Source organism: Carassius gibelio, chromosome A3, assembly GCF_023724105.1.
Source record: "Carassius gibelio isolate Cgi1373 ecotype wild population from Czech Republic chromosome A3, carGib1.2-hapl.c, whole genome shotgun sequence".
Classification (NCBI taxonomy): domain Eukaryota; kingdom Metazoa; phylum Chordata; class Actinopteri; order Cypriniformes; family Cyprinidae; genus Carassius; species Carassius gibelio.
In genome coordinates this window covers 20,856,286-21,000,464 of record NC_068373.1, presented here as the reverse complement: position 1 = coordinate 21,000,464, position 144,179 = coordinate 20,856,286, and the positions used below count along the sequence as shown (strand labels likewise).

General features: G+C 37.6%; 8 protein-coding genes, 1 long non-coding RNA gene and 1 pseudogene across 18 annotated transcripts; 4 read left to right on the top strand and 6 right to left on the bottom strand.

The window, feature by feature from the left end:
* Window positions 1-3,884: 3,884 nt before the first annotated feature.
* Window positions 3,885-11,766, top strand: LOC127951863 (uncharacterized). 2 transcript variants are annotated; one of them, XR_008152754.1, is made up of 3 exons: window positions 3,885-4,129; window positions 4,410-11,057; window positions 11,338-11,766. XR_008152754.1 is itself a non-coding variant. In XM_052549948.1 (2 exons), exon 2 carries the CDS (start codon window positions 4,966-4,968, stop codon window positions 10,765-10,767), a length of 5,802 nt encoding a protein of 1,933 aa, XP_052405908.1. In that variant the 5' UTR covers window positions 3,885-4,129; window positions 4,410-4,965; the 3' UTR covers window positions 10,768-11,331. The 2 variants fall into 2 exon arrangements, 1 of the variants encoding a protein (XP_052405908.1); XM_052549948.1 differs by lacking the exon at window positions 11,338-11,766 and having other exon boundaries at window positions 4,410-11,331.
* A 39,727-nt stretch (window positions 11,767-51,493) lies between these two features.
* Window positions 51,494-54,113, top strand: LOC127951842 (B9 domain-containing protein 1). The gene is made up of 7 exons (XM_052549905.1): window positions 51,494-51,707; window positions 51,817-51,885; window positions 52,106-52,214; window positions 53,082-53,178; window positions 53,278-53,340; window positions 53,637-53,704; window positions 53,857-54,113. Exons 1-7 carry the CDS (start codon window positions 51,645-51,647, stop codon window positions 53,991-53,993), a joined length of 606 nt encoding a protein of 201 aa, XP_052405865.1. The 5' UTR covers window positions 51,494-51,644; the 3' UTR covers window positions 53,994-54,113.
* Window positions 54,114-55,250: 1,137 nt separating this feature from the next.
* On the bottom strand, window positions 55,251-80,292 carry LOC127951833 (epsin-2). Of its 2 annotated transcripts, none has more exons than XM_052549881.1 (9): window positions 79,701-80,292; window positions 72,292-73,068; window positions 65,394-65,506; window positions 62,347-62,448; window positions 60,788-60,929; window positions 58,854-59,021; window positions 58,679-58,768; window positions 58,390-58,587; window positions 55,251-58,036 (listed from the first exon to the last, which is right to left on the bottom strand). In XM_052549881.1, exons 2-9 carry the CDS (start codon window positions 72,878-72,880, stop codon window positions 57,684-57,686), a joined length of 1,755 nt encoding a protein of 584 aa, XP_052405841.1. In that variant the 5' UTR covers window positions 72,881-73,068; window positions 79,701-80,292; the 3' UTR covers window positions 55,251-57,683. The 2 variants fall into 2 exon arrangements, with proteins under 2 accessions (XP_052405841.1, XP_052405849.1); XM_052549889.1 differs by having other exon boundaries at window positions 60,788-60,920; window positions 79,701-79,997.
* Window positions 80,293-83,747: 3,455 nt separating this feature from the next.
* On the top strand, window positions 83,748-90,820 carry LOC127951812 (GRB2-related adapter protein). 2 transcript variants are annotated; one of them, XR_008152746.1, is made up of 6 exons: window positions 83,748-84,041; window positions 84,118-84,215; window positions 85,376-85,495; window positions 89,447-89,615; window positions 89,905-90,178; window positions 90,230-90,820. XR_008152746.1 is itself a non-coding variant. In XM_052549860.1 (5 exons), the coding sequence occupies exons 1-5, from the start codon at window positions 83,964-83,966 to the stop codon at window positions 90,082-90,084; spliced, it is 645 nt and encodes a 214-aa protein (XP_052405820.1). In that variant the 5' UTR covers window positions 83,748-83,963; the 3' UTR covers window positions 90,085-90,820. The 2 variants fall into 2 exon arrangements, 1 of the variants encoding a protein (XP_052405820.1); XM_052549860.1 differs by having other exon boundaries at window positions 89,905-90,820.
* LOC127951827 (uncharacterized) lies at window positions 89,450-91,212 on the bottom strand. Of its 2 annotated transcripts, none has more exons than XR_008152750.1 (4): window positions 91,060-91,212; window positions 90,811-90,948; window positions 89,879-90,086; window positions 89,450-89,588 (listed from the first exon to the last, which is right to left on the bottom strand). It is a non-coding gene; the product is annotated as an uncharacterized LOC127951827 (long non-coding RNA). The 2 variants fall into 2 exon arrangements; XR_008152749.1 differs by having other exon boundaries at window positions 90,811-90,928.
* A 753-nt stretch (window positions 91,213-91,965) lies between these two features.
* On the top strand, window positions 91,966-99,425 carry LOC127951804 (uncharacterized). Its single transcript, XM_052549850.1, has 5 exons — window positions 91,966-92,962; window positions 94,006-94,173; window positions 95,059-95,183; window positions 95,315-98,321; window positions 98,430-99,425. The coding sequence occupies exons 1-5, from the start codon at window positions 92,504-92,506 to the stop codon at window positions 98,868-98,870; spliced, it is 4,200 nt and encodes a 1,399-aa protein (XP_052405810.1). The 5' UTR covers window positions 91,966-92,503; the 3' UTR covers window positions 98,871-99,425.
* Window positions 99,426-101,574: 2,149 nt separating this feature from the next.
* On the bottom strand, window positions 101,575-109,993 carry LOC127951756 (phosphoribosyl pyrophosphate synthase-associated protein 2-like). Of its 6 annotated transcripts, none has more exons than XM_052549791.1 (11): window positions 109,825-109,993; window positions 107,472-107,629; window positions 106,957-107,009; window positions 106,515-106,581; window positions 105,361-105,533; window positions 105,120-105,235; window positions 104,669-104,724; window positions 103,264-103,412; window positions 103,105-103,175; window positions 102,635-102,781; window positions 101,575-102,549 (listed from the first exon to the last, which is right to left on the bottom strand). In XM_052549791.1, exons 2-11 carry the CDS (start codon window positions 107,552-107,554, stop codon window positions 102,391-102,393), a joined length of 1,074 nt encoding a protein of 357 aa, XP_052405751.1. In that variant the 5' UTR covers window positions 107,555-107,629; window positions 109,825-109,993; the 3' UTR covers window positions 101,575-102,390. The 6 variants fall into 6 exon arrangements, with proteins under 6 accessions (XP_052405751.1, XP_052405743.1, XP_052405734.1 ...); XM_052549783.1 differs by lacking the exon at window positions 109,825-109,993 and adding an exon at window positions 108,137-108,292; XM_052549774.1 differs by lacking the exon at window positions 109,825-109,993 and adding an exon at window positions 108,137-108,253 and having other exon boundaries at window positions 107,472-107,675.
* Window positions 109,994-110,921: 928 nt separating this feature from the next.
* LOC127957164 (battenin-like) lies at window positions 110,922-114,481 on the bottom strand (annotated as a pseudogene).
* Window positions 114,482-116,683: 2,202 nt separating this feature from the next.
* On the bottom strand, window positions 116,684-120,080 carry LOC127951778 (fructose-bisphosphate aldolase A). Its single transcript, XM_052549815.1, has 7 exons — window positions 119,914-120,080; window positions 119,282-119,400; window positions 118,928-119,194; window positions 118,591-118,751; window positions 117,818-118,076; window positions 117,477-117,676; window positions 116,684-117,372 (listed from the first exon to the last, which is right to left on the bottom strand). Exons 2-7 carry the CDS (start codon window positions 119,391-119,393, stop codon window positions 117,277-117,279), a joined length of 1,095 nt encoding a protein of 364 aa, XP_052405775.1. The 5' UTR covers window positions 119,394-119,400; window positions 119,914-120,080; the 3' UTR covers window positions 116,684-117,276.
* A 9,773-nt stretch (window positions 120,081-129,853) lies between these two features.
* LOC127951787 (prostasin-like) lies at window positions 129,854-134,507 on the bottom strand. The gene is made up of 10 exons (XM_052549826.1): window positions 134,385-134,507; window positions 133,912-133,932; window positions 133,647-133,809; window positions 133,294-133,562; window positions 132,169-132,311; window positions 131,838-132,060; window positions 131,575-131,704; window positions 131,239-131,483; window positions 131,040-131,140; window positions 129,854-130,881 (listed from the first exon to the last, which is right to left on the bottom strand). The coding sequence occupies exons 1-10, from the start codon at window positions 134,434-134,436 to the stop codon at window positions 130,609-130,611; spliced, it is 1,620 nt and encodes a 539-aa protein (XP_052405786.1). The 5' UTR covers window positions 134,437-134,507; the 3' UTR covers window positions 129,854-130,608.
* Between the last annotated feature and the right edge of the window lie 9,672 nt (window positions 134,508-144,179).

Below are 144,179 nucleotides of genomic sequence, written 5' to 3'. Positions count from 1 at the left end.
GATTAGTTAAAAGGCTCACTCAGCAATGTTTTATTTATGTTGTGCTGGTCGATACGGTAGTCATATTACACATAGAGTGGATGCATCATCACATGAGCATGAAGGTTTTTAGTTATCGATTGCATTGTATTCCATGTAAAATAAAGTTCTGCATCTTGTATTTGGCTACTGGTGGGACTAAATATTTACCGATATGATTTAACCTATATGCCATTATGATTTTAAACATAATTTTCAAGGGTACATTTAGGGAAAAAAACAAAACACTAAGTGCAATCTTTTATAATTAAGTAAAATTATTCTATAAAGATAAAAAAGGGCTATGAAATTGATTAATTACACTTAATTGCGTCCAAAATAAAAGTTTGTGTTTACATAATATGTCTTTGTACTATTTAGATTTATATGTAAATATAAATAGACTCAGATACATGTATATATTTAAGAAATATTTGTGTATATGTATGTATATATTAATCTTTATATATGATTTATGCCATATATAAACATAAATATATATTACATATATTCCTTAAATATATTATATATTATGTAAACAACATTTTATTTTGGATGTGAATAATCACAATCAATAGATTTGACAGCCCTAAAATAAATTAATGAATTAATACATTTAAAAAAGTATATACGAATAAATACTTTAACGAATAATGAATAAATACTTTACAATGATCAATTTTAACAAAAGAGACTCTTCAGTATTATTTCCATAGAATATTTATATTCAGTTTATTCAGATTAAATTGTTTTAGGCCAGTTTTACATTGTGATAAAACACATTATTAAACACATAACAGTATGTACTTAATCTAAGCCATATTGCTGCTACACATTTGCTGGACAACCTTAATTGACCCTGATTACATTTTACAAACTGAATTTGCCCGGCTGATAATTGATAATATTGTTCGTCATCCTTTATTTGACAGCAATGGGCAAGATTATGATTTGATTTCCCCCTTAAGGCACAGAAGAAATAAAGCATTAGCTCTAACTATGTGCTGTGTTCAATGGTCTGTGTTTTGTCACATTCTTTCTTATGACAGAGGCCAAGACACATGGGTGTCATATCCTGCAGCTCAAAGCAAATACAGACATTGCCATACATTTAAATGGACAGGGTTTCCCTGCCTCTATTTTTCTGATTACTCTACTGACAGGACTCCAAGAGTGCGTCACTGCAGATTGTCTAGCCCCACTTGATGGACTAACCTGGGTATGTATGCAACTAAAAGCACTTTTCCAGCACCACACAGGATCTTAAAACTCATTATAGCCATCACAAGGCAAGCTTGCAAAACGCCCTACAAGAGGTGCTCAATGATTACCATTAACATATTCCTGCGGTCTGAATCACACAAGAGTTTTCATTTGCATTTTAGCAGGAGTCCTCCAGTGTGTAAAACCTTTAAGGCAGACAGATAAACTCACACAGAGCAGATAAAAATTCATCTAGTACAATTGGTTTCTGTACAACATTTTATAATACACAAAATCCTGCAAGCTTCCTCTAAGGCTTATGCAAATGTATGACAGTGTGAAACCAATATAGGTGATAAAGTGATACGGCTCACCCCTTGACACACTGTAATCTTGAATTCTGTAACGACTGTGGCAGACATTATGCAATGCTAGCACTATGATTTCAGTAGCCAATTAGGAACTTCCTGTAAGATGGTGTAACAAAACCTTTGTTTTTCCCCCTAGACATTGCATCCAATAAAACCCACACAAAATAGTATGGGTTGTCAAGTTTGGTCATGCAGTTTGCATGGCTAATTATGGGTGTGTGGCAGAGCAGTGGTGCTAATGCCACCTCCACACTCAGCGGCACCATGTTCAGGACCTGAGATTCAGAGAGGAACACCTTTAGAGATCTGGCGCATGGTTAGATAACACCGCTCTGACACAGAGAAGCTCAGTCTGGGCAAAGAAAGGTGTGTGAATGTGCTGTGTATATCTGTGCTAACACTGTTAATCTCGTTTGGTCTTTGACTTTCTTATTCAAAAGCTGGTAATGCCTTTTCAGGATTGTCTGTCTCAAACTCAATGCATTTTTATTAAGGTGACCAGATTTTTATATTTAACATTTTTACAAAATGAAACCTGAAATCTTTTTGTATATATCTTTACTAAAACAATGCTGATAATTCTGGGCTGGCAGAGTGGATTGAAAAAGGTGGACTGACAGATTCTGCACTGAAATGTTTTGGAAAGCAGTAAAACTTGAGTTTAGGGACCAATTCACACTATTAACTAGTGGCTTATTAGCATGCATATTACTAGCATATTGGCTGTATTATATTTATATATTACTATCATTTAGGGTCAGCAAGATTCTTATTTTTTATGTTTCTGATGCTCACAAAGACTAAATGTATTTGATTTATATACAGTAAACCAGTAATAATGTGTAATATTATTACAATTTAAAATCATTTTCTATTTCAACATGATTTTCAAATGTCTTTTATCACACAATCTTTCAGAAATAATTCTAACATGCTGATTTGGTTCTTAAGAAACATTTCATATTATCAATGTTGAAAACAGTTTTGCTGCTTTTTGTGAAAAAAAAAAACAGTGATATACTTTAGTCAGGAATAGAGGGTTTAAAAGGACAGCATTTATTTGATTTTTTTTTTTTTTACATTATGAATGTATTTACTTTCATTTTAAAGACAACACCTCTGTTGCATAAAAGTATACATTTCATTAAAAAAATAACAATTAATAATACATTTTTAAATAGGAATTTAATATTCTTGATATGGTATTAATGCTATATTTTCATTTGTATTTATTTATTTTAATTATGCATGTGTGATATACAGTATCTGTTTCAGTGAGGTACTGTAGCAAGCTGCATTGTTCACTGTGCTGGAATAATAATGGTCATTGCATAATGTGTAGCATCACTGAGCACTAATGTTCCAAGAACAGGTTCAGTGTGTCATGAGATACTGCGATGATGTCTAAGTGTTCTAGATGGCATGTGCTACACCAGGCCAGGTCTCACAGGTACTCTCAGTTAATCACAGGTATGCAAGCATGTGCAGTGTGTGAAGAATGCCTAGACAGCCCGCTCCTCTCCCATTTCAGCTGTCACACATGGACCACATAAGTCTTGTCAACATTTACATTTTCTCTTTTCAAACCCACCTATCTCTCACCCCCCAGCAAATGGACTGCATGTGGTGCAAAATATCAGTGTAGTACGCTGAAAGGTCAATCCTGTCAGATCACCCCAAACAGCTTGTGATTAATCAGAGCGGACACGTCTCAGTGCACCTCACCCTGCAACCCCCCCCCCCCCCAAAAGCAAATAATTCAATAAAAAACATCAGTCCTTTAAAATGTGAAAGCTTGTCTGCAGGCCAAGCATTGTATAATAATTTACCTGTCAAATTAACCTGCTAATTTAGTGATTAATCATAAAAAAGAATAATAAAAAAAACTGATAAAAAAAAAAAAATGTATGCGCCCTGACCTGTATGTAATTTCCGCAATAATGAATTTTCCTACCACAGGAGCAATTCAAGCTTGAAGTACCTGATTAAAGGGGTAATTTACTGCTGGCAAGTTATAATTTTTATACAACTTGGCTGTCTATGCAGTAGAAAGGCAAAAAAAAGTTTCAGTTCTACATAAATAGAGAAAACAGAGCTGTGGTGTTCCATACCGTCAAAAACTCCCATAATTCACTTTTCCTTTTGGCGTCGCCCTGCTGTTGACCTGACTATTTATGGGCGGGAATACAAAAATGCAGATGTTTGATCTGTAGTTTTAACAAAATCCCTGGAGCTGTCAAAAGTCACATTTTATGTCATCTAGTGAACTTTTTCGGGGTATCTGGGTGTGCAAAAGGCGATAAAGAGAGCTACAGAGTGCTGCTGCATTGAATCTGTTGAGGACTTTGATTTTGAAATATGTACATCACGTATCGGTGCGTGTGTGCGCATACGTGCCGACGTCAGTATGAACCAATCGACAGTCTGTGTCTGTGACATTTAGCGATCGGTCTCTCCGCATAACGAGTGCCAGAGATGTTCATTGTCATTTATCAGCCTCAGTTTGACTGTATTTGTGCTGTGTGCGTCCTGTAGAAGTGAGTAACGATCGTTTTACACTGTTGTTTGCTTTATAGTTGTTTGTTAGTTGTGACGCAGTTATTGCACGAGATGTGCTGCATCTGAGGTATTTATGATTGCAGTTAAAGTTACAATGTTAATACCCATATTATTGATCACATAGATATCAGTGAATGTGATGTTATATTCAGTGTTTCTACTATTGTATTACAGCCTGAGGGGAGCAGCCTAGAATGTATGTCAATATGTTTATTATGTTAATTACTGATGTTAGATTCCTGTTCTCTGTGTTTGTAGGAATAAACCACACACACTTCCACAAACTTGTATGCATATGTCCTGCACATATCTACAATACATCAAGCTCTCATCCTTTGATAATCATCCAGCCTGTCGTGAGTCAAACCAACTGCAGTAAAGATCACACAGTGGATAGCCTGTACATTTGATTCCATTCTGGATGGATATAACTTGCACTTGATTCAGCTTCATCATCTCGATGTTCTCTGATGCTGCAATTACAGAGATTGAACAGAGCTAAGAATATTCATCTAATCTGAGTTTATAAAGCAGCCCATCGACTGAACAAAATACCCAAACCTCTCATCGTGAACAAGCTCATATTACAGTATCCTGACATTTAACCACTGCAGTTTATGTAAAGGCTGTCTTCCCTCACCAATGTTAATCATCATACTTTATGATTATTAAACGTATTGAAACTAATACTCTGCTCTGTGTGTTCTGACCGACACACCCGGTTCACTACGATACCTTGCTAGCCTTAGTAATTCAGATAGCTCTTTGCTACATTAAGTGGTCCTTCGAGCCGGATCGTAGCTGTGCTGGGAGTATGCAGCAGAGTGTTGGAGTATCAGAGGCCATGTCCACCCGGCCTAAGCGTTTAATCAGACAGCCCTCTTATTTGAAAGACTATGAGGTCAGTGCTATGCATTACCAGAGACCGAGTTCAGTGGCACCGCCCGCACCAAGAGAAAGCCAAAGCTCACAGTCTCATGTGACGTGGAATGAGCTTTACCCGCCTCCAGATGATAACTCTCTAAGCTTCGAGGAGAGCTTCCTAGACACTTCCAGACAGTCTTATCCCCCTATGCCTTACAGAACGGAGGGAGTACCACAGAGCAGGTTACTGAGTGAGAGTATGCGGTATGATTCAGTTTCACATCATGATACTAGAGAGGGTGAATTGACAGCCTCAGCCAGAGCGCCATTAGCAGTACAGCGAGATCAGTCCCGAGAGAGATGGCCCATGCCACCCCTTGCTACATCGGATGACTTTCAGGCTTCAGAGATAGAGGAGCCTAATGAAGAGTTACCTCCCCCACCGTGGCCTACACCAGAGTACCCTTCGATATTTGCAGTTGGTGAAGAAATGCGTATGATTAATGTCTTGGATCGGATGATGAGCGAGTTGCAGCTCATGAAAGAGAGTGTTGCCTCTAATGTCCTGACGCCCACTCATTCACACTCCACCCCGAGAGTGGTAGGCCCTTCCCAGACTAGAGGAGGTTTTGATCAGTACAATGCCAAGGTTTGTACTCCGAGGCCAGCAACTTATTCTACTGTTTCACATCCACCCCCTGTTTATCATTCAGATGTGGGCTCTGCACGGAGGAGTGGAGTCCGACCTGGCATGAATCAGTCATACCCTACTCAAAGTACACATTTCTCCCCTGGGTCAGTGACATTGGGAGGGGAGTACCGGGGGCCTACGCCGAAGATTCCCCTTTTCATTCGTAATGACCCGATGGAGTTCTCTCGTCTGAAGTTAGCCCTAACTAATCTGTTGCCGGCCGATGCTTCAGAGCTTTTTAAGTACCAGATTCTGGTGGATCATGTAAAGCTAGAAGAGGCGTGTCTCATTGCAGACTCCTTTATTAATTCACCTATGCCATATACCGACACAATGATCGCCTTAACAGAGAAGTTTGGACAGCCGCATCAAGTCGCCTTGAAGAGGATCGCTGCGGTGATGGATTCATCTGAGGTGAGAAGAGGGGATATAGCTGCCTTTGAGAGGTTTTCTCTGCAGGTGCAGTCGCTTGTGGGTATGCTGCAGACGTTAGGTCCAGATGGGGAGGTTGAATTACGATGTGGCTCACACGTTGCTCGATTGCTCACCAAGCTTCCACCAGAGATGCGAGCAAACTTCCGTCGTCAGATGTTCCAGCATTCTGGTCACACGCATACATTGCTGGATCTTGCAAAATGGCTACGTTATGAGTCATGGTGCCAAGGCTATGACTCCACTTCAGGTATCAGTGGTCAGGGAACATCAGGCTATCGGGTTGAGAGGAAACGCAGCAGACCAGCAGCTACAGTGTTGCATGGATCGGAGAGTGGACAGGGCAGAGCGATTAAAACGGAAGGCCCTTCAGTGCAGCAAAGGAAGAGCAGAGTAAAGCCATATTGCCCATTTTGTGAGTGTACAGAACACTTCCTTAATAAATGTCCAGCGATACAGAAGCTCACGAAAGAGGAGGTTATTGAATGGATAAGGATCAATAAGAGATGTTGGAGATGTGGAAGAGCACATATGGCCGCCCAGTGTGATCTAAAGAGGTTATGTGATGTGTGTAATGGGAAGCACTTGAGAGTCTTGCATGATGCCAACTCACGCTCTTCAGCCGAGCCGCCGAAATCTGAGAATTGCCTGGTGAGTACCAGCACGGACGTTCTTTACGTAGATCGGCCCTCGGCTACTTCTCGTGTATTGTTGAAAGTTGTAAGAGTGTTACTGCGCAATGGAGGCAGAACGTTAGACACCTATGCGATTCTGGATGATGGGTCCGAACGCACAATGCTCCTCCCAGAAGCAGTTGACATCTTAAACTTGCAGAAGAAGCCAGAAGAGCTCGCCCTCCGTACCATCCGTCAGGAAGTTCAGACACTTCGAGGATCTGCTGTCTCATTCACTATATCACCCCTTGCAAATCCCAAGAGGAACTTTCGGATTAGGGAAGCGTTCACATCACAGCGTTTGGGTTTAGCAGACCATTCCTATCCGGTGGCCAGTTTGAAGAGAAGGTATAAGCACTTGGCGGATCTTCCCCTGGAGTCATTTGAACGGGTTAAGCCACTCATTCTGATTGGAGCAGACTATCCGAACTTACTTACCCCTGTTGAGCCGGTGAGATTGGGCCCTCCAGGAGGACCTGTAGCCATTCGCACAAGGCTGGGATGGACGCTCCAAGGGCCAGCACATTTCACACAATGGATGTCACCTACTCAACAATGTCTTCTGACTGGTGTTTCAGGCCAAACTGCCGAGCTTTTGCAGGATGTGGAGAGGCTTTGGCAGATGGATATCTTGCCATATCAAAGCAGTAGACTGGCTATGCGGTCGAAGCAGGATAGAGAAGCCGTGGAGCTGTTGGAAGCCAAGACTCAACGAGTGCAAGTTGGAAACATTCTTAGATATGCAACGCCGTTGTTACGGAGGCCGAATGTTCCCCCCCTTAGAGCGCCTATCAAAGCCGTCCTACCTAATCTCCGGAGTCTTGAGAGACGTTTGGGTCAAGACCCATTACGTGCCCAGGAGCACAGTGCAGCAATCCACAAGTTAGTGGAAGGTGGAGCAGTCAAGGAAGTTGACCCCAAAGAGACCTCTACTACAGATGAGTCGTGGTACATTCCACACCATGTTGTGAGCCACAACGGGAAGAATCGGTTGGTCTTCAACTGTTCCTTCAAGTTCCAAGGTATAAGTCTGAATGACACCCTCCTTCCCGGTCCTACGCTGGGCCCCTCACTCCTGGGAGTCCTGTTGCGCTTTAGGGAACACGCGGTAGCAGTCAGTGGCGACATTCGAGCAATGTTCCATCAGGTTCGACTCCTACCGGAGGATAGGTCACTTCTTAGATTCATATGGCGTGATATGAGACGGGATGAAAGCCCTGACGTCTACGAGTGGCAAGTTCTACCCTTCGGTACTGCCTGCTCACCGTGCTGTGCCACTTTTGCTCTTCAGATGCATGCAAGAAATCATCCTGGGCCAGGAGGGGTAGTGACACATTCAGTGGAACACTGCTTCTATGTGGACAATTGTCTCCAGAGTGTTCCCAACACAGACGAAGCCAAGGTGTTGGTTGACAGTCTCAGGTCAGTGTTATCCTCTGGAGGGTTTGAGATCAGGCAATGGGCTTGCAATAAGCCAGAAGTTCTTCAGCACCTACCAACAGAAGCAAGGTCAGATAACATGGAGGGATGGCTTTCAAAGAATGAGTCTGGATTGTCAGAACCGATCCTTGGGCTCAATTGGCAGTGGGAGACAGACACCTTAGGCTACAAGAGCCGGACTCTACAGTACACATCCCTAACCATGAGAAATGTCTATAAAGTGGTCGCCAGACAATACGACCCCCTGGGATTTATCGCACCCTACACAACTCGCGCCAAGCTGATTGTCCAAAGCATGTGGGACAAACCGCGTGATTGGGACGACCCCCTCTTACCCGCAGACTTGCAACGGGCATGGATGGAGTGGGAATCAGAGTTGCCCTTGTTGTCGAGTATTTCGCTGCCCAGACCTTATACTCCCACTCATGCCCAGCAGGAGATCACCTCTCGGCAGATTCACGTGTTTAGTGATGCCTCCGAAAAGGCTTATGGGTCAGTGTCTTACATGAGGACAGAAGACACTCAGGGTAGAGTCTATTTGGCTTTCATAGCAGCCAGATCCAGAGTAGCACCCCGCAAACAGCACTCTGTTCCCCGTCTTGAACTTTGTGGTGCCTTGACAGCAGCTCAACTTGCCAAGACCATCGAGAGAGAGCTGACCGTGAAGTTGGATCAGATTGTTCTTTGGAGTGACTCGACAACAGTGCTGACATGGTTGCGGTCTGAGTCATGCCGCTTCAAGGTGTTCGTGGGTACTCGTGTGGCAGAGATCCAGGAGCTCACAGCAGGATGTACCTGGCGCTATGTAGACTCTGCACGGAACCCAGCCGACGATGTCACCAGGGGAAAGACATTAGCAGAACTAGTCATGCCTAATCGTTGGAGTCAAGGCCCATCCTTCCTTCTTAAAGGACCTGCTGAATGGCCATCCTCACCGGGAGAGGTGTCAGGACTTGATACCTCAGAATACAGGAAGCCAACTTCCTGTGGAGTGGTATGCAGTGTGGATGGGAAAGAAACCACTCTAGGCCAGTCATTCTCATCTTGGAAAGCTCTGGTAGAGGCAGTAGCAGAGGAGGCTCACGGGGCGGCTGACCTGAAGAAGCCCTTGTCTGCAGAGGACTATCGGCAAGCAGAGTTGACGGTTTTCCGTAGAAGTCAATCAGCGTGCTTTGCAGAGGAGCTGAGTCGTCTCAAAGCTGGAAGGTTGGTAGGTCGGAGTAGCCGGCTTCTTACCCTCTCCCCAGAGCTAGACCCGGTCGAGGGAGTGATTCGAGTAGGAGGTAGACTCCGACGTGCAGAGCTGCTGGACCCAGCGTTCAAACATCCAATTATTTTGGACCCTTCATATTGGACGACTAAGTTGCTTATCCAGGATTATGATGCACGTTTGTGTCACCCAGGAACAGAGCGGGTCTTCGCAGAAATACGGCGTCAGTTCTGGATCCTCCGAGGTAGAGAAGCGATTAAGAGGGTTCAGTATCAATGTCAAGAGTGCAGGAGATGGAAATCCAAGCCATCAATCCCGAAGATGTCTGATTTACCAGTAGCCCGTTTACGGTTATACAAGCCAGCGTTCTACTCGACTGGAGTAGATTGTTTTGGACCGTTCCAAGTCAAATTGGGGAGGCGTTCAGAAAAAAGATGGGGTATCATTTATAAGTGCCTCACCACCCGAGCAGTGCACTTGGACCTCATACACGGGATGGATGCCGACTCCTTTCTGATGAGTCTCAGAAGATTCATTGCTCGCCGAGGGACTCCAGCGGAGCTCTACTCAGACCAGGGTACAAATTTTAGAGGAGGCGAGAAGGAGCTCAGTGAATGCTTCCGCAGTATGTCCTCAGATCTCAGACAACTTCTTGCCAAACAAAAGATTGACTTCCATTTCAATCCTCCTGCCGCACCTCATTTTGGGGGTACGTGGGAGCGGGAAATCAAGTCTGTCAAGGCAGCTTTGTACACGGTCATAGGAGTTCAGCCAATCTCTGAAGAGGTACTGTACACAGTTCTTCTCGAAGTTGAGGCTATCTTAAATTCGAAGCCGCTGGGTTACACCTCGTCTGATGTTGTTGACTTGGATGCTATAACCCCAAATGTTCTCCTCATGGGGCGGCCAGATGGGGCACTGCCCCAAGTAGTGTATCCTAAGAGTGAAGGACTGAGCAGACGAAGATGGCGACATTGCCAAGTTATAGCGGATCACTTCTGGGCCAGGTTCATTCGGAGTTATTTGCCAACCTTGCAGCACAGGCAGAAGTGGCATGGAGCCCCAGAGGATCTGACAGTGGGCTCAGTAGTTCTGTTGATAGACCCACAGTTCCCCAGAGCACTCTGGCCCATTGGTAGAGTGGTTGCAGTACATTGTAGTGCAGATGGTCACGTGAGGTCTGCGGATATCCAAGTCAAGGATAAGGTTTATACCAGACCCGTTGCCCGGCTGATTACTCTTCCAACGATACCTGACACTGAAGTGGATGAGCAATGCACTCCAGGTGCAACAGATTCAACTTAGCCTTTTGCGGAGACAAATTGCACACAATTTGGGGGCGGCTGTGCAAAAGGCGATAAAGAGAGCTACAGAGTGCTGCTGCATTGAATCTGTTGAGGACTTTGATTTTGAAATATGTACATCACGTATCGGTGCGTGTGTGCGCATACGTGCCGACGTCAGTATGAACCAATCGACAGTCTGTGTCTGTGACATTTAGCGATCGGTCTCTCCGCATAACGAGTGCCAGAGATGTTCATTGTCATTTATCAGCCTCAGTTTGACTGTATTTGTGCTGTGTGCGTCCTGTAGAAGTGAGTAACGATCGTTTTACACTGTTGTTTGCTTTATAGTTGTTTGTTAGTTGTGACGCAGTTATTGCACGAGATGTGCTGCATCTGAGGTATTTATGATTGCAGTTAAAGTTACAATGTTAATACCCATATTATTGATCACATAGATATCAGTGAATGTGATGTTATATTCAGTGTTTCTACTATTGTATTACAGCCTGAGGGGAGCAGCCTAGAATGTATGTCAATATGTTTATTATGTTAATTACTGATGTTAGATTCCTGTTCTCTGTGTTTGTAGGAATAAACCACACACACTTCCACAAACTTGTATGCATATGTCCTGCACATATCTACAATACATCAAGCTCTCATCCTTTGATAATCATCCAGCCTGTCGTGAGTCAAACCAACTGCAGTAAAGATCACACAGTGGATAGCCTGTACATTTGATTCCATTCTGGATGGATATAACTTGCACTTGATTCAGCTTCATCATCTCGATGTTCTCTGATGCTGCAATTACAGAGATTGAACAGAGCTAAGAATATTCATCTAATCTGAGTTTATAAAGCAGCCCATCGACTGAACAAAATACCCAAACCTCTCATCGTGAACAAGCTCATATTACAGTATCCTGACATTTAACCACTGCAGTTTATGTAAAGGCTGTCTTCCCTCACCAATGTTAATCATCATACTTTATGATTATTAAACGTATTGAAACTAATACTCTGCTCTGTGTGTTCTGACCGACACACCCGGTTCACTACGATACCTTGCTAGCCTTAGTAATTCAGATAGCTCTTTGCTACACTGGGTCTAGATAACATGGAAAAAGAGCACACATTGTTCATTTATTTTAATAAAGTGGTTCTCTTCACATTTACAGGGGAGAAACTTTGAGGTGGAAATATTTCCTCCTCTCATCCCATCGCTCCTGGGGTTCCTCAAGGTTCATGTCTTGGCCCTGTTTTGCTTTCCTTATATATGTTCCCTCAGGTATTAATCTGTCAAAATCATGATGACCAGTTTTATTTTCCTTTAAAAATCTGATGACAAAACTGCCATTGAGATGAAAGGAAATGCTATCACTAGATATTTTACACCTTGTTCAGCACCAATAAATATGTATCAACTTTTTATTATTGTTTTTCAGGCAACAGTGTACATCATAATACTCGCAATGCAAGCTGTGTATTGCTGCATTCATTGCTCATCAGCTTTTAGCTAGCCTAATCATTTCCACTTGACTGCATTTGTTTGTTGTTCCCTTTAGTGCCTTACTGAAAATATAAAAGCATAAAAATATAATTCAATATAGGCAAAAAAAAAAAACAGGATGCTGCCAGCTTGATTTTATGGCTCTTTTGTCAAATAACAAGGGAAAAGCTTGCAACGTGAACCACTATTCAAATTATATGACGGCCTGTATTTATTTTTTTTCACATTACATGCTATGAAGTACAGTAAAAAAAAAAAAAAAAATACTGTCTCAAAGATTGAAACGGGCCACCATTGATTGCTGCGTGCTCATGGTCATGATCTGTCACACAACCACGGGGTCACTTACACCTTTTCAAGTGCAAAACGCATCTTGAAGGACCTGCAGAAAGCTTCAATCTCAGATTCATCCCTTCTCTGAGCCGAGGACTGCCGTAGGCTTGCATGGTGTTAATAGTTTGCTGCTGGATCCATTCACAGAGGCGCCGCAAATATATCTCCTTCTGTCAACCAGATTTAACTTGCCGGTGAAGCATTTCAGAGCAGCCCCCGTACTTCTCAGAAAGAGATATTTTCTCACTTCCTGTGCTCACGTTGTCCTCCAAGTAAGGACACAGACAGATTGAGGAGGATACGGTGAGGAGCACACAAGGCCTCCTCATCCGAAGCCCGTCCCTAAAACAGCACTTGAGAAGTTGTTTATGCATATTTCATCTGAGCATGAGCGCTTCCAGAACAAATAAGAGTCAGGCAGGCCTCTTGGCTGAGATCTGACGCTTCCCCCCCTTTATTAGAGGTAAAAGAAAATGTGGCTGATCTTGAGTCTATGATCCACTGTGAGTTGACTCATTACAGGCTTTTTTATCTGGCATCCTTCCACAGCAGACGTGGCGACACACGCTAATGTATTGCGAGAAGCTCTCGACGGTCTGAGTAATCGTGCACAAGCCCAGGTGAACTGCAGAAAAGGCCTGCAGCTAAAGCAGAACTAGTTACTATCATGGCTGAATGATATGTGAGAGCTCCACTGCTAACTTTTATCCCAACGTTGCCTTGGTTACGAGCCCGGCAGACTGCAGCAGTGTTGCCGGATTCAGTGCATTCGAATAAGAGCAGATCTGGCTACTCTTGCCTAGGGTCCAATTAGGGCAGCTTTCTTTGAGGTTCCAGGGGATCGGAGAATTCCCCCGTCACCATTAGAACCGCTGGTGTCCGTAGCCTGACAAGCCTGTCAAAAAGTAGCACAGAGCAGCAGCTGGAAGAGATAAAGCCCTCCCGTATTACACAGATAAGGGACTAGAGTGTTGCAGCTAGGATTCAACACATACACACATGCTTATGTTCATTACTACACACTATTGCAGCATTATTCAAAGCTGACATACTGTACCACGGACAACAGGATTTTCCCTGCTCTTTAGAAATAAAAGATGCATGCCATACACTAAAATGAACTTAAATGAGCTTTTATTACAGTCATTAACTTTAAAACCATGAGAGTATTTACATAACAGCTATTTAGTGTGCATAAACCAGTGAAAAAAAATAAGTTCTCTAAAAATAAGTTTTAATATTTTATTCAGTGTTGTTCTGTGGAAATTTAAAGTACAATTTTATCTTGTTTTATGGATACTTGTTTTTTTACTACTAGAATGCAGAACAAAAGTAAGATGAAGAACAGGATTTTTGTAGTGTAATAAATTCCCTTTACACAATTTTGTGGTTTAATTCTAGTGCCTAAATATGGACTTGAGCAGAATGTTCTCAGGATGTGACTGTTCAACTTTAATGCCCTTAGAGAGTAAAGACACTCAAATTATGAGCTGCCTGTGATTTCACTCCGCTCCACGCCTCAACAGACAACAAAAATGAGAGTAAAACGATAAATGAGAATCCATATAGAGTACTCCTCTCAAGCCCTTTAAAGCACAGCAGGAAGTAGTGAGCAGAAGGGCCCTCTGACATTGTGTTGAGTGGCACACATAACTTAATGACTTTCATGCTATATTTCATAAAAGAATTTCATGAAGGCATTCTAAGTGTTCTCACAAAGTCTTCTAAGCCATTGTAACATGTAATGATGAATACATTACCAAAGTCAATTTACCCTCTGAGAAGGAAGTTTCAACAAACTTGTGTACTTCATTTAACTTATTGTGTCCTCTGGATAATTACAACAACATAAACATAAACAACACCTCCTAAAGAGCGCCAAGAGTGGAAATGATGTGATGTGTTCATTACCCAACTGGCCCTAACCACCAGAAAACAAATGCTTTTGACTACCAGAGCATAAAATAGAGCTGTGAGTGTGTGAGAAGTCATGGCAGCGGAGCCTGGCCTCTTAATTACATTTCCCTGACAAGAGAAATGGTGCTGCTCTGACGTTCCACTGCACTGCATATTATTATATTAAATGAGGGGGTTCCAGCCATTCCTTTGTTCATTTCGGTGCTCCATAAGTGCATTTATCTTGCTACCCCCAACAATTCTTCCATAACCATTACTGGTCGACAGTGTGTAAGTCAACATAAAGTCACAGAAATGCAGTCACGATAAAACATAGTCATCTGAGGATGACACAAGTGACCGCCGCACAGAGTTGACACAGTTACAGCTTTGTTTTTGACAGGTGTATAAATCCTATCATAACTGAGGCTGCAAATAAAGACGCAGCGTTCGAGATATGTGAGCTGACACGGAGCAGAGTCCTGCACATGCTTGGGAAGAACACGGTCTCCATAGGGAATTTCCATTATCAACGATCCCAAGGTTGTACTTTGAGCATTTTGGAGAGCCGTCTCTGAGTACCATTACTTAGTGAACCTTTTATGGCAGAACTGGGATCTCAATAATGGCAGCATTTTTGAATACCTGGAAGAACAGGAAGGGCTTTCTGCTGCCGTCTGTGGAGAAACAGCTCATTGCTCTGCGTCTAAAGGCACAGGCCATCCCAGAATAGACTGAATAGAATAGATTCCTCTTCAGTGCACTATTTGGTTGTTTTAAGATAAACGTGGCAGCCACGCCAAAACAAAGCATCTCTGTTGGAACACATTGAGCCATGGTGCTCAGTGCTCAAAAGTGACAGTAAAGATATTTATAATGATATAAAAATTATATTTTTAAATTCTACTGCTGCCGAGAATCCTTTAATGACAGGAGTATCGGGAAGAATTCATAAAGGGAGCGTTCAGAGCAACCCAGGACTATCAGAGGCCCATCTGGGCTACATTCCAGCCGTTACTGCAACTATGAACAATCATTCAAGCTTCTCATTACTTTTAAAGGATTCAATTACAAGGTAATCAAACCGTGGAGAACGGCTCCTCAAAAGTATGTCAAGATAAATCTCAGTCCTAACTGTTACTTTTCACAAACCCTCCCAGCACACAATCCAATCCATCAATGCCTTTTTCACATTCGTCCATGTAAAACAATGCAAATACATAAACATTTGGCCCTAACAGAGAGAGATTCTTCACAGCGAGGATTAACAAGCTGTACTTCACAGGATATAAACAGTGGGAATGCTCTTCTGTCTTCTCTCATGGAGTTTCATTACGTTTCGAGCGCTGGCCCTCAGCTGACTCCTCTCAATTATGTAAGTCTAAACTGAGCATGACACTCTCTAAACTTGAAGAAGTGAGTGAATAAAGGTGGGCTTAAATTGAGAATCACAAACAGCACACGAGGCCACATCATTTTTCAGTAGCTGTGCGAAAGTCGCATGTATGCAGAGCTTCACGGAAACCCGTCATCCTTCCTCCCTGGCACAGGCCTGGCGGCAGGCGGTTGTATTTGGACAATCTGCCAGAGCGTTTGGGGGAGGAATGCTTACAAACAGTAACACTCTCAGCACAGACAAAGGAATGTGGCATTTAGTTTAATTTATTTTCTGATACCTTGGCATTTTACATTTATTACACACTAATACACTCTGATCATTTACCTAATTAGGAACTGAATCCTGCCCGTCATGCAAACATTCAGCTTCTCCGAATAAAAAAAACAAGTAACACACGTGTGTAAATACAGCCTTGATCCCGAGTAATTGCAAAACAAGCAGCCTGAGCCGTTTGTCTGTGTTTCCTGAAGCCCCCCGGGTGGTCTCTTTGTAAACCCGGTGAGTTACACTAGTAAGGGTGCCAACTAAGGACCGTCCACCTGTGTGGCCTCTCAGAGACTTGATTTTAAAGTCAACCTCCATAAATCAGTGTGTCGCAGTCCCTCTGAAGTATCTCTCATTCGTCATTAAGCTGTGATTATGAATAAGCCAAATGTGAGTTTATTTGTATGTAATGTTAAGGTCATACACTCTGATTTGGCTGTGGCCCGCTGAGGTGCAGAAGGCTCAAATAGAGATAGTTCTGCTGATAACAAGGTAAAGCACAGGGAGTTAAATATGAGCAAATATGACAGCTGTATTAAAATAGCTCTCACTGCCATAGGACAGTTCTGTTACTTGCACCACTAAGATGAATTATGACATGGCTTCACAGGGTATTTCTTTTCTGCCCTCATAATCGTGTTAACAAAACGTCCACTGCTGTGGTCCCACGTGTGACTGATATAATCTAGCGCCTCTACCTTGTAAAACATGAGTCTCAGATCACATATATAAAGTAAAAATATATATTTGTTGTAGTTTTTTGTTTTAATAAAAGTTTTAAAACAAAACACAGCTCAATCATCAAAGAGCTCCTCTAATAAAATTTTAATCCGAAACATGAGATGAAAAACTTAATACTGAACCATTTAAACTGAATTAAGGAAACAATCTGCTAAGAACTTTTAATGGCACAACTGGAATGACTTAATCTAAAAAGTAATTTTTTATAATTATGGAAGATTTTAAGTCATCACAACTTTTGAAATTTTTAAGACATCTACTTAAAATTATTAGTTAAATGAACTCAAAAAAGTATGGAAGCCCATTTGTGCACCACATAATATAAAACATATTAATAAATAATATTTTAATTTACAAATATATAACAAATAGTTGTGACGTGTTTGTGTGTGTGTGGCAGAAATGGGTTTCCATAAAAAAGCCATGCAAATTGTTGCATTTAATTTTTAAGTTCCATGAACACCTTCTCTTTGTAATACTGTAATTTAAAATACAATGTGACAATATCCTTGTAGTGCTGTAATGATATCCTTAGAGCGTAACAAGAAGAGACACATGGCCAGGAGGGGCAGACAGAAATAGTGAAGTTTGCCTTGTTGCATATAATGACGGGTCAACTTTGGCCGTCTTGCTGTGCTAAACAACGAGATGGGCGGCACATTGTCAAGACAGGAAGTGTTAGCACTGGTCTGACTTTAGGGCCATGAAATGGAACAAACAAGATCAGGGCATAAGCGTAGGCGTCCTGTCAGATAAGCTAATATATTCTCTGTGGCTTGTAGCTGTACCTCATGGCTACCGGAAACATTAGCAGAGCACAGAGCGCTTCCACAGATAAGATGACTTCATCTTCCTCCTCAAACATATCACTATCAGCTTAGTGATACAACTTAGAAGCCACTTCAGCTAATATAAGCATTTATTGTACAATCACTGGTTGTCTTTGGTCCATTTCAAAAGGATATTTATCATATACAAGTGGATCATGGTAGACCAAGCTGGCAAATGTGAGCTTTTATACAGTAATAATAAAGCTCCATCTGGCCTTTAGTGGGAAGGCTAATGAATATCAATATTTTTTTCATTACATCATTGACTTTAACTAATGTGTTTTTAAATGGCAATTTTAAAGACTTCTGAGTTACCATAAAATGTCAGCTCTGAGCCATTAAAATGATGTCAGACTGGTGAAGATCTGACTGTAAAACGAAACAGTCAAGTTCGACATAAAACAATTTTAACAATCTTTTCCACTTTTTTTAGGATAGAAAGGTTCCAAACTTCCAATGATGGAACCATAGTTATAATAATAATAATTAATAATAATTAATAATAATAATATAATAATAATAAAAAGAGTGTAGAGAAAAACTTTTTTTTTTAAGAAAATTAAAACTTTCAAATATAAAACTTTCAAGACAGCCCTACCATGAGCTCAGAGATTAAGTAATGATATATGCATCTAAAAAAAAAAAATCACATTAATAGTAAACTTTACAGTTAAGAACTACACTACAGATAATCCTGAAGAGATCACGCAAAAACAGTTTAGCAGCGACCTTCAACTCCTTTTAAGCATTTTGAAAGCAGTCGAGTTTTAAACTTTATATTTGTATATATTATAATAGTTTTCAATAAATGTAAAATATACCATATTCTACAGTTGTTCCGAAGTCAATTCTATTTGCACTGCTTCATGGGGTACGTAGTTCATTCCTTCATAAAAGGTATTAAAAATACAGTCTTGCAGCTTTGTCTTTTTGATCCAATTCAACATGTAATGTGATCCATTTCAGAACTAGTTGATTTGATTCATGACTTAAACTCTTTATTATGAAATTAAATGGAATCCCAATGGAGAAAACTAATGGGAAAAATAGCTCCGGGATCAAGGCTGCTGATAAACTGGGAAATCTAATTTCTGATAACTAGCATTTGGAGTAAAACACCGGATAGCACATCATCACATTAAACTGAGGTTCAGAACACTCCTCTAGAGACCCTTTTTTGAGCCCTTAAGACTTTAAATCTGAAGATTCTACTGCAGTTTATTGTTTGCTTGGCCAGCACAAATGAACTCGGCAGGTTAAATATTGTTCCAAATGGAATTTTCATTCTCCATATTTTCCTCCACCACCCCAACTCCCCTTTGCCCCCTCTCCACACCATCTCATAAACTAGGTCATTAATAATGTATAATATTGACTCAGCAAAGCCCATGTTTTCGGGATGAAGGGGTGCTGTACGTTCTCTTGATGTGTGAGGCATGAGCTCGTCTGTTGCCTGGCAACCAGGTAGTTCCTAGTAAGTGCTTCTCCTGAGAGAAATCCCCTCTCACTATAATGCAGTGAAAGCCCAAAGTGCCGCCCACAGGCCCCTCCTCACTCACCTTTTATGAAACAACCGAATGCTTCATTTCCAGTACACACCAATCAAAATACTGCGCGTAAGCACTATCTAAAAGTTTAAGCTGTAATGGGATGCCCTGAATTTCACGTATCAATGTGTCATATCATAAAAGCTCTATTTTAAAATAGATCTTAATACAGAATGGCCATGGTTTTTCTGTCAGACAGCAAAATACTGTCAAAATTCCCATCATAAGTCCCATATAAACTATGGTCCACATTGCCATGACAACCTCAGTGTGGCGTACAAAGACTCTGCCGTTAGCACCAGTTTTTGCAATGCAGTTTTTATTAATTCATCAGTTTCTGCTTTCATCATGCACAGAGAATGCAGTACACAAACTCACATGATTGACAGCTAAGCAGGAACTGTAGCTTACATGATGAAAGACTGGATGAGGCAGGTGTGAAGATGTGGAGAACAGTGCTCAACGAAGAATATTATTCATAGTTTCTATCTGACTATGAAATCACTGGACCTTTTCTTATACAAGCAAGAAAATGCACTTCTTTTAAAAAACCTATGACTTATTTCAAAGCGATTTTTCACCCATATGTGAACATTCTGTCATCATTTGCTTCCCCTCATGTTGAACAACGAAGTTCAATGGGGTCCAAAACAACAATGGAATTTTTGACTATCACTAACTGAGACATTTGATTTGAAGAGATTTGAATGAGACAAATATGTTGCACACCCAAGCAAATCATTCTTTCCCATATAAGAAGTGTGGTAAATGTTAATCATTTAATTTCTGGAAAAGGCCAAATGAAATGATTTCAGATATGCCATCGCAACTGGACTACTTTCCATCCAGTCTGAACTCTGATATCTCTGGCGGTAGATATAATGCTGCACAAAGCGAATCCAAAACACACAGAACCGTCTTTAAAAATGTATATTATTTTTATAAGCTCTAAATCATAAGATTGTATATTTAGAATTCTTTAAAAGAGATCTCTTGCATAAATTATCCACACAGAAATCTCAAGACAAACAAAAGGAGAAGGATGAAAAACTCAAATAAAAATGTTCTCTCCAGTGCGTTTAACATCTGCTGAACCAGAAACATAAAACAATGCTTTATTGTCATCTCCAATAAACTGAGCCTTGCCCTCCTTGTGTCCAATTGTCACTCTCAATGTACATTTCAAACTCTCATCAACACCTGATCCGCAGCTTTTAACACACTGTCATTTGTGTGTGGTCTACATTCAAAGTGTGAGATGGCAGCTGAATCAACACAATAACGAAACATTTGTCAGAGAGGAGCCCGGCTTGACAGGATACTGGGATTTGGGAATGAATGCTTCAGAAGTGGCTCCTCCTGTCACAACTGGCTTTATAAGCGAGACTTATAGAAGCTCAAATACAGACATGCGCCATCAAATAAAAAGTAGAAGTGCTATTGAGACTCATTTGTCGTTTTCACAGATGGGAAATTTTTCCATGCCACTGTTGGCTCTTTCAAGAGGCTAGAATATATCTGTCCCCCTCAACTGGAGCGGGTCCCAGCTGGTCACCACTCTCCAGGGAGGACCATTGTGACCTAAACAGCCACCTCCCACCAGCCCCTTAAATATCATCCTTTCAGTTCTCACCTCGTATAAACACTTCACAGAGCCAGGTGGATTTCAGGTTCACCAGAGGGACCAGGCCATGGTAGCCTTCAAAATCGATTGCCACTTAGTTTTTCAATTATGCCCTTTGCTTTTCTGCTTTTTGTTTATAACCGTCTGTTGAGAATAAATCACACAAGCCTATTGCACCACACCTTACATGACCAAATCAATAACCACTGAGACCAACAACACCTTGGAGACTGTGACATAAAAGATATACACTGGCTGTCATTGAGTGAAAGAGCAGAAGGATTTTGTCTCGTTGTGGGACTTGTTGGACATAGTGAGTGCATTAAAGCTCACTCATAAATAGGTTAATAAAATATGCAACAGCATATTAAATACTCAAACATTTTTTCCTAGTCAGGATTTGCATATTCTTAATCAAGAGGATATATTCAAATCTATAAGCTTGGCTCATAAATATTAATTATGTGATGTGACATGCATCTTAATTTGCTAAAAAGAAGGTAAGTAGTTGCTAGTCATAGTAGGGATTTATCTACTTTAGAAAAATTACTTAGACAAATGGTTATATACAATAAAGAGAATACACAGGTGGACTTTTAAATACATAAATGTGTTTTAAATGTGTCATAAACATGTTTATATGAAGTATAGAAATCATTCTATAAAATATCTACAACATAAACATAATATTAAAACCTACATTAGCATATGAAAGGAAGCAAATTCACAGCTGAACTTTAGGCTAATAAATCAGCTTTCGTTGTCAACAGGATTTTCATATTTAATCATGGGAGGAGGAACAAAATGTTGAGGGGCATGTTATAAAACTATCAGATGTTATTGATGTGATGTAATAGCACAATGATTTGCTGAAAAGCAGGTAAGTGGGTGCTTAAACGCTAACATCTTTGTTGATGAACTCGGCTGGCAAAGGCTGTGACTCCATTTGGTTCATTATCTGTCCAAATTAAGTTGTAATATTGTGGTTATAACTGATTTATCTCTTACAAGATGTGTTTGAGTGTGCTAACCAGCTAGCAAAGCAGTTCAGTTTACCAAATCTTAAATAAAGCAGATTAATTCCCAGCATACTGTTTTCAATTAGTTCTTTATACATTTTTCATGCTTAACTACTAATGCATTGTTAATATCCTATGTTTCTCATCAATACAGTTTAATACAAATCTTGAATTACTATCATATACCTGTGTTTGTTGACAAAATTGACAAGCACTGATTAGCACTCATTACATCAGTTTTACATTTTACTTTGATTAAAATTCTGCACACATATCAATAGAGAGAACTGTTGCTAAGATACACTTTTTCTTACATACGCTGTCTCTGTTTTTAAATAAAGAATCTTTAAATCACTTGAGAGACTGCTGTTCCAGCAAGCAGCATTTTGACAGCAGTCTGAAGCTAAAGTATTGGCCATCCTAACCCCAACATGTGAAACCTGTCCAAATTGCTTCTGGGGAACAGACTGCCACCTACTGTATCATTTGTTATCTTAAAGGCAAGTCTAAACTACACATCCAGATCGTTGGCCCTCAGTGACTTTGGCACCAACAGGTGTTATTTTGTCATTGTAAAGCCTGAGACACATTATCATTATCAAGACGCATCATAAAAATGCCATCCAAGGCTTTTACCACCCTTGAGGATCAGTATGAAAGTTTAAACATGCATCAATATTTACAGTCATGACCTGACCCCTGAAGCTCGCATGTGCTGCAGATGCAAAACTTAGCTTTTTTTTGCGTCATGTGTACAGGCTGTACTTTAAAGGCACAGATGTCCATTCCTTTGTACATTTCTGTACATTTGAAGTCATAAAACAGCGAGAAGACGTTGACAGCAGATTTGTACAGGGCTTGTTAGTGTCACACCATTGCTCTAAACACTCTGCAAGCCGCTGGCCTAAGGATATACAGGAATCCAGCTTAACTGATATTAATCCTCAAACACTCCTCTAATCAGCATGCTTTGGCTGTAACTGACTCCTCTTCTCCATATGCCCTAGACCAATAAATCATTCAGCTTCCTTTCCTATAGTTGCATTCAAAGACTAGAGGTTACACAAGCACAGATTCAACCACAACAGCATTAGATCTCCGAACATCCACTTTATTTTCATCCTTTAAACACAATGCCGATTTAATATGACCATCCTGAATCAGAATGGACTGTAGGCTTCTGACCTGAAGCTATAAGTTCATTTTTTCCTGTCTGTTTTGTGCCCTGAGTGGGGTTTCAAAAACTAGAACACGCTGAGAGACTGCAGTCTCTCTCTGGTTTCTCTCTGTCTATCATCCTTTCTCTGCTAACACAGACTTACTTTGTTTCTTTGTGATGCACAACCTATGACCTAACCCACAGAACCGAGCTTCACCGTCAAACTGAATGATCCACAACCTGAACACATGCTTTCATTTAATGGTGAGAAGTTGCTCTAACCTGAAAAATATAAAACCTGCAGCAAGACAAGCTGGCTTTGTGCTAGTGTACAGGAAAACAAAGCCTGATAATTGAGGAAATGAAACCAATAGCCATCGCTGTCGTTTCTTGGCTAATTTGCACCTTGTACGATGCTGACCAAAATCAGGGATTATTTAAATGATAACTTTTGATGATATTTGTTTCCTCATGAACACGGAAGCTCATGAAATTAATCCAGTTTTAATCCAATTGCATCCAGCTAAGCCGTCTTTCTCAATTTGCACATCTTTTCTTAAAGAGACAGTTCACCGTCACACTCAACTCACCCTCATGTTGTTTTAAACCTATGACTTTCTTTTTTCAAAAACAAAAGGTAGATATTCTGAAAAAGATCTTAGTGTTTTTCTGTCTTTCCAATAAAAATAAAAGAGGTATTGTTTTGGACCCCACTGACGTCCACTGTATGAAAAAAAAAATTGTCAAAGCATTTTTCAAAAAATCTTTGTGTTCCTCAAAAGAAAGCAAGCCATACAGGTTTAGAACAACATGAGAGAATTTAGATTTTTGAGTGAACCATCCCTTTAAGACATTCCCCACTTGAAACAGCAGGCTTCCTTAATATATAGAAGGAGAAAAACTATGTGAAAAGTATATGAAAAGATGTCCGAATTCACAGTATTCATAAAACTGTAGGAGAAAAGTATCTGTATTTAACTTACTACTTCCTGTAAGATTCTGATGGACACTTTAATATCCCAGTGAAGTGACACAAATGGCGCTGGCAGATCACATGACTGATGTATTATGTCTGGACTGTGTTCATGCTACACACATTCATACTTTCAGAAATCCAAAAGAAGTACTTACAGTACTCAGAAAGTACCATTACGCAAAGAAAATATACTTCCTAATATATGAATCGTCAATATATTAAATGATATAACGGTGTATTAGAAAATATACATAATAACATGTTGTGTAAATATATTACAATATACTGAATTGCCACTTTCATACACTGAAAAATATGTGACCATATATTTACTGTACTTAAATATCACAATGTATGTAATTTTATATTTAGTAATGCACTTTATAATATATAAATGTACATGTGATAAGATATGGTATTGCATGAGTATATATATATATTGCACATACATTTATTCATATAGTATATACACATTTATTTAGAAATATGCATTTCTTATGTTTAAGTTGTTTACAATGTAAATGTTTGATATTTTAAAATATAGCTTGTTTACAGTAACATAAGCTCACCTTCTCATATTAAAGGACTATAACTGTCCTGGAATGTGCACAGCCATTACCTTTTAAATAAAGTAACATATAGTCTCTACTCTTCAGCACAATGGTAACCCCACAAACTTACACAGACAAGAAACCCTTTTAAATTTCTAAATAATACAACATTAAACATTAACAGATCTCCCCCATAATACTATTGAGCAAAAACACATTAAATAACACTTCATTTTAACATTTTTACTTTCCTTTAACAGTCTTAAGCAAAGCATGCTGGGAACTAGAAATCTGCTGTAACTCATTCTGTGAATGTCTGTGTATACGTGCGTACATACATCCACATTTACATGGGAAAATGTATGTGCAATATCTACTCAATAAAGGATAAAACTTTATAAATATTAGATGTACTTTTGTCTTCATTTCTAAATATTGTATGTATCAATATAAAGCCTTACATTGTCAATGCATAAACTGCTGTATATTGAAAAATAGAGGCAATAGTGTCCTATCTATGGAAGTGTATTATGTAATATATTACATTATAGTTTGCAGTGTATTTCTGTATATTTTTGTTATGTACGGGGTATGTGACTTTGGACGCAGTCGTGCACACGCACATGGCATCATGCCTGCTCTCAACAGACTGAACGTTGTCACTGTGGTCCAGGTGTATGTCTCAACAGGATACTCGCATGGCAACATGAACATTCCACGCATGATCTATATCTGAAGTCACAAAAACACATTTACACCTTCCTTTCAAACAGGACTGCATATTCAATTGTGTTTTGAGAGCAGCTCTTAAAACAGTTCAAGCTGACATTTAAAAAAAAAAAAAAACACCTAGCCAAAAATTATAATATATAAGTGGAGTCAAACCAATTTTTTGGAGGAGAGCTGACAGCTATTTAAAAAAACTACACACACACACACAGTCCCGGTTCTGCCATTGATATCTAAAATATGTCAGAATACGGATTAATCATCACCTCAATAAATAAGTGTTATGGCCTCACTACACGTGCCTGAGGGCGGGAAAGCTCATGTATGACTAATCAAAATAAAGTGATACATACTTTCATCTGACAAGCACGCTTGTTTGCAGCCTTCATTCTGCACTGCTACACTGACAAACAGAACTGACCCAAAACCAACACACAAAAACTCACTTTTTTGGTTAGAAGCAGAAGAGAGATCAAAAGGTGTAAGAATATAAATGACCCAAACATCTGAATAATACAACTAATAACCAGCCATTTTAAAAAATCTAATTTCTAATGGGGTTTGATAAATGGCTGATGCTCCATACATTTCAATTTCAGTTGTTTAGTACATGTCTAAATAATCTGTGGAATGATGCAGTGAGGGATATTGCCGTTTCTCTAATATTGCACACAGAACTGCATTCTTGGTGCGTAGATCCTAATGGTGATTATAATAATCCAAAAGACCATCCATTTATATGCATTATATGCAAAGTGTCCCACCATCAAAAATGTAAACAACTCACATAAAGAAGGAAAATGCATTTGCACATGACATTAAGTAGTCCGCAAAGCAATCATGGAAATAATAAAAATGTTCCACATCCTCCAAATGCTTTCTATAGCAGAACCACATGACAGAAAAAAATCCATTAATCAAGGGTGTAATTGCTTCACTTTACAGTTGTTAGTCAAAAAGCGATGAAAGATATAATGCACTCCAGACCACAATGTGACCATCAGAAATGTTATATGTAAACAATTACAACAGAAAAATAAATTTGCTTTATGGCTAAGCAACAAAAAGCAAACCACAAAATGGAGGGAAGTGCAGTGCATAAATGATGCCAGCAAGCCCAATTCATCTTTAAAAACAAGAAATCATAAGCTCTTTATTTAATCTAGATCATAAAGCAATATCTACAAAGTGCCAGGCTGCATTTTGTGCATAACTTCTGAAGAGACTCAGCAGAGAGCTTGAGTCGCCCCTACAGCTAATGAAGCTATTTATAAAATAGTGCTCTTAATTGCAACCCTGCCAAAAGGACGCATCTTTGGGAAGCCAACACCGGAGGGAGAACGAGATCAGCTCTTATTTGAAGTTCCCTGTCAAAATACACGCAGGAAACTGCCTCGGCAACCAGCCAGCCATTCAGCATACACCTACAGATCTTAATTGATACTGAAGTCCTGTCAGGTCCAAGAAAAACGAAATAGGAACCGATCGATTATTGTGTCTGATTAGCGTCACAGTCTACCGTGTACTCTTCAAAAAACCACATACTAATATTCTAAATAGTAGTTTTCAGATGGAAACATTAGTTAAAAGGATATGGGTTGCAAACCATCCTTAGACACCAGCTCCTTGGACGAGTCGTCTGTTTGATGCAGAAGAACACCACTGGCGCGAGCGCTGGGTAGGGGGGCTGCTCCTCTTCATCGGAGACCAAATCTGGAGTGGGGTCCTGGGCCCCGGACCCCTGTGCCTGAGAGCTCTCATGGACGGGGATCCATGTGCTGCCCTTTTCCTCATCATCACCAATCTCCTCACTAGGACTGGGTGCCCGGTACAGGGCTGAAATGGGAACTCTTACCTCTCCTCTCTCCAAGTAATGAAAGTGTTCTCTCCCCTCGCCATCAGTCATGATAAAGCATCTGACAATGGTATCCTACAGTTAACAGAATAAATATGTCCAATGAACTATGACTGTATGGCAAGCTGATTTAACAATACTTCCTTAATATTAATTGGCATATTTTTTTTATGTTACCAGTATTTACTTATTACTAGTAATAATCTAACAGAAACTATTATCTTCTTCATCTTTAGTAGTAACTATTCAATAGTTATGGGTACTTATTATAGCCGAGGCCATTAGCTACTCAGTTAAAAACTAGTACTTATTCATTTGCTAGTAGTAACTATCTCAACAATAATAAGTAAATGTTTCACTGTAAATGGTAACAAATAACAGATTTTCCATTAAATTCTACAGATACCTATAGTTATAAATAGCTATAAATAACTATTTATGACTAGTATGTACATCGGTACTTCTAACTATTAGGTACTAGTACATATTTGTAGTAATTATTAATAAAAGAGTTTGTTCCATAAATGTCACTAGTAAAATGTATTATCTTACTAGTTGCATTTCTTGTTTTATGTAATGACTGGTCAGATGGTTATATTACAGTTCAATTTAACAGTAGAAGGTTACAGTAGAACTATACATAGTAAACCATTAAACAGATAGTAGTCACTATTTAAAGAATGAATAAGTACAACATCAAATTATTAATTACTAGTGAAATAGTGACTGTTAAAAAAATCACAATAGCATTTGAAAAAAACAACCAATTCATTTAATTTGGTACTAATTTAGTTTATTAGTGTATCGAGTTGAATGTTACATCGGCTTGCCATAAGATGTATTACATGAAGGATAGCTGATTGTCACGGTTTGTACAGTGAAGAGATGAGCGCTTGTCAGATTCATTAGATAGATAAATATCAAGCGTCATCACCACAATTTCCTAGTTTTACATACATAAAGTAAAAGGAATCATGAATCGATATATAGTCATTAAGTTGCTTAAAAACGTTTTGAAAATTATTTATACCTCAACAAATCAGCGAACAGCTGCCATGGAAAAAATGCTCTTTTTATATCTGCCTACAGTATTTCCGTTTTTTTTCCTACACAAAAATATATTGTGACGGAAATTGACTTTAAGCACAACTTACAAAACAAAACAAATAAGTTACCTTATAGATAAGGAATTGAAGGTTCCCATAAGCATCTCCTTTACTTTCAGTGTTCCGCAGAAAAAGACGTTCTGATAAGAGACTGAGACTCGCTGCGATCCATTTGTCTCTTTCAAATGCAGTTCTCTTTCTAACATTCGTTCGGTATCTCACTAAATGCAGTTTCTGCCTCTTAACGATGAGTAAGTCCTTCGATTTTCTTTAAAATGAACAAATCTTGAGTGATTTATCCCAAAACATGCCAGAGTGTCTCAGATGTGAAGCAGGAAAAGCCATTATCCAAAGACAAAACTGCGAAAGGGTTTGGCGCATCTATGTTGGTCGGGATTCTCCCTTGATGTGACACGCCAAACTTCTAGTGAGCAGAGCGCGCGAGCACGTGACGCTTCATTTGGCTTTAAACGCATTACTTCACACCTGAAAGAGACTCTTTTAAATTTCTTTTTGACACTTGATTTCTTTAGACATGCTGAAATATGATTATAAATAAATTGCATTGATGATGTAGTCATCACCTGAATAGCAAGGTAAAATCTGACTACAGCTAATCTATTAATAATAATAAACAATAAAAGTCTATTCATTAAGAACTAATTCGGATAAATATGTTCAACATGTTAGTGATACTCACCTTTGTTTGGGTGCAAGCCTTTTATGTTGGCAACAAAATAACTATTTTCATATCACATATTGCATGCACTTTTTTTTTTTTTTTGAATTTAGAATCCATTTTAGAATTTATTTAAAAAGAAGCAAAATACTTACTGTGTTGGAGCTGACATTTCAGTTGTGACAGAAAATACTAGATTTTCTTAAATAATAATAATCACTAGAAGCTGGTTGACCTTTTTGAATTCAAAGTAAATGCAGCATGGAAAGAAGCCTTCAGTATAAAGTATTACTTTTTTATTATCTGATTTTATAAATTCTTTTATAAATATCTGCTGGTGTTAAAAAAGCATCTGTACCTTATTTAGGGCTAAAGGTGTCCCTTTGAGGGTACTGCCCCAGTGACAATATTAAATCCCTAAATGTTTGATTATTACACTTTTCCTCTGAGAGTATAAATTGGGCGCATGTTTTGCATTAAAAATATATTTTAAAAATCGAATAATAATTGTAAAAAAATATTATATACATATAATAAACTGTGTGTGTGTGTGTGTGTGTGTGTGTGTGTGTGTGTGTGTGTGTGTGTGTGTGTGTGTGTGCACATACATACATATAATACTTCAATGCTGTGGTTTTTAACATTTCATAGAAGTGGGCTATAGGCTGGTCAAACATGCCATTGAAAATGTATTCGAAAGTGCTCTTACATTTAATAAATATCTGACAGGTTCATATGTTTCTGCACAGTATCATTAACTGTCTCTGCATGCTTTCCTATGGTTCTGAATAATAAGCCATTGTTTCAGTATAAATCAATATTGCCACCAAAAGTGTTGGATGTTAAGAAAATCTTCAATAAAATCCCTGAGAAACACGTTTTAAAGTGTACCGTATCACTGTTTCCATATCCATACTCCCAGCAAATTAACTGTCATTTTGAAGAAAATCTCCTCCAATAGATCAATTATTTCACACAGATAATCAATTCGCTGCTCTGAGGAGAAGGACCTCTTAAGCTCAGGGTAAGCACATGCTCCCCAATGATAACAGCACTGGGGTTTTACTGGATTTAGATTGCATATGTGCTGTGCAACAGCAGTGAAATATATATGGACTGAATGCATTATTGAGAGGCAGTGGGCGAGTCTACATGCTTTCCTTCCATGCTCAAGTTATCTTGTAAATGAGTACAGCGAAACATAATTAAAATAAAATGCTTTTAATGATTGTCACATGAGCCCAGCTACTGCAGAAATATATTAACATCAGACAGAATAAATAAATCCAGGCCATTTCATGTGCCTTTCTAAAAACTTTATAGCTTTTTTAAGCTATTACAGTAATAATATTTATATACATATCTGATTATATTTTAAAAAAATTAAACTACATTTACACTACATTATACTTTATACATATTATACATTCTGGGACACTCTTGATATATTACAAAACAATGTTTGTGTATATTTTTCATACTGCATTCTCACTATTACTTATCTCATGTTTGTAATAAGGAACAGTTCATTGCTAGTCATTAATGACTTACTAAGCTGTGTCAAGTCTACACCATCACATCTTTAATTGAGGAAGATAAAGACCATAGATCTATTGACAAGTCTGGAAACAGCTGTCTGTCTTAAATTGGATTTGATGATTGCTGGGGCCAAGGGGTTTGCACAGTTTGGTGAGCGTCCAACAGTTGTGCTGTGTCAACTAAAGCTACTCCAATATCTTGGTGAGAGAATCTGATGCATGCTCACAGACGGGGGGATGCGAGCAGCACTATCCACCTGTCAATCATCCCTTGGGTGGTTTATCCTGTCCCAACCCCATTTGCTCCTCCATTCCATTGCATGCCATTTGAAAGGATTCTAGAATTTTCTGAATTCTATTCTTGCACAGTCCATATTTGCAAGCACTATCTGGTATCATAACAGAGATATTTGTATCAGATCACAGAGAGGAGATTCAGCTTGATTTCACAGGCCTTCTTCTTTTTACCTCACATCACACACTCATCCATGATGTACTTAAATATTGCTCTTATCCCAGTGTTATATCAGGTGTAGAAAGTAGGTGTACAAATGCAGTGAGGCCATGCAACTTAACTCATCCTCACAAGACGGTAGATATTTTATTAACTCCATTGATGAGACAGAAATAAATAATCCAATGGGCACCAATTCCATATATATGGTTTTCTAATCTGCTTTCTAATTCTCCAGTATAGAAAGAGATAACTGAAGACATATCAACAATAAAGATGCAACACCACCATCTGTGGATGGAGTTATTATGTTCAATCTTTTGTGAATGAGATGAGAGAAACATTTTAAGCATCCATAGGTAGAAAAATGTTGGTAATGAGAATGGCCTTCACTGATTCACTTACAAGCTGAGGCTGGAATAACATACTGGAATAATAAGTGAAGACCAAAATCAAGCTGATATTCATCCACCGAGCCACCAACGTCGGGTCAGCATCGTACAACATACGTCATCAGAGAGTGGTCTGAGGTTTTCACCAAAAGATTGAGTTATGACATTTATATTAAAGTCATATGACGTTATGACGTATATTATTTTGTGCATTTGGTGTAATGCAATGTTTTTATGCGGTTTAAGGTAAAAAAAATTCCACATACTGTACATTAATGTTGCTCCTTTATGCCACACCTTTCTGAAACATTGATTTTTACAAAGCTCATCGTTCTGAAAAGCGAGGTGTATGCTGATTGGCCAGCTATCCAGTGCGTTGTGATTGGCTGAATTCCTCAAGCGTGTGACAGAAATGTTTCACCCCTTGCCATACTGTGATGCCGTTCCCCAGCACAACAAGACAAAAACAATAAAACCAAAAAGAAACAAGGCATTTATTGCATCGAGTGGGGATATAATTACTGATTATAATGACTTATACTGTGTTTTTACGCATTGATATCGTGCTGCGTAAACATAAAACCCATGTCTTCATTTGTGATCTGAGAAATCACAAACAACAGCAAGCGTTACTCTACACTGCTCAAAACTTGCGTTTGAATAATCAGTGGAAAATTCTTTAAATATGTAAACATACTTCTAGGCTTTGAGTCAGAAGCACCAGACTGTCCTTGCAAAGTTGGAATTGCCCCACTTTATAGAAACAGACACCAGCATTGTAGTCTACTCTCACAGGAAACAGTCTCCGTCCTCCGTCAAATGCGCTGCACACATCTGAATATTTGCGTTGAACTGTTCTGGAAAAGTGTTGTAGATTCAACTTAACCACTGATTTCTAGTTGTGTCCGCTTTTGGAAGACCAAACAAAGTAGTTGCGCTTTCACAAGGAAACACACAGAGTCTCCACGACATGACAGGGGCAGCAACAGCAAGAATAAAAGTTACACCCTTTTTCTTTGCGTGAACATTTGTGCTGTGTTATGCAAATCTACCCACATCGTGACGTAGACATGAGGGGGGGCGTGTTTGAATGAGCCGTTTGAGCCAGGGGGGTGTGGGTGACTCAACTTTTATAAAGAATATCTCTTTGGATTTGAGACTTTAATCTTTGCAACTTTACAGATCTTCTTTATGCATCAAGAGCTTGTAACACTCCAAAGAGAAAGAAAAAACTTAAATCGCATCATATGACCCCTTTAAGAACTACAAGTTGAACAATGAACAAACTTTTTGTTGCAGATTAAGCTGGAGGCTCAGCTGGAACTAATTTGTACAGGATACTTTTCTTTCAGATAGAATCGTTAGATATGATGTAATCTGCACATTATATCCCATGCTCTTGATCTTTGACATCAGCACCTCATTTGCCCAAAGTACAGGAGGGGCAAAGGCTAAACGTTCCACAGCATAGGCATATTTATACACTTCATAAAGCCTATTTCAGATTTATTTTGGCACTGCGAGAGCTATCATGAATCTTTGCACAGGGCTCTGGGGAAGCTGTTGAAAAACTGATAAGGAACTGTGTATTACACAAGCAATCACCCACTCTTATGATGGAACTAAATCATGAACTGTCATGTAGTAGTTGTAGGACCTGGAAAGATATCTCATGGTTTGGGGTGGTCCACAGTACATCTGGCCTTGAGGAGAACTCCATTAAATATACTGCATCACTGTCCTCTCGTAATCTAATGTCCAAGCAGGAATGGTTCACCCACAAGTTTGCACTTTACACTGTCAGTAAGAAGGACAGGAAGAGTACAGTGTTTATCCATTAGCTTCTGGACCTTTAGTCCAGAATTTGATTACTGTGCTTTTGATTAGGGATGGAACTGACAATTATTATCTTGACAAAAGCGATAAAGTGATATGAGATTGCATTGGCCGTATGACCCATGAATTAAATATATATTTACTCTACTGTTTAAATTTTTGTGGTCAATTTTTTAACCATTGATAATAATACTAAATGTTTCTTAGGCAGCAAATCAGCATATTATGTTTTCTGAAGGATCATGTTACACTGAAGACTGGAATTGTGACATAATATGTACATTACATTTTAAAATATATTTCTATAACATAAAAAAATCTTTCTGACCTGTATGTTCTCAATGCCCACTTTCACACAAAATAAGAATATAACATTCCCAGTCTCATTTAATAAGAAAAATGTGGTACCCTCTAGGTCAATCTATGATATGATTTTTTAATGTTCCAGAAATATCTGCCATTTCATAAAAATATTAAAATATATATATATATATATATATATATATATATATATATATATATATATATATCAAAAAATTAAAAGAAGAAAAAGTGGAGGCTGCATACAAGGGTCATTAGAAAGAGCTCCTGAAAATGTTAATAAATCAAAACCAAAAATAAATAAATAAAACAAAATAAAATTCAAGTCACTGTCTGTATAATTTAAATTTTTTAAGTGTTATTTTAAATAACGTAATAAATCAGAGACCAAAAAAAAAAAAAAAAAAAAAAAAAAGATTGTCAATGGTTGCACAATTTCTTTGCAAGTACAGCTAAATCTATTTAAATACAATATTATGGACAAAATATCCCCAGCATTTCGCTGAATAATCTGTCAGAAGACACGAGTCACCTCTTCCCTCTGTCACAGCAGTTCACACTGCCAGGGTTGGACAACATTTGTAAATCAGTCACTGTGCTGAGCAGTTATCCAAGGCTTTGAGATCTCCAGCGGGGTTTTCTTTGTGAAAGCATGCTCATTAAACTTGTGTCAGATTGGCCTGACTGCGTTGTTTGCTAAACACAATGTAAAAGGCACCATGCTGTCTTCATGAATCAAACCCCAGAGAACATCCTCTCACATCAGGAAATTGCAACCAACTTCTTTTATTGTATGAAATACTTTTCATTGTAGGGGAAAAAAAGCTGGGAATTTTTTTAAATAAAAAAAAATATATAAAAAATATATATATAATTCTTGGTATCACCAAAAATGTTTTTTTTTCTCTCTCTCTCTCAATGTCAGAACTATTCTACAGTCTCAGTTTCACCAGCCAATATTTTATGACAACATTGAATAACGTGACACCTCCATGACGTGAAAAATGGCATGTTATATGTCCAGGATGACCAAGATCGGGAGCCACCCTTGTCCCAGGATTTAACTGTCCAAATTATGAAGAGGGATCCACAAAGCATCTATTCATCTCAACTGAATAATACGCACAAAAACCTGTCAGCAGACACTGTCTGCCAAGAGTGAGTGATGGCTGTTTCCTGGAATGGGCACGAGTCTAGTGTCGATGTAATGAGAAAGGACAACGCTATACATTCTTTAAACCCTATACAAGATAACTTTACACCTCGCTGGTATCGTGACAAGAAGACGCAGTGATTTATGACACAGACATCCAGCTCCATGTAACACATGCTCGACAGCAGTTTCCAGTGCATGTCTGTAATATGCACCACAGATCAAAAAGGTTTCAAAGACACCTGGCAGAATCCTGTGTCAGCTTGTTAAAATCCTCTCCTGATGCAGACGTGGAAAAGGCATTACCGCAAATGCAGTTTTTGTCCTCTAATGGAGCTTCTGTGAAGCTGCATGAATCACCAGAAAACCAGTGACATGCAGAGAAATTGACACATTGAACATGTGAACATGTATGCCAAAATGCCAGGCCCTAGGGTCCAGTGAAGGACTTAGTGATAATGACTCCTGCAGTGGGGATCTCAGGAAGAGTTACAATTTGAGAATTTGAGAGAGGCAAATTTATTAAAAATCCACAGTGTCATTTCACTTCACTTCTCATATTATTGTGTGATGGAAATGACATTTAACATATTTTTTCGAATAGAACAATAAACCGTTTTGAAAGAAATCATTTTATTCAGCAAGGATGCATTAACAATGATTGAACTAAAGCAATAATGTTACAAACATTCAGACTTAAATGTTTTTCTTTTGAACTTTGTATTGATCAAATAATTTAGAAAAATGTGTACAACAATTTTAAGTTGCACAACTGTTTTTAACACTGACAATAATAACAGATTCGTTTTTGTTGAGTGTCAAATCAGCATATACATGTTTGAGTAATAGTTGCTGGATTTTTTTTTTTAAAGGGTTAGTTCACCCAAAAATGAAAATTATGTCATTAATGACTCACCCTCAAGGGAACTGCATTCTAAAACAACGCAGACGATACATCCACATAAACGTCTCTATCAGCAGATGCAATGCAGGTCATTTGTAGAGGTGTTGAACCCTGTTTGACCTGCTTGAGCTGGTCCACTAGAGACATAAAACACTGCAGTCAGCAAAGTAACCCAGGGCCTGGACCTGCTTCCAGCAGCAGGGCTTTCTAATGGATTTCTCAGTGACGTGAAAAACCTCAGGAGATGTGTGAACCTTCTTATTCCTGTTTCTGCGCTCAGTGTGTGAAAACATCACACAAGGTTTAAGTTTCACACGAAAACTACTCGAGTGATGCAATACATTTGCAATGGTGACACACACATTTACTCTGAAACTATTAGATGGTGGATGAGTAGAAACTGTATGTATGAGGATACAGCACAGCATGATAGGAAGAACCATGCAGACACTGAAACATTTATTAGTATTTTTCAGTTTGTTTATGGTTGTGTGTTTCTCATACATTTTTTTTATTTTTCTTTAAATTTTGTATTCAATATATGTAAATGCATGATATATATTAATACTTCCTATATTTAGTGTTGTATATTTATGGTTGTGGATGCTTGTTACTCACACTATATAAAATATAGAGAGTTGATACGCTCGAGGGCACCCAGGTTTGCAATCCCAATCCCATTAAAGATATTGCGATTCCATTCCTAAATGTATAAATATTTTTATATATTTTTCAATTTTTCATTCAGTATGTTTAAATATATGTAATATTAATATTTCATATATTTAAAGTTGTATATCTGTGGCTATTTTTCTCATGGGTCAAAATATTGTAGCACTTTGTGATTTTGTTGAAATATATACATGTATTGCGTTATAAATAAAATCATTATTTGACGTGCTCGTGGGTACCCAGGTTCGAGTCTGGGCGGGTCATGTTGCAACCCCATTCCTCAAAAGTAAATTCATCAAATAAACCTATAAAAATGAAGCCAGAATTACAATAAATAGACTAAAATGTATTCATCCAGCTAAAGTTTTTCTTTTGAGGGCCGTTCTGTAGCACCATGTTCACTGCGAGGCAGCGACAGTGATCATATGTACTAAATGCATCTGTTATGTTGGCACAGTTAAGCAGGCATCTGGTCTTGTGGTTGGTGTATCAGCTGTTGACTCAGTGGACTGCCCCTGTTTGTGGGCCACTTGCCCAAGAGCGTCCAACAATCGTCATTACAGAGAGATCAAGCATGGCCTATTTGAGCCTCCTAGGAGGATGATCACCAAGGTTAGCCAGGCATACAGCAGCTGAGAGATCTCTCGTCTCTCTATCGCACAATAAAACCTGTGGTTTTCTGTTTGTGAATGTGCGCTGTGTCCACTCCGGGTGATCTGAGCGAACTCTGCTCTGCTTTGCCTTCCTGAGCTGTCAGGGCTTAGAGATTTCACAGACTGTGAGATGTCTGCACAAAAAGGTCGGTGAGAAAAACACACATTTCTTTATGTAAACACACCGTTTGGCTTGAGCCTGTGGAGGAGGGGAGGATTCAAGCTGTTCTTTGAGTGACAGCTTTTATCTTGCTGCATTATCTGCAAGAACAGTTTTGACAGTTTCAACAAATGGGTCGCTTATGATACGCTATTGAGATTTTGCTGTCAAAACAATATCATCAGCATGTCTGTTCTTGCACTATCCCTGATGCATTTTGATCAATCTTTCCATTGTAAACACCATAACCCATATCATATGAGCTATCATAATGCTTAGTGTCAGTGTCACAATTTCAATCATAGCCGTGAATGCAACATTTCCACATATCATATCAAGCTCAGATGAGGTATGCAAGTACCAGTGCTGGGTAGTACCGGATTATGTGCAATCTGGATTACATCATTAGATTCCAAAAATACTTGTAATTAGCTTATATACTCGTAATCAGACTACAGTTACTTTTTTATTGATTACATTATTACATACTATTCGCATTCTCACATTACATACAGGTAAACAGGTATAATATTTCATATTTTATTAAGGGTTTAAGGGTTTTGATTGTTGCAATAAAAAAAATAAAAAAAAAAAAAAATATATATATATATATATATATATATATATATATATATATATATATATATATATATATATATATATATATATATATATATATGTTTCAATTATTAGCCAATATAGGAAACTATGATGTGATACAATGTTTAATGAAATTCATGTTGTTAATAACAACGAGTGGAATATATTTTTATATTTTATATTATATCAATATGTTGCAAGATTATCGTATTTAAATCAATTTGATAAACGAGTTAGGTCAAAAGTAATCAAAAAGTAGTTTTATATATTACCTGAAAAGTGTAAAGTAATAGATTAAGTTTCTAACTACAATTTTTGTCAAGTCATTTGGAATCAGTAACGGACTACAATTTGGAAGTAATCTGCCCAGCTCTGGAAAGTACCACCTGAGCCATCGATCAACAGTGAACATTATCCAGCACTCAGACTTCTCATAACACACTATTATTGGAGAAGCAAGAGGTCAGCCCTCAATAACACACACAGAAAGGTAACCAGTCTCTTTAAAGGCCAGTTCGGAGAACTTCATGACCCTGAATGCAATTAGCAACCGTAGTTTATTGGGCTGTCTATAATGCGTTCATCAGTATGCTGTTGCCATGAGTAGCTACCTGTCACTGCACCACAACTGAAGTGAAATATTCTTCACTTTGCTTTAATTAGTATTCACTGATGTACACGTCTGCATCTCCACCGAGCATTATGGGAATACTGCATCACCACAGAGACTCATTTCAGCCAGTGCTTTGTGTTTAAAAGTGGCCAATCAAATCTAGCTATTTTATATAAACTATCCAGCTTTAAAGGATAGACTCGAGTTGGAAGTGTGTCCTCTACAGAGTGCCGTCTGATCTGCTGTGGACTCGAGTGAGCGTGGAGTGGTGTGGAGAATGCCGCTCTAATGTCGTTGAGAGTTTAACAGCGGTGAGCTACAGTTACGGGGAGAAAAGGTGCAATAATACTCAGCCTGTGACTGCACTGTGGTGAAGCAGGACAGGTGAAAGCAAAGTTGCTAAGCAACATTTGTCCTAGATATAGCTTTCCTTTTTGCCTGTATTATTATGTTTTAAATATATATGAAAGGATATATCCTTTCATAAATGGTGAGATGTGTGTTTACAGGGGCTCCATGCAATAGATGAGTGTGTCAGATGGGCATGTTAGATATAGCTGACAAAGGAAATCAATGTTTATCAGGATTGCTGTGTCCAGGATACAAACAAACTGTCAAAGTGCTACGACAACATGAGCTTGGATGTCCTTTTATTCCACATCATAGACCCCCTTCAACTTCAACTTCAATTGCATTGTATATGTAATACTGTATGTTAACATTGATTTCATTGATGTAGTAATTAAATATTAAATAATACTAATAGAGTTGAAATATAAATACCCCAAATAAATGTGAAATAATATAATGATTAAAATTCGAAATATATATTTAATGTCTAATTTAGGATATTTTATATAAATAATAATAGCAAAAAAAAAAAAAAATAGAATTAATTAGTTCAAGTTAAATAAAAATAAATATTAAAAAATTAGATAAATATTTGTATTTATTTTTAATAATTTAATATAATTTTCTTTTGCTGTTTATACTTAAATATGTTGAATAAAAGGAATATACAAATATTTCATGAATATATTTCAATATAAGATTTTTATGCAAAATAAATGTTATATATTTTTATGTGTTTATTCAATATATTTTAACATTACATATTAATATATTTATTTATCATTTTGAATATTGTTATATATTTAAAGTTAAAGTTGCAAATTGCATTTATGTTGTGCAACAAATAGTCTGCATGAGATGCATGAAGAAAAATCAATACAGAATATCAATTGAGCAGGTTACAATTGCAACTGTCATCTTTCCTTTAAGTTTGGATAAACACTGTGACATCGGGAAATCCAAAGAAATGGGACCTGATATCTGCTGCTAACCTTCCTTTAGTGTACAGCTATTGCACAAACAAGAATCCAAAATGGGAGATGCTAGGATGCCATGAAATGCTGAGTTCTTCTTGCACCAGCTGAAAAAAGTTTGAGATTAAATATTTCATCAGATTGTGATGACACAGTGCACGAGAGACAGCAATAAGCATGAGTTTGCGCATTTCCGCAGGAAATTATTCCTTTCCTCCGTGCACAATGCTGCCCCTGACTTTTGTTTTGTTTTACACCAGTCAGACCCAATATGGGTCAGGCAGCCCCCTCCTCGCTCATTCCCACCCCTGCAGTTCCAGCGGCACGTGAGTGCAGCTTTTGCTGGAATGCTTAAAGGCGCTCCCTTCCCTGCTGATTGCCATGTGATTCATCTTTTATTTAAACTCCAACTGAGAATGAATATGTGAATACATTTAGCCTACTCGCTCATCATTACTGCAACTATTTACATAAGCACTGGAAAAAAAACATATTCCTCTGCATGAACCGCATGCTTTAATAAGAATATCTGGAAATGTTCATGAGAACGGATTTATTCCGATTTATTATGATTTTATGGAGAATACAATGGCTCTGTTTATTTACAGTGTTTCCATGGTTTGTGCTTGCAGCAGGAGGCAGCGACGGAGACAGCGAGAGAAACCATTGCATGTCAGATATGAGAAGACAGTGTGTGGGTGTGCTGGGGTTAGAGGCTTGTGAAGCACAGGGCCCTGTTAACACCATCTCTCCCTCCCTTCGTTTGTGCCACACTGGAGGATCTCTGCTGTTACAAAAGCTCACCCAATGAAGCTCAAAGGAGCAGATGGCGCTCAAAAGACCTTAATGAGATATCAGATGATAAGAGTTGACAGACGCATTGTCATCCGGTCCCCTATGGAACATTACACTGGTAACATGTTGGCAATCTCTTCAGATAGCAAATATCAGTATTATTCCATCTCCAGTAACTACTTCCTATATAACTTAAAAACTGGATGCTGATATCAGCGGTATAGAAAATTTAAATTATCAACGAAAACTTGAGGAATTATCCTACTGTAGTGGTGTTTCACATATATGTTGGCTATATATATACACATACATATATATATATATATATATATATATATATATATATATATATATATATATATATATGTAAATTAACAGACACAATTCACATTCACAAACCAGACATTGGTACTCTTGTACAATCTTTGGTAGACATAAAGATTTTCAGTGAATTACGATGTAAATGTATCTGTTTCATTCACAGTTAGTTTGTGACAGCTCTCAGTTCTTTCCTTATGTGTTTCACAGGAAAAAAGCGTCTCAAATGCTTGGAACGACATGAGTAAATAATGAAAGCCTTTTCAATTTTGAAAAGTTGATAAATGGATATCCCTTCACCCACTCCCCCATATAATCAACACTACAGAAGATTTAGTTTACAGACACATCATCATCCATTTCCCTATGGAACGTTAGATCAGTACTGTAACATGATTTCAATCTCTTGAGAGACCAATCGTCAATATTTCTTCATTTCCATTAACTAGATAAATCAATGACCGGTATAGGTGCTGGCTGATATTAAGGGTCCAGAGAGGGCGGTCTGAGGATTTTCTGCTTTTTACAGTGTTAGTTAAAGGGTTAGTTCATTCGAGAATGAAAATTTGTCCATGTTCTACATGGACGTTGGATGAATTTTCATTTTCGGGGGTGAACTAAGCCCTTAAGGTCACGTATAAACCCTGGGTTAGAACCCCAACAACAAACTGTATTTATTTATGAGCCTATATATGCACTCAGGGTGAAACTGCCTCTCTGAGGATGTTTAAGTAGCTGTTGGTGCTGTATACATAAATCATACTAATAGATGGATGGCACTTGGAAGGAGTTGAAATTTTATTTACTTACAGACGTGTTAAAACGCCAACCGTACAATGATGGGCGCCAGTGTGACTGCGCTCTCTGCTCTATGCTGTGACCTTACATAATATGACACGCACAGTCAGTGGTGCTTGGGACTAGCCAAAGGCTGGAAGCCAGACGGTGAGGATCCTGGGCACAGCACTCTAAAACTAGAGGCGCTGTTTGAGTGGTAGTACACTGTTATCACACGTCTCACTTATTCTCAAATAAATCATGCAAATGAATGGAATCACATGCACAAAATATATTACACAACACCACTTCCATCTGGATTACAGCTCATTTAATTGACATGGAAGAAGGAAATCACAACACCTGCATATTTATACCCAAGAATTGCAGAAGAACTGATAGTGTGAGAGGATCAGATTCACTGGCACTGCTATGTTCTTGTCATGCTCAGTTAAAGCTGTGCTGTGGAGGATGTGTGTGCCCTGCGGAGGGGGAGGAAATGTCCATTTCGGCTCTGAGGTGTGACCTTGTGCTGAGTTCACCATAATCAAGTCTATTACCAATCAATCTTTGTCCAAAACTAGCACTCAAGCCATACACAATCCTAATGCTGTACTAATTACTAATTTATCATTCAGCTCAGGCTTTTATTGTGGCACTACAAAGACTGAGTGAACATTGATTCTCAGTATTTCACTACTGTAGGGCTGTACGGCAGCAGTGCACCACACACTTCCACTGCATTATTACACTCTTAAAAATAAAGGTGCTTCACGATTCCATAGAAGGACCTTTTTGTCTAAATGGTTCCAATAAGGTTCTTTAGATTATAAAAAGTTAAGAAAGTGATGGTTCTTTAAAGAAACTTTGACTGAATGGTTCTTTGTTGAACTAAAAAAAATATATTTTTTTTTTACTACTAGCTACTTGCCATCCCACCCTCACATTCAAAGATCTGTGTTTACATGAACTCATTTTTCAAATGATTGCAATACACTTTTAGATTCAGGAAGTTCTGTTCATTTTAAAAATAATTTTTGCTATTCAGTTCATAAATTCATTCACATGACATGTGCAATACATGTATTATGACCAAAGACATAAAACATATGCAAACATAGGCATCATAGATGTTTTGAATCTGTTTGAGAAAATTTTTGTTGTTTGTTTTTTTTGTTCCTGTAGCTCAATTGGTAGAGCATTGTGCTATCAAACGCAAGGTTGGGGGTTCGATTCCCTGGGAACACATGATATGTAAAAATTGATAGCCTGAATGCACTGTAAGTCGCTTTGGATAAAAGCGTCTGCTAAATGCATAAATGTAATTTTTACAGATGCTCATACAGATGCTCATACACAGTTATATTGTATGTTTCTTCTTCTAGCGCTCCTCTGTACATTTTTATATGTTTCTATCTATGACTTTACTGTCTGGAGGAAGCACAACATAAGAACTGTACTGTACAGTGAACCAGTGAACCTGAAAAACTATGAACTTGACAAATCATCCGGAGTTATAAGGACAGTCGCTCCTGAACAACCTGGATATCTTGCTCAATGGCACATTGAGAATGATAATATCAAGGATTGTCCCTTACAGGTTTTGAGCCCAGAGCTTTAACCACTAAACTACACAGTCCATGTAAACTACTCTTCGAAATTATATTTGGAGAGTAAAAGAAAACTGCATAATGGATCACACTGCTGCATTTCACTTGACTGAGATTTAAAGTGTCCTTAATTTAATTCCTGAAAATGCTGTATTGAGTAACAAAACCGGTTTTCCAAAAGGAGGTGAATGGTACAAATGCCTCGGCTGATTTAAAACAGCAATTAGAGTGGTGCAGAGTTGCAGTACACTACACAAACAAGAGAAGCATAACCCCTGTAGACCTGAAGCGCAACGTGAACCGTATTTACATACGTTGTGCTGGTGTACTGCAGATGCTTAGAAAATGAAGGTGGAGTGCAGAGGATATATTTCCAAATTAGGCCACGGAGGGGGAGGAAAGGAGTATGACAGCGCAACACTGATTATCTGAACATGCAGAATTCATAACGCTGATGTTCCACTGAGGATCTCAGCAAAGCTCAGTGAAAAAAAAAATATTGGAGAGGTTTTTTTTGTATCAGTTTAGCTTTGGGTCATGGTAAAAAGAGAAGTATTGTTTCTTATCGACTGCAATTACATTTTTATTTGAAATGGCTGATATCCTATTTTTCTGCGCTCTCTGTCTTTCCATTGCCGTCCCTCTGTCCTGCAGGGGCAGTCTGTGGAGACACTTATTGGCATTTCTTGTGGAATGCTTTGAAGTGGGCTCTGATGGATTCAGTGGGGAAAAAGCATTGCCGAATTAAACCAACAATTTTTTCTTTCCTGATTAAATTTGTGTAGCAAATGCCATTCAGTTCTTCTCTTTAAAGAAAAGCTCTTGGTAAAGATTTTTTTTCTCCAGGTTGTAGTAGAACTAGCATGGGAGAGGGAGGTTGGGGGTAGTCTGATAAGTTAGTTGCTATGCAACAAGACGGTTCTGTATGAAAGCATTAACATCCTCTCTGTAACGGAACCGGGTGCTATGAAAACACTCGCTCTAGATCAGCGATCACACAGGCGTTTTGAATCTTGTTACCCTTAAGATTAGAGATTATTTATTTGAATCTTGAACAGATCGAAATAAAGAGCGAATATCGGAAGCATTGCCTAAATCCCACCTGAAATACGCATCAGAGAAAGTGGAGAAGACTGCAGGGAAGTACGGTTTGTCACAGTTATTCACTCTTCCCGCAAGAGGACCTTATGAACTAACAAAGACATCCACATCAAACATGTTTCTCTTTTCACAGTCTCCCAAACCACAACACTGATGTGAATCAATGGTTTTGGTGAACTTTTGCTTCGCTCCCTATTATGATGCAAAAATACAACGAAAAGACTTCACTGAAGGGCAAATTCACTGAACTGTTGGGAAAAGTAGAAAATATCTAAAACGCAGTGTTATAAACTCCAGCAGCTTAGCTCATGCATATTAATTGGGTAGTAAGGTAATAAATGTTAATTATGTTTCTTCACAGAATAAAAATTTGGTTACAATGGTTTCTACATGGTACAAAATTCATCTTTTTTTTTTTTGCACAATTTATGAAATATATAAAATGCCCCATATTGTCCCAAAAAGTGTTAGAAGGGAATTCAGAAATGTCTCAAAGTGGAGTAATGGTTAGGCACCATATTCACTAACCACCACCCACAATTCGGTTCAACCCAATGCAAATGCATTGAAATAGTGCTGCTCCATCAATATTTAAATTAAATCATTGTCAATCTTTACTGCACAAGGACGCCTTCTTTATATGGAAATGTGGCTCATTACAGATTTGCTACCTCGTGCTCAGAACCAACCCACAAGGTCAGAAAAAGCATCATGTAAATTGTAGTAAGCCAAGTTTTTGAGAAATGCATTTCTGTCTTCGCCTGATCCACAAAATAATAATAATAATAATTTACTGACACTCATGTTGTTCCAAATCCATAACACTCTTGTTCATCTTATTCACAAAGGTATATATTTATAATGAAACCTGACAGATTTTTGTCCCTTTATTAAAAGTACACAGAAAGGTTATGTGTACTGGATGATGTACTTATTCAATGGGAAAAAAATCAAACATGTGGGTCAACATTCAATAGTTTTCACTATATAGTGGCAACACATTACAACAAGACTCGCTTCAAACGGAATAACTAGAAAAAAGTTGGTGACTAATTTGTATGATTTGCACATGTTTGGAACATCATGAAGGTGAGTAAATGATGACAGACTTTTCATTTTTGGTGTACTTTTCCTTTAAGACATTACAAAGGTCACCAAGTTCTACTGGAAGAACTGGAGAGAGAAAAAAACAGGCATTTCATTTCAAGTGAGAATTAATACTACAAGGGACAGCGATTGATTTCCTTTGTCAACTGCGATACCTTTTCACATAGCCCAGACACTGCAGCTTGGCAGCCTCAAACTCTCTTCATCACACGTCGCGAATATACAACCGTGAATGAAATCATTGAAATAACAGTCACATGAGTCACACGGCAGACTTCAGTCAGGACTCTCTGGCATCAAAACTCCCAGCCCGTCCTCTAGACTGACCTGCCTCCGTGTTCTTTTCTGTAACAATCTGGACGTGTCAAAGCACTGACCCTGTTACTGGCTGTCTGAAATGGACCCGTTACATCACCATTCCACTTGCAAGTTCAGGTTTGCAAATGGATTTCAATCGCTTTCATTTAAAGATCAATGAGATTGTCATTGCCCTCAGAAGCGATTGTTGTATTTTGAACTGCATGTGTCTTTAGATTGTGTTCTGTAAAACTGAGATGTGATACAGCCTGGTTCCTTTGAAAACAATTATTGGGTTTTCACAGAAATATTTACTCTTCCAGTAAAAGCCCGCCTACCCCCCGCTGTTCACTTTTCATCTTTATTCAATGCAGTTTTTCATGCTGCTTCTATTACGATGATAGCAACACACTTTTTCATGGATCTTCAATAGAACTGTTTAACTGTAGTGAGAGTGCTTAAAAAAAAATAGAAAAACTGATTAAAAACACTGTTGTAAACCTCACTTCAATATGAATAAACCGCAGCTGAGTCCAAGTACAATTGAGGAGATAAACACTGAGTGAGAGATGGATTTTCAGTAACAGCGTGAGGTGTGGACAAGAGGAGAGGTGTAGATGCCGACAGGGTTTGCTTTCACCAGGGACTGTGCTGAAAGCATTATTGCTGTGAGAGCACAAACACATATAGACTCATGCACAAAAACAATGCACGCTGCCACTATACTAGAGCAAATTATCCGGTTCTTTACAAAACCAGAGCTTGCGATTCAGATTAAGGTTGCTGTGATAGATTTTCTCTTCAGAAGTCTTATCTAACAAAGGCAAAACTCTCATAAACTCTGTCTCAAGCCAACACTTGACTGTAGAATAGTGAATAGCAGCTAGCGCAGTGTGCACAGTGTTCAAAAGTGTGTGTGTGTGTGTGTGGGGGGGGGGACCCTGTCTGAGAGCAGAGAAAAATCTAGCAAAAACAACTGCAACCTCAAAGCGGACTTTCCTTCTGAGTCCAGGCTTCAAAGTAGACTGGCCATGTTCAGTGGAGGCTCTGCTTTTCCTGAAATATAGATTTCAACACCTATGAGATTCTGCCTACCATTTCTTATACACTTCTTAAAAAGGGGCCATGGTTGTTTCAGCAAACTTAGGGCTAAATATCTGCTGCAGTAATGTTTATTTGTTAGCAATTTTTCAATATTAACAAATGCTTATTGGTATACACTCTCACAACGGCATTTTATCAATTAAAAAAAATATATAAATGCACATAAATGCATATATATATATATATATATATATATATATATATATATATATATATATATATATATATATGCACACACACACACACACATATTAAAGTTATCAATAATACTTTGTTTTTATATAATGCATAATATATAGTTGTTTGTAATGACAATATATAGAAATATACTGTGTAAAAGATAAATAAATATACTATTATTAATACATAATATTATGCAGAACTGCTTATAAACATGTATTATTATTAATATTGATATTAAATATATACATTTTCCTCAAATAAAAAGACTTTTGGCTATTTGCTTATTATATTTTTATTATAATTTTATTTACTGTAAAAGTAATTATTACTAGCCAAAGTTCATTTTTTATGAAAGCTTTAACAAATTGAGAAATAATAAGAAAATTACATGCATAATAGTGCATAGCACCCTGACTATGATGCCATTAATATCTGAGGTTAATCTCAGGTCATTACTGACTGGCCAAAAATTATTCAAGTAATCCGAGGTCAGCTGTGCTCCTGCAGTATAGGCCGGACATAAATGTCATCAGGAACAGAATCAGTAAATTTACAGATCAGGCTTTACTTTAAATGGACATCAGTTAAATGAGGTCGTGACCCAGGAATGTGCCGTTTAATTTGATCTGCAGAGTCAGAGGCCTCTTCCTCAGCACGTGAATTTCCTTCACCTTTAAATCACTCAACATCTTTCTTCTTTTTATTAAATGGCAGACAGATTATTTTCGTAGTCACTCCACATTTCACATTGCAGACAGTTTTGACAAAGCAAGAAAAATGTATCGCCATCTCTTGCAATAATTGCAAATGTCATTGTTAATGATACAAAACTGTGTCTGAGAGTCTGCTCTCTTGGATCTTCTCCTGTATGGGTGAAAGTTAGAAGTCTGAGAGCATATAAATTAAGCCAAATTGCACAAATCAAGTAATACCGGGCATCATATGTCCATAAACTGTCTGATTAAATAATTCAGTCCAAGTCAGTCCAACTGTGGTCCACAAAAGATTTCCAAATGGTTTGTAAATCGATTGGTTGATGTAAATAAAATGGATAAAATAGGCAGATATTACCAACATTAAACTATTATGATTAATTTGTGATCATTGCTTTGTTATTTGTCTATTTCAAAATGTAATTTATCGCAGCGATCGCAAAGCTGAATTTTCAGCATCATTACTCCAGTCTTCAGTGTCACAAGCTCCTTCAGTAATCAGTTTCATATATATTGATTCGCTGCTCAAGATTTTATTATTATTATTATTATTATTATTATTTTTCTCAATACTTAAAATAGCTTAATTTTTTGAACTGTTAATATTTTATGGAAACCATTGTACTTTTTTTCCCCAAGATTCTTAGATGAATTGAAGGAAAGAATAGCATTTATTTGATGTTTTTGTAATATTATAAATGTCTTTACTGTCACTCTTGATCAATTTAATATTGAATAGAAGAATTAATAAAAAAAGAGTGATCTATTAAGTGTTAGTGTAAGTTCACACCCCTCCTATGCTATCATATCCTCACTAACATCAGATCAATCCGGGAAAATCAGTAAACATCAGTTACGGTAATGCCCGAGACAAAACCATTTATGTGCTCCCAAATGAAAATTCACTCTTTCATAATTTATCAAATGGAAAATTCCTAAAAGCATGGGTGGGAAAGATTTATCTGTCATGCAAAATTAAGGAGTGGTCCAAATGAAAGGGCTTTGATCTGCTGTAATGTGACACATGCAGATCCACAGTGACCCTCTCGTCTGTCTGAAACAGACCATTATACTGTCACAGCGCTGCACTCCAGCTAATGGAGGGGCAATATGAATGATTAGCCCTCATAATAAATGGCACTTGGCTTTTGACCATGATTGGAGTTTGGAGGGAAGGATATAAATCAATACAAATTTTACATGATGTGCATTCAAGTTGGGTCTCAGCTAAGCTTTCTGGAGGAACAGTGACCTAGTATTTTCAGATGCAGCTCATGGATGAACTATTTTACAGGATGGCAGCTTCAGTACATAAAAATCTCAAAGTCATTCTATTAAACAATATTATATATTTATGAGCTTTTAAGCCATTATACGTAGAGTCGTAATGGAACTAAGTGGATGTATCATAACCTAATGTCTTCTCTTTACATACTGACCGAGCAGATACATGAACTTAAATGAAACAAAGTTTAAATCTACTCACAATCTAGTTTCAATCAGACTACATCATAGACAAAACAGATGTGAGGGTCAACGATGTGCAGGTGTGTCCACAATAAAGAAAAGGATTGTTGTTAAAAAACAACAACTAAAGATTCACTAAAACTAAAACCAGAGAACAAAACTTTTTATTTACTTTAAATAACATAAATGTTAACATGAAATAAAATGTTATGCTAGTTGCAAAGTCAACAATTAATGTATACATTGAAAATATAGCTATCAAAATTACAAAAATAAAACAAAAACATGCTAACATTTAAATAAATAATTTAAATAAGTTGAACTCAAATTGAAATGAAAACAGAAATATAAAAACAATCCAAATATTACCAAACACTACAACAATATCTCAATGACTCTTTAGTTTTCAAGGTGAAAAGTTAAAAAATTGTTTGAACAAAATCATTAATTATTTAAAAATATTAATCTATTACATATTATATATCTGGGAGTCACACAACAGAACATTTCGCAACAAACATTCCCTTCCCATTCAAATTTTTGAACAGATATATCAACATTTATCGTCATGAGGGTCTGCAGGGGTACTTGTCTTTGTTATTATTGCATATTAAAGTACATTTTTAAATACATATTTCAAATACATGATCGTTCTGTATTCTGTAAGAGGCAAATCCAACCCACTGTGTGAACTGCATTTGTTTTTGTAACAATTAAAAAAATGGCCACGTCACTGACCCATAAACTGTGTCTGGATAAAGCCACGCTATTATAAGCTTCTTATCATCTTCAAGACTAAACAATGAGGAACACTTGTCTTCAAGAAAACACAAGATCATCTTTCTGACCACCTACCTGACCCTCCAAACTACAGCCCAGGGCTTTCCATGACCTTTCCATGACATTTGCTATGGTGTGGACAGTTGCTGCATACTTTGGTAACACAAGCAAATGTCAACCAAACAAAAAATGTCAATCAGTTGGACACAGCTATTCACAAACTGTTAAGATCTGAGGTACAGAAATAGATAAAATGGATTTAACTTATATTACATTTGTGCTATGCAATTAATGGAGGACAAGAACAATATACTCAAACTAGTCACATGGGTTGGGTATGAAGACAAAAAAAAAAAAACATGCCCCACGGAAATGACTGTATTTATTTCAGGCCTATAAAGGGAGACACAGGTCCCGTAGAGGACTTTTAAGTAGTACAGACGTCTATTGCTATAAATAGTGACTGTAAGTCAAAGACCTGGTCTCAGAGAGGGAAAATTGGCAACAGATGAGGACAGCTCAAACTGGGACAGCGTTGGGCCAAAAAGTGACAGGCTTCATCTAGGTTAAAAAAGTTTGAATAAGAGTTTACTGAAGTATAGGACTAAAAGGACTGAGTCCTAAATTCAGTTCATGAATTTATATATTGATTGCCTGTGTGACAGTTTGGCTTTTTTTTTTATAGATATTTCACGCTTTTTTTTCTTTCAGTTTCAAGGTCTTGTTTTCTGTATTGAGGGCCCAGCCTCCGTCAAGCTGAGAGCTTTGCACAAGACAAAATAATTTATCAAGAACAAAATAACCCCAGAGTGAGTTTTCAATGAACAGAGTGAATAAGAGAGTGGTTAAGTGCTTGAGATGGTTGTCCACAGGTGAAACAACAGTGATTTGCCATTATAGGAGGGTTAGTTTGATGTTAGATGTAATTTTATCTGCTGTTGGAAGTTATGCTGACACCTATTGGTGTAGATTGTAATTCTGTGTTTGTTTATTAAATTCAGCTTCTTCAAACTAAAGATGCATCTCAGTGCTGCTTCGTCACACAATTTATCTAAAACAACAATTTCACTATTCTCTGTTTTAAAAACATTGTGATATATAGGAGATGGAGATTGTAAGATGTCAAAATGATTAACAAAAAATACACAGTTGGTATACTGACCAATAATGTGTGTTTTAAAAAGATGAAAGCATATTTGTCAAAGCAGGTTAGGCTACTACTTCAAAATACGTCAAAGGCACATTTTATTGGCCTTTTTTGGGATTCTTTTTAAATTGTACACTGGAAAACACACATGGACAACATAATATTTCTAGAGCAAGAGATAAACAGCAGAATTGCAGACACAGGCAGACCTGGTATAAACATTCGTGTGGAAAATAGTCTTGATTTGCATTGTATCTACGAATGTGCTCAGTGTTTATTGATGTTCCAGGCAATATAAAGCCATTTTATTTTAAAAATAAATCCAATTAAGCTTTTTGAATCCTTTGTCTTGAGAGAAAGCGAAAACCAAAGAGCAGATTTCCACACAGAAAAAGCCTTCATCAATAAATCCGGGAAACCAAAAAAGTTCCTGTTTCATGTCAACGACCGCCATCTAGCGGAGAAAATTGGCATTTTAAAAACGCATTTTATTTCCGCCATTTTGGACCGCATCGCCTGCCTTACTGAGAGCGTCCATAGCAGCCAGTGGATGTTGACACCGGGAATCCTTTCATTTACATCTGAACTGCGATTTCAGAGCAGCTAGGGTGGTTTGGTGTGATTTAAATGTTTTCCAGGTTGTTAATGGTGTGGAAATGACCTCAAACAATCCAGCAGTTTTTCTTCTCATGGTTAATGGGCAAATCGAAGCAGCCGATGTAAGTTAACATAGATTTTAGAGGATGTGTTTGATGCAGTAAACTGTGTGCAAAGCCTGCTCTTAATATGGGTCAACTGGATTGCTAACATGTCTTATTTTGTCTGTAGTTCCCAGAATATGATGATCTTTACTGCAAGTATTGCTTTGTTTATGGACACGACTGGGCGCCCACATCAGTGAGTCACAACCTGCTTTACTCCCTTTTGGTTTACAGTTTGGAAATCAGGACTACTTTACGTATGACAGAATAACGTGAATAATAATATTAATATTATCTTTAATTACTATTAGAGTTTATTTGCCCCATCTCGATGTAATATATATAGGCTGTACCTTTTTGTATTCTCATATGTTCCACAGTAGTAAGTTTGTGTCTTTTTCCCCCACAATCTGAAGGGCTTGGAAGAGGGAATTTCTCAAATAACATCAAAAGGTGGAGGATCTCAGAGTTTGGTGTGGAATTTCCCATTGGACATCACATTCAAAAGCACGAACCCATTTGGCTGTAAGTGAACCAGTTTTGGTCGAGTCAGAATCAGTTGTAATGGAGCAGGCTTTTCATGGCTCTTAAAGGTGTAATAAACTAAAACTTAAAGGTCTCAATTCATCCATATATATACACAGGTCCTTCTCAAAAGAATTAGCATATTGTGATAAAGTTCATTATTTTCCATAGTGTAATGATAAAAATTAAACTTTCATATATTTTTTATACATACATATATAATGTATGATTATATCAAGATACATTTAGTTGAGATGCAAAATGAAAATATGAAGTCTTTTTTTGTGAGAAACTGAACAAAATGAAGTGTGTTTATGATTTAATAAGAATAAATATCTGTCAGTGGAACGTGAAATCTTGTTCTCCCTTTTAATTAAGATGTTTCCGAGTCCACTGGCCGATAATTGTTCTTGTTTTAAATATTAAACTCCCTTCACTTTCTTTTCTTTAGAGACTGTGGCTATGCATTGGACAACAAGACGAAAATATTTCATGTGTAACATCAAAAACATTTAAGTAGTGTGATCAGTAGGTTCAGTTATTTCCATGTTGTAGTGGTTAGGCACAGAGTCATTTGAGCCTTTTTTGTCAAATGAATTAAAAAGTAATGGAGATCTGCTGGAAGTTGTATTTACAAACTTTGAAGTGTTGATAATACAACTTGTGTTTCTTAAACATATAGAGAACATACTGTTGTAATGTGTTACCTTCAGTTTATTCCTTTAATTTACTTCTTTGATTAATTTACGTCTTTGATTAAGGAATATTATTCTAAATAATAATGTCATGTATTGTAATACATCTTTATAATTGTGACCACAATATATATTTTTAAGGATCCATCCTTTTTTTTCTTTCTTTCTTCAGGGCCCCAGATTGTGGTTAGTGTGTATGGCCCTGACACTTTTGGAAATGATGTTGTGAGAGGTTACGGAGCCGTACACATCCCGTTTACACCTGGAAAGTGAGTCACTTTAAGATAGCGTCATAGTGTGATAAAAGCAGCCAGCATGTTCAAAATCTGTCTGACATGCACACTTAAATATGAATGCTCTCTGTGCAGACACACCAAGACCATTCCTATGTTTGTTCCCGAATCTACATCAAGACTTCAGAGGTTCACAAGGTTAAAACTGATTTCTCCCAAATATTCCACATTCACCTCGGCTGCTGTTTTCATTCACATTCGCATGGAAACATGAGAAGAATTAGAAAATTATCCAATTAATTATGTATGCAGTATCTTAGGGTTGTAATCTGAATTTAATTTTTCTGCTGCTGTTCCCTTTTGCACTCAAGACTTAACTTGAACTTAGTTTTAGTCAATGTGCAGCTTGTATGAATGTTTCAAATGTGAAGGTACATTGTAACTTAAACATTTTCATTTGACACTGTATTGAACATGTTATATCTTGTACGCAGCTGGCTGATGGGACGGCGTCCAGAGTACACAGATCCCAAGGTTGTTGCCCAAGGAGAGGGAAGAGAAGGTAAGCTTTTATTTAACCCTTGCCTTCGGATGAAATATGATATTTGAGTGGATGTTTTCCATCTCGAGCCAAGGTGTAGGTCCTCAGAAACTGTTCTAGTGCAATAAAGTGCATTTACAAGACATAACTGATGTGATTTTTTCTTTTTGCAGTTACGAGGGTGCGCTCACAAGGTTTTGTTACACTGCAGTTCAACATTGTGACTAAAGACATGAAGAAACTGGGTTATGAAACTACATCAGAGCATTCAGCTGCTACAGGACTGCCAAGAACATCACAACAGCTTTAATAACCACTTTCAGGATATAGTTTTTAAAATCCCAGCTTTCATAGTTGCTTTATAACTATACATGTGATATTATCAGCTTTGTATGTTTTTAAATAAACTGATCTTGTGCATTTTAGATAACGGTTTCTGACCGAAATAATCTGGCTTTTTGATTTGCATAATCTAAAGTCTAATTCTGATCTACAGATTCCATCTTTGGATATTTTTAACCCTAAACACCAAATATGATTAATCTTTGACCAGGGTTATTAGTTAACTAAAACTATAAAAAAAAAACATGGAAATATACATAACTGAGTGAAATATAAAAGCAAGCATATTTTATTTCAGGTAACTGCCAAAGCAACATCTCTCACTTTAATGTAAAACTAGATAAATTGTCAAGAGAAACTTGAGGTTGGCTTGAGAAAGCCTAGCCTAAAATTTTAAAGCAGTTGTAAAAGCCTGAATTTGAAAATGTATGATAGATATTAATAACATGTTTCTAGCATGATTAGCATGTTTTTTTTTACATTATTGACCCGTGACTGGCATATTGCTGGCATGATTAGCATGTTTCTAGCATAACATGTCGCTAGGATAGATGGGGGAGTCTGAATGAGTTTAAATGGATCAGAAATGGTACATAGAAGAGAAGCTTAATGAAGTCTAATGGACTTCAGTGTTTACATTTGAATTTTGAAATTTGGAGTTTAAATAGTCTTTGGCTCACCTGAACACTCTGTTAATGCAAGTCTATAGGATTTTAAAGATTTTTAGTCTTCAGTTTTATAAAAACTATTACACTGTGTCTACACTGGATGCGACAAAGCAACCATTGAATATCATTATGAAATTTGTGTCAACACATCATAAATAGAACGCAGCAGCAGTTTTCTGTCGGGGATTTGTTGTGTCGTGCTGCATCCAGTGTAGACAGCATCACTGATTATAATCAGATCTATAGTGTTTTGTCATGCTTCGCTGCTCGCATCCGGTGTAGACCCGGTGCAAGTCGAATCAGTCTGAAAAGGTAAAGCACACTAAGTCAGATCAGTGGTTTTAGCTTGAAAGCTGTAGGAGAAGTAGAATATAGAAATTTGTCTCATAAGAATAAGCAGCAGCTTAAACAGCAGATCTCAAGCCAACCTAATTAAATATTTTACACAAATAAAAACTAATGCAAATCATAAAACTACAACAAAATGACTGAAAGAAACTGTGGTGCCAGATGTGGCACCTGTGGTCCCTGACAGCATGAATGGACCGATCAAAAAGTCATTGATACAATTTATTTTTTTACCACTGCAGCTACAGGTCCTTTATCAATTGCTGCTGTTTAGATAGCAATGAAACATCTCACTCCTCCTCTGACTTTCCTACAAAACCATTCCCCCGAAATAAGGTACACAACAATATGTTACAATAGAACAGATGATAAATTATATTATACAGTTATAATGCCAACAATTTGAGCACATATCCATAAAAGCAGCCTGCTCCCAGTAATATGATAGTTTTGTAAATACACAGACAATAACATGGGAAAATAAAATGTTACACATGTTCACAAGGTTAGTCCTCCACAATAAATGCATAATGAGCACATAACAGAAAAAACAGGTAACAGCAAAACAAGATGGTCGAGACTGAATGAGCTAGATATCATATGGATTCAAGAGTAAAACTAGTCTGCTTAATCGAGTACTTTACAGTGATGTTCACTAGCAGGGAGTCTTGTTTTAGGATCAGTGCCAGCTTAAACCATCACGGCCATCAAAGGCATGACATACATCTTAAAGCTGTCTTTATAGCCATCCCCAACCCCCAAAATGCCTGAGTATGGCTGTAGATTGTTGACCTTAACACACCCAGGCTCTGCTACAAGACTGCACATGGGCAGTATTACAATGTTTCCAGCAGAGGTCACTAGATCACAAATGAGAGACACTTATGTAGCCATAATAATAATAAAACAAAGAAAGAGAGCAGGAATAATGATAATCATAATTATAACTGGGGAACAACTGAAGAGAGATAGATGTCAGTTAGAAAATAACTGTAGCTCTGCATTTAAAAAGGACAAGCAATGTCACTTTGGTAACTACTGTTGGCGACAGATGTTGCCTTCTTGTGCTTAACTTCTTGAATTAAAAGTGTAGACACAGCAAGCCATACGAAACACCAAAGTCAAAGGTGTTCTCGCTTAAAATGGATAAAGTCTAGATTAAGTCTCATTTAATGGTAAAACTGTGGCCAAAATAAACTTGAATACACAACAATGCAAATCAACCACAGGTTTCTAACTGCAGAAAGATGCATATGAACCCGAACATACATTTATACCACAAATACAACAAAGAAAAATCAAATCAATCATACAATCTATTACAGGACCTCTCCCACATTATAACCGGTCTTAGCTTGTCCACTTATTCTTGTTAGACTATAATAAGCAAGTTAGCTTTGGATACAGAACTGAAGATTTTCTTAACAGCAAGCTCTGATATACGCTTGGCCTTTTTTCCCCCGACATATATGAACAGATTGAATTAGGAAGCAGTGATTAGTGATTCAGCTGTCGGTTATAACAGTAAGATGCATTAGGACCTGATGAAGATATACGAGCACAAATTTCCTCCCGTTTCCCTTTGCTCCTTCCATACGCACACATACATAAATTACAAAATAAAAGGTTACTGAAATGATCACATTTCAGACTGTTGGATACTCGCAGAGAAGCTAAGCGGATGAATTAGTATGGATTAGCTGTTGGTTATGGAGCTGTGCAAATAGTGAGCAGTACTGAATTGAAAGAACCCATTCACCCAATAAACAACGTCTCGGAATTCTAAAGCAGTAAAAAAAAAAAAAAACAGCCTTCGGTATAAAAATTGAGCTGTATTATGATATGCAAACCAACTACCTGTCATGCATTAAAAAAAGAAACGGCAGAAAGAACTACTCTTCAGTAAGAAGTTCATCTTTCAATGCATCAGGTTTGAAACCATTCACACATGCAGTTCACAGACTCCCTCCTGGTCCTCGGCTTTGCTCGTATCTTAGTGAACGGTTTCCCATCTCTTCTCGTGCTAAGGACTAATGGTGGGTCAACAGTCAAAAGAAGATATATCAGAGCATGTGCAAAATCCCTGCTTAGAAAGTCAAAATCATTTCCATGTAAACTGATAGAGAGTCCTCTAAACCGTCCTCTCAAGCGTACTGTAAATACACATGGTGTATAAGCACTGGTGTAGAACTTAAAGGCTGCTTTGATTAAAAGGGTTAGCTTTATCTAGCACACGGTTTCAAGGACTAGAAATTAGAAAAATTAAGACAAACCAGTACTCCTAGTTTCAAACCTCTGATAAGAAAAGCAAGCCATCAAAAAAAGAAGTTAAAAACAGGATCCCCTTGAAACGAGAGGTTGCTCCCCAGGAAGAAAAAAATCCTAGACGCTGTATCGTTGAGGTTTTTTTTTTCTGAGAAAATTTAGAAAAAGAATACCAAATCGTTGTATGGTACCAATCTCTGACAGGAGAGGAAGGGAATTGCCTGCCAGTGTAAAATCTGTGAACACCACTGTTACTCCCAAAAGTCTCAAAAAAAGCACACAGGTTTGGGGGAACAAAACGGAGCACGTTGTCTATACCATAGGAAAGGAGATGGGAGAGAGATTCGTGTGGGTTTCGGGGAGGCAAATGTTGTTCCTCACAATAAGAAGGGGTTGGTTGTGCCGCCGGGTTGTGCCGCTGCACCTGTGTGCGGTAGCCCTCCGCTCATGAGCGGCTGGGGCATGGACATGGAGCCTGGGATCCCCATATTTGGCATCTGACCCATGGGCCCGAGAGGAGCCATGCCGGCTATGGGTACCATAGAGACGGGGCCAGCTGGGGGCATTGAGGACAGAGGCAAGGGCTCGTTGCTCCTCTGGGCCACGCTGAAGCCCTGTCCGCTCAGGCCCATCATGGGACTGACTCTCATCTGGTTGAGGGTGGGTGGCTGTGGCTGGTTCACCTGGAAGGGGTTAACCTGAGCTGCAGGAGCTGAAGCTGCTCCCGGGGCTGAAATGAGACCAATGTGAGATACAGGTGAGCGCATTGCTTAATAAGAAAAATCTGGGCATCTACAAAGTTTTTAAAATCAAATTCAAGGATTTTTACATCTTCTGACTTTGAAATGTGCTGTGCTTACATTTAATTAATAACTTTAATTAAAATTAAAAATGTAATCATAACTTTCTCAAGTTTACAAATTACGCTGTTTTGAGATAACTGCTTTCTGTCCCCAAATGTAAGACTTTTTAAAAGGATAAATTAAGACTTTCTAACCTTGAATTTTATAAAATTTAATGAATTTAAAGATCCCTGTAAATGTGCACGAGATCTCCTAGACGTATGTAATAGGTGAAGAGTACCTCCAGCTAGGAAAGGGTTGGAGACTGGAGCCTGCTGGGGAAGCTTGCCGACCAGAGTGTCTAGGTTGACAAGAGCGGCGTTGGGACCCAGAAAGGACTCGGGAGTTTTTCTGGTTGAGCTGCTTGGCATGTCAAACAGATCAGATCCTACAGACAAGCTGGTATGCGATGGCAAGGCAGAGCTTCCTCTACCATCACCTGTCAAAAACATCACATGCTCATTTCATTCCCATCAACAGACGACATTTCTTTTAACTAGCAAACTGTTGTGACAGCAGCCAGTGTTTACCTGTCAATGCTGAGGAGCGAAGACTGTCAAACTCGGAGAGGTCCTCCCTGGAAGTACCATTTGGTGTGGAGAAAAGATCAAAGCTGCCGACTGAGGGAAATAAGAAAGATATTTGGGATTAAAAAATGAAGATGAAAATACATTTTAAAAGTGAAACATTTTTTAACATGCTCACCTGTGGCAGGGGCTTTGGGGCGGGTGGCAGGCATTGGGCTCCAGGGATCAGCAGCTGCAGGAGCCGGGGTAGACCCCCAGGGGTCACTGCTTTTCAGAGGAGCAACTGAGGAAGAGGCACTGGGGAGACCCCAGGGATCCACAGGGGCAGCTGGTTTAGGGGCTGCACCTGGAAGAGACACACAGATGTGTTAAGTAACACCGTAAGTAGCACTACGATGAAAAAACACCACCAATTCCTAACTCTGACTCTTGTTTATCAATAACTGAAGAAAGGCCTTTTTTTTTTTAGAGCTCATGTTTTTGAAATAAAATCAAACCCTAATGAGTTGCAATATAACGGAAGTAGCAGCAGATCTTTTCTTTCATATTGTGATCAGTGAGTGAAATGGATTATTGAAAAAAAGAAGAAGAAAAAAACCTAATGCCGGACCTTGGTTCTATCCATTAGCTGTTGATTGAATGGAGGCAGATCTAAATTAAAGCCTGCAGGTTATTATAAGAAATAGCCAGGATTTCAGAGGCCTAGATGATTGGAGAAGTCTACTATGTTTCACCAGTACGAAGTTTGCCATTTCACCAGAAGATTATGACATTTTGAATAAAAAATGTCACAGAAATTAAACGAGACAGAAAAAGAAATAGCACAGATTAACCATCCACAAGATGCATTTATGAAGTCATTTGAAAGCACAACACAATAATGAGCATATTGATGTAAATAAGACCACAGAATTATCACCACGTCAAAAATAAATTATATTTTGCATTTAACTTTCTTAGAACAGGAACCTAATGAGTTAAACCTGAACAAACTAAAATATATCAGGAAAGAAGGAAAAAATAATAATTTGGAGACGAGGCTCAAATTCCAAGTTTAAGATTAATCACATATACTTCAAAAAGATGACATTAATCCATTATTTAAAATCTGATGGCTATACTTAAATTATTTTCAAAACAGCAGGAGCAACAAAAGAAATTATATTTTACAAATGAGTGTGACAGGCAATGCAAGTAAAATGGGAGTAGAAGTTGTAATTTTAGAGGTTATTCAGTTTCATGCAGTTAAAATTGGTGGTTCTTGGTGCGGTTTCCAGTTCAAGAGGACATGCACATTTTCCTCAGTGGTTCTCTCCATGCACTTCATGACTGTATTCTGGCTTGAACTTAAAAGAACTAGGCTGCTGGAAGAGGAACCCTCTACAGACTCAGCACTCTCTCAACCGGTGCAGATCTGAATACTGAGTCTCTTTGTTTTGTTCACACTGGAATGCACTACTACCAGCCTAGCTACATTACTGAGCTGCCACGAACAGCTACAGGACCAAACTACAGTATGAAATAGAGCCTTGGGTGGGGTGGGTGCTTTTGATAAACAGGTGGTCCTCACGTTGTGACCACTAACTTTTTTTTGTTTGTAAAATTAGATTCAAATATGCCTTAAATTTAAACAAAAAGCTAGTATCTATTATGCAAAAGGTGATGGGATAAATGCACTTTTGTTAGTATAAAGCCTAAAGTGATCAGCATAGCAGGAAGCGGATGCAAACTTGTCAATGTGCTATTATTAACTAGTCAAATGCGATCTTGTGTGTGAAGGGTGTTTACTAGTGGTTGAGCATGTCTGCTAATAAAATTAAAAATAGTGTCTGTTTTCAGATACATTTTCCTCATGCATTTGACAATTTATCACAATATATATGCATTTTCTCCAAAATGGTTTAAAAGGGTGATTTAATCCCTCCAGAGGAAAGATTCAATCCATTTTACCGCTGCTAAACAGATGTTTAAATGTTAAGATTTAAATGGTCACCAGACTTGGAAGAACACACACTTTAGGATACATAATGGCCAACCAAAAGTGTTTAAATCATCATGATATGTAGAATCTAATTTCTATTGTCCAGCACTAGTTTGTGAGTCTGTGTTTACCGTAGGACTGCCAGGGGTCTGAGGCAGGGCCTGCTGCTGCTGCAGCTGCAGCTCCTGCTCCTGCTCCCCAAGGGTCCGATGCTTGATTGGCAGGGCCCTCGGGAACCGCGTCCATCAGATCCATCAGAGATGACTGTGGAGGCTGCACACACAACATACGAGATCAGTGCCCACAGACAGATCTCACTAATCACATCTGCTTTAGTCAATAAGAATTCGGCAGCTGATCTGAATATAAATACTCACATTACGAGTAAACAGGTCCGCAAACAAAGAAAGGGAAAAAAAGTTAATTGAAGAGATTAATGAAATTGTTTTCTGGTGACATGATTTAGCTTATAGTAGTAAAAACAGAAGTCTAGCATTATAGTTTAGGATTACACAGTAATCAGTAATTAGGTAACTGAACATTTTCAGTTCATATACATTGAGCTTGACATCTTGTGGAACTGCCAATTCTTTGATAATTATGCAGCAGCTTTTATGAGCTCATTTGAGACATAAATTATTTGAACTTAATGTAATTGTCACACCACACAACCATTTAAAAAGAACTAAAAAAAAACTAAAAACTAAAGAAGGCAAAAAAGCTGACAATTTGACAGCCTCCAAGTATACACTTATAAAAGTATACAGTCTAAAAAATATGGGGTCGTAGTTATACTCTTTAAAGAACTGAATAGTTTTATTCAACAAGGAAACACTGAATTGATCAAATGTGACAGTAAAGATATTGATATTAGAAAAAAAAATTTAATGCAAAAAATAATTAAAAAAATTAAATAAATGCTGTTTTAAACTTTATATTCAAGTATCCACAATAATCTTGAGCAGCACTGCAACTGTTTTCAACATTGATATTAATAAATGTGTCTAAATCATCAAATTATATTAGAATGATTTTTGACGGAATGATCATGTGACACTGAAGACTAGAGTAATAATGCTGAAAGTGCATCACTGGAATAAATTACACTTTACAGTATATTTAAATTAATTATATATATTTTTTCATAATATGATTGTTCTTGCTGTTTTACTGATCAAATAAATGCTGAGCAAAAGAGAAAAATCTTACTGACCCCAAATGTTTGAGCAGTGGCGCATGCATATATTTTAAAATAAAAGATAAATTTTTGACTGAATAAAAAAAAGAAGCAGAATTCTGCTCTACTGTTATGTTAGCTAGCATCATGAAATTAGCCACTTGGATTTCGAGGACTTTGAATATGATGTATAAGTACAGTTGTTATACAGTACTTTATTGAAGTTTTAAAACTTGACAGCCCCTGATCAATATATGCTTTAATATATATGGAATAGAGCAGAATGAACATTCAGGTAAAATGTCTTTGTTCTACTGAAGAAAGAATGCCATCCATATTTGGAACGACAAGGCTGAACAATTGACTGAAAATTTGAATTGCTGGGTGAACGGTTCCTTTAATAAATGAACATGCAGGAGGTCAGGGACGTGTAAACCTTCTGCAGAGTTTTGTGTGGCCACAGATTCAGTTCAGGCCTACTGATGAGCTGAAGCGGTCAGAGGCTTCACCTACCTCTTTCTTCTTCTTGGACACTTTCCCTGTGCTGGAGTCTTTGCGGCTTTCTTCCAGAGCCATCTGGAGCCGCAGGTCATCCCCACGACGCATCCTCTCCTCCTGAACAACCACACAGACACACACAAAAGAAATCATGTTATATCACACACACACATTATGGAGTGCAAGCAGTCTGCTGAATCACAGTGTGAACCTGCCACCCTTTGTCCTATGACGATGAAGCCCTGTTGTTGTGATTCACGGTGATTCAGTTACTGAGACAAGTTAAAAATCTGCAGATTGCACAATTACACATTGAAGCCAAGACTCAATTGTGTTAGCATTACTTCGCAAACCAAGAAACACACCCAGCCCTTTTGTTTCCTCATCAGGTCAGTTTCAAAAGGCAGAGGAGACAGGAAGGAAACATGTTAAAGGAATGTAGCAAGGAATGCAAAACATGTCAGTGGGAAGCAACCGAAAAAAAATCTAGTCCCTATGTCAATTTTGTGGCAGTATATATATATATATATATATAAAACCTTGTATTTGACAAACCATATTCATGACAATTAAAGCTTCAAAGCTGAAGGGTAGTGAGAACAGATCTGCTGTAGGGTTTGACCTACAGTACAAATCAACACATCTAAACAATTATTTTAATAAGATGTTTCAAAACTGGAAAATATCAGCAATCAAACATGGTTAAATGAGGCTGTAGTGCAAGCAAAGCTCCTTTAAAAGAAAGATATTTCACATAGCCAAAAAAGATTTCTGATGTTTCTACATACAATACATTTTAGTGCAAAGCTAAAACATGAATGATTTACACTGGAGACAAAGATAAAAGATAAGTGATGCTCTATTTCACCGTTTCACCATAAGCCTCAATATTTCAGCGTAATCTCTGAATCTCTCATATAATTATGACCCCTAGTTTACATCAGGATCTTACAGGGAAGAAGCTCACAGAATGAATCACTATCCCCATTATTGACACCCAACAGCAAACACTGAGAGGCAGGTTTAAGATGGCCAACAGTGACACACAAACGTAGGAAGTACTGTACACCTCTCTTTCAGACAAGCCCCTCTCTTTTGTCATTTATAAATTCATCCCAGATGTCCAAGAGCACACACAATTCCTTTGAATTATTCATTGAGCAGTGAGCCCCAAGCATAATCAGAGGTTTCAGGAACATTATACTTCCCATTGTATCAGCTGCCTCACTTCATCACTTTTAGAAGATGTGGTTTTAAATCCCAGCGAGACAGTTGTGTGGTTGTATGGCTTCCACACTTATTTGTAAGCTTCCTAAATAATATCCTCTTGCTGGTCTGGCCCCACTTTGCCAGAAAAGGACAACTAGGTATATTTGTGTAACATGTAATTGGGAAGAAAATGAGCCGGCATGAGGTCATACTTCTATTTCAAATTGACACATCATCAAGAAATTAAAGTACAGTGAAAGTGGCTTATATGTAATGCAAATACCCCTGAGCTTGCAATTGGAAATTAAACATTTCCCCAGAAATAGAGTAACTGTATCTCTATCACCTAGGGGTGAGCGATATCATGATTTTTGCTTTGTGGATGATTAAAATGTCCCCATGATCTGTTTTTGAGGAAATATAGTATCGTGCTACAGCGCACATTCTTTCAGTTGCAGTTCCAGCGACACATACATTTACATCAAATGTTAACTCAATGGTAGAGCTACATTTATGGGACCCTGCGCTTCACAAACACAAAAGTACATTATCTGCATGTGCTTCAAAACCTTGCCAGTTAAACATTATTGAAACATTTAGTTCTGACGTGCTTTTTCTGAGCACGTACACCTGAAGCCCGCGCACACACACTAAAAAACCTGTTTGCTGGACTAAGATATTTCACATCTGATTATGCTAACACTGTCAAAAACACACAAGGTTTACATATAAACACAGTTGGTAAAAGTAAACAGCTCTTAAAGTGACAGTACTAAACATGATACCGCTCTTCATTAAAGGGATAGTTCACCCAAAAATGTAAATTCGGTCATAGTTTACTCACTTGTCCCAAACCTGCATTCATTTCTTTCTTCTGCTCAAAGAAGATATTTTGAAGAATGTGGGTAACCAAACAGTTGCCGGTCCCCACTGACTTTGATAGTAGGAAAAAAAAAAACATGGAAGTCCCTGGGGACTGAAACCTGTTTGGTTCAAAATAACTTCGAATGTTAAAAGAAACTAGAATCAGGTTTAAAACATCTTGAGAGTGGGTAAATTAATATTTCATTTTTGGTTGAACTATCCATTTAATATTAATAAACATGGATGCACATGTACAGCACAAAATAAAATAAATGTGCTGGGTAAATTAGTTCAGACCAATCATTTGCATACCAACATGGCTAACAGCTGTTAATGCACAATCACCATTTTAGACCATTTCAATCGAGATTTTCCTGAAAAAAAAAAAAAAGCGATATTTTTTAGCCATATCACCCACCCCTTCCATTACCTAATTAAACAGTGAACCGGTTAGTATGTGTAAAGGGTGTGAATGCATGAGAGGCACAGTAAGGTAAATCTGTATCTTATAAGACGTACAAACTTACTGATATACAAATGTGTTCTTCAAAGCTGTAACTATAAATAAACCAACAAACACTAATTTTATTTCAATTAAAATTTCCACTTCTGTGTCAAATATTTTTATATATATTTGATGCAGTATATAAATTGGACTAAATTGTCAGAGACTTTAAACATCATGTCATCAAACAGGTAAAGTAGTCCGCTTTTGCAGCCTCATTGTGTTTATAACCATGCGTAAACTTTCAGGGAATTTTGTTTTTTCTTTTTTTAAATAAAGCCTGAAATAGCACTCTATAAAAAGCTTTTTTTAATGTACATCTGTGCTTCTGGGTAGCCCCACCAATCATGAAAACTCATTGATCCAAAACCTTCTCATAATTGTACATTTTAAATCGTAAATTGTAAGCATCACAAATCATATAAGCTGTCGGTGTGTGTCATCAGGCAGCAGTTTTAGGGTGGTATTGAGTGACATGATGTACCTGCTCAGCGGCCTCTCGGCTCATGGCAAGAGCCAGTTGCAACTGTAGCTCCTCTTCCCCACTCGTCTGAGGTCTAGCTTGCTCCAACTCTGAAGATGCATTGGGAGATGTGGCTAAAACCAAACAAAACACATACAATGACATTATCATTCAAGCACTGCACTGCTACCACACCCGACTGGGTTATCTTAAAGTGCCCCATTATGCCATTTTTAAGGTTCCTAATATTGTTTTGGGAGTCTCCTACAATAGGATTGCATGCATGCAATGTCAAGAAACGCTTTCGTTTTTTCAAAATTTTGTGATTCTCAAACGATTCGTTTGAAGCAGTTCAAAGATTCAGTCTCTCTAAACCCCTTGAGCATGCACTGATTGGTCAGATGGCCCAGTCTGTTGTGATTGGTCTACAGGGTACAGCGGTGCCGGAAAGGAATACGCCCATTTCAATAGTACTGTATTTTGAATGCACTATAGAAAATATAAACCTCTATTATTTATCATACAGGTTGTGATTCAGTGGAGCAGCTGTACCAAATAAACAGGGTATTAATTCATCTTTCAACAGCAGGAGTTTTGTGAATCCTGTGTTGAACTCCCCAAGATTAGAGGAGCAGTTATCAGTAGAATGACGTGTTTGTGGGTGGGGTGAAATTGTTCACGGACAGCCAAAGTAGAACATAGGCGCGCATTATGCAAATGTGGGATTCACATGACTAACGACTCGTTTCAGTTGTTCAGAGTCGATTCTTTATTTTGGGAGACAACTTTATTTATAGTGCCCTTTCAGCATTAGCATAAGCACATGACACGCCGGACAAAAAGAGCTGGACGTTTGTGTTAAGGCTCTGATGTTTTAAGTTGCCACCATTAGTCTTGGTGGTTTTTTGTAAGCAGCATCAATCAATAGACTGCTTGTCTGTAATCTATAAGATCTCCGACAGCCATTAGGCCTAGTGTTGATGTATCGCTTCAGTAACGGTCAGAAACATTGGATCTGGAGAATCTCAGTGCCTTTTGAAACAAGCTTCCCGGTCTCTATACCCCAAGGGACTAGAAATTACGACCAAAGGGCTTGAGTCTGTGGGAAAAGCAGTAGAGGCGAACGGAGAAATGAGGTAGTGTGGGCGTGGAGCTTTGGTGAGATCACAGATGACATCACAAGTGCTTCCAGTCCACACCAGTCTTGCTGGGCTAAAATGGAAATATGACTCATATGCCTACTGCATGTTTCAAAGTCAATTTCTCAGAATCATAATTTAAAAGGCAAGGTAGTTTTTTTCCATTCATAGACCATTTCATTCCATTCATTATTAATAGCATGATGATTTGATTTTTAAGCTTATTTTGGCCAATAACCACAATTATAGACCGTTGCCTGGACGACATGTTAACCGTCTTATATGTAAAGCAACCAATCTGATTACAGCCAGCCAGACAATCAGGACTGTCTCAGTAAATAGCCTCAGCTGGCACAAGAAATGGCCTTTTTGTCCAATAGCATTTTATTTTTACTTGCCACACCAGCATCTATGGTTATTTTCGTTATCAGTTGAAACCAGTTAAGTGTTTAACTTCGTAGTCCAATGGTTATATTCTGAACTAGGTTTCAAAATGTGGCCAAAATTCTGTTTAAAAAAAAAAAAAAAAAAAAACTGGTGTCACATTGTTTGTCAAAGTGATTTGACAAATTTAAATGATGTTTAATTAAAATAAAAAGTTAAAAATAAGCACCAGTGTTTTTGAAGTGTGGAGGCATGAGCAGAGTTTGGTTGCATTATGTTGGCCGATATAAAGGCATCCAGAATCTATTTTAAACAAGGTCAAAATTTTCCTTGGCCATTGGTTTAATTTGCTGTGTCCTTTAGCCAAGAGGGTGTCATGCACTGCTCCAGGCAAAACTTAGTCTTTAACAAAAATAGTAAGTAGCTTGACATCTCACTGTTACACAGCTTTAAATACTTTCTCCTGGTTATGTGCACCTATGTGATTTCTTACACACAGTTCACCAAGTGAAGAGTGTGTTTTTATGTGCATGAAACTTATAATGAGGGTGTTTTCAGTGTAAGCAAAAGCAAGAAAACATGTCCCGGACACCTTCAAATGACAATTCCGATACAATAACAAAAACCATACAGAAAGGGGAAAAAATGCTTGTTTTGACATCTGATAATGACTTAAAGAGCTTTCTAATTCAGAAACTAAAAAGGTTTTAGTGGTTTTCCATCAGCTGTTTCATAAGCAGTACAGTCACATTTCAATTCACTCGGCTAGAAGAGGAATACACTTGCTGACAGCAACATGTGTTATTACCAACAACCCTCTACATTGAGAGTAAATCACTAGCATATGCAACTAAATCTACATTCTGGTGACTAAATGATGTCTTATATTAGCCAACGGCTAATAAATTATCAGATTTTAATCGCTAGTGTGTGAGTTAGAGGCGAAGTGTAAGTTTAGCTCAGATATATACACTCCGAAAACTCTGAGTGCTTAAGAGTTTCACCCTCCGTCAAACAATCTGTGCTTTTTTTTTTCGTTCAACTAAATGGATGCACAACGCACCTGTCCTTGATGTACCATAAACTCTAGCGTGAAGGCGCATATCTGGCTTTTGCTTTCTCTCACATGCAGAGCAAAGAGAGAGCATTGACGCGTTACATGTAATTCATATTCTTTGTTTTAGCCTCCTGTCAAAATAAGAGTTTCTTTAGAATTCTTCAGCTTTTAAGAACTGCCGGGTTTTCCGGAAGTGGGTGGAACTAATGTATAAATCTCATTGGCTGGCGTTCACCAATTATCATCCTTATTTTGATTTGAATTCTAAATACTAAAGTTCTATCATTAAATAATATTTAATTATCATATAATAATGCTTGACTGACTGATGTTAAGAGTGTACTTCCAGACATAAGGGGGGGGCATTTTAAAAACATATAGGCCTATATATTGGTTGACTAAATGGAATGGTCGCTGATTTTTTCATCAAGTTTTTAAGACTAAACTGATATATAAAAAAAAAAATTAAAGGTGCAATAACATATTCCAGTTAACCTATTATTCCTCTAATAAACAAAGCTTTTATACCACACTTGTCATAATCAGAGTTGATAATTTGTAAATAAATAATTGCTGGATTAATTTCAATTCAATTGCTCAATTAATAGGCGCTGTGACCAACACTGTCAAAACGCTTTCCTGGAGCATTCATTGATGTCACTAAACTGTAATTGCAAGCATCGTTCACAAGTTTCTGCATGGACCTAATCAGGCACAGGTTCTCAAGCCCTGGGACAAAATGGGGGCTTTAAGGAAAATGTTTTTTTTTTTCCGCATATGCCACAATATCGATACAGCTGTATCTATACTTGTATCATCAAATCTCTGTGACGATACATTGTCATTGTCTCTCTCTCGCTCGCGCTCTCTCTCTCTCTCTCTCTCTCTCTCTCTCTCTCTCTCTCTCTCTCTCTCTCTCTCTCTCTCTGTGTCTGTCTGTCTCTCTCGCCTGCGCGCTCTCTCTCGGTCTCTCTCGCGCACGCTCTCTCTCTGCCCTATTAAACTTGCATGTTTTTTTCAGTCCTGTCAATGATAAACTTTCACGTCAAGGGCCGATGAGCAGCTGGCATGTACAGCTAATAAATAACAGATCAACTACGACAGCCCACATCGCACATCCTGCGATGTGACTATCGTGGAATCGTACATAGCGATATCGATGCTTAAACAACACATCGTGCAGCCCTAATTCATAGTGCTCTCTCACTGCAGTCAGTGTAGTGATCTTTAGACGCCAGATACTGTGTATGTGAGTTGATGGTTATATACAAATAAAAGCGTACATAAAATCTACTCATATAAACCAACAGTGTCTCTTCATTGCACTAGGCAATATTTGAAAAACACTTCCGACCACAGAGTCCCAAAACACACTTGCTGCCAATCAGCAGCAAGGGGCAAGTCTAGTAATAAAAGGGAGAAGATTGCACAGAGCGCACAGGACGGATATTAGTGAGGCGAGGTCCTGTTGGGGTATGGGAATGTTTGTTTTGGTGATTTCAAATATCAACATTGTTTGGCAAAATTTGCTTAAATTTGCTCAAATGGATGAAAAAATTAGTTAATATCACAAATATCAATCTTTATGACTATTCCTTCAGCACGATCCCTGAATACCAAACCACAGGTTTGTATATCAGGAAAACTGAATGACAGAAAATTTTTATAAATCAAAAGCTTGTCGTCATACAACTAAATTAATTTCACAAACCAACAAAATAACATCTTAAGGTTTAGAACTATATCCTACTTTTCTTCCATCTGATGAAGTGTGAATTACATCATCTGACAGAGAGCCCATTTACATTTTCTGGTGAAACCAGGAAAGTAGCAGAGGAATGAAAAACACTCCTGCTAACAATACAGCTTTTCTTTTTTCATTTTTGTTAGACTGTTTACACTGTTTTTCATGCTATCAAGCTTCCCATACACTTTTCATATTTGACATCTAATCCTAAATCCAACATATTAATGCAATTGATGACAAAAGAAAAATCACAAAAAAGAAAAATGAAATGACTCCAATGGTTAGATTTTGAATTGTGATTAAATGAAACTGGCTGACTTGCTCAGAGCAGATTATCAAATTCTGTATAAAGAGAGGCAGGAGGTAGTAGGGAAAAGAAAATGATGAGAGACATATGCAGCTTCCTCCGTGAAGCACAGGGCAGAGAAAAAGACCCCTGGGATATCAGGAATTCTGTCTTCCTGTATCGAGCTGAGGGAAAGGGGTGGGGCGTGAATGGCACGCAGCTGTCCGGGACAGGCGTACAGCCACTGAGTGCTGCAGGGATGTGTCTCCTGCAGGGTAACAGCAGACAAGCAGTTTCCTGGTCTGCAGAGTAAAGAATTTGCACCATGCAGTCTGAGCTCCAGGTGTGCAGAGATTCTTAAAAAGAATTCAAGTTTATTTTTTACAAAAGAACCAGCACAGATTCAGTTGTTGCCATTAACAGCAACATTTCAGACATAAAAGGGAAATATCAGCAGGCTACCAACCTTTTATTGTTGGTAAAGTTCTTAATATGGTCCTCAAGAATAATGTAGCCTGTAGCATTTAAAAAAGCTTCAGTTTCAGAGTAGCAGCGGTTGTACCAGTTAGCAACTGATCCTGATACCAGTCTTAATACAATGGTTAACTTAATGATAATGCATCTCTTTTGTTTAAATCTTGCTTTACAAAAACATACAAAATACTTTTAAAAGAGTAGTTTTCACTCGATCACCGATATTTGAAAAATCGGCTGATAAGTTTTTCGGCTTGGCCAATTTGTTCTAGGTGGGACTTTTATTTTGACAGCGCTGAGAAAGGCAGCGCCTGAGCGCACACAGTGATCACACTCTCTCTTGTTTACGGTTAACAATTTTGTCTAATATGAATAGAAGTCTGTCTAATAATCAGATAGAACAGTTAAACAAAAGGAATTAATGTATACAAAGTATTATAACAATTGCTTTTATATTATTAGTAATAAAAAGGAAAACATAATACTTTCTTGTTTGCCATCAGCATTAAGCTAATCAAATCTTTGAATGACTAACAAATATTTACATTTCCCAAACTTATCCGAATCCAGCTGTGAGATCTAGTGAAGAGTGCATTTTTATCCAGCATGATCACGTTCTGTGACGGTCAGTATGTGTGAATTGAATGCTTTAAACTTTAAACTCATGATTTCAAATTATGCTGCGCTTTATGCATTTGCCCACTGTCATATTTGTCATTTTCTCTGTTTCTCTGTGTGCTGTTTGTAAAATGAGTGTTACCTTGGATTTATTTTAAAAACATGATTCCCAATGCACACAAACTTCCCAGAATAATGAGTGCCCTGTTGATTACAGTTGTTACTTCCTTTTTAATTATATTTTAAAAACATATTTATTTATTTGTGATGGTAAAATTATTTCAAATTTTTTTAATGGGAATAAATTTTAAGGGGTGGGAGAAAAAATTGTTTCTACGATGCATTGCAATTCTCTCTTCAACGATTTGGAATATTTCAGAATCGATTCGGAGCTTGTTTATTTTTCGCACATATGTGTGTGCGCTAGAGACGTGGTGGGCTTCTTTGTACAGAATTTGCGCTGTGAGACAAGAACACATTGCTTGACAGTCTGTGCTTCCACCCGCCGTGTTTTACTTTAGATATACTTTCATTGATGCCGATTGGAATGCAGTACATATTAGATCCATGAAACTCATGCACTGACAGACTTTCATGTGCGCTTTGTGTTTGTTGTCCTGAAGTTCAGTTGGGGCTGATTATCGTTTCGTAAAAATGAGAATCGATTATAATCGAGATAAAAATTTCATACCTAGCCCTAATGGTCAGAGTCCAAAAATTCAGCAAAAGATTTTCAACATACTTCTATAAAATGATGAATAGTTTATGTGCATTAGTTGTGTTTTTGCTTTTTTTAAATATTTGCATTTAATTTATGAACTGCACTGTAAATGGAATAGTTACATAGTTGGAATAGTTCCGTCATATTTGAACACACCCAACTCGGAAACCGGGGGTTTAAGGTTGAGATTTCCACCCATAATTATTACCGCGGTGGCATTAATGTTAAACACGTAAATACGCTATTTTTCAAAATGATTCACAAAACTAAGAGTACCTATCTAAAAGTTCTATTGGGGGGACTTGATACTAAGATACCTAGATAAGACGACACTGACGTGTGTTTATTAAATATTTAAGCTAATATAATTTGTCTTGAGCTGAAAATGTTCACAGCAGTTTTCCATATTTAATACTATTTTATCCCACAGTCAGCAACAAAAAAATGTGTGTAGAACTCATGCCTGGCAAGTTAACAAGCTAAAGAAACTTACATCCATGATATGATGCAGGTGAGCCCTCAGACTTGCCATACTCCTCTGAGTAGCTGGTGGAGAGGTTGGGTTGGCTGGAGCCACGGCCGAAGCTGATCTGATTGTTGCTGCCCACACTGGTGGCCACCTGTGCCATGCGCTCCTTAGTCTTCAGGGCCTGAGAGCGTTCGCCCTTCAGACGGTCATCATCCTTCAGCATCACGACCAGCTGCTTAGACTTCTCTCTGACGTTGATGCCCTGGTCTTTGCCGTCCCGATCGATATACTGGAAATCCTTGAGTGTCTGTATGGCAAAGATGTTTTCTTTGCACTGCAGGGCCACTCGCTCGGAACCCGTTTTGATCAGGTAGTCCAGCAGCGTCAGAGCCTTGTACACATGCCGCCAGTTCTTGCCGTGGTCGTTCAGCCTCTTCCAAATCATAGTCATTATCTCCGAAAAGGCCACCACATTGTAAGTGAGGTCTGCGATCTCTGACATCAGAGAACTGGAGGGGCCCCACGGGTCATTGGAAGTCGCTTCCCTGACCTTCTTCTCTGGCTCTGAATAGTTATTAACCACATTTTTCATTTGTCTCCGAATAGTTGGCATGGTGGCGTGTAGTGTTAAAATCCTTGAGAATTGAAAGTAAACTCAGTGTTGCTTAACTAAAAAAGAAGTCGGTTGTGCAATAGTTCAAAACACGTTCTTGGTTCGAACAGTTTCTCTGTGCTACTCTGCGCCTGCTAAAAACATTTCCACAGAGTGAAGGAAGCCAGCTCGATGAATTCCTCCATTACCTGAAACACAAAACCAAAATGTCAGAGAGAAACGGAAAAGGTTCAAACCAGAAGCTAGTAATAGTTGCTAAGCAAATTAGACTACATGTAATATAGGATTATAGAGCACATTAAAAGCATTTATAATAATCATTTTTCTTTCCAAAACCATTCCAAAATTTAGCAAAAATAGTGATTATGTTGATAAACATGGTAAATTGCTAAATGTACATACAGAAGTTTAATGGTCCATTACCAAACTGCAGTTGCAGCTCCTTCAGATAACACCACAATTCAGATAGAGACATGGATCACAGCTGATACCTTTTCAAAGCATTAAACCACCCAGGTACAAGTGGTGTAAAACATAACCATGTTCACACAGAAGGGCGGCTTAGTGAGTGAAGTGCTTCCTATTACTCATCTTTTACAGTAACATACCACTCATGTGGGAAGACATCTTATTTCCCAAAAGTAATTGCACCATACTCAGTCTATGCTTGAACTCAAACACGTCCGTTGTGTCTGCAAGCACAAATGAAGAATCAAAGTCATACTAAATCTAAGCTTCCTGTCCTGAGCACAACGTGACGCTTCGATCGCTAAGAAAACATCTCAACCCTTCCTATAAATTCATTAAAAGCTACTGAAATCTGACTCCTGTTCTGCTGCAGAGGAGCCAATAGAGCACTGGCTTACGAGCAACCCCCCACTGCCGCTCCTCCAAGCCCGCATACACATGAATACAGCCGTGGCCTAATGAAACATCTGCTGCTTTAATGACCAGTTCAGGTCCAGCATATCAGAGGAAGAGAAGGGCAACTACCGGAACAAAGCTCACTGTGACGGGGGCCCAGGAAGCCAGCACACAGGCCCTGGTCTGTGTAAGGATGGCCTCCTTCATACTAAAAGAACAGGTCTGGCAATGTCCTGCCAATATCAAGGAGTCTCAGTGATCGGTCTTGAAGCAGTGCCAGAGAATGGGCATAACAAGTCCTGTGAGCAGCACTGGCTCTCTCTTTTCTACTTTGAGAAGACATGAAACCAGTCCAGGAAATCGGCTCAAGTAACACTATGGGACTTTAAAAGATGTAAATGCTTCAACAAAGAAAAGTACTATAGTACCCGATCTGCATTGGGTACTACTGTTGCATAGCATCAGACATAGCATCAAAACTATATCCCGATATTTTATGATTATATGCGATGACAATATTTATGAGGATATAGAAAAAAAAAAAAAAAAACATGGAAAAACGTTTTATTGCTGATTGCAGATGGCAGACAGAAGCATTTATTAGTGCAAACAAAATTAAGGGCATTTTCAATCCTGTTCCAATGAGCTACTGTCATCGATGACAGACAACCTCATTTGAAGAGTAAATTATTGTCATAAGTCACAGCAGCAGCTGTGTGTTCGACTTGAAGCAGACCAATGGGTGTCCAGGGCCGTAGCTGGGGTTTTGTGGGGCAGGTTTTACTGCTGGGCTCTTTTCTAAAATTGTGTAAATAGCACAAATATACAAACTGAATAATGTTTCATTTTTTTCAAGTTGGTAGGTGTCCAGGTACAGAAACTGAATAAAAATGTAAATAGCATGGCATAATCTTTACTGTATAAATTAAATATAGATTAATTCTTGTTAAAACAAAGTAATTCAGTAAAGAGCAGTGAGTGGTTTTATCCCACATAATTTCTTGGAATAACATTAAGGACACTGAAAGCAGCTTGTAAATTAGGCGCGATCACTTTAAGAGATAATACATACAATATGATACACATTCCATTTCTTTCGCAAGTGTTTACTTTCACTTAAGACATAACTGACCATGTTTTCGAGAACACTTTCAAAGAGACAAATTTGTATGTAATTGTCATTTCAAGAGCAAGAAGAGACAAAACTTAATTCAGTGTTAAAGGGCTCCAGACGCAGGTCTCTGCATGCACACTGTACGTACTGAACAGTGCGTGGTTGCTGAATTAAGCTTTCCATGTGTTTTTTTGCTTGAATGTTTAAACTGGCGAGCTGTATAAGTTCATTCAGGCATGGGAGGAAGCACTAGTTTTGGTGTTTGCATGGTGCACACACAGCGTGCAAACTCTCGGCTGAGTTTTTCTGCATCTTCTGTTTGAATGCTTTAAACAGTTTTGAATGTTTAAATTGTCAAGTCTTAAAACACGTTCAATTGATAAGATTTCATGGTGATGCGCGGGCCTTCTTTTTACACTGGCCTCAGGCAGATGGTTGAATGTGAATGTAGATTCACCATACATTATTGCATCGCTATATCATTGATATGACACTTTTTTTATCATGTAAAAATGTGTATTATTAAAAGTAAAAATGGTATTATTGTGGACTGTATGATATGGCACACTCCTACCTCTTGCACTACATGGAAATGCTGTTATAAACATTTTGGGGAATCAGCAGTGTTTTATCAACATCAGATCTCTACTGAACTTACTTAATCTGAGAACTGTTGAATATCTCCTTGAAATCACCTACAATATTTTGCAAACAATATTTTTCTCTTTAATAGCAGAGAGAATGGAGCAGTTTTTATATGACAGCTAATTTTACCTTTAAAACAAAGATGAAAAAAAAACCCTTGTAAATTTTAGTTAAGCACAATTAGAAGCAATACGCAAATGCAAATAGTGGAATGGAAAAAGGTCTAGCAAATGTTTTTAAACACTAAACTTTTAGAACAGTTTCATGTGCAAGGTTCTGCGTGTTTAAAATGTATACATAGGGGAAAAAAATTAGAAAGTTGAAGAAAGGTGTTCTATTTGAATGGCCCTTTAGACTGCAGGAACTTAGTGCACTCAAAAATCAATTACTTATTCAGAAAACTGCTGAATATCACCAGCAAAGGAAACACAAATTCTCTTATTTAGAAAAAAATAATAATAATTACATGCGTGTATGTATGTATGTATGTATGTATATATATATATATATATATATATATATATATATATATATATATATATATATATATATATACACACACACACACACACACACACAGAGGCAGGAAAACTGTCATTCACGCCATTTAATGGGATCTTTGCTTGAATGACAGTTTTCCTGCCTGTTTTCTTTCCTGTGTTGATGCCACAGCAATATCACCCTGTAGGTCAAGATTGGATGACCACTGAAGCTAAGCAAGGCTGAGCCTGGTCAGTACCTAGATGGGAGACCTCCTAGGAAAACTAGGTTGCTGCTGGAAGAGGTGTTAGTGGAGCCAGCAGGGGGTGCTCAACCTGTGGTCTGTGTGGGTCCTAATATTTTTCTTTTTTAAGGTATTATTTTGAAGTGTAAGATTACAAAGATCATTCCAATTTCTAAGAATCGGCCAATATCGATCCAACACCATTGCTATTTTTTTCCTCTACACTACTTCAGAATATCAATACGGTGTTTGTGGAACTAATGGCCACTTTTTTTACCCTTAGTAAAACACTTCTACATTACAAAGAAAAAACAAAACAAATAAAAGCTTCTAAGAGTCTTTCTGCGTGCAAATCTTTGATAATGTGAAACGCTTCAAACAGAGCGGCACAAAGCTCTTATGCACATCTATGGTGCAGAATGATGTGCTTGAAGCAACATAAGTCACAGCACGCTGCACTCCACACAGTCCAATCAAAAAGAAGAAAAAGGAGAGCAACAAACTCCAGCAAGATGTCATTTTATACGATTCCCCAGACCTTTATCTAGTATTATAATGGGATTATTTCATCTTGGAGAGAGAGTTTTACCATGCTGACTGTCATAACAGAACGGATTGGAGAATAACTACAGCTGCAGCAGAAGGAAGATCAATTTTCTGTAAACTTAAATGTAAATATAATTCTGTCCCTCCCTCACATTAAGATACGAAATGGCTTTAGATGATATAGGCTACATGTTGCATGAAAAGCAAACTGGTGCTCTTCTGTTTCTTTTGGTGTATAACTCCCATTTGAGCAATATAAAAAGCACAATAATCGCGGTTGTTAGATCAAATAATTGCGATTAGATGGTTAATTATCGTGACAGGCCTAACAGCAATACAATATAAAGCATCTCATTGATTAATTTCCTATTGAAAAATGTGCCTTGGGTACAACATTATGTCACATCAATGAGTCATGATTCGCTACTTGGTTACTCAACTACAGGGGGAGGGGAATTCTCATTCTAGAGTAGGGGAGTGCCGATCCGATATTCAGTATCGGTACTGGCATTTTCTGCTGGATCAGGGTGTCAGTCAGAGAGCACTATGAATTGTTCTTCATGCTCACAGTAACCAAAATGTAAAACGAAAAAGCTCAAACTATCACACAGATATAATACTCTATGCATTAAAATTCTCTTCTCTGTGCTTGGAACTTTTTTTATGTGGAGCGCAGCGTGCTGTGACTCCTTGTCACTGAAATATCCGGCCGCATGATGCCCTTGCAATGAATTCTAACAGAGAAAATTTACAAGAGACATGCCACTTCCTCAATCCTCAATATAACTATACAAGGAAAACCCGTAACAGAAAAAAAGATGGCGGTTGTATGCACATGTCCCGCCCCTCCCGCTGGAAAGCCAATCATCTGCTTTTAACAGTCAAGCCAGCAAACATTTAAGCCTATCGTCTGGTTCCACTGACGTAGCGCACAGTAGAGGAACTCTTGTGCATGCGTAGTAAAAGTATAAACTGTGGGGAAAAGGGCATTTTAAACCTTATTTTGGGGCATCAAAATTTTTCAGCGATTTTTATCATATTTTACTGCTGTTTCTATACATGCAGTTTTTATGTCCCAGTGACCAGTGAAAGTGCAGTTATGTCTCTATGCCCATTTATTTAGATAGGAGCCTGGTCTTGTTAGTCTGAAATAGCTGACCGGAGGCATTGCCAAGATGGCGGCTGAGTGGTACGTCTTGCCTAAAAGGACTTTGATACTATTCCTGCAAATGAAACACCAAGACCAAGTTCCTTACAGCTGTGGAGGACAGGTTACCCCGATATGACGCAATCCAAACAAAAGATAGCGAGCATGGCAAGTGCCAGCATGTCTCATGTCTTTAAGGATCCATTGTTGAATCGCTAAGGAAGGATGTTTGGTGGCAGAACGAATCTAGCAGTGAAAAAAAACAGGTGTAAAGACTTTGTATGCTAAAAAAACTACAAGAATTAGAAGGGGAAATGGGGGGAAATGCCCACATCTTGAATTTCTCCATAGAATTCAGGTGAACTGAAAAAGGTGGATGTTATATAAGCCAGCCCTTGTGAGAACGGCATTTTGCTCACAGGTAAACCAACCGGTTCTGCCACTTCAAGTCAACGGCTTCCTATAAATAATACTACAGAAATTACTCAACATGTAATGTTTCCAATACCATGGTACGTTCAGGCACTAAATCTGTAAGAAAAGACATGATAAATGGTAAACTCCACTTCAGTGGCTAAATAAAGGCAGATGATCGCCACTTGCATGGTTCTCCTCTAGAGACTCTGTTTGTCTAATTGCAGGAAGCAAAACACTGAAAAATGAAGATGCATATGCTACAGAAATTGATCACAGAAACAACAGAAAAGGGTTCCCCTCAATCACGGGTGTGTCCAGCAAGAAATCAGGAGGAACTGCGAAATCTCTGTTATTATGGTGATAAAACGGTTCTGACCGGGCACGCTGTCCACAATCTTTGTAGTGTCGACAAAACAAACTGGTTAAACCACAAACCCATCTTTACCAAAACTTAAGAAAGGCATTTGTGCACACAGTAACCTCGCAAACAAAACCCACGATAAACTAATCTAGCAATACCATAAATGTAAACAGAAAGAAAGTGTTTGGTGAATATCTTAAGAAAGGACTGACTAAACCAAAGTTAAGTCGTGCTCAAATATTTATATAAGATACTATAGCTATACGAATACACTTACAGCTTATATACCGAATAGAACGAGATTACAGAGATGAATAGGAAACAAGAATTTACAGCTCCATTTAAATATATCTCCGTTAACGTTACACAAACACAAATAATCCCAACGAGGCTTGATAACAACAGTTTAACCAAACAAGGCCGGTTACAAATGTATTAAAATATCGAGCTAACTTCAGCACAACCAAACCAATAAAATGTAGGTTACCATTAGAGACTAAAATACTAAATGTATAAAGCAATACGAACGACTTTAGACCGTTTCCACCTTAAGGTTTATTTGCTAACTAGCAAGCTACAGAAACCACGACGAAAGTTTTCGTTAAGTAGGAGAACTTTTTAAAAACTAAACTATTTTATTTTACTAATACAATGTTGTTAAAAATGTTTTTAGAGTTAGCGCATCGAACTGTGTTGGTTTGGGGCTTTATTTTTAAGGACATTGACTCTTTTGAAAGCTATAAAGTGAGTTTAAGTATTAGCCGTTTAGGCTAGCTAACTGTGGCTATGCTCCGACTAACTTGCTAGTTTAATCAAATATAGCTCAAATTCTTCTCCGACCGCAAAGTAAATCGAGATATACAAAAAACTTCATTTGTATTCAAGTGTTTATATGTACAAACAACCTGAATTAGTGAAACCTCAAGCCGAAATGAGTGTAGTGCTCGGTGGAGATATCGCCACACTGAGAGAAGCGACTAGAAAACAAAAACAGTAACTTACCAGACCTCCTGTGCCGATGATGACCGGGGGTAACACCCGGCATAAGTACACACTACTCGTATGAGAGATATAGAAACTTTATTTTCTAAGACACGGTCGCGATGGTTGTGATGGGCTTGTGTATGTGACACCCACAGCGTTCAACATGGCGCTCTGAATGCACATTCATCCTCCTCAGGAGGGGCGAGACGAGACAAAGGGTGTGACCAAACTCACTGGGCTTCATTCTTAAAACTCTTTATTTCCCGAATATCCCTGTTGCGAGCCTGTTTACGGCTATGAAAGTCAACCGAGACACCCATTAAGCGCTGCTTTACTAAAATCAGCCCACATTTTCCGCCATCGTGAGATATGTGCTCTTGAGTTACCCAAACCCCATCAAATCGGCGGAATGTGGCCCCCAAGTGGGTTTAAATTAGACACATCTGACTGTGGCCAAGAAGTGGAATGTGTTTACGACAGTGCTTCCCAAACGTGCACTTTTTGTATGTCTCTCTTATCTAACAATGATACCACTTATCCACTCGTTAGTAGAGACTGCAAGAACTAAACCGGGTGTGTCTGATTAGGGAGACATACAGGGGTCCTCAGGAACATGTTTGGGATGCACTGCTCTAGGAAATAAATTTCATGTTCTCATCATGTTTAAAATAGCTCTGTAGAAGAAAAAGATGTTCAGATTGGACAATTGCAATAACAGTCAAATATACAATAACTTTACCCTTTGTTGCAAAAAAATGCTACATAATTTCCACCAAAACACCACGGTTACAGTTAATAATTTATTATAAGTAAATAAATAAAGGTAAAGCCAGGAAACCAGAATGTTTGTTTTGTTTTATTTTATGACATGTTACATATCACAGGCCTACGCTAATGGATACTAAGTTACCACTTATCAGTAGTAAACTGTAGTAACTGGTATTTTTGAAAAATAGAGTTTCTTTGATTTTAAGGTAAAAAAACAAACAAACACAAAACAGGCAGATGAAGTGGAGGTTTTATGCATAGGTAAAATATTTTATACTGTTCTTTTGGTGAAAGAAATAACATAAAATGATTACAGTTTTAAAATAAAATGGTTCTGCTTTGAACAGACAGACTTGAACACATAGATTTAGTTTCCCTGTCAAACCAGAGGTTTACCAAATACAGACAAAAGACAACTGAGGTTTATGAACTTAGTCGGACAAGGATGGAACAGTAAAACACTACAGAATGAACATAATCGTGCGTTTTAGTAACTATGATGCCATTTTACTGCTTATAAACATCAAGTACAATGTGAATCTTATATCTGACTGTAAGAAATAAAACTCTTGGGCACAGTTCAATGCATAAAATTAGTTTTTTTTAGTGAAATGTCACGCATACACTTACGGTCAGGTCAGCTACATTAGACTAGAGATTTAATAGTATTGACATGAGTTGACCAGTAAGGGGCAGCGTGGTAACGATTAACCTTCTCTTAGAGGTGTGAAATGATAAACCCTCTTTGGGGAAAGTGAATTGACACAAGTTTTAAAATCATTTAATCATTCTCAGTTTTACACCCAGATATCATCTCTTCATTGTCATTTCATTAATTATAATATGTGGTAAACAATACTATTGTTCCCTCTAAAAGTGATCAAACCCTGTCTTTCACCCTAAAAGAGCCGTGTGGTTAAGCTGTGTGGTCCCTTTCGTGATGCTTGCAATCATTTCTGCATACAAAAACTGCATGTGACATCCCACAGTGAAACAAAACACTAGTTTCCATTTACCCAAATGTCTCCCAGTCTGCATAGTTTCCTTCACGTCTTCTAGACATAAAATGGTGTTCCTCTCATTTCTTTTATCAGTCAACCCCAGTGAGATTGTCATGATCTAATGGTACTATCCACAAAGAAAAGTAAGAAGGTTCAAGTAATAATGAGGTGCAATGAAACTCAGATTTACAGACCAACTTAGCCTTTAAATGGGCATCATAATAATGTTGTAATGTTTAGATGTAAGACATAACTTATTCTGTAACAGATGCAATGACTACAAATTATTTAGTCATCCTTAAATGATGATTCACCCAAAAATCAAAATTATGTCATCGTTTACTCCCCCTTATCTTGTTCCAAACATATATGAATATTGTGAGAAAAGTTTGTAACCAAACAGTTTTGGTTACCCTTGACTACTAATGTATGGACAAAAAACAAAGATAACTTTCTCAAAATATCTAGTTTTATTTCTCTCTCTTTTTTCACAGAAGAAAGCATGTCACACAGGGTTGAAACAGCATGAGGCAGAGTAAATGATGGCAGAATTGTTGTGTTGGTTTATGCTTTTAAAAACGATTTGTCTAGAAAGTTTCACTCTTATCTTTTTTGACACAGAATAGCATGACTTCTTTTGAAATCAGAGTGTAAATGTTGTGGTTATTAATCATAGGCCACTCAGTCAAATGAGCAATCCTTTGAGTATAAAATGGCGTCAGTGCATCTCTGTCACCATCAGTTTGTGGTTTCCTTGTTTCGTGCTCAGGAAGTCTTTCTTTCTATCCCCCACATAAATGTTTATATTGTCGAGTGTGTTTTCCGGAACTTATTTAATATATATATATATATATATATATATATATATATAGAAAGAGAGAGAGAGAGAGAGAGAGAGAGAGAGAGAAAGAGAGAGAAAGAGAGAGAGAGATGAATATATTAAATGTAATTATATTAAATAAGTTCCATAGAAACACACACACAAACAGTTTCCTCTAAGACAAAAAAAAGTGAAAATAAGAAATGAAATTTATGCTATAGGCTAATGGATGAGAAGACATGTTTCTTTGTATAAGCATCTTAACTTTCTATCAAAAGCATCACACCAACAGCGGTTATTCATATGCTATCTTAGATCTGAGTGCAAGTGACATTCACAGATTGTCTTTTGTGGTGCAAAATGTTTCCAAGTTGAAGTAACAGTTTAAGTCAAGGAAAATGTTTTGTCAGGTGCTTTTGACTGTTCACATAGAGTGGGTTTATCACATTTAAGTGATTTATAAAGCAACTGTGTTTTTTAAAGGCTAAACATTAAATGTTCTGAAAGGGAATTTGTAAACAGCTCTTCTTCACCCTGGAGAGTGTTCCTTCAAACAGCAATAATGACTATCTGCGCAGTGAGTCCCATCACAGTCCTCGTGCATATAGCCAATGCCAAGATAGACTCTTTGAATTCGATTTCTACCCGACAGTAAAAGCGGCATTATGTCACAAAAGTGCCATTTGAGACAGGGCCATAAATTCCACATAGAACATGTTAAATACAGTCAGATGCATATACCTGTATAAAACGTACTAGGACCTATTTAATCAATAAAAATGTTAATAATAATTTTAAAGAAAATATGTGTATAGATAACCTCAAGTTTGCTAAAAGCATCTGCTAAATGACAGCTTGCTATCTACTGTCTTACCAAACATAAACATCATCACTAATACAATGGTGAAGTTATATAGATGGAAAATTAAAAATGTGAAAGCTAGAGGTATTAATCAAAACTATTTTACTATAAAAAAGCAAACGTGCAAAAATAATTTGTTTTAATAAGGTGTATCAAAAGAAAATACCAATTCATGTGAATATCTAGCCATGTGCTAAACAGCACTCCCAATAGAGAAACAGTTGAGATGTTCAGTAAAGCCTTGGTGTTTGCTCATCTTGAAACACATATATGTTCTTTAAAACATGAATTCTTTCAGATGAACTCCACAGCTGATTTGATTCACCTCCAGCTATTTTCAAACACATGAGCGCTAGCAATATGAAAAGTCTAAACTTACTCAGATTTACTAGGTATACTCAGTGACAGATCGCTCATAAAACAGCAGTCAGGCGAAAACATGTGTGTTATTCTTCACTTGTAATACGCAGGTCCGGCTCTCTGATAACGGGAAGTTTTCAAGAGGCCATTCTTTTCGTCTTCCTCCCATCATTTTTTCAACTTTCCTGTTTCTCACAGAGCTGTATTTCCTTCTATTAGAGCGCTCTGAGACAGGAACTGCCACCCCTGCCTCCCTCCCACATGCTTTTTCTGCCTCACTCTCTCTTTTAGACCCACACACATTCTCATGTATCACGAAGCGCTGTTTGACAGTGAGCCTGTCTCTGGACGATCTGTTTCAGCGTGGATGCTCTCTGGTCTCATCCTTTCCTCTCTTCAGTATTCTGTTGCTGTGGTGGGACGTCTAGCTACATTAATCTTCTGGGGTCAGGCCTCACCTCCAGCTCAGGATGGAAGCAGTAGCTCTTTACAACTTTTGTGCCACGGAAAGTGACGAGCTTAGCTTTCAGAAGGGAGACGTACTCAAGGTAAGAGCATACAGTAGCATACAGACCGATTGTTTGCCAAATGCTAGAATTGGCTTATTGTTTTTTCTTCCACTAGATCACTAATATGGAAGATGATCCTAACTGGTACACTGCAGAGTTGGTGAACAGGAAGGGCTATGTACCTAAAAACTATATCAGCTTAAAGCCACACAAGTAAGTACAATGTCTGTAAACCTTGGAAAACATTGATTTGACTTCTGTTGGTATAGTTGGTTAACACTAGATCAGACGTTAGTTGATTTTAATCTCAATGGCCTCAATGAGATTAAACAGAGTCGCCTGCTTCTCTGATGGTTTTCGGAGTAAAAAAAACACCACATACATTTTTTTAAAATTTGGCTTATGCCATTATACTAAAGTTTATTATCACATTAATGTATGAGAAATTTCAGCATGAGCTCGAATATTTTTCAGCAAATTTTTCCAGGACCAAATTATTTGAGCTGTTTTTTTTTATGATTATGTTATAGCTCTATGATGTCAGATATATGCCATATACACAGTAAACATACACACAGCATAAAAAAAAAATCCTATTATTATTGATGTTGAAAGCAGTTTTTGCTAATTTATATTTTGTATTTATATTTTAATACCATGATACACAACCATTCAGAACTTTGGAGTAAGATTATTTATTTAGTGATTTATTTATTTAGATGTTAATCATTTTATTAAGCAAGGAGGCATTGCATTGATCAAAAGTGTCATTAATGTTTAGAACGTCACAAAAGATTTATATTTCAAATACATGTTCTCTTTCTGTGAACTTTCTATCCTTTAGTGAGTTAGATTTCCTCAAAAATATTAAGCACCAAAAACAACTGAACATCGGGAATAATTAATAACAGCACAGCATCAAAGCAGTATATTAGACTGATTTTTGAAGGATCATGTGACACTGAAGACTGGAATAATGACTGCTGAAAATTCAGCTTTAACATCGGAGGAATATTTTGAATTTCTAATATTCAAATAGAATTTTAAAATATTATGACATATTATGACAATTTTAAATTGTCATAATATTTCAGTTGTTACTGTGTTTTGTAACCAATGAATGCAGCCTAAAAAGAGACTTCTTTGAAAATCATTCAAATATCTTAATTATTTAAAACGTTATTTAAGAATTTTATCAGAAACAGCTAATGAGCAAACTTTGCTAAAGACAAATTTCCTCTAGTTTGCCATTAGTTTCCCACATACTGATGCATTGTATAAAACACATACACAATGCTATTTAGTAACGGCACCTTTCTAGCTGTTTATTTAATGTCTAATAGCGCTGCTGTGCCCCTCTATCTCGCCCACAGATGGTTTGTGGGCCGTATCTCCAGACACGTGGCCGAGAATCGACTGCACCAGCAGACGTGTGGAAGCTTCTTAGTAAGAGAGAGTGAGAGTGCACCTGGAGAATTCTCCATGTCGGTCAGGTAAGACACATCCCAGAATTCCTAGCCTAGTCTACCCACTGCACGGTTGTTGGGGTCACTGTCATTTGTCGTTTGCTGCATTGCCTCATAAAAGCATAACTAGAAATTGAATAATGAGGAAAAATTGTATAGGGTCCATCGAAATCCAGCTGACGTACTTTGCAAGGATGCCAATATCCCCTGCTGCTTAAGAAAATGTACGAAGAAGTTGTCTGAAAAATGAGGCCATCAGAAAGCTATTATGTCAGAGCAGAGATTTCATTTAAAATTCATCAAGTGCGCTGTTGCTGGGATCACATTATTATTCTGTCCGGCTCATTACCGTCTGATTCTTGATGGTTGGGTTGGGTTTGGATGGCAGAGCGCAAGCCTGTCTGGGAACGAGTTTGCTGGGATAATCAGCTGAGGGCTGGCCTCAGGTGTGGAAAAACAGGCTTGGGATATTGTGAGATTGAATGACTGCACAATACACTATGAAGAGTGGAATTGGCAGCTGGTCTTCAGGTCCAGGGCTAATGTGGGACACAGCTCTGCATGCATTCCTTGAGAAATTGTGGTCTGCGGACACAGATTAATAATAAGACTGACAAAGGTGTGATCTCCATGTGATTGATGAAATCTAAATCTAGCATTTTAGTTGAATGTCCATAAAAGATAAAATCAAGGTCATGGTGCAAAATGAGCAATGCAAATGCCTGGAATGCCTTTGATTTTAAAACTGTAAATCTTTGATGACTTTGAGCATTAATTTCCAATGCCATCCAGGTTTGAACTGGGTTAACAGGAAGAGAACATAGGAAACCTCAAGTGCTCTGATTATTTTATTTTCTCAAGTACTTATGTTCCTGTTTTTCTCTGATACAATATATGCCACCATTTTATGATGATGTCCTGGTCTTTTCAGATATGACAAATGTCTGGCCATGTCAGCTTCCTCTTTTTAGGTTTCATCATATTCATTAAAAACCTTGTTAGTATCTCTTAAGTGTATTTCTTGTGCAAGACATGTTTAAAAAAAAAAAAAAAAAAAAAAAAATAATATATATATATATATATATATATATATATATATATATATATATATATATATATATATATATATATATATATATATATATATATATAAGTTTTTAATAACATAACTGTTGAGTATTTCATTGCTTGGTTTTGATGTCTGGTTGGCAACTCAAGCTTGGAGCCTGGATTGTTTTTTAATCTAAATATTTTTTTACATTTGTAACTCACTAAAATTCTGGCAAAAATTTACAATAAGTAAAAAAAAAATGATATAAACAAATCATTCTGTAATATCTTTCATGACATAACTGAGAAAGTATACACAAAGTCTGGGTTATGTACACTGAGGTCAATACCCCTTTTTAAAATAAATTATTATACTCGATCAGGATGCATTAAATTGCTCTAAAGTGACAGTTAATACACTTATAATGCTACAAAAATGCTAAAAACAAAAACAAAAGCTTAATAATTTCTTAAGTATAATGTTACACTGATGACTAGAGTAATATATACTAAAAATTAAGCTTTGCCATCACAGGAATAAATTACATTTAAATAAATATTAAAATAGGAAAGTCATTTAAAAATGTAATATTTCACAATATTAAGCTTTTACTGTATTTTTTATCAAATAAATCTGGATAGTATAAGATAATTTTTTAATCATTAAATGTTACAGTAATGGCTGAAGAAAATTCTGCTTTGCATCAAAGAAATATATTATATTTTAAAGGAGGCTGTGGTAAAATAGAAAACCATTATTTTAAATTGTAATAATATTTCACAATATTTTCTGTATTTTTCATCAAATAAATCCAGGCTTGATGAGCATAAGAGACTTTCAAAAACATTAAAAAAAGTAATGTTTCCAAACTTTTGACCAGTATTGTAAAAGTAAAAATATATATTAAAAAAAAAGTTCTATAAATGAAAAGGTTAGGAATCATGTTTGTTTATTGGGGGCCTTCAAGATGAATTTGGTCTAGAGCCTCCAAACGTCTAGAACTTTATATCAAAGCAGATTTTTTTGTGCCTGCCAGTCATCTTCAGTGATGAAGCAAGCAGGTAATCCTGCATTGGGGAGCTCAAGATTCCACTGGGCTGTTCACTCGATAAAATGATTAAACTATCGTTCATAGTGATTCAAAAGAAACACAGCAGTACAGCAGTACAGCACTTTGTTACAGCAGTAATGCAATGTTCCACAGCCATTTGCTATTACCTTAACACATGCAAGATGTATCTGCCTTGCTGCAAACCACAACAGCTTTGAAGGTCTAAGCAATGAATGTAGGTCATTGTCAGTGACACTGACAGCAGAGAGAAAAAATGACAGGTTTTTCAGCGAACCACCAAATCATGCACATCTATATGGTACCACTTTAGAATAAGGTTCCATTAGTTAATGTTAGTGAATGTATTAATTAACATGAACAAACAATGAATAATACATTTATTACTGTATTTATTCATCTTCGTTAATGTTAGTTAATGAAAATACAGTTATTCATTGTTAGTTCATGGTAATTCACAGTGCATTAACTAATGTTAACAAGCACAACTTTTGATTTAAATAATGCATTAGTAAATGTTGAAATTAACATGAACTAAGACTTATAAATGCTGTAGAAGGATTGTTCTTGCTTAGTTCATGTTAACGAAAGTAGTTAACTAACATTAACTAATGGAACCTTATTCTAAAGTGTTACCTATTTAATTATAGCTTCTGTTCTCACCGATGACCTAAACCCCATCACCAGCATATAATGCACAGAAACCATTAAGCCGTCAAAGTGGATTGACTGTGCTAGACTTATTTCTGTTACAACAACCTCATTTATGACTCAATTCAAGACAGTGTTTGTGTTTAGTTTAATAAATAGCACTGCATGATGAAGCATCTAGAATCTGACTTTAAAGGGATACTCCACCCCAAAATTTAAATTTCGTCATTAAACACTTACCACCATGTTGTTCCAAACCCGTAAAAGCTTTGTTTATCTTCGGAGCAAAATGTAAGATATTTTGGATGAAAAACCGGGAGGCTTGTGACACTCCCATAGACTCTCAAGTAAGTCAGACTGTCAAGGTCCAGAAAAGAATGAAAGACATCATCAGAATGGTCCATCTGCCATCAGTGGTTAAACAAAAATAGCGACTTTATTCAACTATTCCTTTGTCAACAGTCTTTCCAGTCTTTCCGCATCCTTGTGGCGCAGCTGATACCGAAGATCATACAGTGATATGGAGAGACACAGAGGAGACTGTTGACAAAAGAATGGTTGAATAAAATTGTTGTTTTTGTTTTCTTCATGTTCAGAAAGTATTCTCATCGCTTCATAACATAATGGTTGAACCACTGATGGCAGATGGACTATTCTGATGAAGTCTTTCATACTTTTCTGGACCTTGACAGTGTTATTTACTTGGCAGCCTATGGTACGGTCTCAACCATACAATTTTCATCCAAAATATCTTACATTGTTCTCCGAAGGAGGAATCTTTTGAGGAAGCACAGTATTTCACATTTACAGTCACAAGCTGTTAGGTTTACTGAAATTTGGAAGACATGCTGACTAATTGTTGTGAAATGTTTGACCTGCATTAAGTATAGTTGCTTACGGATCCTCAAATGTAAAAAGAGGATGTACTGAACCTGCCGTGATTGTTCAAAACCCAGCAAATTCTTTCTTTGAAATGTTTCCATCAAAAAGTGTGTGTGCGTGCACTTTTTTTTTTTTAAGAATTACCTATTTTTTTAATGTTTCCATTGTAATGAATTGTATACATTTTTAAATTAATTTTGTTTCACAACAGAACTGCAGTCAATAAACGGAATGTTGCAGAACCTTAGTAAATGCTTATTTTGTAAGTACTCTGATATTCTGTAGTGCTGTGTGCTTATTCTGCATTTCCGTCTCCTCTGACCAGCTATGGGGATCATGTACAGCATTTCAAGGTGTTAAAAGACAGAGATGGCTATTACTATGTTTGGGAGGAGATCTTTCCTTCCTTAAACCAGCTGGTGGACTTCTACAAGACCAACAGCATAGCAAGGGAAAGGACTGTTTATCTGAAGGAAACAGAACATACATTAAAGGTAAGACAACACATACATATACAGCCGTTTCTTTTTGACAACAACAACCACAGGCTTTCAAGCATACTTTCCATGTAAATTAAACAATTACTTGATTGCCATTTATCCAAATTACATGCAGTTCACATCAGGAGAAACAAACTTATCAGTTATGAAACAACAACAACTACCTCAGGTGTAATAGTAATGGTGAGGCCCAAAATGTATGATATCCAAATGGACCTAAATGTACAAAATGTAAAGGCAAGCAAAACAATAATGACCTTTGTCTGTTATTGTTTCCCTTCAGAGGCCCCATGAAGCACAAGCCCTGTTTGACTTCAGTCCAGAGCACGACTCCCAGCTGCACTTCCTGCGGGGTGATGTCATAGAACTGCTGGACTGCTCTGATTCTCAGCGCTGGAAAGGTTGTTGTCGCGGCCGTGTGGGCTTTTTCCCACCCGAGTACGTCAAGCCCACCTATCGCTGACTCTGAAGGACAATAACAGCACTGTTTGTAAATATTAGTAGTCGACTGTTAGCATCATTTAATGGTGCTAATGCGACACAAATGATCAAGCTAAGTTTGAAAATGACTTTGGAACAGCCAATCAGGCAGAAATGAACTTATCTAGCCACAGTTACTAAAACATAATCATGCTGTTGACACTAAGATGACAACTGTCAGCTTTTTAGGGCAAACTATCAAGCACCATTATACAAAAAAACAAAAACAAAAAAAAAACACCTGCATTCTTTGGACCTTTGGTCCATAAAAATGCAAATGGAGATTTTGAATTTTATATATATCTTCACTGCACTTTGCTTACAAATTTTGATCCTTTTTTATTATTTGCTATATTTATTATACTTTTGATCTGTGTATATATTGTTCATAACTGTTTTTGTCTTGTTTTCTTTTGATTATATAAATGTTGCATTATGATGACTGAAAATAGATGAATATTAACACAATAGTCTTCAGTTAGAGCCTAATATGGCTATTTGGTCAAACCAGGACATGACTAAACTTGATATGAAATTATGAAGCTCATCCCATCTTTCATTATTTGACATTCTGATGTGCTGTAAAGTACTGTAAAAGGAATTAGTTTTTATTTTTTTTTATTTGTATTTTTTTCAAATTAGATTTTATAATATTGCTTTAAAGGTGTAGTTCACTTCCAGAATAAAAATGTCCTGATAATTTACTCACCCCCATCTCATCCAAGATGTTTATGCCTTTCTGTTTTCAGTCGCAAAGAAATTAAGGTTTTAGAGGAAAACATTCCAGGATTTTTCTCCAAATAGTGAAGGTTTTAGAGCAGCGAGCTCTGAAATGTTGAAACATCGCCTTTTTGGGTCATTTTTCACCATTACAAAAAGAAACCATTCAAAAATTAAGTATTACGCATTAACTTATACATAATTTAAACGCTAAGCAAGACATATCTGCTCATTTTACCTTTAAACTGCCTCTCGAAACGTCCCCAAAACTAAACGGCGATTAGACACTCTTCTTCTTCTTCTTTCAATTTTTTGGCGGTTGGCAACTAACTTTAATAGTGCATTACCGCCACCTGCTGGACTGGGGCGTGCTACTGGATTCTAACCTTTCTAAAAAAAAATAATAATAAAAAAAAAAATTTAAAACAAAAAATAAAAAAAAACACCTAAATTCTTTTAATTAGTCCTGTATTCCTTAGGAAACTAAATACATATTTAAAACATATTTCACCTGAGCTTCTTTGTAGGATTTCTTCTAAGTTTAATCTTAACTGTTTTCTTTTTAAATGTGATCTTAATCTTTGTCTTTCTTCCTGATATTTAGGACAATGAATTATAACATGCTCTACAGACTCTGGACATTCACATAATTCACAATTGCCATTTTCATGTTTCTTTATTATTTAATCTTGTCTGTCCATATCTCATTCTTGACAACACATCCTCCTCCTCCTTGCTTCTGTTCATATTTCTGCCCTTTCCCACTTTATTTTGGATATTATAGAACTGTCTTCCAGTCTGCCCATTGTCCCATAATGTTTGCCATTTGCTCTTAACAATGTTTTTAACTATACTCTTAATTTCTGCTTTGCTGTAATTAACCTCAATATCTACATTGGAATTTCCAGCTGCTTTCTTAGCACATTTGTCTGCCAACTCATTTCCTGCGACTCCTATATGGGCTGGTACCCATATAAGAGTTATCTCAGTTCCTGCTTGTATCAGATTATTTGCAATTTGTATTATTTCTATTACAATATCCTGTCTTGATTTTGACTGACATGTTTTAATGCTGATCAAAGCTGAGCTTGAATCTGAAGCAGTTACTGCCTTCCCTGGCCTATTAACTTCCACCCACAGCAGAGCTAGCCACACAGCGACCAACTCCGCTGTATAAACTGCCAAATCATCACTGATTCTTTTACCAACTTCTACTTTTAATTTTGGGATGACATATGCTACCCCCATTCTTTTATCACTCTGTTTAGATGCATCAGTATATACTTACATCCTCTCTATACCTTTCCATTAAATATCTCTGCGCCCCATACCTGTCCATACCATTTCCTTGCTGCGATTAGACACTCAGATTGAATCACACCATAAAGTCTGTTGAGTTTCTCTTACCATTGGTTGATAGAGAGTCACGTGATTGAGAGGTGTGCATGTTTACCTGCTCTTCTCTTGCATCTGTGCGTGAACACACACAGACACACACACACACTGGTAGGCTATACTCTTGACAGGATGAACTGATGAACAGTAGCAAGTCAACCGGACACTGTACGCGTGTGCCTTTTATGTAGCTATAATATCTTGTAGGTTAAAATAGTTGAACTAAAATTGTCAGTTATACCCAAATCCATTTTGAATGCTGTTAAAAATACCGCCGAGCTCAAGTAATGGCACTGTCACAGGTTCAGTGCCTTGATAACAATCACATCAATTTGCGCACAAACGAGTCCAAGCCGGGGTTCTTCTACAGCGAGCAGCAGAGACTCGCGCTGGAAACACTCATAGAAGACGGACAGGACGCTTATGAGGACTACATCCAAACAAACAACATCCGCTGCTTTCTATCAGACCTTGAACTTCAGAGCATTCTCAGCACTGTGGAGGTGTATTGCCCGGGTTCCCCTGATTTTAACGCTGAGCTGCTCGGCGACAGTGATGGGGAAGAGGTTTCGCTTCAGTACTGGCCTGACCGCTCGGACCGCTCGATCCCGCTGCTGGACATCGGGTGGCCGGACCGAGCGTCCTACCGCGGACTGACTCGCGTTCAAGTGTACACTCAGCCTCCTTATGAGGGTCAGTCACATATTAAAGAGGTCATTAGAAAAATGATCTCTCAAGCTCAAAAGGTAGGGGATGAATCTTATAGCTATATTATTATTATTATGAATTTGTGATTGTTGTTGTGACTCACCTCTGGTGAATAAAGAGAGAACAAAGTCCTGCATAGAGAACTACGTGTTCTCAAGCTCATAAAACAGCCTACACACTGTAAGAAAAAAAGTACAAATGTTGTCAATGGGGCAGTACCCTTTCAAAAGTTACCTTACCCAAGAGGACACAGGCTACCTTACCAATATGTAATTCTAATATGTACCTTACATATTAGTAATTTTTGAAAAGGTACTACCACCCCAGTGACAGCTTTTGTACCTTTTTTTTCTGATAGTATAGGGCTGGGCACTGTTGAACCTTTGGAGTTCTAGAATTAGTAAAATGTTAAAACACATAATATAGGCTTCATATAAATAAATGAAGCCAACATATACACACATGTGTGTGTAGTGTATGTAGCCTATATATATATATATATATATATATATATATGTGTGTGTGTGTGTGTGTGTGTGTGTGTGTGTGTGTGTGTGTGTGTGTGTGTGTGTGTGTGTGTGTGTGTGTGTGTGTGTGTGTACATTATTTTTCAGATCTTGACAATTTTAAATTAAATACTGTGGACTTTACAAATTATCAGATATTCCTTCCATTAAAGCTGAAAATCCTCTTTTGAAAATGTTTTAATCATGCTGGAGGAAATGATCTTCAGGTTTTACACAAAACTCATACAGCTTGAATACTTATGAATAAAAGGAAAATACACTTTCAAATTCTGTGAATTATTTCATGCACACAAATTATGCTGATAATATAATTTGTAAAAAACAACAACAACAACAGTTGAATCCCCCACATATTTTTTTGAATAGTCCTCAGTGTACCATGCACTTCAGATCTGCTGTTCTAATTACTTGGAATTATTTTTTTGTAATTATTATTTATCTCTCTGCACAGTTTTATTAAGATGCATTATCATTATCAGTATGTTTTTGACAGATATCACAGTTTTGTTTACCCCCAAGTTCTTGTGTTTTTAATAACACCTGTCCCTTTGCAGGTTATTGCAATTGTCATGGACTTGTTCACAGATATTGACATTTTCAAAGATCTCCTGGATGCAAGCTACAAGCGGAAGGTTTCTGTGTACATTATGTTGGAGGCCACCGGAGTGAAGCACTTCCTGAGAATGTGTGAGAAAGCAGGCATGCACACTGGACACCTAAAGGCATGTCACAGTTAACAGTTGCAATTTAGGATGATTTATTAATGATTTATTAGCAGAATATAAACATCAGATTATTAAAAGCCTACAGTTTAATGAGCAGAAGCAACTGAGAGAGAACTTTTGGAACATGCAAATCATAAAGTCTAATTTTCCTATTGATAGATAGTTTTGCAACACTGTTTTGAAATGACATGGAGTCTTAAACTCTGTCAGTCATAAAAAGGGGTTTAAAAAAAATAAATTAAATGTATGGCTTTTTTTATTTTACAAATCTATAAAATATTAGAAGTGTATTTACTACAATACATTTCGATGTTCTGTTATATACTGTACATTTTCTATCACGTGACCTGAATAGAGATATTGGCTTCTGTCTGTGTTTCACCTAAAGGCACCACAGAAACTTGGTGGATGGTAAACAGCTCTGCCCCCCCCCCCAAAAAAAAAATCTTAATACTGACGTTTGAATAATAATTAAGATTGGATGACCACAACAGGCTTAGTGCAGTGTAGTTCCAGATGACCATCAATGCACAAATGTGTGCAAGCATTACATATGTGACAAATAATGTGCTTACTTTCTAATGTGATCATAAACTAATAGACTTTTGTTGATGAACTCAAGTCACCCGCTTTGCTTGGCCAGGCTCACTGGCATAAACATAGTGTGTCAGAATTGATGTCTTAAAAATAAAAGGCATTTGCAGACTCTAATAGGTCATCTTTGGTTATTGATCCAGTCAATTAACTCTCTTGGTACACATAAAACACTGATGATGGATGAATTTAATTGGTTTCTCATTCCTTCAGGCGGGGAAGTATCATCCCTTTTTTTTTTTTTAACCACCCAGTAGTTAACGATACCAAACTTTGCTTTTCCATCAGAACATGAGAGTGCGCAGCATCAGAGGGACAGGATTTTTTAGTCGATCCTCAAAGAGAGTGTGTGGAAGCCAAAGCCAGAAGTTCATGTTTATTGATGGAGACAAAGCAGTCTCAGGGTCATATAGGTAAGTCTAGTCAACCCAGTTTAACAAGATTAGACCTAACATATTTAATGATTCTAGTACATTCTAAATGCATCAATAAATACATTAATAAACATAATTATGACGATTAAAAATTTGGTGTTTACTTTCAGTTTCACGTGGTCTGCCTCAAGACTGGACAGAAATCTCATCACGGTCCTCACTGGCCAAGCAGTCGACACGTTTGACTCATTGTTTCAGGACATGTATGTGATGTCTAATGGAGTGTGTCTGAGCAAGATTAATCTAAGCAGTGAGCCTGAACCTGATTTCCTCCCTCAAGTAGTACCCACTCTACTTCCCTCAGCCACAACAGCACTCAAGCTTATTAACCCGAAATACACTCTTGTCTCCAACTGCGCTTTCACTTCCAACGGACCTGCATCTGACCAGACAAGTGCCAAGAACAGCACTTCCAGGAATCAGCCAGAAGTCATCAAACGAATTAAAGACACACCAGCGGTGCCACCGGTTCACCCGGGACTGCTCAACCTGGAAAAGGCAAACATGATCAATTATGTGCCAACCTGGCCTGATCCTGACCCACTGAGTGATGTCATTGGTTTTATAAACATAAGAGACTCCAACAAGCCACTGCAAGCTCACCTAATGCGTTCAGAACTCTTCGAAGTGTCTCAAGCCATCCGATTCAAGGATCCTCTTCATGAGGCAAAGGAGTCTTTGAGGGATTGTCCTGGACCTATATCCCAAACTACCTATGATCCTGAAACTCCAGCTCAGAAACAAACATCAGGTGAAGCGCAGAAGTATTTTGATCAAAATCAACATCAAAGAAGCAGCCAGAGAGAGAAGCTTATCTCACCTTTGGAGAAGCCAGAAACAGTGCATGTGCTTGCCTGTAGTAAAGTAAATAAAGAGCAACTATGTGTGATGGAAAAAGAGCTGGCCTCTATATCTTTACAGAGAAAAAACATAAATAGGGAAAAAGAAAACTTTCCCAATACAATTTTATCTTTTGCTCAAGATGATACAGGTAGAAAGCAAGCTCTGGATACTCCAAAACCTCTAAAATGTCCTGCCCAGACCTCAGAGGATCTTGAATTGAAATCATCATCATCAGCGTTGTCCATCAAAAATCATTATGAATCATTTGCAATCTCAGAAACCCCTTCTGTTATGCAAAGCCAAGATGAACAAGTCATAAATGATGTTGCCACTCATGACTATAGAGATTCAAAACCAGACACAAACCAAAATGGCTGGAATGGTACGCAGGGATCTAACTGTGACTCCAGCATCTCTTCGTTGTCTGATGAATTCTACCAGTGTTTTAGCCCTGTGGCTGACTTTAGGTCTGTAGGAGATGTCTTTTTGCCTGAAAATACACCAGAATCTTTGCATAATTCAGTCGAAAACAGTCAACAAGAGCAGGGAGTTCCTTGTTCAAATTCATCCCCAGCTCAAGAGAATGCAGATTTGGATAGTAAAAATACCTTGTTTATTCAGAAACTTTTAAAAACATCTTGCAGTATTATTTTCAATTTCTTATTTGCAGACTCCAAAACAACAGCTGCAACTTCAAAAAACACCTCTGCTCAAAAAAGAGACAAAGGTACCATAATAAATGATAGTGAACTACCAGTCAAAGATAGCGAACCCTGTTATTTCTCACATACTCCTAACGGTTGCTTCAACTTCTCTTCAACTTCGGAGGAATACTTTGAGTGCAGTGATACAGTGGGTTTGACGTCAGAAATTGATGGTATAGATCATGAAGTGAAACCAAGCTCAGTGGAGACATTAAGTTCGGATGAACGACTACAAGTACTGAAGCCTGTACTGGAAAATGAGAAACTATCAGAACTAAACGATCAGAATACAAAAGAAAACAATGACCCTGAAATGCATTTTGGACAGGATCAGCTCAAATTTCAACACATATTAGAGATGACAGCTGACAGTCACCAGGCAGTTTTAAAGTCTGAAGATAATGCCCAAACTCAACAGGATGAGAACGTTCACAGACAGCTACAAGAGTCTGAAGTTACATCAGAGACAGTAGTAGAGAGCATACTGATTAGTAACTTATTGCAAGAGCATGAGCTAAGTGCATCTCTGAAGGTTTTAAAGATACAGTCCAATGATGCTTCTGTAGAATTAGTTGAGAAAGCACCAATGCAAGACTTACAACTTAAGATAAGTCTGGATTTAGCATCTGAACAACCTGAAAAAGAACCACGACAGGACATGCAACTTGATGAAAGTCTGGATTTATTATGTGAGGAAAAGTCATTAGCTGAGAAAGATTCAGAACCACAGCTACAGGACTTAGAGTCTCAAATAAGTCAAGATTTAAAGTGTGAGGTACAATCTGTAGAGTTAGCTGAGAAAACTGCAAAACCACCACTGCATGACTTACAACCTGAGATAAGTCTAGATTCAGTATGTAAGGCACAGTCTATCCAGTTAGCTGAGACTACAACAAAGAGACTTCAACCACCAATACAGGACTCACAGTCTGGGGAAAGTCCAGATTTAATGGTCAGAGCTTCAGAAGTAAATGCTATCCCACAGTCAGCAATAGACAGTGAATTTAGGAGCTCAGTACTGCAAGATAAAACTGATGTAACTCCTGTAATTCCTGAGAAGACCAAGGCAACAGAGGAACTGCAAAACCCATTAACTGATTTAGATTCTGGAACAGATCATCCACTCAGCCGGAAATCTGAAGAGCATGTGAATGAGCATTTAAAGCTTCAGAGCGATGAGATCAGTCCAGCAGCGCTAAAGAGAAAATCCAAGGAGCACAATCCTCAAGAGAAACTGCCTGAACAGTCTGAAACCATTGAGCTGCTGATATTAGAGGATTCTGACTTCCAAAAGACAGAGTTGAACAATTCTGATCCCATAAGACCTAGAGCTGCACTGAGCAAAGTAACAAAGATGAGCAAAACTAAGCCTTTAGAACCAAAGACTATAAACAATAAAAAATCTAAAGAGAATAAACTGGGTCATGATGTTTGCGGTAGGCATAGAAAGGAAACATGTCACCCTACAGCTCTGACTGATGAGAAACAAGAAGAGGAACATATTTGTACAAATCAGATAAGCATGAACCCGCCAGAGGCAAAACCCAAGCTGGAGTGTTTGGTTAGGAAGGTAAGAATTTCTTACTGTACCATTAAGAATGCAAAAGTAGTTTGAAAACAATTTGGAGAACTGGATTAAGAAAAATATCATTAATTAATGTTCTGTTCTTCATCCTAGCAACCACATCAAGCATCATCCAGAATTCCCATTCAAATTAGAGGAGGGTTAACTAAGTTACCCATCAGCAAAGTAGACACTAGCAATCGCTCGTTTGGGCTTCGAGCCCCTAAAGCTGACATGCACAGACACCCACTTGGAAAACCACTGGGGCAGAATAAGCCTAGCATTACATCACCTACATCTCCTGAAAACTCGTCCCCAGGAAGAGTTGCTCCAGTTAGGTCAAAACAAATTCTCCAGAAACCCCCTTGCACAACGCCTGCACCAAAAGGTCCCACCTTTCCCTTAAAACTGCCACAGGTCCAGCCAAACTGTTCCAGGAAACATTCTGCGTCTCAAACAAAGTATAGTTGCTCTTCTTCTGGGATTTCCTGTCTGGAACAAGTAAAGAAGCATGCGATTAAAGGGTCTCCGCCAAACAAAAAGAACAAAGCATGAATTTGATGAAGTATAAGCAAATACAAAAGGCCACTGGGTTATTTTAGTATTTAATATTTTTATTGGACTCTTATTGAACTATGTGGGTTGATCTCACATAAAACGATGCTTATTTATTCCAATTAGGATTAACATAGGATTCTTAAACTTAATGTTTTATGTAAATTACAGCCACAGTCTTTGCGATAAAGCTTTATGATTGCCCTTAAAGCTATTAATATGTCAATAATAATTTTCCATTCAGCTTGATGTAAATGATCAGTTATGAGACTCATTAAATCATCACAGTTCACCATTTGCATAACACATTATTTCCTGATTCTTTTATGGGTTGACTTAGGCTAAACGGCATACTAAAGAAAACACTGGACATGGGTGCTGTTCACTCATTTAGATGAAGGTCAGACACTCAAAGACTTTATAGTTGAAGACTAGACTTGTAAAATTACGTTGACTGAATTATTAAAATAGACATCCCAAGGACATATTTCAATTGATTACAGCTGGCCTTTATTCTCCTTTTTTATTATATAAAGATGTTTAACCATTGTTGCTACTTATCGGAACAACTTCAGAGAGAATTTTACCTAATCACACACCAAACCCTCACTCAGTCTGGCTACTTTTTAAGTTATTTTTAAGTGGCTTGGGACTGTGAGAGATCTTGTGGTGCCTTCAGTTCATCATCTTTATCAGGATGTGATTTCAGAACGAACCACATATCATTTACAGGTCAAGTGAAACGCAGTTGTGTCCAGTACCGATTGACTGTCTGCAAAGATGGCAGAATTCCAATCACACGGGCTACCTATTTCTAATGGTGATCTGGGGCCAGCTGCATGAACTTAGCCTCTGTGTTAAGAACTAGTGTAAGACTAGTCTAAGCATTTTAAATGACTGGCCTCAGAACTAAACAAGCAGCTACTAGTGAGATGAATTGGATGCCAATTTTGACATATAGCTTTGTCCAGGTAATATAGACCTTCTTGTTGTAAACAAATTACCATTCAACAGAAGAAGTGAATAATAGTTTAGACTGACATTGACTGATTTGAACTTGAATTTCAGACAGTCTTAAACTTATTTTCTCACTAATTGGCTTCTGTTGACAGCTCGGCTCTCTTTAGGCAGACTGTAGTGTTACAGACTATAGGCCAGGACAGACTTGTAACCCGTTGGTTGCGGGTTTGAGTCTCAGGTCCGGCAGGAGTTGTCAGTGGGCGAGTGAATAATTGGTGCACTCTTCCACCCTCAATACCTCGACTGAGGTGAGACCCTTCAACAAGGCACCGAACCCCCAACTGCTCCCCGTGGGGCACAGCAATATGGCTACCCATCGCTCCAGGCGTGTGTTCACAGTGTGTGTGTGCACACTTGGATGTTAAATGCAGAGCACAAATTCCAAGTATGGGTCCTCATACTTGGTCACACGTCCCTTCACTCATTCAAAGGGCATAGATATAGGGAGTGCTGGATGATTTACATGGAAGTTAGATTAATGATCAAAATTTCCTTCCAGTAATGTCTGTGTAAGTTTTATGCTTACAGAGCAGGCAAATAATGGTCATATCAGCAGCAAGCAAGCAAATTCAGATAGTTAATGTGTCAATGGGCCCATTTGAAATGTCATTTCATAAAGAAGAGCATCACCTCACACCCAAAGAGACAGTTTAATATGTGCTTCACTATGCACAGTGACGCGCAGTTACATTTTGTTTCCCTAACTATACAGTTTTGATTCCCTTAAAGTGATAATTCACCCACAATCATGTTCAAATAAACAGTGGAATCACAGCTAGTTTCAATATTTAATCTTTTATGTCCCAAATAATAGCAGAATTTTAATTTTTGGATGAACTATCCCGTGAAAGTTAAGTCTGAACAAGCATTTGTGGGCAACAACACAAGACTGGCCATCTACTAATTACAGTCAAGACAATCGTTTGACCTGCTTTAACACTTTAGTTAAAAATATCTTTAGAAGAAGTATTTGCAGGAAAAGAAGAAATATTTGAGGATTTTTACTTCCTTGTGAAACTAGCTGCAAGATTACGTAGGTCATACTAAATCTTTGTAGAGTGGCACTTTCCGTCACAGAAGCTTTTACTGAAATGGAGTCCATGTCAGAACTATTTTCTGCCCTCAGGGCATTATGCAAACAGAAACAAGTCTTGATCTTCAAACTCACTGCAGCTTATCTGTGCCATTTAACGAAATCAACAAAACTGTAGGGAATATCTTGTAATAAACTTTAAAAACCTCACTTTTAAATTTTCCTTTAATCTGACGAAACCGTTTGAGAACGATATGCAAATCTAAGTTAACACTGAGGGAACTGCCAATCAAATTCACCAATATAATTTATGCATTTGGGAGAGGATTTTCTCTAAGGCTAATACATTCAAGTTTTACACTTTGTGTGCTCCCGATCCTGTGGACTGAAGAGGTGGACGGGGTAAGTGAAGGGTTGACTGCCCTCTTCTGGCGAATTATTTTGGTGAACTTTTTTAGTAAACTTAGCTCAACCAACATTACATGTTGCTTAGAAGTCTAAATCGCATGTGCTTGAAGTCTAAAACGGCATGGTTAGCATGGGACAGCAACTGGCAAATCTAGTTCTGATAACCTGGTTGGCAATCTAATCTTATCCGGCCCAAGAGAAGGGTGGATCATTAATTAAACAATACACACATATGACATCGGATAGTTTCTAAGTTGTTTATTCATTATCATCAAGTGCGGTCAATAAATACAAAAGCCTGAAATATTAGTTACATAACAAAAACCCTGCATTTCGTTTGGTAAATGACAAGTCAAGTTCTCAAGAGGCAAGATATTTAGAAACCTCTGGCCACTTTGACCACATTCATGACGCAAAGATACTTCCATAGTCCTGTTATTGGCAAAAACAAATATAAAATCTCATGTTGAAGTGTTAGTAGAAGAATCTAATAGGAAAAAAAACATTCAATCAAGTACATTAAGCTTTCTAGATTTTGAGTGCTATGTTGAAGTCTAAAAATGTACCTTTCATCTATTTTGCTTCAAACAAAATAATGCTTGTATTTAACATCAGTACTGCCCAGTATTGCTACACAAATACACAAACAACTAGTAGCACAATATTTACACAGAACGAGCAGGCACTGACACTGATATGTCACAGCATAGATTTCTTTCATGGTAACATTTTGTCATTGTTGGCCACACAGTGGAGTTGTTCATTCTTTAATTACTAAAATGTTTTATAAAATAACTAAAGACATAATTTTAACATCCAGTGGATCTTTCTTTTCTTTTAAATCTGGTATTTCAAATCTTAAACAAAATTGCCAGTATTTCTGATCAAGAGGTGGAGTATCCTCTGAATGTTTTTTTTTTCACTGAACTGGGATACCATTAAAAAACATCCTGTTTAAAGGAAAAAGGAGTTAAAGGAAAAACTGTTAATGATACAGGCAACAGGAACAGAATATGTCTTGATCTCTGTGCATGTTATGACTGACTGTACAGGAGCCTGTTAGTCATCCATGCCAATATTACGGAAAAGGTAAGACATGGATTCTCCGTTGTGGATGCGGCGGATGGCTTCGGACAGGATCATGCTGATATCCACCGTCTTGATCTTGGGACACTGGAGTTTTTGGATCTCGTGTGGAATGGTGTTGGTGACAACCACCTGTATAGAAAGACATCAAAAAATCAGTACTCATGGAAAAAAACTCATAATTCTGAACCTCGAATTAAAAAGAAGGGTTGATGACCTCATCTATGGCGGACTCCTCTATTAGATGAGGGGCATCTGACGAGAGGATTCCGTGTGTGGCCATGACAAAGATCTTGTAAGCGCCTCTTTCCTTCAGTGTTTCGGCTGCTGCTAGGAAACTGTCAACATCGTCAATGATGTCATCCTTAAAAAAAAAAAAAAATATTATTAGAAGAGGGGTGATTTTAAAATAGCAAAAAGTTTTTTTTTTTTTGTGGAAAAAAAAAAAAAAAAATGTATAGTTGGCAAAATCTCTTTTTCATTTAGTTTAAGATGAAGCACTAAAATGAACTGAAATGTAACAACCTACAAAAAAACTAATAAAAACGGATAAAACAACATTACAAAGAACGAAAATAGAACGCAAAAATTAAATATATTTCAAAAGTATTGACAAATAATATTCTAGTACATCAGTGGTACTAAAATAACACAGGCCTGAAGACATTCAAATCATCCTGAACTCACCACTATGATGGCAATTCGTCCACCTACATCTCCGACCACAGTAATTGGGGGTTTTTCTTTGGGAATAAGCACTGTACAAGAAAAATAAATAGGATAACAGGGAATAGGATGGAAAACAATCAATCAGACTCAATCAGCTCTCTAAAATGAGATTCTCACATGGTATCTCTAGGCTTGGATGGATGGCGCCAATGTTTTTGACAGTGGGAGGGGAATGGCGTCCATCCACCAGGTCAGATTCAGCGTCCTGGGCTTCACCGTGGATCACAGCGATGCCCAGCCGCAACCTTTCAGCAAACGACTGGGCCCTGTGAAAGTAACGATAAAGAGTGGACTTTCAGTGTTTTTGCCACGTGGCTGTTTTGACACCCACAACCCCACATAAATCTGGTTGCACAATCAAAATTAGAGAACTAACACCAACTAGACCATTAGCGAGAGCATCTGACAAAAAGGTTATGCTGTTGCATTCTGCTGAAAACATTACTCTAAATCCTGTTAGTCAGAGGAAAAAGCAGTTCCAAGTAATCAGTGATTCTCAACTGTTGCAAAGCCCACCTCTGTCCAAGACAATATTCAAAAGTCTTCATATCTATTATTTGGGAACACTTAACACTAAGGATTAATTTGTTAACAGTAGTTAACTAAACTAATTAGCATAAACTAAGAATGAAAAATACTTTGAAAGCATTAATTAGTCTTAGTTAGATGTTGATTCCGAAATTTACTAATATGTGATTCAAATCAAATATTATATCTATTAATGTTACTGAATGGTTGAAAAATAAGTATTCACCTGAAATTGATCATTTATAAATCTGAATACATGTTTTATTTGCAAACGCTACATTAAAAAATGTATTATAAAATAATCTAACTGCATCAACCTACACTAATGAAAACAACACATTTACACTGTTAACACAGACAAGTACAATCAGTTTACATCAGGATAGCACGCTGTCACCATCAGGGCAACATTCGGTGTCTACATTAAGGCCACTGCAGTTTTAGTGTCATACTCTTGTTCAAACCCACAGAAGAAAAATCATGCTCTGCCGGAACAAGAATACCGATAACTATCTGATTACCGCAATTCTCATGAAGCTTTTAGGAGAATTTTATCCTGCGGGATGCATGACCAAGAACCAAATACAGTGGGTGTAGAAAGAATCGCCCCCCCTTTTTAAAATAATCAGATTTTGTTGCTTTGTTAACTGAAATGAAGACGGACACAGATCTTACTTTCTCCAGTTGTATTTACTCTTTTCTTCTTTTCTGTACCCACTGTATACCAGTAAGAACTGAAATATTGACATTTAGAAGCATCTGAAAACACACATCATGAACTCTAGCCAACTAACCCATGCATACAGAGATTTCTGTGTGGGATTTGGATAACAGGTAAAAGTGTGAAGGTAATTTAACATTATACTCTAAATACAGAATGGACACTTGACTAGGCGATCATTCTAGTTCTTGTTAGCTTAGCACCTATTCTTTTTTGTTTTAGCAACACAGCTAAACTACTGACATGACATGGCGAAGTAAGATCTGAGTTCACCTTTTGGCTGATGCTGGAGATTTGGCCACAATTACAGCATTTCTGTAGTCAGGAATCTGTATGCAGGAAAAACAATTATTAATGAATTAAAAAATATATATGGACACGTTATTTAAAAATCTTAGAGCACATAGACTTAAATAACACACACTCACAGTTCATCACTAACTAATGCAGATGCCCTTCCATCAGAGCGAGAGAAAGTGATCATGAATACAAAATTAATGCATAATCTTGAGTGGAGGAATTTATGCAGAGAAATATCAGTCAAATCTAGTTTCTCTCCTGCTTTCTATTTTTATTAACAAACCTAACTGGTGACATTCACAGAGTGAATCACTGACTGTCTCATAGTTCAACCTGACAGCTTTGAGAAGACGAACAGGAAGAAAACGGTCTACAGGAAATCCTGATCTTATGCAAATGAGATCCACACATGCAATAGACCTACTTCTTCCTGGATGTACTGCAGCAGGAATGGTGAGGCCCGCAGGTTGTCCACCGGAATGTTGAAGAAACCCTGGATTTCCTTTTGATGCAAATCCATAGTAATGAGATGAGTCAGACCTGCTCAAAGCCACAATGAACAGAACCAACAGACAAAACAAACCAGTTGGAGGACTATAACTGGACAATAGCCTTATAAACCTAAAATGCAGGGACGATTAAGTATCGGATGGACTCGAATTTACCTGCTTTACACATCATTGAGGCAAGTAGTTTAGAGACGATGGAGCCTCTCTTCCTCATTTTACACTGTTTGCTGTAGGGGAAATAGGGAATGACGCCAATGATGTTTCGGGCACAGGACGTCCTGCAGGCATACACCATAATGAGCAGCTCCATGATGGTGGTATTAACATCCCTGCAGATGAAGGAGGAAGAACAGTGTTAAAGACTTAAACCCTAACTTGCATACATGGAGATTTGCGCATTTAACATCGGTATCAATGTCAAACTGAGGGTTAATTTGCCCTATTTGCATAATTCTGCATAATGGCTGCTAGGGATTTGAGCTATCAAGCAAAGCAGGTCTCTAGAAGCAAAAAAGATGACTTTGGAAGTAAAATTAAACCCCCACCAAAAATTATAATTATGGCTCCAATGTCACTCAAACACAGTTTCCCATTTAGTCAATTTTACTTTACAACTAGACTTTTTTGTTTGTTTATAAAAATATTTTTAGAATTCCACTATTCCTTTATTTATAGAACACTGTTATTAATATTAACGGAATTCTGCTGTGAACAAAAAAATATAAATTACATTGTTACTGTTTTTTTTTTTTTTGGCTTATTCACGAATTGAAGAGCTTTTACACCACAAGAATTTATTACTTGTGACGTTCCAAATGTATTCTAGTACAACACTTACTTTCTTCAGATGAACATAAAGAATGATTTAAAAAAACAAATCCAACTCTATGAGCCCACATAATGCAAATCTAAGGGATGGCCAAAGTTAATGCTTTTAAAGACCTCACAAAATGAACAAATCAGTAATCCATATGACCCAGCTGATGAATCAAATACTTTTGAAGTGAAATGAAAGGTGTGTGTAAGAAAAATACTAATATTTTCAACGTTTTACTAAGTGGTTGCTTTCGGCTGTCATATGAGTTCATGATTGAACGTATGGGCTAGCCTTGTGTTCACTTTGTGTGCTGTTAAAGCATTAACTTTGAGGGACCATTACACTTGCAGTATATGGACTTATTTTTCTAAAAATCTTTATTTGTGTTTATTTGTAGAAAGAGAGTCATATATATATATGGAATGGTTTGAGGGAGAGTAAACAATGAAAGAATTTTCTTTTTGAAATAGAGGATCCCGTTAAGGTTTCTTACTTGGATACAGTTTGGATGATGAAAACATCCTTGCTGCGCACAGATTCTTCGATTTGGACCCGTGTTTCTGTGGGAAAAGAAATGTTACTTTCATTGTTTCTTTGGTCCGCTGTAAACATTTCACTTTACAAAACAGACTGGCTATTTAAAAGCTAGCACAAGGACGTAACATTGCATGGAAAGCTGGGAGAATCGTCTGCATGTGGGAGTGCAAGCGTATCTCCATTTCAGTATACACGAGCATGACCCAAAACAAAGACTGTCAGTTTAATTAGTCAACAGTAGCTCAGATCGCCGATCTGTTTTGTCTGCTCTCTCCAGCATGGCATGTCAAGAATGAACAACCACTACAGCAGAGGTCACAGACATCGCTGGTGAAGATAAAAAAAAAAAGAAATACACAGATATTTAATGGAAAGTAGAAAAGAAAACAGGCCTTCACCTCTGTTGGCTTCTTGATAGACCTGCACCTTTCCAAGCTCCACACCCAACCGCCTGAACAAGAACAGAAGTTCAAGGCAATATGATGCAGTATATAACAGGTTAAAAACAACAGAAATCTTTCGTATTTGACACACAAGTTACAAGACGTAAATCGGTTGTCCCAAATTATATTTCACCACACAATATAAAGACAAAAATAAGAAATGTAATTTACATTAAATATTTTTTTTATTAAAAATAACCTTGCTTTCATTTAATTTAGTTCCTTTAAGTCATATCAGCTTTAAAAACAAGGCGATTTGCATGACAAGAAAGTCAAGTCTGTTAAAAACTTCATAATTTAAAATGGTAGTAGTGTACTTGCACTTACTTGATTTGTTGTTAACTAGCACTCAAAAGAATACAGTTGTTCTAGCTCAGATTTTGCTCAGTTGGACAATGAATGTCTTTCCACTCTGTCCTAACTACCCAATATAACTGGCCTGTTATACTGGAGCTCCAGGGGACACTTACTCGGCTATCCTCTTCCCCAGCTCTCTGCTGGAGGGGTGTGAGTTGGCCGTGAAGATGACCAGGCCTCCTTTGGCGGCACTCATGTCCTGTGGTTTGGTGTCTACCTCTAGGGACTCGGGCAGTGGCTCCCTGGGCGCCCAGGCACTGCTGAGCCCTTCCTATCAACAGGACCACAGGCACAATTAGTTTCACACCAGACACTTCCTACAAGAACAAAGGGAAGATGGCATGTTTACACGCATGAATTAACCCAGACTCGATGAGAAACAGACTGGCACGGATGACTAACTGCTGACACACATCTGTCTGCAACAGCAGTTAAGCAGCTTCCGAGTCTGCGCGCGCGTGAGTCACGATTCGTGACTGGTGCGCGTAACCGGTCTGTCACGACAGAACACGATGAATCAATAACTCGCGATCCACCGCACACTGAGGACTCACAGAAAACACGACTGAGGTTACACTGTCCCGTGAATGGCTAAATGTATGGACAAACACAATTATTACGCTAAAATGTTTACCCATTGCATTTGTATCGCTGCTAAGCTAACAAGACATTTGTTGCCATTAAAAATGAAAGATTAATACACCTACATTCATGTCAACGCAAGATCATTTATGTTGTGGGTTTGATTTCGTAAACTAAGAATATTGTCGATTCTCACCAGTTTGATCTTTTATTCGATCTCTTCGCGTGGTTTACTGTATCAGAAGCTAAAATGTGAACTGTGCTACCCTCTAATACCCAACATGGCCGCCAGACGCACCACTTTTCAAAATAAAAGTCACGTTTTTATTAATTGTAAAACATTACAAACTGACATGAGCGTTGTTGGTCTGGTATGGATATGTAGCTACATAATATCTCTGCCTGTTGGCCTGTATTTTCAAGGAACTCGACCGGAAGTTGAAGTCGGGTGGGGGCTGCCATCTTTTAGCAGAACTTCACTTGCGTTAGCATTCCCATTGACTCCCATTCATTTTGGAGTCACTTTGACAGTGAATAACTTTACATCTGAGGCGTTTAAAGACTCCGTTTGTCCATTATTTATTTCTAAAGATACACGACAATGTATAAAGGGCTCCATTACCATCTATGTTACATTATGGTCCCGTATAAACAGTTTTTGTAAAAAATAGGCCAACGATTGCGTCATAACCACTCGTCTCTCTGTCGCATTACCGTACAGACAGGAGGAGAAGCTCGCAGGCAATTAACTTAATATGGCATACTGGCGTTACATTTTAAAATACTATACAAAATAATTAATCAGAATACTTACTCCTGCTTACTCACGACAAAGAACTCCGCGCTCAAGCTCGCCATCTCTGCAAGATTAACGATGGCAGTTAGTACGCACAGCCACTTAGAAGATTTACATCTGTCAGACAGGTTGCTGACGTCGTCAAGCTTCGTTTGAGTCTGCGCGTCAGAAACGGAAGTGCTAAAAAACGCTAAAAATGGGCTTCACCTGTCTCAATTGAGTTCCAATGGGGTCTGCTGTGTCCATTTCTTTTACTGTCTATGGTATTTTCTGGTATGAAAGTGAAAGTGAAAGTGAAGTGACATTCAGCCAAGTATGGTGACCCATACTCAGAATTTGTGCTCTGCATTTAACCCATCCGAAATGCACACACACAGAGCAGTGAACACACACACACACTGTGAGCACACACCCGGAGCAGTGGGCAGCCATTTATGCTGCGGCGCCCGGGGAGCAGTTGGGGGTTCGATGCCTTGCTCAAGGGCACCTAAGTCGTGGTATTGAAGGTGGAGAGAGAACTGTACATGCACTCCCCCCACCCACAATTCCGTCCAGCCCGAGACAATGAACAATGAACTGCTGATGCATTGAATGAATGAGTCACATTTTCTGAAAAAGAAGTACACTTTACCATACTTTTGAAAGGGGTACTATTTACAGACATAATATATTTAAAAAATAATTTAGTTAAGTTCGAAATGAATGCATTGTTTTCGTACACTGAACTGCACGTTAATTGCAATTTGATTAAAGTGTTGAGTTTAAATCTATATTAAATGTAATTGATTCAAGTATATCTTTGTGTAATATTTAACCTCATAATTAGCTACTTCAATTGTCTTTGAAATCTGGTTACATTTTTTTTATTTTATTCTATTACGATATATTTTTTGGACGAATTAAATTTTCATGTATTTGTAATAAAATATTTTTTTAATGAAGTGTTCTCTCTCTCTCTCTCTCTCTCTATAATGTAGTTTACAGTACAACTTTTGAAACTTCAAACATTATTATAAAGCCCACGTTTTAGAAGCATACGTGTGTGTTAGGAAACATAGTCACTTAAGTGGATTTATTTATTTACTTACTGTAGCGAATTACTTTTCCTTTATATTATTCCCTGTGAGAAAATGCAGTCATTCTACCGATGCAGCGAATCAAAGCTGAGGATATGCCACGTTTTGAATGAGTGAGCCAGACACCAACACCTTGATCACAGACATCCATCAGCAGTCATCTAAAGGCTAGTCTCATGCCCCGGAGTCCCTGACCGCTGATGAGGTCTGGCTACACAAGACTAGATTGCATTTTCCTCTCACGCACTCCTGCTTTTTAATGACCGAACTGCAACTCTGTACTACCATCTAGTGCCAGATTACAATACATGTCCATTGTTCAACTGATTTATGATGCTGAACTGAAAGACTATGCAACTTCTGCTTCTTTACCCATATTGAGAAGTTTCCTCTATATGTTGAGAATTTAAATAACTGTGAATTAAGGTATACTCATGGGAAACCTGCAAGGAATGGGAAATGAAACCAATGATTGTTAAAGGGGGGGTGAAATGCTATTTCATGCATACTGAATTTTTTACACTGTTAAAGAGTTGGATTCCCATGCTAAACATGGACAAAGTTTCAAAAATTAAGTTGTACATTTGAAGGAGTATTTTTGTTCCCAAAATACTCCTTCCGGTTTGTCACAAGTTTCGGAAAGTTTTTTTTTTCGAGTATGGCTCTGTGTGACGTTAGATGGAGCGGAATTTCCTTATATGGGTCCTGACGCACTTCGCGCGCTCCCGTAATAGCGAGGCTGAGCAGCACAAACATTTCACTGATAGGAGCGAGAGCGTCGCGAAAAGTCACAAAAGAAGTGTGTTTTTGGTTGCCAGGGCAAGACAACCCTGCACAGATTACCAAAAAAAACAGCATTAAGGGACCAGTGGATGGAGTTTATTTTTACAGAGCATCAACGGAGTTGTGCAAGTGTTTTTGTTTGTTCCCTGCATTTCGAAGATGCTTGTTCACAAGGCCCAGTTTGACGACGGATTTGCGTATTGTTTATTTCTTAAGGATGATGCAATCCCAAGGAAAAAGGGTCACGATCATGTGTTGGAACAGCAGGTGAGTAAAACTGCTTAAAATATCTCTGCCTCCTTGTTAGTGCGTCCCCTCCCATGCCAGAAACCCGGGTGCGAGCCCCGCTCGGAGCGAGTCGTTGCTGCTGCTGCTTTCGTTCAGTTTCAGCCTCTGGATCAGATTCTGGATCATAAATAAACAGCTGAATCTGACTGTAAGCCATGGTTTGTTTTGGATGATGGGTTTTCCCTCACTGTAATGTCACAGCTTCCACATGCTCTCAACGCAAAAGCCTATTCGCGCTCGTGATTCTTTAGCTCCGCCCACACGTCACGCCTCCAGTCGGTCGTGTTTTTCCGGCAAAAATCGGTACAGACTATCTTTCTCTTATGAATATAATAAAACTAAAGACTTTTTGGATTTATGAAGGATGCAGTACTACTCTATAGGTACTCGAGATTAACAGGATATTGAGTGAAAACGAGCATTTCACCCCCCCTTTAAGAAAGCAACACACTATTACAGAGTCTTGCTAAATAAGTTCAATTGCAAAACCAAGGGTGAGGGAGGGCCTGCAACTTTAAGCCACAAAAAGAGAAACAAAACTGCTTTATAAATGGAAGCAACAACATTTCAGGGACGAGTTAGTGGGAATCATGAAAAGTCATGAAAGTCACATACACAAGAACATTAAGAAAAATATTTAAATACTAAAAGAGAATCATTTCAGAAAAGATTACACATAATTCCAGGATTTTTAGTTACAATGAGGATATAAAATGTACAAATTAAAGCATAATCTATACATAATTTGTTCTTGTTTTGGGTAAATCATGGGTTAATAAAGATTTTATTAGAGCAGGGTGTCTGTAGGTCAAAAATCAGTCAGATCATTCATTTTAATAAGAACATATTATTCCGAATGGAATGTGTTCAAGATAATTTAAAAACACAAATTAAGGGTTTTAGAGGATGTATGAATTCATAACCATATAAATGTCTTTATGCACAAACCCACATACTCATTTGCTCATAAAGAGCAGAAATAATGGTGAACGGGGAAGGCGGCAGCTGCAGAAAGAGCGATTCCCAGACTGTCCCCTACACTTGCTGCAGCCATGGCAAACTCTCTTTTGTGCTTAGCGGTCTGTCCAGAAACACAGCATAAGAAAATGCATCAGAGACCACTCTGACTGATACATGCTGATCTAAATCAAATGAAAAAATGGCTTGACTGAGTTTTGTGTACCTCCTCTCGGATGAAATAGAAGGTATTTACGTAGGCTGCTTCTCCCAACAGACCCTCATAGAGGACAATAACAAAAACCAGTCATGGGTTTGGCAAGAACTGGTAGTACACAGCAAATCCCAACAGAACAGCATTCAAACACTAGAGAGAAAGAGTAATCCATGTCATGAAGAGTTCTTTACTTTTGTGTTATATTTATTGTTTAGTATGCATGCATTAGCTATGTACTGTCTTGTGCTTTAACTCCAGATCTCAGTAATGAATAAAGAGCCATTTCTTGTAAGTTTTTAATCTTCCTTCAATCTTCAGACTGTTGTTTGAATAAGAACCACAAAAAATATTAACTGCTTTTCAAAAGTTTGGGGTCTGATATTTCTTTCAGCTTTGGTTAGCATAAAAGACTTAAAGATCTTACTGAAAGAAACATTTTTAAAGGTAGTGTCATTCAAAGTCATGAAATAAAGTGGGATGTGCTGAGTCTTACCAGCGATACTGTTCGTTTGAGAGACGGGAGTGAGTGAAGTAGAGCAGCTCCAACTAATATTAGAGAGATGCATGGATAGATATTAATATTTAGTGATAACAGATTGTTCTGCTGCTGTCTCGCTCTTTATGACTTTGAACTAAGATTGTAGAAAACACTCACCAGTCCCTGGTTAATAAAATACTCAGCAAAGTAAACCTAACCAAGAGGGAAAATAAACTTCAGCAGACCCTGAAAGAGATCACATGAGTAGGAACTAAATACTCAGATTCAGAGGAAGTGTATTTGTTTGACTGCAGCACAACAAGACACACACACACACACAATCCTAACCTACATAGCAAACACAAACTATGATCCTACTTTAAATGCGCACCAAAGATATTATATAAAAATTAATATATAAATGTAACATCGAAAGATGTGGACAGCATTTCTAATGTTCAGTGGACTACAAAAAAGATATTTTGACTAAAATAGCATTGGTTATGAAAATAATGCACTGCATTCATCCCGATGTGAATAAATAATATCTAAAACAATAATGAAAAAAAATTACTTTGTGCACCTTTCACTTTCATTAAACATTTATTGACCAAAGCAGATGCAATGTCATTTAAGCAGACAAGAAGCACCGAACTAAGGACCATATTAATATAAAAAGAACCAAAGGAACAAGCTAAGGCACAAAGTAGGTCTAACCTTCATGATATATATTTTGTTGGTGAAGGTCAGGGGTCTGATGTGCTGGTCCTCTGTCAGAAAGAAGAAAGTAAGGCCAGTACATTTCTATGAATGGTTTATCATTGTGAGCATGAAAAGCTGTACAGGTCCTAACTGAACACACCTTGTTCTTCTTGAGTTGTCTCAGCATCCTCATTTGTATAGGTCTCTTCTTCAATTAAAGGACCCCCAGCCACTTAACACACTCCTTAAAGAGACAGAAACACAGATGCAAAGTATAGATACATATCACGTAAAAAGCGAGATCTGCAACTGGGGCTTTTTACATGTTTTTGAAAGAGGTCTCTTATTTTCACACAGGCTGCATTGTTTATCAAAACATAGTAAAAAGGGTAAATTTCATTATCATTAAAATTTGACAATTGCTTATTTGATCCTTCAGAAATAATTTTAATATTCAGATTTTTTGTCAGGATCTTTATTTGGTGAATTGAAAGATCAAAAGAACAGCATTTATTTAAAAGAGAAAGGTTTTGCATTTTAATATGTTTTTACTTTAACGCATCCTTGCAGAATAAAAACATTAATTCAAGAATTGAATTACAAGCCCAGACTTTGGAATGGTAGTGCGTAAATATTCTGCATGCACAAATACACATAGATTTCACAAAATGTTAGTATTAAATAAAGCACTCTAGATAAATATTGCATCCCACAATATGCAAGGCACTCATTCAAACCTTCTATTTCCAGCATAATGACTGAAACTTTATTATATTTCATCATTCAGTCAGACTGAAGTTTGTTTGTGTTTGGTGTTTGACCTATCTGGATCATAAATGCAAAATAACTGATGGAATTAACACAGATAACACCTGAACATGTCCATATAATGACGTCTTTCACTTTCACACAATTGTTTTCAAAATCACTGCATACCCCAAACACAACTTGAATAAATGGGTTTCTAGTAGGCTGTACCTGTGGAAAAACACAGAGAGGGAGAGAAAGGAAAGCTCCCCCAATCCTGAACTAAAACTGGCAAAGACGACACCTGAGGAAAAGTTCAAAGATTGATTACAACACTCATCAAATCTCATTAATCCAGCTCAGAAGAGAAATGCAAAAACATGATCATTACCAAATATACTCATCAATATAGTTAAAGAGAACGACACCATCAGGAAGCTGACCAATGCTGTAACGAAACACATCAAAACACAGGATCTGTTCATTATAAAAAGAAAAAGATAACAATTATGATCAAACAACACATTCATTAATAATAAAGGAACAGAGTTTCTGTTGTGTTCCACAGAACAGAAAAAAATGTTCTGTGTAAATACAGGTATATACAGGTATTGTACTTATAAATACAGGTATGTGAATTTATTCTGCTTATTTTGCATTGTTTTAAATCGTAATTGTCACAGCACGGTAGAGACGGCGCTGTGGAAAGAACAAGGTCAGGGTCCAAGATGCAGGGAAGATTAACTTTATTAAGAAAGAAACAAAACGAATGACCGAAATGCAAGAACTAGAGCCACGTAATGACAACAAACATTAGCAAATAACATACAATAATCCAGGCAGGCAGAGTGGTGTGTGAGACAAAACTATATACTAGTGAACAAATGAGGAACAGCTGTGTGTGTGAGTAATTGAACAGGTGTGCAGAGTGAACCAGGCAATGAGTCCGGGAGCAAGGGAGAAACACTGCAATGAGGTGACAAGGTGGGCGGGGTCAGTAAAGGAAAGGAGAGAGCACATGTCACCAAATAAACACAAAACAAGCCATGTGCTCACAGAAAGACAAAGACAGAAAGACAGAAGACTGTGACAGTAATATGCAATGTAAATATACTAGGATATTATTGTTACAAGAAACAGCTCTGCTGCCATCAAAGCACGTTTTTTTCCTTTCTTTCTTTTTTCTTTTTATTGCAGTGGCTCAATTTAGTTGAGAGTTGAAACCTTTAAATTCCTGAAGTAATTACATGTATTAAAATTATAACTGTAATTTAATAAATGTATACCAAGAAGGTCTATAAATAACTGAGAGAGCTATTATTAGCGTTCTTCTCTGAGGTAAATGATAGCAGCCAGATTTTTTTTTTTTTTTTTGTCTGATCTGTAAAGGCTGTGGAAAATGATGAATTATGTCATGACCTGCTGACCTGCTCTTGACAGGCAGCAACAAAAACGTCCCACAGTCAGGAGGTCTGAGCTGTGACATCAAAACACCAAAAGTCACCATAAACATAAAGTGAACACAGACATAGATACATTAAATAAAAATCTGACTGCAAGATGTTAAATATTCTGCCAGAACACTATTTTGAATGTGAACTGAGAAATGTGAAGTGGCTGATGGAGTAGTTAACCATAGACTATCAGTTACAACACACAGCAGGGCCTAGCCGTGCCACTCTAAACCCTGACTTCATTATTCAGGAAATATGTCAGATATCACTGAAACAGAGAAAACATAAGCACAAAAATAAAAAACACAGTTATGACTGTTTTAGTTGGTCAAAAAAACAACAACTACTACAACACAATGAGTTACACACAGCTGGTACAATATATTTATTTTTCGCACATTTACACCATTTTAAAGTCTTTTATGTTTTCATTATTTAAAAAATGTGAATTTATAACATTATACTTTGTGTTTCATAGCTTTTAGGCATTATTATTATTAATAATAATAATAATAATAGCAAGGGTGTTTTACAAAAATTCAAAAACTAAAATTTCCTTTGGAAAGTTTTGGAAACGGTATCATGAATGATTTTTTCTTTTGCTGTGGAAAGGGAATGGGAATGATATAAACAAATATTTTCGGCAATCTACTATTTATCACCAGAAACGTTTACCCAACTATTCATAGTACTATAAGCATATTTGCACCATTTGAACATTTAATTGTGTCGCCCGTGAGTGAACACAAGACACCTGAGGCAACACATTTGCCAATTTCTATTTTCAGAACATCACTATCTCCCTCTGCTGGACAGTCTTCAGAAATGCATCAGGTTCATTTAAAGAATTTCTTTTAACTGCTCACAGGTCACTCCAGTTCTGACTCGAGTCTAAGATCAGATAAATGTTTTCTCATGTAATTATCATAATCTTTTTTTTCCCCAAGTAAGATTTGCTAATACAAGATCATTCGTAAAAAGGTTTGGATTTTTTTTTCTCACAAATGTACTTGATTCGTAAGGAACTTGATAAATGATTACAAATTTGTAATAAAATATATTCTTATTCGTGTTTCCTTTTGGAGTTTTCATGCATTATACTGATATAAAGGCTCCCGCAGGTAACGTATCACTTCTGAAATCTTAATCATGAACTCAAGGCATACATCTACTGCCAATAAACGGAGCCAAAAACATTTAAAACTACTAGATAATGTCAGTCAACAGTACGCTGCAAAACTGAAATGTCAAAAGGTGATTTTCTTTTATTATTTTTTTTACTGAAATCAGATGTAAAGCATCCCTTACAATTACAAAAAGATCTTACTGATAATATTTTTTTAACTGTAAAGGAGCAGAGCTTCTTCTTTGGATGACAGTCATCCTATACATTTATATACAGGTTGTTCACAAGATTCAGAAGATGAATAGACATATTTCAAGAGAAATGTCACAAAACCTCACAACGATGTGTTGTCTGAATAACAGCACAATAGAAACTTATTAGGTTAGTCATGAAAGATACTTTAATGTTTTTTTACTCCAGTGTGTATCATATTAAACAACAATAATAATAATAATATACCCCTGAAAGGCATATGTGCTTTGTGCAGGTCAAATACAGTTAGCATAAGTATTACAAGTACAAGAGCAACATGCTTCAAAAAAAGTTAAACATTACAATACCTGGGAGTGTTATTAAAAGTGGAAGGAGGAGGAGAAGGGCAAAAATACATTATTAAATTACTATAACTCTTTGAAGTAAAATCTCATTGTTTCATAGTTTTGTTTCAGTGATTCTTTCAGAATAAGCTGAGGATTGAAATGTAAAAGGCTGATTAGTAGGCATGGTTGGCCACAAAGAGAGACTCTCCAGCAGCAGCGCCCTTATCTCCTGAAGACACATACTTCCCAACACAGGCCTGGCTGTTGTTCTGGAGACACAGACACAAAACAGCAAGAAAAACTGGTTGCATGAATGGGTTTTCGTATAACCAGATCAGAAACCAGTAGATGATCTCAAGTCAATAAAACTTACGAGAGCTCTCTTTATGAACTCCTCCTGGCAGGCTTTGCTGTTCTCCTTCTTGCCACCCCAGGCTTTGAGGGCAGAGGCCTGCAGGGCACGACCGTAGGAGAAGGTCAGGGCCCAGGGCTTCTGCAGGGGACACTGGTTAATGGCATTTAGGTTGAGTGAGGCCTCCTCCTCACTCTGGCCTCCAGACAGGAAGGTGATACCTAAATCGAGAAAGAGGTGTGGTATGAGGTAATGATAATGCTTGATGATAATTACATGCTTAAGGAGTTATAAAAAGCAGGCCTGTGATAAGATAAAGACTCTGTCATGACTGAGTGTGTAATTGCAGTTGCTTTACTAACCAGGCACAGCGGGAGGAACAGTGCGGCGAAGAGCTGTGACAGTCGCCATGGCCACCTCCTGAGGGGTGTACTTCTGGGAACACGAATGCCCGGCGGTCACCATGTTGGGTTTGAGCAGAGTGCCCTCCAAGTAGACATGGTGGTCTGACAGGGCCTTGTACACAGCAGCCAGAACCTTCTCGGTCACATACTGGCACCTCTTCAGGTCATGGTCTCCATCGGGAAGAATCTCAGGCTCCACGATGGGCACAATGCCATGCTGAGGAGAACGACGAGATCATTGTCAGTGATACAAATCTATTGGAATTATGTGAAATTATTTCAATTATTACAGATTAATATAAATCATGATTTTATCATTTTTATTTTCATATTCACTACCATTAAAAGGTTTGGGGTGAGCAAGATGTTTTTCTTCAAGGCTGCATTTATTTAAATCAAAAATACAGTTAAAACAGCAATACTGTGAAATATTATTAGCATTTAAAATAAATGCTTTCTATTTGAACGCATTTTAAAATATAACTTATTAGGGTTATGCAAAGCTGAATTTTCAGCATCATTACTCCAGTCTTCAGTGTCACGTGATCCATCAGAAATCACTCTGATATGCTGGTCTGCTGCTTAATGAGCATTTATCATCATAATTAGGTGTCAACCAATTTATCACAAAGGGTTTCTGTTTACTAAAAAAATATAGCATTTCCCAATGCACACAAACTTAACAGATTATTAATCAAGTATATCTGGATATATATCTGTACGTGTCTCACCATTTGGCAAATGCTAGCGTAACGTGCGAGCACATTGGCGTTCTCAATGATGGCCAGTGTTGAAGGGGTTGTAGGGGTGATCTTCAGCACACACCTCCATTTAGCAAAGTCTGCGCCATCTTTCTTATACTGAGCGCAGCGCTCGTACAGTCCATCCAGACCTGAGAGCGCAGAGACAAATCAGGAATTAATGAGTCATAAGCAAGTGACTCTGACATTCAATTCTGGACAAAGTCCATCTAATTCCAGCATTTAAGTGGATACTAAAAGTTATAAGATACTAGGAGTAATTTTACTACCTGATAATCTAATTTATAGATAGTGATGGGATTTTCACCTTGTGTGGTGGTCTCTCCATTAGTGCCAGCCAGGGGAACCACACCCTTGTCAACTTTGATGCCAACCACCATGCCCCTCTCCTTCAGGAGCTGGGAGAAGAGTTTGCCATCATCGGTCTTCTGGTAGAGGGTCTCGTGGAAGAGGATGACGCCGCCGATGCAGGGCTTGACGCGGTCATCAGCGGTGAACAGAAGCTGGCGGTACAGTCTCCTGTTCTCCTCGGTGTTCTCAGCATTGATGCTTTGGAACCGTTTGGCCAAGCTACCTGCACAAGAACAAAGATTCGAGATTAAAGATGACAGGAGCAAATGAATGGGTTACTAACAAACACAAACGGAATGGCTTAAAGTACCTGTAGACTCATCTGCAGCCAGAATGCCTTTGCCAGGGGCAACAATCCTCTGAGCAATATCACTCAGCTCCTTCTTCTGCTCAGGAGAGAGGAATGGGTAAGCGTGAGGCATCTTGACTCTGTGGAGGAAGGTGTGGGAGACAGACCGACATTTATATGATCTCTGAGATTAAATTATTCAGAGTATCGGTGCAAACACACGTATCACATTACAGAAACAGTCACCTTAGAACAAGTAACGAATCGTGTGATTGTTAATCTAAGCCAAAGACTCTGAGCCAGGCTTCAGATATATTACGGGTGTGTGCTTAATCGTAAACCTTACAGAAAGCAGTTATTTTTCTCGCTGCTAACCACTTCTTGTGAACAACTTAACAATGAGTTTTGATCATAGACAGTAGGTTTTGATACAACATGTCCTTGAGATACAAACGCGTATGACCTCGTGTGGCTCACATAACGTCAACTCCTAACTTTAACGTTACATGATAACGAAAGCGAGAGTAACATTAGCTAAAAAAAAACTTAAAAAAAAAACTAAACTAGCTTTCGTTCATGTGTCAGACTACGTTTGTTTTTACTTGGATGTTGACGACTCGGCGTCTTATACTAAGAAAATAAAAAAAACTCACCTATTAAATGGAAGTCGAGGAGCGATTGTTTCCGAACCACACTTTCAGAGCAGCCACGCTATTTTGCGGTTGCAAGAGGACGCAATAAAGGATGGAAATTATTAATCAATTTTACAAGACGATAGCTGGACCAATCAGGACGCGAGTCTTATTTTGATTGACAGGCCTTAGAGACGATGATTGGCTGCTATGCTTTGGAAGGCGGGTTTAACAGTGACGCAACAATGAGGGAGTGTTTTATTACAATTGCAGGCGGGGTAGAACGTTCCTGTGACACGTGACAGAGTTCACAGGAAACAGAGCTGGTAGGGACAATTTAAAGCGTTTCAATGGATGTAAGCGAATGCATATAACCTTGTCATTCGTTTGCAGAGCATTTAGGTGTATTTAATGTGTAATTAACAGGCTATAGACTAACACTAACGTGTATGTTTTTATTTTATTAAATTAAGTCTGATGTTAGTTACATTATATTGCTTCTCTGTCTACTGGACATTGAAGAACATCTTAACAAGAGGCTCTTATCATTCCAGTAACAAACGTCTAACACCCCCCACTCAAGTTGCATTCAACCAAAGGCCAAATTAAATTTAGACAATAATTTAATGGCTGAAAGCCAGTCGTCCAGCTGAACATTATACAGGAGGTTATGATTTGTGAAAGGGGGTCTGAAAAGGCTCTTTGGGATGCTGAATACCAAGGAATACAAGTCAAAAAAGCTGGTTAGCATAATTAAATCATGATAAAATAAAACACAGATGACCAGTGTTTTGTTTTGTCTATCTGAGAAAGACAATTATTTAGAGAGTAAAGAATTATGTATGATTTACTGATGGAATAATTCAGCCATTTGCTGAATTTTTAAAGTATTTTTTAACAATAATTATTATTAGTAGTAGTATTAATAATATTAATATTTGATAAAAACAACTGAATGAAATAATGCAACAGTTGAAAATAACCAAATAAATCAAATAAAAGCATATTAAAAAAAGTTAAACTGACAGAATATAATCTTATTATACATTTCGAAAGTACTGTATTTCTGCAATTTACACTTTGTACTACAGATTAAATGAAAACAGCATGCACATTTCTACTGTGTATTTGGATGAAGTGAGCAAGAGATACTCCCTAAATGGAGGCAGAGGAGGTCTGGATAGTCTGTGAAACCCGTCCAGTGCCAGATGACCTGTATTTATTCAGATGGAGTGACCTTTGACATTCCTTGGGTTTGGCTAATCTTAGTAGCAGGCAAACCCACAATGCAAGCGGAGAAGGGCGATGTGACATTCATGCAGCAAAGAAAGATTAAAAAGAAAAGCAGTGACTGCCATAGACAAAGTACATGATTATTATTGTTGTTGCTACATGCATGAATTATAGTATACATAAATACATCGCTGTTAAATAATGATGCAAAGGGAGTCTGGTGTATAGATGACTGCAATAATCTGAATTAAAGTTCTGCATGATGTTCTCTGGTGTTACTCCATGCAATCCTTTATAAATCTCCTCTACCCACCAGATTTCTGTCCTCAGAAAAGGGATCTACTGTCATTAGATCTTCTGTCAGGACCTTTCATCTCTCAAATATCTTATCTACATAATCGCTATAATCAGCAAGAGCTACATGAAAATAGAAAATAGAAAGCCTTTATAGAAAAGTGTAGAAAAGTCCAACAAATAAACTGAACATTTTTGCAAGTGCATACAGTAAAATAAACAAAGCAGAAAATCCAAGACAATCCTACAAACAATGTAAAAGTGAATGTTTTATCTCACCATCAATGCTTGAAAGATAATAACTATATTTTAAACAAAGCTTCATGAAAATCTTTGATTCATTTTAAAACCACCCATTTACAAAAATAGCACATATTTATATAAAAATTCTAAATAATTTTATATAAATAAATACCCCCCCCCCCCCCAAAAAAAAAAAAATTGTATACAAATTTCCATGATACAATAATGCCAAAGAGAAACTCACAAACAGCTCTATATTAGTTCTATTCATATTTATAGGCATGCCATTTGGAGTTTGTGGACTGTTTAGTATAAAAATAATTTTAAAAAATTGTTAATATCATCCATCATAATGTTAAGATTAGTTACACATTTATCAGCAGCAAAAAATAAAAAATAAAGAAAATAAAAATGCACAATTCCTGAAATTAGTTCTTAGTGGCAAAATCATGTCAAAAATCATACAGTGGGTATCCAGCTTTAAGCAGGAAGAGACATTCGTCCTGTGACTTACATTAGGGGAAGGGCATGAATAGTCCAGAGAGGATCGCAGAGATGGTGGACGGCAGTCACATGACTGGGCACACACTAAACAGCACTCGCAAGGAGAGAAACTCACGCAGCAGTCTGAACACTGACGATCACACTTGGCCTGCAAAGTCAGAGAGCTGTTACACAATTCTAAAATTACTCAAAAGAGAGAACTGAATACAGCGGGAAGTGAGATTTAAATTGCGTTAGAGAACAAGGAACCTGTGATAAATCAAGCTACATCCGAGAAAACAAGAACTTACTATAATGGGTCTTACTGGGCTTAATGTTTAGCAACAGCCACAAATACTGACTCAGATTGTTCAGCAATTGGCTCACAGAAATGTTTTGCAAAGCTTCCTCTGAAAGAGGAAGTGATGCTGAAGTACCTTGAGACAGTGATGACACCACAGCACAGTCGCAAGGAAAATCATATAGAGCCCCACAGAGATGATGATGACTGCAGGCAGCGGGAGGGAAAGAGCCCACACAGGAACAGCCTGACCCCAGATGGATCCCACTAGATTTCATTACACAGAAGTAGATATTATGGAAAAATAAGCTTGATTTTGTATCTTGAATTAGTGTTTGATTGTTATTACTTTTTTTTTCAGAAAATAAACATTTTACTAATTGATTTTACTGTATGTTTAGAGAAAGCTTAGATTTAAGTGTAAAAAATTCTGACAAAACTCTTTATGTGTGTGTGTGTGTGTGTGTGTGTGTGTAACGTTATGTTAGTGTGGATTTAATATATGTGGCCTTTCATTACGAGCAGTAGTAGTAGTAACTTTAGTAGTAGTATCAGTATTGCACAGAATGAAATAGAAAACATATAAAATCAATTAGTAAGGAAAAACGCTAACATTAGTAGTTTGTTTTGGGAACACACAGCTGTTGCAACGTTTGAAACATTTACAGAGACCGATGATACATACCATTATATCGTTCCTGCTTTCCCAGTCTAGCTTACTAGGGTGTTCAGTTATCAGGAGATTTATTTAATTTTATTAAACCTAATAATTAATTTGGTTAGAAACATCGTTCTACCACGAAGCTGTATATATTGTATTTTATAATATATATAATATATATATATATATATATATATATATATATTGCATTAACATGAAGCAATTGAATCAACATGTAATAAAAAAATTAGCTAGAAACCATTATGACTTAAATTACCATATATAAACCATATATAGACCATATATAAATGACAATATATAGGCATTTATACATGCCTATATTCATACAATCCTTCTGTATTTTGGTAGCCTATATTTAATATGTTTGTGCTGACAGAAATGTATGCAATGTTAGGTTTAGTTACAATGCCCTCTAGTGTTATATTTTTGGATTGGTATGTTTGGGGAAATGACAGAGAAAAAGCCTTACAAAGTAGGCTACTTTTTTGGAGATTATTTGGAGAGTTCTTGTAGATTATTTGTAATATTTTATTTATTTTATTCAGTCATTTCTTATTTTATTAACTTTTTATTAAATTAAATATTTCATTTAATGAATACAATTCAATAAACATTTGATTTATGAATTAATATATTGAATTATCAATCAATCAACTTTTATTCAAGACACATAGGTCCATAGAGACAACAAAACACACACACACACAAAAATGATGTATATATACAGTACAGACCAAAAGTTTGGACACACCTTCTCATTCAAAGAGTTTTCTTTATTTTCATGACTATGAAAATTGTAGATTCACACTGAAGGCATCAAAACTATGAATTAACACGTGGAATTATATACATAACAAAAAAGTGTGAAACAACTGAAAATATGTCATATTGTAGGTTCTTCAAAGTAGCCACCTTTTACTTTGATGACTGCTTTGCACACGTTCTCTTGATGAGCTTCAAGAGGTAGTCACCTGAAATGGTCTTCACTTCACAGGTGTGCCCTGTCAGGTTTAATAAGTGTGATTTCTAGCCTTATAAATGGGGTTGGGACCACCAGTTGTGTTGTGCTTTGAAAGTGAAGATTGGTGAGAGTACCAGAACTGCAGTATCCTGATTAGGTAAGAGGGGACACCACGCTCATGTAGTTTACCAAACAGTTTCCCATGAGTGATACGATCAAAAGCATTTGACGCATCCAGGAAACACATAAAAACTGATCTATTCCTATGGACAATTTCTTTAAGTGCATAAATACACAGATCAGTTCCACGCTTGTTGTTAAAACCAAACTGATTATCTGTTGACACTGTATATCTGCAAGCCTATCCATAAGTATCCCCTCTAGTACCTTGGATAGTACACTTGCAAGTGCAAAAGGATATAGTTATAGATAGATATCGATACTCGTTAATTTACTAGTCTTAGTTTAAACTACAGGTACTAACAAGACAGATAAAATGGATCCAGGAAGTATGCCGTGCTTCATTAACCAAGAAAAGCATAGCACAAGTAAAACTGAAATACTTTGACTAGCATATTTCAGATGGTCTGCTGTTATTCTATCCCACCGACAGGCTTTGTTTATTTTAAGTTTGTCAATAGCATAACATACTTCCTCCAGCCTGCACTACACCATCACTGTAAGGTATCTCACTTATTTTAGACGTCACTCCTCACACAGTTAAAAATGTTCTCATAGTGTCTCCTCCATCGCTCTGCAATGTTTTCATGTTCAGTAATACCATCAATACAAGAAGGCAGTGGCATCTTGCTGTTGTTAACCACTTTCACCTCCTTCCAGAACTCATAAACATTATTAGTTTGTAGCTTTCTTGCCATGGAGTTTGGCCTCCGTCTGCTCATTTCTTTCATAAAACGCACAGCATATTTGAACCTTGCATTAGACCCTACCTTGTGCTCACAGACTGGGCCATGCCTAGGTTTGCCTGCTAAGGACCATCTTCTAAATGCATCTGTTGCCTCCATATGAACATCATGGACATATTCATTCCACCCTGGTCTTACAATATTTTGTTTACCCACTTTACTTCTTAGTGGTTCACCTCCATCAACTAAACAGTTCACAATTCTATCATACATTGCACATAGGTCATTATCGTGACTTACATTCTTACATCTGCTATCCACACACATAACTGCATCAACAGGTAACTCAAAATTTCTCAAGTTCACATCAGTCGGTAACTTTGCAGGTCATCTTCTGTGAGCCTTGCCTAGTCCAGTATCTCACCTGGTTTATGGCTGTCACTACAAACAAGCTCAGGTAGACCCTTTACATTTATGAACATGAATATGGTCCCCTTCTCCATGGAAATCATGGAGTTAAGTTTATCCAGATCTTGAATAGCTAAAATAGCTTGAATAGCTAAAAAAGTGTCTTGCAAACACACCACATCAGCATTCTCAAAAGGTTTGCCAATAATAGTGCATCCAGCATCCTGTCCAAGCTGCAGACCGCGGGAGTTATAAGACACAACTCTCATAGCAGTTTATCATTGTTTAACATGCATGGGACGCCCTTGACTCAGACGCACCCATCTCTACATCAAGTGGTGCTTTAATACCTGCCCCTACCGCAGCCCTCTACCGGAGCCCTAGGCTTGCGATTCTCATAGAAGCAACCTTACATAGGTCCCTTCTAGCCACATCTGCGGTGCATACATCTCTGCTACTTCCTTGCATTCAGCTGTAACTTTGAAGGAGCTGTAGCGAGTATACTCCGAGCCAATCTTCTGACAAGTCACATCTCTGGAAAGTTGTCCTTTTAAATATCTAACCAGAGTCTAGGTCGGGAGAAAGCTTTGCCACGAACACACTCATCTGCTTAGTTGTCACTGAATGTATGTTCTACACTGAACCAGTTCCAACTATTCCATAGGTCTTCTTCTCTCTGGGAGGATTCGTACTATTCTTGATCTGTACTGCAGCAGTAGATAGTTTTCCATAGCATTGCTTGTGCTTGCAATGCTTTAATATACGGCTCCATGCAGGTGACATCGCTACCTCATTCCCCAGCTGTCTCCTCAATGACGGGCAAGGTAGAGAGTCTGGGTGCAGGCTCCCTGTGACTTGGTCCATGGAGCTGTGCCTCTTCACTGGCCATGGTTGTGGCTGCATTCCCCTTGCTGGCACTGGGATGATCAATCACACTTGGTCGTTTAATAATGTCTGTAGTTATTCCACAAAGGTTCTCACATTCAGTCGACTGCTTACTCATAGTATTTTTCATGGATGCCAACTCTTATTAACCAGGCAAGAGACATCGAGACTATTAAAAGTGATAGGACACAAAGTGAGGAACATTCTCACCCTCCTCATTCAGTAGTTTAAGACTACTCTTAACATTGTTCACATCTTTCAGTTGCCGTTTGTGAGCCACACAATGCTGCCCTGTGCCAGGACACAGTTCAAACAGGACCTTCTTGGAGTGTTCAATCCACTCTGATCCAAAGTGATTTACAGCCATCAGGATAATGTCATCCTGAGGCACAGTCTTCAGTTAGACAGAAAGGAAGCTTAACAGTTCATAGTCTTGCCATCCATAGTGGTGTTAATCTCAGGTTTAATCCTTTGTTTGATAACATGCCGTGCCTCTCTGTCATCGGCGGCCATCTTGAAAAAGGAATTAATTTATTAAACTCTAAATTTCTAATACAAGAGCAAATTGCTTCTATAATGTACACTTAAAAATTCTGCAGTCCATTCTCTGCCCCTATGCATGTCAGGTTATTGAGAGACAAATGTCAGAAGACAGTCATGCAAGAATGAGGCATAAGGAATGACACCGGCCCAACCAGAAACTTTGTAGGAAGTGTTAGTCTCGAAAGATTTCACTTAGATTATTCTGTCATGTAACCTCTTAACCCATATGAAAAATGAACATGTGACTGTTGTTGTCTTGATGCTTGATTGGGATCAGGGGCCTGTGCTATGAAGCTGGATTAACTGGCTAGCCAGGTAAGTTTCTGTTTAGTTTGCACCAATACTGGGTTTAAGGTAGGCCTGGGCGAAAAATCGATTAAATGAATTAATTTGAATTTTTTGTTACAGGCGATTTAAAAAATAAGTAAATCGAGTTTTTGTGTAATGGCGCATTTTTGGCTCCCCGGAGCTTCCGTAGCGTTAGTTTCACATGGCAGTATGGTAAGCGACAACAACAACATCATAGCACACACGAAACAGCAAGCGACAACATGGTTACCAGTGAGAGTTGGAAGTTTGTTCCCAAGAAAGGAATAAAATCATCTGTTGTCTGGAACTAGAATGGGTTTGCTGCGACAGACGTGGAGCAAGAGACCCCACGCGGCTTAAAGCCCATCGCAGTCAAAAGCAGCAGCACCAGCACCAGCCGAATGTGAAAATGGGGGTTACATTTGTCTTGCTTTTGATTAGGGCTGCTCCGATCACGATCGGCCGATCGTTATGCACATCTTGTCAGTAAAGCCGGTTTTCTAATCGGCGGTAAATTCCCTCAGGTGCGTGATTTCACATAGAGCAGCTGTTACTACAAGGAGCCATAACTGAGAAGATGCGCAAATCCACTTCATTTTCAGCGTTTATTTGCGCATCTTCTCAGTTAACAAACGGCTCTGTGTAGTAACAGCTGCTCGATGTGAAATCAGGCACCTGAGGGAATTTACCGCTGATTAGAAAACCGGCTTTACTGACGAGATGCGCATTAACGATCAGCCTATCGTGATCGGAGCAGCCCTACTTTTGATTAAATAAAAGCAAAATTTGTAGGGGGGGAAATCGGAAAAAAATCGGAAATCGAATTAAAACCGCCCAGCCCTAGTTTAAGGTACCATGTAAGTGGCTTGGCTTTTAGCTGCGCTCATTGCCATAGTAACTTACACTCCACGCTAACCTGTTCCGGGGCATCAAAACCATCAGAGAAAAGGGACATATAAAGTCACTCCCCCATTTTCATTGGGTCCAAATGAATGGTCATTAATAAAAAAAAATAAAAAATAAAACAATAATAATAATAATAATTCTGGCTTTAATGAAAATGACTTAAGTTATTTGGTTGCACTTTATTTTACAGTACGTGTACTAACATGTACTTATAGTGTACTTACAGTGTATTTATCTAAAAAAGTTCTGGTAACACAAGGTAACTACATGGGGTAGGGTTAGGTTTAGGGGTAGGTTCAGGGTTAGTACCTAGTTATCAAATAGTTATTGTAATTACTATAATAAGTACATAGTATGTACATGAGGAACAGGACTGTAAAATAAAGTGCTACCAGTTATTTTCTATGATTTATATAGTTATTATATGATTCGTATTATTATTAATCCATTACACACAAGCAATTTTAGTTAAACAGTCATTATAAATAATTTATTTTAAATGGATATCAATGTATACAGATCATGTAATATAAATAAGCTGCAGTATCAATAGATAACTCTATTTTAATGCATGTGAACTTACATGCTCGAGTCTCTATCGCTAAATATTTTCAAATGTATAAACTTAACAAGTTTCACTTGTGACTGCACTGATACAGCAAGATAATTTATTTTATTTTTCCTCTTTCATGTTTCATATTACATTTAAATTGGTCATATTCTTTAATCTCTAAACATTTGGCAAAACCTTTTATCTTTAGTTTTGAATCTCGCTAGGTCTCTTGTGAGAAGTAAATCAAACATGCTTTGTGTTGCAAGGCCCGTGATTGGCTGTTCGCCAGTGATGTCACACATTCATGTGCACGCGCTTCACAAACTCAGGATCAAAGCTCAAAAAGAGTTTGATACCCCAGCACCACCTCACGACACTACTGTGCAGACTCTTGCTCCAAACCGTCTCTCTTTCACACACACAGCATGCACACACACTCACACACACACACAACAAGCAAAACTCTTTAATTGAACGGTCAATAGCAAATACTTAAACTAAAAACAAATACGTACAGTAGCTAATTCAGAAGCGCCAGATTGTCGTAGCAAAGTCAGAATGACCTCCTCTCCTAGGTTCACAAAACAGTCATCCATAAAATGCGTTGCTGTTCTGTTGTAGGTTATCTTAAAAATTCCTAATGCCTCTACTTTCGGAAGGCCAAATAAAGTGCTTTAGCTTTCACCTAGATACACACAGCATCTCCGTGACATGACTACTTCAACACTAACTGTGGTTACTGAAACCACGTCTTCTTTCTTAGCATGAACATTTGAGGGGGATTACGCAAATATTTCCACATAATGATGTAGACATGTGGGGTGTGTTTGAATGAGACGTTTTAGGAGGGCATGGATTGGATTAAGAAAAAAAACAAAAAATAAACAAAAAATAAAAATATTCAGTTAGACAGTCTGTCATACACTCAGAATGTTTTTTTTTTTTTTTTTTATCTTTAAGGGTAGTGTAAGAATCCACCCGACAGCCCAAAAAGCGGAATCCAGCGGCCTGGTCGAAGGTTTAATGTGCATTTATTCTTTTTACTTGCGCTTCTGAATTTATCAGGAATTAGTTTGAGTTTTAGTCTAGCTCCGTGTTCAATCTGACTCCAATTTCACGTGATCATTAAATTTGGGTAATATTTCTATCAAAAGATGATCACAGATATTGGTTGTGTAATAATTGAAATATTTGAAAAGAAGAGAATATTCATAAGAGATCAGAATAAATCAAATACAACAATTTATTATCAGTCAGGTAAATATGTATTATGCCAATTAGTCAATTCAACGATATCAAATTAAAACAACACATCAAATTCTCAAAGATAATTCTAGGAGTAAAAGACCCGACTTCAGGAAAATACATAGTATAGCTACAGAATCACCCAGCAATATTTTTATCACTCCCCTTATATACCCAAATAAGAAAAACAAAGAAATCTTCAAATCAGTTGTAAAAAACATAAAGACCCTTTGGCTTGTTAGGTTCTCATGTCCCCAGTGTCACACCTGGCTTAGAGATAAACACACCCCTTCCTCAGAACACAATTCTACAAAGGCTTTCAATATTTCTCACAATACAAGTGACTGTGTGATTGGTAAAATGGTCTCAGTTTCACAGTAGAGACAATAAAACAATATATTCACAAGATATAACATGGCATTTGGATATTATTGTTTTTGGGGGAGAAGAGTGAGAGTCAGAGGCAGGGAGGGGAGAGGAGAGGGAGGAAGGGGTCGGTGTTGTTTGCTCTCTTTGAAGATTTCTTCTCCAGATCTGTTTTATTGTTTTATGGTTTTGTGTGCGGCATGGCATCTGTTACATGTGAGTTCCCTGAGTTTAATGGCTTCACATGGAATTAATTTCATAAGGAAATATGTTCACTCCTTTCACTATGTCTAATACTAGAGCAAATAATCAGAATCAGAATCAGAATGAGCTTTATTGCCAGGTATGTTTACACATACGAGGAATTTGTTTTCGTGACAGAATAGCCTATAATGTACTGCATATGTTTATTCATTGATCAAGTGACAGATGGCCTCTTCAGTAAAAGGCCTGGAGGAGGGCTGGGAGAGAGAGCAGGAGGATGTAGGTGAGAGAGAGGGGCGAGAATGACTCAGCCCCACCCAGAATAGATGGGACGTTGTAGAGAGTGTTAGTCAGGAAGAAGGAGAAGGGAGAGATCTGGATGAAGACTGTGCTGTTGATCTGTGCTGTGGAGTTTGGGCTTGTCTGACTGTCTGGGGAAATGGACAGAATACCAGTCTGAACCCACATGCCGTCCCATCTACACAGCAGAGGACTGCCGTCATCATCCTAAATGAGAGTGTGCCAGAAAGACTGTTACAAACGTCATGCTAAACATACAGCGGTACATTTCTAGGAAGCAGCAAAATTGTAGTGTAACTCGAATCTGTTTCAGTTTGAGAAACCAAATGACAAGCCTGAAGGACTGAAAAAGACTCTGCAAATACCTGCTGAACGTTCAAACGCTCTGTGCAGATGTTGATGCCTGTGTTGCCTGAAAGATCGCAGTTTACAATGGTGGTCTGGAATTCCCGAAAAGGTAGAAATGCTTATGATGGAAGAAAAACAGATTAGAAACAAACAAACTTTAGATGTCATTAAATGTATTGACAAAGAAAGTCTGAACAAATTGTTATATAAACTCACACATAACTTCTGCTGGGCTCCAACCAATTACTGAACATTGAGTACCAGGGCCAAAGCTTGGACCAAACATGTCAACCACTAAATTTCCAACTTGATTAAATGGATAAGACAGTTGCAGGAGTGCTACACCATTGCCTAAAACATCGTCAAAAAAGACATTTGTCACATCAGCTTGCACTGTGATGCTGGAGCAGTCCCACTGGACAACGTTGAGGATGACTGCCAATCCATTCATATCAGTTAATCTGAAAAATGAGATGCTGAATGTGAGGGCACAAGTTGTCAGTATTTCAGTAACTGATTTCATATAAAATTATGTTTTCCTTAAATTATTACCTGGCAACGCAGCTAGCAGAGGTCATGACGAATTGGTCAGAGACCAAAGTTCCTACACACATCCGTTTATTGTTATAAGTTACACTGGCCATCCATGGCCATGAACCTGCAGAACCTCCACACAATGTCGCTGGAGAGAAAAGCGAGACGGGAGGAGAGGTCAATGTAAATGGCAGCTAAAGGGAAGTGTAAGGAAGCTGTAAGACCATTTCAATGATGGACAATTTCATTTTGCTTTGTCATAGTGATATTAAGATACATACGCTGAGTAGGACAAGTCTCATTGTTAACAGGAGTAGTGGAGTTAAAACGGATGAAACCCGTATTATTCAAGCCAACATGCTGACTGATCCAGTTCTGGTACTTAGACACTCTGGCGTATACGCCAGGAAAATTAGGCAGAGCACAACCCTGACCGAAACTCACAACGCCAGCCTGGATCCAATTAGAGCCCTGTTTAATGGCCAGTGGTCCTCCCGAGTCACCCTGTACAGTTAAAGAGAATATATATATATATATATATATATATATATATATACAATAAAACAATATATATTAGTATGTATAAAATGTTATTATTGTATTAAAAAGTACCTGACAAGAATCTTTTCCACCTTCCAATGGTCCAGCGCACATCATGTTGTCTGTTATTGATCCTTTATAAAGGCAGTTACATTTACTGTTTCCAACTACGGGAACATCCACCTCCTGTAGGATTTGAGGTGAAGGAAGGGATTCTGCGAAAGGCAGAGATTTGATTACTATACTGATCTTTATAATTTAAAAAAAGAATCCAAAACATTTATTTTTTTAAAACTGTGTAGCTTTTACTTCCATTTTCAATTTGAACTAAATAAAAATGAAATAAATGTTATATTATTTCGGGTAACTATTTTATTTAAAGTAATACAATTAGCTTTAGTTGAATATAATAACTCTGCCATGGATTCTCAGCAAATGTCTCATAAGAGTAATAATAATGTTTGGGAGATCATATGCTTATGTGTTACAACTTTAACAAAACCCAAATCTTTTAAATTCTGGATGTAAAAAAAAAAAATATATATATATTTTTGTCTTGAATAAAATCAGTGGATAAACATGCATTTAAACTATGTTAACATATTTCAAAAACAAAAAACTTACTACAAATTACTAAAACTTCTAAAAATAACAACTAATTTAATAGAATAATAAAAACTACAAAAATTATTCAATTATACAAAAATAACACTGATTTAAACAATTAATGTGGTTTCATTAAATGCATCTGATGTTTACAAATATTTCAGGTGTGCAATAGGGCTTGGCAATCTCCAGTGTTTTAATTTGCAGTACGTGTCCACTGGTGTGGTGCTGAGTAGACATTACCAATACATTCTTGTCAATACAAATCTATATGGCACAAATGGTAACAGTATGATAGTAATACTATGATATTCCAATTCCCAAAGTCAACTATTGTTTAAATTTGCAAAAGAGGAATTAATTAAATTTGGCGAATTGATAAGTATTTATTAGTATTTGGAAATTTTTGCCAGGAAGTTGACACAGAGATGGGAATAGGAGTGCTGCTCACTAGGTCAAATATATATGATGTTTTTACCTGGCCATAAAAGCAACCTTAAAAAATGTATGATGTATATTTTATAGACATGCCCCGATTTAGATTTCAAGTGTCTGGCACCAGGTGGCAAGCATAAAAATGTAGCTTCTTACCGCCTGAATTAACATGTCCCCAACCTGTGACCCACATCGTGTCACTGTTGAATGTGCTTCCCTCTGCCGCCAGACAGACTGGTTGGATGTAATTACTGAAGGACACAGGTGAGGAGAGACGCAGCAGAGCCATGTCATTGTCATTAAGAAGGTGGTTGTATTCTGGATGAAGTATGATTTGAGAGACGTTTCTGGACAACTCGTGTTGATTGAATAGTTCTTGACTCTGCCGACCCAGATACACGGTATAGGCTGAAAGACTGGAACTGCTTTAAAAGAGAACAATGACCAAGTTCACAGTCATATCCATCAAGGTGAAGGGAACATGTTGTTAAAGGTGTTTATGTGAGTACCTTTGAAAGCAGTGAGCTGCTGACAGAACCCAATCACTGTTGATGAGTGATCCACCACAGAAATGTCTCCCATACTGGTGAAGGCTGGCTTGCCATGGCCAAGCGCCGGCAGACGCATTCGTTCCCCCCACAATTTTTGTATTGAGAGGTGCACTGCCACATGCTTTTAACAAGGGACGGAAAGGATCATTACACTGACAATCTCAGAAAAAGGTTAAGATGTTACTCAGTAAAGTTTATGATCTAGTAATGAAAGGATATTTACCTAAAGATTGGCAGTCACACCCTGGAGGAGATGTCACAAGATCAAATTAAAAAAAAAAGACTACTCATATTTACCAAATCCATCAAGTAGCTGGGGTACATGTGAGAGTCATTATCTTATTATTATCTACCTACTTATCTTTGTAATCTCATATGCAATAAAAATACTGTAATGTCCAATAAAATAAAAAAATACCTATTTGAGAAAACCTTTCTCCAGAATAATTTAGAAATTGGCACAATTAATGTATTTTAAGCACCACATGAAATTAATTTTAGCATCTGGTCTATAATTATAGCATCTACAGATACACAGATCATAAAAGTAATAATAAATATAAATAATAGAATTGGTAAAAAAAAAATAGTACTACATTGTGTTTTTGTATTGTTTTTTTAATTATTTTAATTAATTTTGTCAGAAGCAAGTAACAGATTTTATAAAGAACAAGATATAAAGATGAAGGCATTTACCTTTGGTCAGGACATTGATCACAAAAACGAAACTTAGTGTCCAGAACATCATCTTTCTGATTGAACTGCTGACTCTGAACTTATATATATCCCCTAGATCCTGATTCCTGCCATAAACACACCTCTGCAGATTTTTCCACTGAAGCCTGAGTTGCCCTGGTCACACCTACAATGGAGATGACAAAAAAATGTAAAATATTCAGACAAAGATTCTTTTTTACATATTAAATGGACAAACTTGATTGCCAGCATGAAGTAACTATTTGAACTTTACATACTGTAAAGGGCATTTTGACTCTAGGCTACATTTATGTTTTATGTATTTGCTTCAGAACTTAATAACTAAACAAAATTAACTCTGACTTTATATAATTTCGAAGTTTTAACTTTAGATCAATATTTTAAATAATGTAGTTTGTTTCTCTCAGTTTCGTATAGCTTTCTAATCACAATATTGATATTAATGTACACTACTATAGTACATTAAAGTGCCCCATTATGGACTTTTGAAAATTAACTTTCATGCAGTGTGTTACACAGCTCTAACTGAATGAAAACATCCTGCAAAAGTTTAAATCTAACAGTTCACCGTGTATAAAGTTATTGTCTTTCAAAAACCAGAGTTGAGTCTGTTTCAATCTGTTTCAAGTTGATGTCAACATGAAATATAAGCATATTTATGTCTGCCCATTCGTTGTGCACACAGACTCAGCAAAACTTGAAAAACACCCCACTATGGAAGCCTTAGGAACTTTTCATCGAACAATTACGATTTTTTTTTTCTCAGAATTGTGTGATATAAATTCAATTGTGAAATTTGCGTGATATAAAGTCAAAATTTGTGTTATATAGTTGCAAGTTATAGTCAGAATTGCAAGATATAAACTTGCAATTGTGAGAAAAAAGCAAGTTTATATCTCACAGTTCTGAATTTGTTTCTCAAAATTGTGTGTTATAATGTCAGAATAGCAAAATATGAAATATGAAAATTATTGTGAGATAAAATGTCGCAATTATCTTGTTTTATTTTTCATTCAGTGGTGTAAATGGGCTACTGCATACCCCTCCCTCAAACATCAGATTCCTGTGGAGAAGACACTGTGCATGGAGATGGAACACTTCATGTGCATTTTGGTCTTGCGGACTTACAATGGCTTTGTTTCTCACTGAACAAAATGTTTGGGAGTCGTTGAGCAAAAAAGGGAAAACAATAAATGCATATTATAAGACCTTGCACGCATGTCAACCTGTTGTGAGGGACTCCCAAAACCAAAATATGATCCTTTCATAACTTCATTAAAGAGGAGCACTTTAATATATCAAGTGCAAAAATACACTATGAAAATGACATGGCTTTGAATTAGTTCCTATTGATATTAACAAATCTTTATGTTCACATATTTGTTTGACAATTAAACTGGTTTTGCAAGTTTTCAAGCAGCATAAAACTATGCAGCATCACAATAGGAGTTTCCAGTGTTGTTTCAATCTGTTTTTAAAAGATTGTAACATCTGACCTTTGAATGTACAAGTGTACAAAAGTGCAATGCTGAAAAAGACAAGTGAAGTGAATCTTTCATGCCATCAAAAATGTTTCTTAGGTAACAATGATTCAATGTCAGCTATACATAATAACCTTTAAGAGTATATTTCATATATTATTGTTATATTATGCATATTTGTCTTCTTTTAAACCCACATATGACATAATATTTTATTTATTACTCTAGGGAAGGCTTCCTTAGTGCTTTAAGTTTTAGTTTATATTTTCAGTCACTTATGAAGTTTCAAGTGTTAAGCATTTAGTTTTTTTTTTCATTCAAACTTTTATTTTATTTATTAGGATCATAGGATCATGGTCACCTGCAGGTCAGAGTTAATCAGGCCTGTATAACAGCACTGGCACCCTGGAAGAGCTCTCACTGGATGGAACAGGGTGTAACCATGGGAATGGTTTGAATAAGGATGGTTGTCACAACAGATGCCTCCAACAAATGTTGGGGAGCACTGTTCGAAGGCATACCGACTTTTGGCCACTGGTCAAAATGGAGAAAGGCTTCCACATCAACTGTATGTCCAAATTATCAAGGAGAAATGTTCCCTCAAAGGAGTGGATGCTCCATCCGCAGATGATTCAGAGGGTCTGGGAGATCTTTGGCAAGGCCAATGTAGACCTATTCACCTTAGAAGACAACTTTCCCTCCCCAATTTATTACTCAAAGACCAAGGACTTGTTTGCCCACGATTGGCCCAACTTCATTCTTTATGCATTTCATCCAATCACCCTGACCCCCAAAGTTATTCAAGGCAATCAGGGAACAAAAACGCAAGGTTTTACTGGTGGCCCCTATCGGGATGAACCAGCTGTGGCTATCAGAGCTGTCTCAGCTGTTGATAGTGGCCCCTGGACCATTCCACTGAGGCGGGATCTCCCCTCTCAAGCGAACAGGACTGATCTAGGCCTGATCTATGGGGCCTACACCACTGGCCACTTGATAGTAGCCTTCGAGACTCCTAGGATGAGCCTTAAACATAATTTTGGATGCTAGAGCCCCATCTACTTCCACTACACCCTCAAATGGTCACATTTTTCTGCTTGGTGTCTAAACCATGGCTTAGACCTTCCTACTTACAATACGTCAGAGGTGTTATAATTCTGGATAAGGGATTATCCCCATTCACTTTCAAAGTCTATGTGGCGACTATAGAGGCCTCTCATGACCCTATTGAAGGCCAATCGGTGGGCAGAAACAGCACGGTTATCCCCTTCTTAAGGGGTGCCAGTAGGTTGAATCCACCTCATTCCTTAACCGTCCCTTCATGGGATCTGCCTGCTGTGCTCCTTTTGAGCCGCTACAGTCTACCAACATTCAGTTACTGTTGCTGAAGACTGCTCTACTTCTGGCAATAGCATCAGTAAAGTGAACAGGGGACCTGCAGGTGCTCTCCATTAGTCCTGCCTCACTGGAATTCAGTCAAACGACTCTAAGGTCATCTTGAAATGAAGGCATGGTTACATACCAAAGGTAATCTTCATTCAATTCAGAGCACATGTCATTACACTCTTTGCGCCTCCTCTCTCTGAATAGGACAGAGAGTTATCCCTGCTCTGCCCTGTCAGAGCTCTAAGAATTTATACTGTGCATTCTACCCCTTATAGGCAGTTGGAACAACTCTTTGTCAACTTTGGTAACCACACCAAATGTCATCCGTTCACGAAGCAAAGACTCTCTAGATGGACAGTTGACACCATTTACTAGCATACTTTTCCTTGGACCTTCGATGTCCAATCAGTGTATGGGCCCATTCTACCAGAGGCATCGCCTTGTTTTGGGCATTGTCCAGTGGTGTGTCCATCGGGGATATCTTGCAGGCCAGGATCCAATCCGCTTGATGAGACATACACTGTGTTACACAAACAGATCTGACAGTGAGCCCTTAACCATATTGCTCAAGCTCTCTGGCATTGGTTTACCTGTCAGCTCTCAACCCCCTGAGTGCCGAAGTTGCTGGAGTACTCTGGAACGATTGACCAGGCTGGGTGTGACCTCAAGAAGCTCAGCCCATCTTAGCCTTGGTTTGTTGTTAGCTTCTCTATGGGCATTGTTGCTTATGGAAGTTATGACACTTATAGTACTCCAGCCTTAGAGTATTTTCATCCCCCACGTGCTCCAGGTTATGTTTATGTATTTATTTGTTTATCTTCCTGTTCCTGTAATTTTAGTTCATTAGTTTCTCCCTGTGTCTCATTATTAGCATTCAGGACCGCTGCTGGCCAAATAGGTGCCCTAAGCAGGCTTCTCCAGCCACGTTCTCCCTTGTCCGTTCCACTCTGCTACGTGCTTTGCCTTAATTTGGACTAATAAAGACTGTCGATATGAATCCCTTATGTCTCCTTGCTTCTTTCTACATAACAGCAGCTGCAACTAATCGTGACATTATATAGCTGTATTTTAAAGGGGTCATGTGATGTTCCTAGAAAGAACATTATTTGGTGTATTTGGTGTAATGAAATGTGTTTATGCGGTTTAAGGTAAAAAAATAATAATACATTATTTTCAACATACTGCATATTGTTGTTTCTCCTCTGTGCACAACCTTTCTGAAACGAGTAATTTTTTACAGAGCTCATCAGTCTGAAAAGCGTGGTGTGCTCTGATGGCCAGCTATCCAGTGCATTGTGATTAGCCAAATTCCTCAAGCTAGTGACGGAAACTTTACACCCCTTGCCATACTGTGATGCGTGTTCTGGTCAGAACACTATGTGACAAGACAAAAACATCTATTTGTGTTAAACTGTTCTGGAATAGTGTTGTAAATACAGCTTAACCACTGATTTGTAGATTTGTGTCCTCTTTTGGAAGGCCAAACAAAATATTTTCACTTTCAAAATTAAACATATGTCTCCACAACATGGTGGAAAACTTGAAATTGCTTCATATAACCCCTTTAAAATAAAACATTTACTCTTGTCTCCATGACAAAATGCATTTTTTTGCTGTTTTGCTTTATGCGTGTTAAAGTGCAAGTAATTTAAAAAAGATACATATCAGAGCAATCATCTCTGTCTCTGTGAAACTGCACCTTACACAAAAATCTTGATTTGTTTCATGTTTTTGTTTTGGAATCATGATAAGATTATCAAATATCATGGTTCTGTAAAACAAAAGAAAAAAACCTTCAGGCATGCTAGACAAACAAGTTACAAATTTTACAGAAATGAATTTGTCAAAACACAAGAAAATCTCCTCACATTATCTTTAGCAAATATTTAATATGTCTTTGATTTGAAAATGTATTAATATTGCATGTTTTTGATTTTTAAATCCTGGCGAACTGGTAATTATTTATTTAAAATGTTATTATATTATATAATTAATTGAATAAATAAAACAATTATTTATTTAATATAATTGTTTATATATCACTTAAGAATATTAAGGAAAATCAATCAACTTTTTTTCTAGGTCATGCAGTTTATACTGAGCTTATTTTCCATCCCTTAATTCTAAATCTAACCATCAGACAAAAGTTTAGCATTTTGAGGTATTCACTGAGATCCTGAAAAAGCACCTAAAGCTTTATTCTGTACCATTGCCTGTTTAAATACAGAACATGCACATCGACTAATAGAAGATGCATATATGTGAAATGTTTTAGTACAGTGGATGGTATACTGTACATGTCACATGTTGGCTTGTTAGATGAAGCTGATAATGGAACTGGGTGAGGAGGAAAAATAGAAAGTTATGCCTTTTATGTTTGATTCACCCACACTAAACATGCAGTGTCTAACCTGGCATGATACTGGGTTAAAGCTCTATTGCAGGCATGGGCAGCAGTAGTGTTTTACCCTAAAAGTACCAAAGCACCCGAACAAGCAGATCTGGGTTTACAAATGGTTGTCCATTACTGATTCCAAATTAAATGACAAAAATTGTTGTTAGTAACTTAATCCAATCCATAACAGATTTGAGATAATATAATCAGACTACTGTTTGATTACTTTTGACCGAACTCATTTATCAGATTGATTTAAATAGGAAAACCTTTACCATATTGACATAATAATGCAAAGAAAAAGACAGTATATTCCATTTGCAGTTATTGAACGCATGAAGTGCATTAAACATGGTGAATCCCTCTATATCATAGGTCTTCAATCCTGCTCCGGGGGACCCACTGACTGTCCTGCAAAGTTTATTTCCAACCTGCTTCAGCACACCTGTCCTGTGACTTTGCAAGTGATCCTGAAGACCTTGATTATCTGGTTCAGGTGTGTTTGATTAGGAATGGGGCTGATCTCTGCAGGACAGTTGGTCCCCAGGAGAAGGGTTGAAGACATACACTATGCTCTATATCTTTAAGCCCAACCTAATTAAATGATCAATCTTTTTAAATTGTTTGAGGATCAAATTATGTCAACAGTATGTGGTATAATTTAAGAAACTCATTAACCATTGCTTCCAAAACATTTTCTGTTTTAATGTTGTTGCTTGTTCATTTTTACATTTTGTGTATGTGCTACAAATTCTTTTGACTTTGTCTCTTGCTCAAATACTTATATGTTTATAACTGAATGTGACCATTTCAGTCGAGAACACTTAGGCGGGGACGTTCACTCAAAAACAAAACTTCTTTCTTTATATATTTACCATTCCATTCCAATCACTGTCTATTGAGCATCAATGCAATTCCACCCTCTTCTTTTTATTGATACTGAAACCACTGTAGCTCACATTAGGCTGATAGCTTGACACCATTTCCCTGCTGGTAGATGTTGTAACTACACCATCTGGTGTACACTGCTTGCATTGCTGGGCATTCATGTGTATTTTGACTTTTAATTTATTTATTTGGAGGGTTTATATTGTAAAAGTGTGATTACTGCCATGGTTCCCTGGAGAAAATACTGCAGATTTTAGTATACTTGGGGATCTAGCAGAGCAACTGCATTTCTGTTGAACAGGAATGCTAACAGGCAGCTTTATCCAGATATTTCATAACTTGTTAATTATAACATCTGAAATTGCAGCTACTTTGCTGCACAACCAGAGGTCACCATTGGATTGTTTATTATTTATTTTATTTTATTTATTGATTTTTAAATATACACACTCCACTCAGTGAATAAAGCTAAACTTATATTTCTACTCTTCTTTTTCAATGCATTTCCAAATTGCAGTTATGACAAATTAGTTATATGGTCAATCATCTCTGTTTTCATGATGCTAAAATAATGAAGCATAATCATATTGCATTTTAGACATTTTAATACGGCCATACTCTTTTGCTGATTGCTGCTAATTAATGTACAGTCAGATGATCATTAAAATCAAATTAGACAATCAAAATAAATTCAAGCATATATTTAGCTACAGTATATTTAGCTTTTGTTCTGGCATATTTTGCAGACCCATTTAAGCTTTAGGTTTTATTAAATGTCTGTTTGTTAAAGGGGTGGTTCATTGTAATTTCACTTTTCATATTATGACCCTTTTTACAATATGTAATATAAGTATGTGGTGTCCCCACAGTGTTTCTGTTAAGTTTCTGCTCAAAATACTCCACAGATTTATTATGTTATATAGAAAATGATTATTTTAATTAATGAGTGGAAGCAGAAACATGTTGTGTTTCGGGACTGTGTCTTTAAATGCAAATGAGCTGCTGCTCACAGCCCCCTTTTGCAGAATAGATCTGTGTCATTATAGCTTGGACCTCAGTAATCATTCTCAAATGTCATGATCAGCGGAGCAGTCATTAAGTGGGACAAGGGAGGTCACGTACGAGACAAATAAATTAGGCCCTATAAACGGGACGCCCCAGTTAATACGGGACAGTTGAAGTAAATAAACAACAAAATATACAAATTATCCCCCGAGGGGAAAAACAGGCAGGCCAGGACAGGTCACGGCACAGCAAGGCAATGGGAACAAAATAAATATACAACAAATACTCTCAGACATAAGTGAAACAGCACAGGACTGCAGACACCAGGAGAATAAATAGGGAAACAAATGAGGAGTGTAACAAGGGAGACACAGGTGGAGCAACTGAAACAATAAATATGTAACAAGACAGGTGGGGTCAGACAATAGACAGGAGAGCACATGGCACCAAGAAACACAGTGAGTGACTTTTGAACCATGACAGTTACTTCACAATAACAGCCTCTCAGATGATCAATCACTTCTTTTTTTTTGTTTTTTTTTGGAGCATTGATGGGACACCTTCATTATCAAGTCATGTCAACGTAAAGACAAAGTATTGCATAGAAATGTCTGTATTATACTGCGTATACAAATTTCATAAATTAATCTACATTGTGATTCTTCTTAAAATTACACTGCAAATGTTACAGCATCATAATGCCTAAATTATAAAGCTAATTTAATCTAATTTCTGGTTATTGCTTAGTATTAATATTGTTATTCAGACTCAATCCATCAGGTAAGAGGTACTTTTGTTTTCCATATTTTATAAACACTGCAGTGTTATTATATCATACCACATAATGATGAAAATATATTTTATTATATTATTTTTTTTCAGAACTCCTCTCTCACTATGGCACCCGTCTGGTGACCAAGGTCATCGTGTCATTGTTCAATATGCTTCCTGCTGCCAGACAGACCAGTTTATATTTACCGAAACTGCTTACCAAAATTAGTTGTAGTGTGATTGACATACAAAAAAAAAAAATTCTAAACATTCAGTTGGCACACCCTGGACAAAATGAGACCAGATCATTTAATAGTCATAACGTTGAAGGGAAAGTAGGTATCATTCTATGGATACTAAAAGATGAAAGCTTTTACATTAGGTTGAGTGACCGCGTGCAGTATGTGTATATATATTTTATATTAAAGTCATGAGAGAGAGAGACAGACAGAGACAGAGACAGAGACAGAGACATTCAGATTTTAGTAAATGAACAGTGGTGCTCTACCATCAACAAAATCATCATCATAAACATGATAAAACATAATGAAATTAAAGGACATTATATATTATATATTTAATACACCCATCTCCACCTGGGGACCTTCTTCACAATCAGTGGAGACAAGGACAGGCCCTTGCCAATGAATTCTGGCTCAGATGGAAAAGGGAGTACACCAACCCTCCACAGTCGCAGAAAGTGGAATGAGGTACTTCTATAAAATAAGGGATGCCTTTCACTATAGCATCCCTTCTGGTGACCAAGGTCATCGTGTCATTGTTGAATGTGCTTTCTGCTGCTGCCAGACAGACCGGTTTGATATATTTACTGAAACTGCTTACCAAGAGTGATTGACATTCACAAGAACAAAAACTATATCTCAACATTCAGTCACAGAGTCACACCCTGGACGAAGTGAGACTAGATCATTTTAATAGCCATACCACTTAAGGGACAGTAGGTATCATTCTATGGACACTAAATGAACAGTTTACAGCTTGGTGTGTTTGCATCAACAAAATCATCATAAACATAATATAACATAATAAGATTATTTGACATTATTTATTTATTACACATTTTAAACAACTTGTCAGATAAATCTGTCACTTACATTATCTGTTCCACATTATTTGACTGGATTTTGCAGAAAGAACAAGGCTTAAGCATTGATTGTCATACATTCATTCAGTATGAGATTCTTCCTTTTATTTGGCCTTATTCACATTAATTCATGATCTGATACACACACTATGACAAAAATGCCATCCAACAGGTTCAAACCGTAACTCCTTATATAACTTTATTATTTTATATGACAATGCATCATCTGATAATCAACAAAAAGCACAATGCACCTGTCTCTTAGGAACTTTAGAAAAGTGTGATTACACTGCTAAATTGATTACGTGTAATCTGGATTGTGTAATTAGATTCCAAAAATTTGACCTAAAATATTTACTTGAAGACTTTTAATTCGGATTTCAATGATTTATCAACACATTTGCATATTCACGATGTTGGTTAATAGTCACATTGACATGCAGGTAAAAATAAATAAATAAAACATATTTTACTGTTGAAGTGTTTTATTTTTATTTGCTTTATTTTAAAATGATGTATTCATTTGAATTCGACATTTTTATGATTTAAGTATTAGCCTTCCATCAACTCATGTCCCCCTGTAGTTCTTTTAGGAAGCCCAGTTTGGAAAACCCTACAACATAATGTAGGCTTATGTTTAATGCGCTTCATGATGTTTATAACAAAGAACAAAATATATTTTCTTTCTTTCTTTTTTTTTATCCACTGGTGCAGCATAATCCCATTCAAATATATGTGATAAATGA

What these genes read in the sequence shown, in the direction of transcription:
- LOC127951756 (XM_052549765.1), bottom strand. An exon ending in CTGGGGAAGAGGATAGCCGA is followed by an intron (nt 107,010 to 107,471) that starts GTAAGTGTCCCC and finishes GTTCTTGTTCAG; the next exon opens with GCGGTTGGGTGTGGAGCTTG. An exon ending in AGGAGTCCGCCATAGATGAG is followed by an intron (nt 102,550 to 102,634) that starts GTCATCAACCCT and finishes CTTTCTATACAG; the next exon opens with GTGGTTGTCACCAACACCAT.
- LOC127951833 (XM_052549881.1), bottom strand. Translation starts at nt 72,880, where the DNA reads ATGCCAACTATTCGGAGACAAATGAAAAATGTGGTTAATAACTATTCA. An exon ending in ACCTGCATCATATCATGGAT is followed by an intron (nt 65,507 to 72,291) that starts GTAAGTTTCTTT and finishes GTTTGGTTTTAG; the next exon opens with CCACATCTCCCAATGCATCT. An exon ending in GCCGAGAGGCCGCTGAGCAG is followed by an intron (nt 62,449 to 65,393) that starts GTACATCATGTC and finishes GTGGTTGTTCAG; the next exon opens with GAGGAGAGGATGCGTCGTGG.
- LOC127951842 (XM_052549905.1), top strand. Translation starts at nt 51,645, where the DNA reads ATGACCTCAAACAATCCAGCAGTTTTTCTTCTCATGGTTAATGGGCAA. An exon ending in GGCAAATCGAAGCAGCCGAT is followed by an intron (nt 51,708 to 51,816) that starts GTAAGTTAACAT and finishes TTTTGTCTGTAG; the next exon opens with TTCCCAGAATATGATGATCT. An exon ending in AAGCACGAACCCATTTGGCT is followed by an intron (nt 52,215 to 53,081) that starts GTAAGTGAACCA and finishes TTCTTTCTTCAG; the next exon opens with GGCCCCAGATTGTGGTTAGT.
- LOC127951787 (XM_052549826.1), bottom strand. Translation starts at nt 134,436, where the DNA reads ATGATGTTCTGGACACTAAGTTTCGTTTTTGTGATCAATGTCCTGACC. An exon ending in GAGCCCAGCAGAAGTTATGT is followed by an intron (nt 131,141 to 131,238) that starts GTGAGTTTATAT and finishes TTCCATCATAAG; the next exon opens with CATTTCTACCTTTTCGGGAA. An exon ending in AGCGTTTGAACGTTCAGCAG is followed by an intron (nt 130,882 to 131,039) that starts GTATTTGCAGAG and finishes ACTCTCATTTAG; the next exon opens with GATGATGACGGCAGTCCTCT.
- LOC127951778 (XM_052549815.1), bottom strand. Translation starts at nt 119,393, where the DNA reads ATGCCTCACGCTTACCCATTCCTCTCTCCTGAGCAGAAGAAGGAGCTG. An exon ending in GGCTGCAGATGAGTCTACAG is followed by an intron (nt 119,195 to 119,281) that starts GTACTTTAAGCC and finishes GTTCTTGTGCAG; the next exon opens with GTAGCTTGGCCAAACGGTTC. An exon ending in TGGAGAGACCACCACACAAG is followed by an intron (nt 118,752 to 118,927) that starts GTGAAAATCCCA and finishes CTGCGCTCTCAG; the next exon opens with GTCTGGATGGACTGTACGAG.
- LOC127951804 (XM_052549850.1), top strand. Translation starts at nt 92,504, where the DNA reads ATGGCACTGTCACAGGTTCAGTGCCTTGATAACAATCACATCAATTTG. An exon ending in GCAGTCTCAGGGTCATATAG is followed by an intron (nt 95,184 to 95,314) that starts GTAAGTCTAGTC and finishes GTTTACTTTCAG; the next exon opens with TTTCACGTGGTCTGCCTCAA. An exon ending in TGGAGTGTTTGGTTAGGAAG is followed by an intron (nt 98,322 to 98,429) that starts GTAAGAATTTCT and finishes TCTTCATCCTAG; the next exon opens with CAACCACATCAAGCATCATC.
- LOC127951863 (XM_052549948.1), top strand. Translation starts at nt 4,966, where the DNA reads ATGCAGCAGAGTGTTGGAGTATCAGAGGCCATGTCCACCCGGCCTAAG.
- LOC127951812 (XM_052549860.1), top strand. Translation starts at nt 83,964, where the DNA reads ATGGAAGCAGTAGCTCTTTACAACTTTTGTGCCACGGAAAGTGACGAG. An exon ending in GAATTCTCCATGTCGGTCAG is followed by an intron (nt 85,496 to 89,446) that starts GTAAGACACATC and finishes TCCTCTGACCAG; the next exon opens with CTATGGGGATCATGTACAGC. An exon ending in AAACAGAACATACATTAAAG is followed by an intron (nt 89,616 to 89,904) that starts GTAAGACAACAC and finishes GTTTCCCTTCAG; the next exon opens with AGGCCCCATGAAGCACAAGC.